Genomic DNA, 143,321 nt, shown 5'->3' with positions numbered 1-143,321 from the left:
ATGAATATGCAACAATGGCTTTCCATGAGCAACATGAAGAAAAGTAGATGCAAGAACTGTAATTTGCAATATGCCCAAAGAGGCAAAGTTGCACAGTCTGGGCGGCCCTGTTTCCTATGTTCTGTCATCTGCAAATAAAACAAAACCGAAAGAAATTGTCTTGAAGAAGCAGTTTTAAGATTCAATAACTTGTGAGTGTTAATTCTGAAAATGTGTTTTATGCTAATAGGAAGCCATGGATGGTGGTGTTATGGCATTGTTGCCTCTATTACAAGACATTGGGTTTAAAAGTTATGAATAACCATTCTGGTCATAATTTGGATGTTTTTTTCTCTTCCAGCTAGAAGTTTGGTGTCATTTCAACATCACAACCTAAACAGCATCTGAAGGTTCAGTCATATGACTGAATGCAATCACGTTGTGGCTGCTTAGCAAGTTAACGGTGACTGCCTTCCTGCCCAAGCAGAGATAACCACCTATACATCACACTTGGTCCACACAACCCAGGCCATGAGACTAAACACATTAATTCATCTCAGGTAGGGCAACTCGATTTACTTCATCTCACAGAGCAGGCAGCACAAAAACAGGGCACGGTCACTCGTTCAACCAGCTTCAGCTCCACACTTGCCCATACACCCAAATATATTTCTCCCATGCTGTCCAACAGCATGACCCAAAAATCCACCAAAGCCAACTATATCGCTTGCACGAACAAGGTTTTGGGCTTTAAATTTCTCTGGTTTTCTAAGTATGCAAGGAGCCTGTTCTGCCAACACTTATTGACTCCAACGGTAAATGTGTTGCATGTGTTGCCTTGGGGGCTGGAGCTTACCACTCCGTGAATAAGTGTTTGCAAGACCTGACACTAGGTTTTCTGACTTGTGCCTCCGCACCAAGAGCTGGCCAGCCTCACCTGCAGTTTTACTGAATTGTGGGTTAATGAAATATAGGAGAATAAACAGAGATGCTGTTCTCTTGAAAGGCACTACATCTGAAAATTGGAAGGCTGCAGTACATTATAGCACCAACCACAGGGTCATAATGTCTAAATACATCGTATATAGCAAATAGTTACTGAAAAGTAAGTATAGTCAGCATTTGTAATAAATAATAGCTAATAAATAGTGAAAGCATTACATTCTAGGATGTAGGATCCATGTCTTCCATTATTTAGTAATTTATTATATGAAATCCATTGACCTTTCCAAGCTTTCCTTTTTCCCTTTCTTTTTTCGTGAAGCAAGAGTGTTAATTATGCTTTAGCTTTTTTTATTGAGCAACATTAGCATACAAATAGGCCATCAATAACCAATTACAATCTCCATTTCAGAAAGAAGAGAGCTACAATATTAAGTGTGGCTACTCACACATACACACAAACCCTTTTAAAAAAAGAGAGAGCAACTCACAATTGAGTAATACAGGCATGCACAGGAAAATCAGAAAATGATAGATGGATAAATACCAGGCTAGCTCTGAGGCAGGAAATTCAGAAAGGTCCTTCTTATTCATCGGCCAAATATAAGTGTATCAAAATAACCCTAGTTTTCCCCAGACTGCTCTGCCAATGACTCCAGAGATTAAAAATCTGTTCGGATCTCATGCTGGTAACATTTATGAATTTTACTCAAGTGGAAACTATCAGTTGTGTCAAATGGCACTGACTTATGTCTTAAGCAACATTTGACTTATTGCCAGTGAAACACTAAATCTGCTTGCTTCTTTTTTATAGTGGGGAAACTATATGGGAGAAGGGGTTATTTGTTGCCTTTATTACTGTAAGAGTAGGTTTGTGCTAAAGATGAATAATAAAACAATCGCCATAATATTTTCTTCTGTGAATACAATACATTGCTGTGTCTTTCCTCTAAGACCTGGTTTAAACCTGAACCTGCACTGATTTAACTGAAGATGTTATTTTAAACCTTTTTAATCAAACCAGTTTCACTTCATAATGATACTCTAAAATTGACTTCAAATTCGAATAGAAGGTAAATTAATTTTAAAGTGTCCACACAAGATATTTCCACATGTTTACCTAACATTTAAATCCATTTAATCTTAAAGTCACTTATATCTAAACATATGGTCAATCAGTCAATGCGGTTACAGAAGTCACTGACCCTCTGCTGAAATGCAGTAAATAACCAGATGCTGGTTTATAGACCATTGTGAAAAATGTAAATAACTTACTTTAAAACCATCTTTGGTTGAAGGATGACCTCTTACACTGCCCTGTCTTGGTCTGTTGCAAACTCCTTGTTTGAAGCATTTTATGCATATTCTGTTGGGGGAGTGAATACTCTGGAAAAATATTGAGTAAACACCTTGAATTAATGAAGTCAAAACCTAAGGAAGAAAAACCTGTTTACAGCTTTCATGCAAGTTATCTTGACCTCCTGCCCTATGTTTTTTCCATCAAAGTGATCAATAAATCTTTAAAAACTATGTAACACTGATTGTCTAGAGGGTCATCTTTTGTTTTAGGGCTTCAGCAGACAAGTTGTGCCAATGTGCGAGATGATCCCCTCGGCTGTCCACCTTGCCTGCCAGCAGCAAATATCATCTCCAACAAAGACACAGAACCACACAGTCATTCCCTCAGCAGACACCACCGTTTGCAACGTTTCGTTTTAACCAAATACAAAGATTAAGTTGTGAATTTCAGCTGCCAACGTGCCAACACTCACTCCACCTTTCCATCTCCCCTGTGAGGGTGTTATCTTCTCAGCTGCCCAGGAGGATTCAAAGGACAGCTTCCCCTTCATGCAATTTAACAACTTTCCTCCAGGTTTCCTCCAGTGCAGGTAAGATATCAGGTGCTAAAGTCCTAGCTGCTGTCAGATGATTTCTGTGGCTTTAAAATATAAAGTGACGTGCCTAGACAGTGACAATTACATTTTAACTCCACTTTTCTCTTCAGTTCTTGTAAGATCTAAATTTTATCCTCTGGCATTTTAGTGCTTTACCACTGAAACTATGCATGACAGACATCACTTTTTCTGGTGGTGTTACTACATGGGTTTATGACACTGCCAAGGACCATACAGAAGAAATTTTGCATACCCTGATACCAGCACTGCAAAAGAGCATGGAAAAAACTTGAGGGCAAATGTTCATAGGAGCAGATTTTAGGGTACAGCCCTATGAGATGCGGTGAGCCAACCCAACAACTCATCATGGTTCTCCCCATCTTCCCTCTCCTCCCCACGCCACTCTCCCACCCCCCTTTATCTTGGGCTGGCTCTGATGTCCTTTGAACAACTCCATTTCGCCAATTCACTTCACTAAGCCAGCACAAATTACGCTGTAGGCTGGCAGGTAGAGATCAGACGGTAGTTTCTGCAGGCTTAGTGAGATGGAAGAGCTTGCAGGAAGGAGACTCAAGGACCAAGGTCAGTGAGAGGGAGCAATGAGGCTGTATAACCAAGACGAGGGGAGTGACACCCACCATTCAAGGAAAGGGCAAGTCACAAAACCCAAACCTTAACCCAATTTCATCTAATGTGATAGCACATTTCCAGTCATTTCTGAAGAGTTTGCTGACCCATTCGCAGGATTGTTGCTCTTGTGATTCGTTAAGCGTCCAAGTGGTGCTGTCCAGGGAGTGCTACAGGCAGGACAATATGGTATTGCGAAGGAATGCTTCCTACACAGACTTCCCCTCTGGTTATCTTCATGCTTTTGGAAAATACCTAGAGAATAAGTCTGTAAAAAGACGAAAGGGTCTCAAACTCTCTACAATAAGAGGTTGCAATAGGGAATTGTTCTTTGATGTACAATTCCATTAGGTGATTAACAATGTGATAAAAGATTATTTCTCCATAATTAATAGCACAAGACTAGTCTTACAAGAAGGAAAGGGACTTTTCAAACCCATCTCTCCAACATCTTATTTTGGATTTCTGGAATCTAAATGTGAGAGTTGCAATCTGAAATGTGAAAATTTAAATTTTGCTATTTTGTTCGTTTAAAAATAAATGTATTTATTTGAATATTCTATATTTAAAATAGAAAACATAATCAAAATGAGCATTTTCCTGAAAAAGAAAATGTTAAGTATTCTAACTTGGCAGGAAATCTTTTCTAGAAAATTTGAGCTCTCGCTCTAATTAGATAGATTTTAGCACTCTCTTTATAACACTGCACAAGCGTATGCCAAGGCAAAGCTTTAGAACGTAATTATACTGCAACTCATTTTCAAGACATTTCAAATCAGCAGCCCAGCCCAAAGACATCCATTCCAATTCTTTTCTGATTTTAGGATTGCTGAACGTTCACACTTAATCATAAACACAGACTGTAGAACTGCAGCTGTTATTAAAATGGAGATAAGATAAATCTTAATTAACTGATTGTACATCTGTAAACAAATAAACTAATCATATCTCCCTGAATTGCAAGGGACAACTTTGCATCAACCTGAGGAGAAGAGATTCTTTTTTTTTAATTTCTTACTGATTACAAATTACAGTAATAGAAACTGTGCAGTATGAAAACAATAGAATTTTAACAGCTCTTTAAAATTTATCTCCATGATTTAAATTGAGAAAGCAGGGAGTGAATGCACATTGCTATGCCTGTCTCCCTAAAACTGAGACATAAGTTGGGCTAGTAAGCAACAACTCATTCAGTTATGGTGTTCTGTGTGGCAAATCCATCACTGGGTCAACTCCACTAACTTCTTTAATGTTGCTACCATTCTTCTGAGAAATAAAGTAAAATGAGAAAGTTGAGATCACAGCTCTGATGCTATCTTGGCTTTGCTGATGACCACTTTCAGATATCTCCATCATTATTCTGTTGCAGTGGAGAAATTCTGACATGATCTGTGCCAGTGGTTCAAAATCTTCCCCGTCTTCCATAAATGTCTACATATTACATCTCTGTAAATACAGAATTCCACATCAATATTACTGGTAGGCTATCCCAGGATTATTTCAATGACATTTTTATGCTTCTTATTGATAAGACAGAAGGAGGAAATCTTCTTTTAAGTTGATTAAAACTTACTAGTTCTGTGATGTCTCAGCAACTCCATTAAAGTCACCAATTCATTTTACATAAGCCACCGAAAAAGAAAAAAAAACAGCTGATGACGTGAATTTCTGGGTCTCTCCTGCTTTGGCTGCATTCATTTGACCAAGTTAAGGCAAGATGTTATGAACTGTTATTGCTCATACTCACACAACTGAAGAACTGGAAGTGTGGAATTTATCTCATTAATCCAACAGTATTTCTGAAATTACAAATGGCTAGTCACCAAATAAAAATTTATCTCACCAGATTGTTTTTGATGCTGTTATCTCCAATTGAGGAGAAAAATGTGGCCGTTTCTAGATGCAGTGGAATTTCGTTCAGCCTAGAAATGCTTTCAGTTGATGAAAGCTAAACAGCTTTGGTAGAAGAGGTCAAAAAATTCCCTTGAAAACAGTCTGGAGTGCAAAACTGTGTTTTAAAAGAATTAATTTCAATTTATCATTTTTTTTTTAATAAATGTTGATTTCCTTAAACATAAAACTGTAAAAGAAAATTATTCCTTTGGTTTGTTTGGTTTGGTTTGCTGTGCTTTGCTTTTCACAGGTGGATAGAGGAAGACTTTCAGTGAAAACTTAACATTTCAAAAGAAATTTTACAGTATTTATTTCACAAAAATTTTCAAAGGGAAAAACTTGCTACCGATTCTATTTTTCATTCCTCATGCTGTGTCTTTGAATGTGCAGTAGAAGTCTACACAAAGGCATTCTGAGATTCCTTAAAGTATCAAAATATTGATATAAATAGACTTACCCAGAAAATGTAGAAGTACTGGCCAAATGTTAACTAAAATATTGAAGCAAAATTAGACAGCAGAGAATATTTGTATTTCTTGTAAGATATGACGTTCTAATTTTACATGCATAATTTCACTCGGATTTCTTAATTGCTGAAGTGAGAGGCTGAGGTGTAATTTTGGCTTTGTAACTCACTGGTTGTCTAATGACAGCAAGGAAAAAAAAGCTTCCAAGCTTTCAAGTGAGATGAAGTTGAAAGTATTTGTCTTTTTTATATGGTCAATTATAATCCTTACAAATTTTATAAAACAGCCAATTGATTCAAGAAATGAATAAAATGTTAATATGGGGGGGAGATACATTAGTAGGAAATTCTTACTAATATGCAAAATCAGCCACCTATATCCCTCATATATACATGTTCAGGAGAAAAATAGTCCTAGATTAAGTTCGAAAAAAATACTGCAATAATCCCAGGAATAAAATTATAGAATTAGCCTATTGTACCTAAGCCAAGGAAAATAATCCTGGACTGAATGTCTCTCCCTCTTTTCTACTAGCAAATTAGATACTAGAATAAAACTGAGATGAGGAAAAAAACTTTAAAGTATCAAATAAAACCAAAGGAAATATATTGGGGGGGGAGGGGAGAAAAAATCTAAACTATATATTTAAAGGGCTATTTGGATGAAAGACTTGAGATAAAGCTACTTATTCCTTCTCAGTTTCTCCCCCTCTTTCCTATTTGGCTTCACTACAAAGCAGTAAGAACCATCTGCCTTTGGATTTTTGTGCTGCTTTGCCCATGGTGCTTCTATGAAATTTCCCTTGGGCCAGAATTTGCTGAGCAATCTTATCTTCCCAGGAGTCAGTGTTTTTAGGAGGGATTCAGCACCTCAAAATCACAAATTCCTATCACAGACTTTCTGCCTACGTGTGTCTGGGTCCCACGGACTCGCCCTCCTTCCAGGGGGCTACACAAAGTACATTAGTTTTTCTGCATTTTAGACCAAAGACAAGCACCTCCAGAGCTTGGGTCCGTACCCATCATTCATTGTCTTTATCTCTCCTTCCTTTCTTCTCCCAAATGAGGTAGGTAAGGTTGGGTTTCACAGGTTTTTTCCCCCACCACAAGAAGGGGACTTGCTTTTACAGGGTCCTCACAAATCACTGCCTTCAGCCCCTGGCTGAGACTCACACATGGAGTTGAACTGCTGAGGCCAAGGTTGCACATCAGACCAAATCCTCTCTGACTGCAGGCCTCCACCTCTCCCCTTCCACAGTGATGATGTGCTCCCACCATCCTTCTGCAGCAGATCTAGAGGACCTGAGGCTGCAAGGCGAGACAGTTTGCCTTGCTGATCAGATGAAAAACAATCCCCTGGTTGTCTGAACTGTGATCTGAGCTTGCTCATCCAGGAGCCACAAGCACCCAACGTCAGACACAGGGTAGGCAGAAGGACAATGTACAGTTGGAGGCACAAGGAGCAGGACTACTCTTTGTAGGAGAATGTGGTGACGTTGATAATGTGTAAGATGAAATTGTACTGTAGGTAATGTGTCCTTTGCAAAATATTTCCGGGGGGACAGCACATCCAAGAAATGCTTTGTAGAGTATCATCTCACTGAAGATTTTCCTGCTATATTAACTTCAATAGAGCATTAGCAGAGTAAAACGAGCTAGAGCTGCCCTTCCCACAGGGTAACATAGACCCCCCTCAGTCCTGGAATAAATGTTATAGGAGTGTCTGTGTTGCCTTTCTCTAATGTATGAATTAACTCAAATGATCTGGCAATCAGTTAATTTTAGAAGAAAAATTCTCATCTGCACATGCCTTCAGCAAAGATCAGGTTTCTTTTTTTTCGTCTGATCTCTCTCTCTCCCCACTCTTTAAACTCCCCCATGAGAGAGTGTATCACCCTTTAGCTGTTCCCCAGCACACAGCCTGCTGCTGGCATGCAACCAGTGAAACTCCAACCCATAACAACATCAAGAAACAATTGCTGCTCCTGCTATCACAAGAATCCTGTTCAGCTTTGGGGGTGGGCGGCTCAATCACAACCTTCATAACAGATCATCCAAGTCAATGAACAATTCATTTTTGGAGCTACAGATCAAGAAATCATAGAGGGATGCAAAATGCCACCCAAACACTTCTGCGGAATTATTTTCATATTGTGGAGATTTATTTGTAATATTGTTAAAGCGATTACTGTTTACAAGTAGCCTTGTATCTTTGAAATGTTTCTAACTAATGTGTATTGGAGGCTTCCCCACATGCACACCACCATTATCTCTTGGGTTTAATACATTATCAGCTGTGGAAAACTGTGGGGATACTTAAAACATCAAACAAACTATTAATTTTATGATTATGGAAATGGGCAAACTGTAGTTTGTTTCCTAGAACAGCTTCTCCTGGGGGAGCTGAACACAGTGCTTGGAAAATCTCGGGTTTTTTTAAAAGAAGCAAAACCCCACAGATTGCTATTCACTGAGTGACCAAAGTAACAAATCTCTAAATATCACCTCAGACATTTAAATACATACAGAACAGGCAAAAAGATTTTAAAAATCCACACACAGAAAAAAAAATTACTCTGGAGGTGGAATTCACTTAACCTGATGATTATCTACCAAAGTATGCGTCTGTATGTGGGCAGGTCACCTGAAGATGTCTTTATAGTCAGCAGAGAATTAGACAAACAAATTAATGAAGATGGTGACACAATTAATCTCATTAGTTTCCTACATTCTTAATTGCATCTTACCAGTTCTATTAACTGCTTTGACTAGATCTCCCTTGGCTATAATAGAAGTTCACGATGCGGAGATCTAAAAATGATGGACCTCACCCTAATCTGCAAGGTGTTTTCATCTCTCCAACACCAGAGAACCTTCACTGTGGTCCATGCACAATAAAGTTCACTTTCATATCTATATTTAATCTGAATCTTTCCCCCATTGGAAACGTGTATTGAAATCCTCAGTTGAGACCCTTCTAATCCATGTGTAACCATTTGAGAGCCAGTGTGTACAAATCTGTAAACACTATCCACTTCAGAGGTCACATTCGATACAATGCTTAAGTAAGATTCACATGCCTGAAAATTCTTTATTAAAAATGTGATGCAGAGGTACATGAAACGTACTGACATGCCAGCTTGTCCACTACCAGCCTAACTGCTCATAAATCACCTCTTCAAAAATGAACTAGAAGAGCACAAGAAGAATTCACTTGCAAATACCCAATGGCCCAGCATATACAAACTCCAAGCTGGCAGAGTATGAATACGATTAAGAGGTGAAATTATTTGCCTCTATCCCATAGTTCAGGCATAAAACATCTGAAGAAAACAAGCACAAACAAACAAACAAAAACCCCAAACCACCCTTGTGATGCCACGTATATATCATACGGATGATTGGCCAGAAACCTTCCTGTTGCCCTAATCTATATGACAGACAGACAAACCGGTACACGACATGTCCAACTGCCCCTAGCAAAGGGGCACTGCAGGTTACAGAGGCAATGGTCACTCCACCGCCCGTGAACAAGCCCCAAAGTCCACAGAGAGCCTGAACTGGGAATGACCAGGGTGCTGAGTACAGGGATTAACCTCCTCACTTTTGCAACATCTCTCAGTTTTGGTTCGAATATGAACTCCCTTCTCAAGGCACAAGCCGTGCCTTTATCAGCATGATGTTAGCAGCTCTCGTGAACAAATCCCTTGACAGTGCACACTAAGCGTTGCATAAGAAAGCAATAAATCACGGCGCTGTTGAACAGTGACTGCACGTTTTTACCCATACTTACCAGAAGCAAAGGTGTAGGAAGTTCAGAGACATAAATAAAACTGAGATTCAGAAGTTGGATCTTCAAGACTTGCTACCTGGGTCAAATCACGGCTTTCCACAGACTTCCTGTGCCCGTTTGGGTGTGTGGCCAAGCCTCTTTGTGCCTTGTCCTCCTCTCCTCACCAGCAAAGCAAGGAGAGCAGCACTTCCCTGTCTAAGGCTGAATACATCAAAGATTGTGATGTACCCACATATTTTGGCAATAAAGATGTAGCAGTATCTCAGATAGATAAAATCTCCTGAAAACAAAATACTGGATTCTTTTAAAAGAATATTTTTTTCAGTTCAATCAAGCTAAAAGAACAATATGCATTATACAAACAGGTTTTCTGATTTAATTACCAGGGTTTCAAAGTCCCCTCCCGTACTTAACACTCAGGGTTATGGAACTTGTTGCCAAGCAATTACCCCTTAAATTTGCTTTAATCCATGCCGATCATTTCCCAGAGTTGATCATTACAGCAGATTTTAATTGCTTTTGTTGGCTTGTATGTTGCTGGAGTTCAAACAGAAGAGATTAACAGCAGGCTGCCAGCCGCGAAACTCTTTGAAAAAAAGGCGGGAAGCCGAGTTAAAAACCTCACAGTGTACTTTATTTCAAGGACTTCCAGAAATTATGGTTCACACCTATATTAACCTCAGAAAAGGTCTGCAGAAGTTAGATCCTGATCTCACTGCTATCAGTTTTATAGCGGTACCAGCCATCTGTGTCATATGGAGTGTCAGGCATGAAAGTCGGTACAAATTGGAAAAACAATGACTGAATCACAGCAGAAAAAAGGATAAGAACATTATCTCCAGATAGAGCAGTATGTGAGACAGCCGAGATACCGAGTGCATGTAAATCACAAGCCCATGTCAGTAGGAGAGACGGTCCCACACTGTCACTCCTTGTGTGGTTTGGGTGTGCAGGTCCCTGGGAGAGAAGGGCGCTCTCATTCGTACCCCAAACACGCAGTCCGGTTCCCATCCCTTCAGATCACATCATTTGTCTTAAGGAAGCTGCAGGTGCAGCAAGAAGCTGGATTTCGTCCATGATAAAAGCGATCTTTTCCTTCAATAACATGGTTTATCTATCAAGTGAAGCTGCTTTTAGAAGAGGCCCAGTATGTTTGCAACATCCCCCCCCAATGAGGTTAATGCGCCCGATATGGCTGATACTGTGGAGCGTTCATCAGGAACATCTTCATTTAAACACCAGATATATTTGCAGCCATTCAGCACTTTCCCATCTAGCCCAAACTCATCCATTTCTCTGTTTTCAGTTTGTTTCCTACACGAACATTGAAAACCCCCACTATGTTTCCCTTCTCTTAACACAGATTCAGGCTAATATAAAAGACAGGGAAGTTTTGTCCACACACTACATTTTTCTTCCCTCCCACACCATCATTATCTCTTTTCCTTTGTAGCTCAGTAACACCTAGAAGCTTTGGCAGAGCACCAGGGGTTTCACCAGTGCTCGGCATTGTACAGCTACATGGCAGTCTCAGGCTCTAATCAGGCTGGTATCACAAAACCGCAGCAAAGGAGTGACAATGTATATACATGCAATATGTTTGGGAATGGGCAAAATCTGGAAAGAAGAAAGTGAAGGAAACCAAACAAACATCACATACAAATATGATGAGGGATAACTGGATCCACAATAAGTTGGTGGTGGCACACCGTCATGATAGAGTGACAAAGTTATGTTTGTGTAGTTTATGTGGGAGGAACACATTGGTAGGTGCTACAGCCACCAAGCAATTATCAGTCATATCGTATGTTTACACACAGCTGTGCTATGACATGAACAGAAATTATAGGGAGGGAAAGAAAAAAAGCTAACTTCATGGGAAACGCGGTGACAACCCAGCATAATGGGAGTCCAAAACAGCCCTAATCTTTAGATCAGGACTCATGAAGAGTATCTTCCTACAAGTTGCAGTAGAGGTACCCACCATGATCTCAGCACAAAGGCCTGGAGCAAGATCAATGTCACGTTTGTAAAAGCAAAAGGCTGCATTCTGCATGTAGAGACTACAAGTGCCAGTGCTCCAAAGTTCTCTTTCCTCCTTCCTTGTCTAGCTAAACAGATATTATCTATCTATTCATCCAAACAGGTGTGTTCAACAAGGAGGTGCAATTGTGCTACGATACTCTCCAGTGTAACAGGCAACATGTAGCATGTAGCTGTAATTTGGGATCTTGCTACCTTGAAAATTATTTAAACTGAACAAAATGGGAAATGAAAAATAAGTTTTTGTACATCTTCATTGTTCTTTGGGGAAAAAAATCAAGACACTGTGGTAAATAGGAAATTTGAGAAACACAAAGAAATTAAGGTGGACATCATCAACCTCAAGACAGAATATTTTAACTGAGAAACTGATGACAGACAGATGGCAGGTACTGTCTACACTGCGTGGCACAAGACTATCATACAAGGGGAGCAGAACCTTGAATAACAGAGATGGACTGGAATGCAAAAGTACTTGATGCAAGGTCCCACATCTGGGAATTAACACCACTAATATTTATCATGACTAGGGGCTTAGGAAAGTGAGACAGAAGAAATTGTGTATACAGCCAACAGAGAGCTATATGCCACCACTGTGTTACACATATGAAAAAGGATAATGTAGTCCTAAACTCTTACAGGATGTGATTTTAAGAAAAAATAAAGTGGGATTAAATCCATTTGGAGAATGGATTGAGAGCAGCCCTGAGGAGAAGGACTTGGGGGTATTGATTGATGGGCAGCTCAACATGAGCTGGCAGTGTGCACTTGCAGCCCAGAAAGCCAACCGTGTCCTGGGCTGCATCAAGTGTGACCAACAGGTCAAGGGAGGTGATCCTGCCCCTCTACTCTGCTCTTGTGAGACCCCACCTGGAGTACTGCATCCAGCTCTGGGGGAAAAGACATGGAGCTGTTGGAGCGAGTCCAGAGGAGGGCCATGAAGCTGATCAGAGGGCTGGAGCACCTCTCCTATGAGGACAGGCTGAGAGAGTTGGGGTTGTTGAGCCTGGAGAAAAGGCGGCTCTGAGGAGACCTTATAACAGCCTTCCAGTACCTGAAGGGGCCTACAGGAAAGCTGGAGAGGGACTGTTTATCAGGGAGTGTAGTGACAGGACAAGGGGTAATGGGTTTAAACTGAAGCAGGGTCGATATAGATTAGATGTCAGGAAGAAATTCTTTACTGTGAGGGTGATGAGGCACTGGAACAGGTTGCCCAGAGAAGCTGTGGATGCCCCATCCCTGGCAGTGTTTAAGACCAGGTTGGATGGAGCTTTGGGCAACGTGGTCTAGTGGAGGGTGTCCCTGCCCATGGCAGGGGGGTTGGAACTAGATGATCTTTAAGGTCCCTTCCAACCCAAACCATTCTATGATTCTATGAAAACCACCACACAAAACTGTTGAAAATAATACGTACAATTCCAGCCACACATTTTCAAAGCAAATTAAAAAAGGAATGGATAGGAAGAAAATTTAATAGCACAATCCAGGAGAAATAAAATCTTGTCAAATGAGAAATATTTTTCTTGCTCAATCCAGCAAAACAGATTGTCAGGAAAAAAAATTTTTTTGCTTATAACTATAGAGCCTGAAGTAGGGAGTGAAAAAAATACATTTAAGCTGAAGGACTGTTGACTCAAGAGCGTACACACCAGCCATGAATACAGTCAGCTTGGAAACTGGAAGAAAAATTCTAACTATCAGAGTAATTAATTTCTAGAAGTTTCCATAGGAAAAACCCTAAAGCATAAATAGAGTTCTGGTGGAACTTGATAAATTTACTAAAGACATTTTTATGACATACTTGCCTCCAACAGAATGGGAACAGATTTGGTGAACCAGGAGATCACTTCCCACTTTATGTCTAAAACAAAGTTCACATTTTGTAAAAAAAAAACAAATCTCAAATTTTAAATATCCTTGAACCTACAGCATGAACATTTACAGGAGTTTTAAATAGTTCTAAAATTTTAGAGTTTCACCCATGGCACATAAGCTGCATATCACACATCTGTTTGGCTCTTAGGTTTTTATATGTAGCTTAGAAAGACATTTTTTCCTGTGTTTGTGGGATCTTCCAAACACCAGATTAAAAGCATCTGCATCAAACTCATCTTAGACATCACTACCAGTTCTTCCCTCACCGTAGAATAGGGTTTTGTCAGGCTCCCTCAGCTAGAGAGCATTTTTACATCTGGGAACACAAACTGAGAAAAGCTTTGGGAAAATATCACAAGAAAAAAATAATACTCACTCTGGCTGAAGGGAAGTGCCAGATCTTGCTGCAGAAAATGACTGGTTTAGTGCTTATGTAGGTTTTTCCTGTCCAATTTAAAGGGACAACCCCTAGAAAAGTGTGCTCTGAGAAACATTTCTGCAAAAAGAAGGCTAAAAGTTACCAGAGTAGGAAAGACAGAGACAGTTATTCTGTGAGGCACATGTTGGATTCTTCTCTTCAGTTGATACGCATCGATGAATTGGAAGTAAATTGTTGAAACTGTGCTAGCCAGGATACACACCGCTCTGGTGCTCACCCACGTGTGGGGCTTGCCTTGACTTTGTGTCAATGTGGTGGTACCAGGTTGCAGTGGATTCAAAGCCAACATGAGCAGACATTCACAGGAAGCAGGGAAATTCACATTTGGATTGGACCCTTCCAACTCACCTTCATCTGCTATTTTGTTAAACCCAGACCCTCTCAGAAGACCTAACCTGTGGGCTCTGGTTCTATATGCACATCTACGGACAGGAACAGAGACGTTACATATCTTCCTTTGCTTCAAACTGTATCTGCATGAACACCAGTGCTCCTGAGAGCTGATTCCTGAGGCATCAGCACCTTCTGGCTGGCTCTCACTGCTGCCCATCACATAAGCTGTGGCTAAAGCTCTTCCCATGTCTGAGGTGTCTACAGGAGTCCTCTCCAGGGTGGATTCTCTACTTCCTTTCCCACAGCTGAGGGCATGTACAGGATCACTTTTTCATCTGACTGATAATTCTCACTAAACTTAGAAGAACCTACCTATGTTTGCAGTTTTGTTCTCTTCCACCAAATATGACCGGAGTCAGCAAACAGGTTCAGAATGTACCAGCATAAGGCATACGGACATACTTAAACAGCGCATCATAAGATAAGCCTCTTTTTCTTCAAAAACAAGGTTAAGAAAATGCGTCCTAAAAATCTAGAACATAAGTTACAACACACAAGAGTATTTATTTTTATTTTCAAGACTTGGGTTACAAAGACCCTTCCTATCTTTCTGTGAACTCCTCAGCTAGCTGATGGACACAGAAGTAATTCCTGCACTCACAGAAGCAGCGAGGTTTGGATTCATCCCATCTCATGCAGGCTGAAGACTGTCTTATACTCAGTGAAGACGGAAAAAAAATCACAATTGCCTCCCCATGACTCTTTTCTTTCTATGCTGGTGACAGAGAAAGCCCAGAGTGATTATGGGCCTTGTAACTTCAAGTGCTGACTCTGGCTGGAGCACTGTGCTCATCCCACCACGGCATTTCCGCTGGCACAAATTGTTCTGGAGGAGCTGCAAAAGCCTCTGAGCAAAAACTTGATCCAGGGCCCATAATCACTGCAGAGCAGACTGGCTCTCTAAAATGGAGGGGGATGGTGAAAAGTTTTGTGTTTCAGGAGCTCTAAACACGAGTGGCAACTATATCATTCATGCTGATGTTACCAGTTTGTCTCCTCCGGCATAAGGAAAACATTTATTGCCCACTTTTCTGTGATTTGCCATTTTTACTGTGCCAAAGCAAGGTTTTATAAGTGTTCTCTGTCTTTGCACATTAAACCCAGGGTGTGTAAGGTGAAAAGAATGTGGGGCTGGTGGAAAAAACGCATAGGATTTCTTAAGGAAATTTTTCATTGTGTGGCAGAGACAAGAGAACCAAAGAGTCTTTTATCTGTAAAAGCAAAGAATTTGAGAAACAAATTTTAGGCAGGAAAGTCTACGTTTTTTTCTACTTCCTTTGGCCTCAGGAAATGGAGAATCACTTTAAAGATTAATTGTGAGAGAACGCTTGAATTTCTTTTCCCATTTCAATTCAAATGGGTGCCCACTCGTAGGTATTTCAAATAAAAGCAACACTTTTGAGCAGCATTCCGTCAAAGAAATCAAGGGTTGGCTTAAAGAGAAAGGTTAATCCAGTAGTTAGAGTATTAGCACAGAATTTACAAAACCTGTTGCAGAACAGGGAGTTGAATACAAGCCTCCCGTATGATCTTAAATTGCGTTGCCTTTCTTTGCCTTAACTTTGCTTTCCACATATATTTTGAGGTGTTCCCATACCACAATAAAAACAGGCACTGGACAGAGAGATGGATTAAGCAAAGCAAACTTCAAAACCAACTGCAAAACCAACTCTGTTGTTGTGTTCAGGATTGATAAAAAAATTAAGTGGATTATTTAAAGTTTCAGGTCCTGTTACAAATATTTTGCATCAGTCTTTGAGTTAGTACCTTGTCTTTCACATTAAAAAACATTTTGGGGGCTAGTCATTATCTAACGGGAGAAGATGGATGAGGTCCTCTTCAGTGAAGACAGTTTCTTGGAGAAAATTAATGCAAGGTTATTGAGAGAAAAAAAAATCTAAGGTGCATTGTCAGACTTCAACTCTGCCAGGTTTGCAGTTGAAGCAAACGTCTGGTGCATATCCAAAGATCTATGTAACTCTGTACCATCAAAGTCTACTGAATCCATTTTGCCACCTTTGCATTTCACAAATGTACATTAATACAACAAATGTCACACTTGACTACATCTGCCTGTAACCTTCTCTAGCTAGAAATCTGCGACTTAGTTCCAGCTAATCTACCTATCTTTTTTCCTTCCTCAAATTTGTGTTACCTAGATGTAAGCTACAAAAGCCCCTCCTGACACACTTGAAGTACTTTGTGCTTTTAGTCATATGTTTCAGTATGAATGAGGTGTTTGAAATGTTAGTCATAAAAGAACTATCCCTCCAGAAAAAATATCATTATCTGACAGTGCACAAAGTGCATGTCAAATTGCCATTAACTTTCAGTCATTTAAGGCTTTTAATTTCTGAATGTAATTGTAAAAATGAAAGCTTTGCTCCCACTTCAAGCTTTGCTAATCACACAGTTAAAAATTAGACAAACAAACATCATCAACAAACCCAGCTCAGCCTGGTTATGGCTACCAACTTCACCCAGTGACTGAACAGATTTCCTCCTTCCCACAGGATGCAAGGATGAGATTTTTTTTTTTTTAATGTTATAAATGTTGTGTTTCATTGTCTTAACCTTGCTTTATTTTAGTAATCTACTGTTTATTTCTCTTTGCACTGGCAAATCAGGAAGCCAAAATACATGTATTTATGTACAGCAACCTTAAATAAATCAGAAAAAGCTTCTTCCTCCTTTAATACACCTTCAGTAAACCCACTTTTCCATCAACAACTTCTGCTTTGGCATTTATTCGAGACACCACCCTCGGATATGATGTAATACACTGCATTCACACGTTCATTTCCAGCCCCAGCTCACACAACAGCAGTGAGTGCTTTAGGAAGACAGACAGGCAGATACCTAAGGTTGAGCTCATGTTCACATTTCTTGCTATCAGTATCCCATAATCCTGCTTCATTCCCTGCGTTTGCTACCCATTGCCATATCACAGCTGACCATAAAACCTCATCTGCTCAGATGGATTCCTGCGCCTCTCTGGAGCCTGGCACCTCAGTTTGTCTCCTTGTTGGTGTGAAGATTTGTTTACAGTCATGCAAAAGCCAGATTAGGGTTGGTGTGGATGAACTCTGCAAGGTATTCTGTTTGACAATAAAACCTCAGTCATGTGCACAGAGCCAAGAAAGATCACTGGAACAACAAGGACACACCAGAAAATTCATTTTCCAAAATAATACTGTGTCAGAACTGCGGATTGCACTGATGCCACCAATACTTTCATCACTGAGTATTAAGATTTCTTTTTCTTTCCTTTAATCTTTGAAGATACAACTTTCCACATGATAAAAATCAGCAAAGTATTTTGATAAGCACATAATCAGCTACGCCTTTAGATTAGGTTAGATTTGATTTAGCATTATTAATTATTCTGCTTTCCAATGAGTAATTCAACTATGTGATTGCCTACCCAAGTCATAGCAGAACATCCACACATATTGTGTAACTGCAACTGTGTTAACTTGAAGGATTCCTCACAGTATAGAAGTCCAGACAGAAAACTTGATGGATTATGTAGGAATTGCTTCAATAGCTGCAGTCATCTGTAGGCCAACATCTGGACACCATGTTCAGTTTGAAAGGGCATACAAGAACCAAAGCAGAAGCAGAATGACTGTATATCCTGAGCACATTTTAGCATTAGCAGCAGCCTTCATGCCTTCTGGCCAATAAAACAGTTGAGGTTGAAGGGCAGAGCAAGCACCTAAAGGTGAGCACAAGGAGACAGATTCCCAGCTAACATAAAGAGCTGCATCGAACCAAAAAGACAAGGAAGTGTGGTCAAAGGAAGTACAAAGCTTTATGCCAACCAAGGGTGCAGTCAAGAGAGTCTTATAAGCACACAAACACCACCAAATACTTCTTCATAAATTTAAAGCCAGACAGGTCCATTAAAAGATTAAGCCTAGCTCTTGTATGACATACTCCATCAAACCACACACTACACTCCTGGTCTGAGTGTAGGAGTTTAGGTTTGACTAAAGCTCATCTTGCAGAAATGCATGCAGTCCTGATTTGAAAATGTCAAGAAATGGAAGATCCAGTTCTTTCCTTCAAGAGTCTACCCCAGATTTTAAAATAATAACAATAATGACAATAATAATAAAGTACTGTCTTAGTGACAAAACTTGAATTCAGCTTCCAACCCTTGTTTCTGATTATGCCTTTCTCTCCTAGACTGAAGAATGTTCAACATCCAGTACGTTCTTTCCTGGAAGTATTTCTGTTTCACAGTCAAGTCATCTGTGTATCTTTCTTGCTAAATTAGGCAGATGAGAGTCCTTAGGTTTCTCTCTGTTGCTTTTGCTTAGAAGAAAGGAGTTTGCTAACTAGATTGAAATTACAGCTAACGATTACTATTTTCCCCTAAAAAAGAGAAAATTAGACAAGTTAATCAGTAAAACTGACAATTTTTTTAAGGTGAAAAGTGGTAAAGAGGAGAGAAAACAAATTCTGATAAAAATATCAACCCAGACATACAATGGGGACTTTCCTTGTGGTCTGCTGCTCAGCCATTAGATGTCCCCATGTGACATCAGGACAGGGCACTGGCCCAGCAAACCAAAGGGACCAAGCATCAACTCAAGCTGAGCAGAATCTTGTGGGCTTGTTGCTGTCACTGTGTGTGTCTCTCTCTTGTACATGCTTGCTGCTTGAGAGCCACGATGAATTTCTGAATGATGACAATAAGTAAATGGTTCCAGATGGAAGACTCCAAAGTTGAAGCTATTATGAAAAAACACACTCAGGATCTTATTTAAACAGCTACAGGTTCAACCCTAGTTATTAATGTTAGTGGTCCCTATACAAAGAAGCAAGGTTGGAGTAGACAACAGAGGCCAAGTTATTGATGGATATTTATTTACCTACAGATCAGATGTAATGATTTGGTTCTCCTGCACTACTGGCCACATTGCATTTACCCACCAGAGCCACACATGACTTTAGAAATCAAACAAGGCAAGACCACATCTTCAGCTGCTGTAAATTAAAATCAGTCAATTACCACGTTAGTCTCCAAGACAAGTGAGATGGCTGGAGCAGTTACTGCTCACAGAGATTGCCACCCCTGCCACTGGGGCAGCCCAACAAAATGCTCCCCAAACCACTGCCATTTACAGCAAGGCATATGAAAGTAAACCTTGGTTTGAGTTTTCTGCCATGGTAGTTCAAGATCAGCTTCACAAGTATTTCAACAGGGTGATGACCACCAGGAGAGAAACGGGGAGGGCAGCTAGAAGCAGTAACTGCCTTGGTCATTTCAGTGAAATCTGCCTGTGTTCATGAGTGACATTCACCCTTCAGTGACAAGCATAAGTACCTTCAGTGACATTTTCAGTTGAACAACAGGTGCTTGAGAGTAATTGTTTTACTTTTATTTACCCATTATTTTAGTTAGCTGAATGCTGAACTTGCAAGCCTAGTTCATCTACTGAACGATGCAACTTTTTTACTTCTTATGAGCAAAACATTGTAGTGTCCTAACCACTATTTAGTATTCGGTCCACAAAATCCTTCCATTTATTAAAACAAGCACATGTAGATGGTCCGTTTTAGCCCTACTAATTATCGACATTTCCTATACATCAATGGATTACCCACCAAAAAAAAAAAAAAAATCATTAAGGAATGCAGTGATAGTTGAAGGATCATTTCTAGATTTACTTAGTCAACACATAGGTACATGGAGACACTCCCCTTTTCATTAACGTAGGAATCAGCTTGGAGATGGCACAGGGAGTTTCACAACACTTCCTTTCTGCACAGATGAAAGGCTGCAGATTATTCAGTAGTGAAGGTGAGCCAGGGGAAGACAGGAACATCCAGGATGACAAGGCTGTCCACACCCATCAGCAATTTTTAACCAGAGGACTGAGACACGAGCAAATATGTGCCAGCTACCTCTGTAAAACTATTCCTTTTAGATGGTTGAAAGACAACACTGCAAAGACTGCAGAAGAGAATTTTTTAGAAGCCCACGTGAAGAGCTGCCACCAACAGGCTGGCACTTCAATAGAGATGTTGATGGGGTTGGTCCAAGTATCTTCAGCTGGAGTTGAGTCAAGACCCTGTGCACATAAGGAAAAGTTTCATGAGGCATTTGAGGACATTGCGTTTTTCTATGTCTCCGATGCTGTGCAAGACATTAGTGGCACTATATGCTTTACTTGGAAAAAAACATTAATTTCATGGCAATAATGAATATACAGTCAAAATTGCCCTCGCTCTACCGCACACACGTCTCTCACTCCTTCGTGCTAACCAACAGGATCAGAAGCAGGAATATATGCTCTTCCTTTCTCCCCCATCCATCTTTCTCTCCTTTCGAGATGGCAGGTACTTAGTCTGGCAGCTCTAGAGGAGTCAGTTTCACAGACATACTTGGCTCATCCCACAAGTGGTTAACCAAGACATCAATAAACTACTCAGCAGAGGACTCCAGAGATTTACCTCTGCTGAGTTCTCCCTTGCGGCTGGATTCCAGCAATGTGAAGCTGGCTTCTGGCTCTGGGTCTGCTAGGAGATGGCCGGAGCCCTGCACCCCGGTCTCTGGCTCCCTGCAGGCTGCACATGGAGGTTTTGGCTCTGGAGCCCCAGAACACATTGCCTCCTCCTCGTTTGCTTTGGCCACTCTCAGACGGCTGGCCTGAATCTTCCCTTGTTGCTGTTGCAATAATGGTTTGAGGAACGCGGGGTCAAGGCAGGCCAGGAGACCTGGAGGGCTCTGGCTGGAATAATAAGGGATTTGTTCGGCTAACAGCAGGCAGCAAGTTTGACTTTTTTCCAGGACCAGGGCCATGCTAGAAAAGGTCTGAGGTTTTGACTCCAGGGTTACAGCTGGCAATTCAAAACCTCCTCGTGTAGATGCACTTTTTATGGGCCAAAACAAGCCCATATGAAAGAAGTTTCTGCCAGGTCCCCAAGCAGAATAAACAGAGCACTTCTGTGAGGGGATAAGGGCATGCTCACAACAGCTGGGGTCAGTCTAGAAGTCTTGCCTAAGATCCCAGAGCCCTACCTGGTGTTTGGTAGACCAGCAGAAGTTTCCTGGGTGGACCTGGCCACCAGCTAACCCAAAAGGAGTGAGGCAGGGGCTGTGCAGCAGTGGGGTCAGTGTCACATCATGTAATGGGGGACCCCTGACCCCCTTGGTTGCACTCCGATGTAAATCCAGCCCCTTCAATCAATGCAATTTTCCCTTCAGAGACCAATGAGCAAGGATGACAGATACAACAGAACAGAGCACACTGAGCTAACTGCGGGGGGTTAAACCTACCTCTCCACTGCCCTGTAAGCATGACTACTAACTTGCAGACATGGAGGAACTCTCTCCTTTCCCTCCTGGCTGGTCCCCTTGCTCCTCCCAGCTGTCCCCCTCCTTCCAGTTTGGGAGCTCCTTAGACCAATCCAGTTCAGAGAAGTGACCTCAAATGACAGAAAACTACCCATCATTTTTTGCTGGGCAGCTCAGGACAGAGAGTTAAATCAGCTCTCAGAGGAGCCTGCCTCCTAGAAAGTCATGAAGGATTCCAGTAGCTGGAGTGGGAAATGTGATAAACTTGACCTTGAAACAAGATGCAGTTTCCTGGGGGTAAGGATTGATTAAACACTGGAACAGTTTGCCAAGTGAGAGAAGGATTCACTTTGCTTAGATCCTTTACAACAAGATTAGATGTCTTTATCAAACCTATGACTTAATCCCATTTCTGAGGAGAAGTTCTACGGTCCAAGTAAGCCATGGGGGAGAGGGGGGTGAAATTTGCTAATCACTGCCTCCTTGAACTGGAGTCCACCTGTCTCTGAACATACCATAACTAATGACAGTTGTGGTGCAACAAGATCAGAAATATTTACTCCTTCCTCCAGCACATCCTGCCTCAAAAACAATGAAGTGAGGAGAGTGCTGGAGGACGTATGGATTTCTGTTTTTTCTAACCGTACATGTGAGATTTCACAAGTCAGATAGTTTAACAAGCAGCACTGGAAGACTGTCTCTTCCACCAAGCCTCCTATGGACATGAGGTCACCCCTGAGTGCACGTACTCTCTGGTTTCCAAGCACTGCATCTCCTAATCCTAATACAAGTGGTAGCTTTCCCCAGTAAGCTACGCTGGCCCCTGAGGTCCCACAGCAAGAATGAGGTCAGGTCGCCTTGCTGCCAGTGTCTGGGATGAGGCATGAGGTGACCAAGTGAGAGACTCTCCCAGATAATACATGACACTTGACAAGTTCGAATGTAGCCAAGTAGGTTTTAGACCTTCCAGGGATTCCATTTAAGCAAGTTGATTTCCATCAAAGGTGACACAGCTAATCTCTTCTCCCCTGTGCCCTTCAGGGAAGAGGAGAGGAGAAACAGAACCTGGTCTACAGAGTAGTTCATATCATGGCTAACAGCACGCTCTTACTGCATTTGGCCTCTGTCCTACACCTGGGCTTCACACTCTTCTTTGCAAAAGCACATCAGATCATCCTCCAAATAAGACAGACAATGAAGGAGAAAAGAGGCAAATTAGAAATTTCCTAGCCAGCAATCCCTGCAAGATTTATTCTCTTTCAGCCAGTGTAAAATATTCTGAAACTCTAAAACTTTTAAGATATCAGACAAATAGGCATTTATACTTGTGGGATTGTTATAGCATCCATACCGGCACTAATCTCACTATGTATGGTTCACAGATTTTAAGGTCAGATGTTTAGGATCATCCAAGCAGTATAACACAAACTGCTGAATTTCAGCCAGAATTTCACCCACATCTATCGCGTACATTCAGTTCAGCAGATTGCTTGGGCAACCTCTACTTTCAGATCAGTGAGATCTTTGATTTGTATACATATGGTTCCTTTCTATTTCCTTTGAAAACGATGGCTAAGGTTAGAGGAAAACAGTAGACAATAACAAACCCATGTCCCTTAATGCACCTCCCTCCCCACCCCAGAAAGTTAGGGAGGAATTCTGAGTAATCTGCACCAGAGGCACTCACATTTTATGCAAACTGCCATAAAGTGGAAAATACCAGGTGACAGCTCCATACTGGAGATGCTGCAGCCCTCGGTGGGCTTATATAAAAAGCCATAATACACATAAAAGTCTAATGTGCCTTCAAAATTACCTCATCTTTTATTTAGAGGTTATTTCACCCTTGTCTTCCTTTATCGCTCTTTATATGAGTGAAGTGGGGAAGCTGGACAAAATTGAGGCAATTTAGGTTACTAAGTGGAACTAGAGTTTATGGTCAAAGTTAGGCTCTGGAGAAAGAATTCCCCATCACCGCCCCCACAGCCAACCCACCTCTGCTTTGCAGTCAGCTTTATTTAGGTGTTTCTTCCCAGCTCCAGCCCCCACCCTCCGCCTGGTGATAAGGCTGTCTACTGAAAGAGGAAAATACGAACAGAAAGCTATGGAGGGCAGCTGGGTGAGGGATAAAAATAGCAGTGGAGCTGTATGTAGCGGCGTCCTTTGTACCATTAGAGTGAAAATTCTGGCAACATTTCTATGTCATGGGGTCGGCGTCTCAAGGGGGAACGACACATATATACCCCCTCTAAAAAAAAAAATAATAATAAAGGCTATAGGCTGAGTTTTGGGCATGTCAGTGACATGATTTGGAAATCAGCTTGAACTATGTATGCAAAGACAACACCCAGGAAAACAGTGGAAAACCCCTCCTGGAGCACAGGGCAATGAAGAACACAGGAGAGAAGTTGGTTCTGCTGCTCCCAGCTCCAACCTGCTTGACAGCATGAATCCACACTGCTTTGCCCTAACTTTTTGTTGTCTCCCCTCCACCCCTTACCTATTGTGAGGCTATTTGGAGCAGGCTGTCTCACTCTGCACAGCACCTGGAAGAGTGATTATGATCTCTAGGCTCTACCATAACATAAATAATGAGACTCCAGTTGGCTTCAAGGTCCACATTTCTCACCAACTATTAAGAAGTTAAAAGATCCTACCTGAAAAGAAAAAAAAAACAATTAGCAATAGCAGCAGATCCATGGCTAATACTTTCCCATTTACAATAGAAATAGTGCTAAAGAGCAGGTTGGAGTAATTGAGGAAAAAATGCCAATATTATTTTTTCTTCTTCTTTTCATATTCCCAGACAACTGTCTTATGTTTGCTGATATAAATTATCCCTAAATCTTTGGAGATTAAGACAACATTTGCACAGAGATTGATTGTCTCGGTCTGCTGTAGCCTTCCAGCGAAGCTGCTAATACTGAGTACCTTCCAAGACCAGATCCCAGACCCTTGTCTGCAATTCTCACTCTGCTCCAGCATTTCTATTGTATTCTGTTCCTCTGAAGGCCTTTTCCAACAACTGCTATAACATAATCTGCCAGTGATATCACTGATGCACTCCCCTCATCTGGCCAGATTTGGAAAATTTTCTGCAAACTGCTGAGCAAGCAGACTTTGCTGGTTCCTGTCTTTCAAACTGCCAAAAAAAAGAAAAACAAAAAAAAAACCCCAAAAAAAGCTCCAGATCCAAATATCCAAGGTCTGACTTTCAGAACAAATTAATTATGCAGTGAATTCTAACTCTGAAATTTCAGTTCAAATGTAATTTTAAATGCAAACCTGTGGCTTTCAGACTTACAATACACCTAAGTGGCATCAAATCAAATGTTTTCTGAAGTTGACTGAGAATGGAATTAGTCCCTTCAGGTAGATATTCTTCTGTTTGCTTTAGAGGATGACACAGACGTAGCTTAACTCAGTAGCTAATCAATAATTTAATTTTGATCCTGAACTAAATGAAGCTTGATAAATATCAGACACTTTTAAATTGGGTTTAATTAGTGTTTATGCACGTATTTGAGGGCTCTGATTCACAAACTGTGGCAACTCCTCGCTGAAGCAACCTAACCTTGACTTTCTGCTAGAAGCTACTGCCCCATGCCCATTTCAGAGGCAGCAGGTGGTCCTCAGACATGCAGGGCTTGGGTGCCCTCATCCTAACGGGAAGTAATCTCATAAACCTTATCACAATGCCCGCATTCAAAGAGAGTGATGTCACTGATGTGGAGGGGGAGAAAGGGACATGAAAGAGGCAGCCAGGGAGGGGCCCAGCTTTGAATTTCCAACTGTGGGTAAGAGGCGGTTCAGGAACAGCTGATGAGAGTGATGAGCGGTGCAGAAAGACGTCAGCACGGGGAGAGATGGAAGAGATTGCATCTGTTTCCTTTAGAGACTATGCAAACAAGGAGTGATATAGTGGAAGCATGTAAAAGAATTAATGGTCTCTAGAAGTTATGGCTACCTACCATGCCTCCCAACACACAAGAGCTCCTAGCAAACCAGAGGCAACTGCACTTTGGCAGGTAGATATTTTAAGGGTAAAAACATCTGCAGATCCCATTCCCATCATTGATTGACACCTGTCCTGGTTTCAGCTGAGAGGGCTGATTTTCTTCATAGTAGCTAGTGTGGGAATACGTTTTGGATTTGTGCTGGAGACAGCATTGATAATATAGAGAAGTTTTTGTTCTATGGACCCATTGTTGAGCAGTGCTTACACGGGGCCAAGGCCTTTTCTGCTTCTTGCACTGCCCTGCCAGCGGGATGGCTGGGGGTGGACAAGGAGTTGGGAGGGGACACAGACAGGACAGGTGACCCCAACTGACCAAAGGGATATTCCATACCATATGATGTCATGGTCAGTTTATAAGGAGCTTGGGGAAGAGGAAGAGTCAGGGTGGTGGCGTTCGGAGTGATGGCGTTTGTCTTCCCAAGTAACTGTTACGTGTGATGGAGCCCTGCTTTCCTGGAGATGGCTGAACACCTGCCTGCCCATGGGAAGTGGGGAATGAATTCCTTGCTTTGCTTTGCTTGTGAACGCGGTTTTTGCTTTACCTATTAAACTGTCTTTATCTCAACCCACGAGTTTTCTCACTTTAACTTTTCCAATTCTCTCCCCCATCCCGATGGGGGCGAGTGAGCGAGCGGCTGCGTGGTGCTCAGCTGCTGGCTGCGGTAAAACCACAACAACACCAGAACAACATCAGAAAATGAAGCACAGCCACAGGGATGGCTCCCTGTTGGCCTTATAGAGAAGACTACCTTGCTTTGGGGAGAATGAAGGCTTAATTCCCTGAGCACAAGCCATGCCATGCCTCTCACTCTCTGGGCTGGAGCAAGCCCTGGCCTGCTTTGTGCACCAGCACAGACATGGCCGGTCAGGTGGAGAAATTAGCTGGAATCCAAAAGATGCAAGATCCTTATTGGGACCCAACGTTGCACTCAACGGGGAAGGAGAACACAAAGGCAGAAGCCAGCCATGTGTTGGTGAAGATTACAAAGAAACACACTCTAGGGACATATTCCTGACACTTCCCTACTACTCTTCAGAAGTCACCAATATCAAGGTTTGGTGAACCGTTGGGCTGACACTGTGGTTCTCAGGCTTCAGTGCTCCAAAATTGAAGCAAATAGCCACCACCTTCCAGTGGAAGTGATCACAATGCTACCAACTAACTAGCTCTGTCACCTTATGACTTTCCTAGATGTAGCACACACATACATTGCATATACTGGACTGATGTGGGAAAACCACATCCCATGGCAAAGGAAGATATGCTCCTAAATGTGCAGTTTTGCCAGCATAACCACATTGGCCCTTGGGATCTCTGTCTGGAAAGCTGTGGTGCTGGAAGTCCATGCTTCTTCATGCCCTGACATAACGAGGGTGTGCATTTATCTATCATACTTAATTTTAAATAAATATCAATATTTTTTTCCTCTGGGCTCTCCTTTCTTGTTTTGTTCAAGAGCAACGATTGTATCATAGCCAACATTATGATGCAAAATTAGAGGGAAGTAAATGCATTAGAAAGCTGGCATCATCTGAAGAGATGTGACGGCTGTTCGCATTAGCTCAAACATCTTTCTCCCTGAAGTCTGACCCTAGGTGTAAATTGGAGAAGCCTGACAGGACATGAAAAGAAGTACTATCCTGTTGACCCAGTTTTCATAGAGAGCAGTGTGTATAATTATTTTGGCCACCTGCAGTTGATAAACCAATCCCATGTGAGGTTAAAAATTATCCAGGCGTTCACTGGTGACACAGCAGTATGCTAGAAACCTGCACAGCAAACCTGCTCAGCCACAGTTACGCTGGAGGGAGGTGTGGTGGGGCATGATCCAGGACTGAGATAGCTCTGCTGGCAGATGTCCTCAGCACAGAGGAAGCTCTACAGGCTTCTGCCTAGGTGGTTTGTTGTTGGGTTTGGTTGTTTTTTTTTTTTTTTTCCAGGAATGCTAAAATAAGTGATATCAAAAATAATCTTTTTGTGATAAGGTAGGAACTGCACAAGGGCTGTGTGTACGGTGCTCCAGCCTACAGGAGTATCAGTGTTTTTCAGTAGTAAATAAAGTATTCTTGGAACTACTGCATTGCTGCAGGAAAACCACTCCCCATGGGAAAAGTTATACTACTAAAAGTGCAATTTTTTTCTATAAATAGCATCAGAGCAAAGGGTTTCTGCCAGAAAAGCTGTGACACTGAGAGTGCCCCCTCGGCAGGCCCCAGCAGATGCTGTTGTGCCTGCAGAAGTCCACAGCAGAGACTAGGAGGAATTTGCTGAGATAGCATCCTCTGTGTCTGTGTTGATGATGCCACTGCTGTGCATTACCAGGCTACGATCATCCGCGATGGGGATTGCAGTGCTGAGCTCCAGCAGTTTAGGTTCACACAGCATGTTTTCCCCACAGATGAGGCTGGTGCTCCCGGGCAGCAGGACAGTGTACATTAGGCAGCCAGGTGTGAACATGACCTCCAGATGTTCAGTGTGTTCTGCAGCCCTGGGGAAAAACATTTCCGAAAAATCCAGCATGGTGCAAATGCAGCCCCTCACAAATCATTGACTTGTCACCCCCTTTTGTCGTCCCTCAGATAGTGTCACCACCCCTTCCCTCATTTATCAGATTTTCACTTTATTTCTTCACAGGTTGAAAAGGACTAGAAGACTATATATACATATATATATACATATATATATAAAATTTGGGGTTTATGTAGAGTCCATTACTTTTTTAGACCACACAACCGGGGTGCGAGAGACAAGGTTTTATATGCTTTCATTTTTTCACAACTAAAACATATTTCTTTTTTGTATGTGATGTGTCTCAGAGCCTTAGTGAATATCCAGAAATAAATAGTGATATAGCTGTTACTAATTCTTCTAAAATTAAGCAACCTACTTGGAAAAGCTTGTTCCCTGTAACTTAAAGCAAGAGCACAAATGGATATAATTATATAGGCATAACTTTCTATTCTGTCTTGGTTTTGTTTATGTCATTCAGGAAAGGATTTAAGTTCAGCCAAAACATTCAAATTTCTATTGGAAAAAAAAAAGGTGAGATTCTTAAGATATATTATAGTTATACTACACAGTCTAATACATTGGTATTAATGGTAATGGTATAATGCACCATATAAAAAAAAATCTAATTCCTATATCTTCCATTACAGCTTATATCTTGATTTCATGCAAAATTGGAGTAAGCTATTAATAGCAGTGGACTTGCTAAAGATTTACTCTAGATTAAAAGATTCTCATCTGCTCTTAGTGTGGAAACTGCAAATATTGCTTTAATACAAACACAACTGAACTGTAAACCAGCTCATTATATCTCAGGTCTGTGCTAAGTAATGGGCATGCTACATTAAAAACATCAGTACAGGCAAGTTTTGCTTTAACAAGATTTCCTCAAGACTGGACAGCTAATGAACAGGGTTTAATCATGATACTGAACCATTTTCCAGGAATTATTGAGGTTTGCACTCAGGTACAGAAAGTATACATTAGACAGAAGTCCCATGTGTCTCCACAGTTCATTAGGTCTGTGTGGTCTATATCCCTGTGAGATACCATGTTTATAACATATTTACTATAGTCATATCTACTAAACTATGCCCCCTGTGACAACAGGCTAGTGACAACACAGTCATAAGGGCATTTCTGCTCAGCAAGCCAAGCACAACACAGGTCCTCTGCTGAGAAGAAACACTTTCCCTACCACTGAAGCTGACCAGAAATTATCGTACCACAGCCCTTACTTGCTCAATGCCAGTTTGCTGTTGAGGTCAGACCCAAACACAACCTGTACCGAATCCTCTATGAGTGCTAAGGCGGTGCATGGGCCCCCGATCGCTGCACTGCTGGGACTGCTGTGCCCTGGTGGCACTCAGATGCTGCCCATCGCCAGCTTGGCATTGACAGTCACCCTGTATGAAGTGCTGTGGGTGGGAGAGGCAGGTCCCAGCTCCTCCTTTGCTTCTGCTTTCATCCTGCAGAGATTGTGCTTTTCACAGCTCAGTTATTAAGGCAGATGGCTGCCTGCAGAGCCCAAGGCAAACGGACAGATGGGCTCTCCTCCCCTCAAAACTACAAGCAAGAGCTTGCTGACCTTGCCTGTTTTCTTGGCTGGAATCAGTAAAAAAAACCCCAAACTTTACCGTAGCTTCCATTCCTGCTTCCATTTAGGGTAAACTGGGACCAATGCAAATCTCAGTTTTCCTTGTCTACCTGTAGACACCTAACAGCAGGTTGGGGCTTGCCACTAAGAGATGATCCTGAACTATTCCTGAACTCAATGGTGCTTCATCTCCTCCTGAACTCAAATTGCTCCCCTACTGTATTTGTTCCAGATCTGATCAGGCAAGGAAACGTTCAGCACTTCACCTCTATATACTCCAAGCAGCACATTACCTTTGTTCATATTAATGATTACATGCATTTATGATACCAAAAAATGCTTACAAGAGCCTCCAGGATCCATGTGGCTTGAGAGGGGGAGGAAGAGATTGTAGGGAATATAAAGGAAAAATTGATATGGGAACACGCTGACTTCAGAACAAATTTAAACTGGTGTTGGTACAAGCTCTCACATGGGAATAACTGACTCATCACCTGGTGACCAGCTCCATCTGATGCTGTTTCCCTGGAGGTAGACATGAGAACCTACGGAGGGAAGAAAAAATACACATAACACAACCAGTGCTACAAAACACTGAGAAATTTCATCCCTCACCCTCCAAAGCCAAGAAGGGAGTATCTGTGTGGAAAGACAATATGCAGAAGCTCAGGGAGGGCTAGCTGACATCTGGCAGTCCCTTCTGACCTAAACGGTTCTATGATTCAACTCATGAAAGTAGGACGGGGGGGAAATCCCAAGATATACTTCATGGTGAGAGCTATAAAAAAAATCAATTTGGTCAGTTTGTAACTTACGCAATTCGTTCTCCAGCCTCTGCAACACAATTTCAGATATCGATGCTGTGGGAGCCACACACAGAGCAAGGAGACAAGCAGGTACTTGGTGGGACATTGAAGTCTTTGCATTTGGAACAGAAAGTGTTGCAACAATCTGAAAATTGCACAAAGTGCTGAAAAGAAGCCTATAGAAACTTACTGAATATGACAGGCATGCCCCAAAGGCTTGTAAGTTTTAGCAACCCCCTCAAGAAGCCTGTTTTGAAACAGGAATGTGTGACAGAATTTCAAGTCAACAGCTTTACTGTAAATAATTTACACTGAAGTCGATCTGTTTTCCTTCCCTCTTTTATAGTAATGTTGCCTCGTGTTCTCTCCTTTCCCAAAAATCTGTTCTTTGCACTGCTTTGTTGTCCTACAACCTTCCACTCAAAGATGTCAAACCCCCAAAAAAGCAAGGAATATTGTCTCCAGCAGAACCGGGAGTGGAGGAGACAGGCAACCCCATGGACTGTAACAGCCCAGTGATGCATTTTGGTGTCATGAAGCTGATGTTATGATTTCTCGGTAACAACAGGGCAAACCTGCTGAAATGAAGAGGAAAACTGCTGGCTTTTAGCTCACAGAGCTCTGGGTTCACTGCTGAGCAAAAATCCCTCACCTACTTGCTGAAGTCACTCCAGATACAGGAATCACACAAGTGGCCCATTACTGAGTGAAAGCTCTCCTCCAACTGCCTCTTTGGTCTCCATATCAGGAGATTGTAGGTGAAAATGGAATGCAGCCTTGCCTACAGGGCTTGCTCTAAAAACGGGATTACTCAGGGAGTGGAAATCTAGCACAGAGATTGGGAACTTAAGAACCCCTTTTTAGCTCCCCATCAAGAGTGGGATCAGCAGGTGGGACCCACAATGGCATCTCTGTCCTTGCAGAGCTTACAAGCACCCCCAGGCACGCCTCTGAGCTCCCAGCTACCCGCACTTCCACCTTATTCCCAGCAGACTCTGCCTAAGGCAATGGGGGGGCACCAAAGTTTGCCTTCAAGAATATCAAACCATTCCCATGCCTGAAACTTTTCCCATCCCACTCCCCTTTGGACACTGGTCTAACCCACAACCTTTCACCCTGCAACCTATTTTTGTCTTCCCTCCAGAGGAAGCGGCATTTACATCAGTCCAAACCCTCCAGCTCGCTCGTGTGCAGGCTGATGGCCTCTATTTACACGTCACCTCCAAAGCTTTCGTTTGGCAGGCAGTCTGGAAAACACCAGCGTGCTACATTAACCTGCATTTCTCTTCATTCACTGTTCTTAATTAGTGTTTGGAATGTATTCATGTGGGGCTAAGCCATAAAGTTTGCATCTGGGCTTTTCTCATGTTCAGAGGAGCTGGGCTACCACCAGAGCCTGGGGAAGAGTCACCCCTTCCTCACGTAGCACCTGAAAGCCAGTGTATAGCAGTGACTTCCCATCTTCCCATCAAATAATTCCATCTTCTGCTTGAAATACAGACATTGTGATTTTTTTCCCCTGCTTTCTCACCTCTAAGCCACCAGTCAGCCATTTGGTCCAGATACTGAAGCTGTTCAGAAACTACTGGCATTTCTAGCTTAACCAAAGTCTTTGCCTTCAGGCAATGATGTAACAAAAAGGAAGCAGTGACAGTGTATGAGTTAAACAACATTAAATCTCTCTGTAGCCATTTTAGGAATGAATGTATGAGCTAGTTATTACTGAGCTTCATGTGTATGTGTGACAGATAAAGTCTAATTTTGCAGCAAGATAGTTACTCTGATACCACAGGCTCTGAAATAGCTTCAAGGTCAAAGAGAGGTGGCAGAGGAGACAAGATGACCTCCTCAGCTCTTCCTCAGGTGACCCATCTCACCTGCAAGGTGCTAGGAGGCAAGCTGAGGTCTGAACTTCCAGCGCGTCTGCTTCCATGGTGCAGTCCCTCCTACTCACCGCTATGCTTGGGAGATAGATATGTTCATTAACATCTGTGGTTATGAAGGTGTAAAGGAGTCCTGATGTTCCTGAGGCAGTTGGAAGGGACGCTGAGAAACCCTTCCTCACCACTGCCCTCTCCCAGGTGTGTGGACACCGAACACACACCCCCCCTCCCCGATGGCATAGGGAAACCTGTAAGTAACAGTCAGCATTGCCAAGAGAACAACCCTGCTAAGGATGACTACCAGACACAGCACTGTGACAGGGACAGACGTTACTCAGACAAACTGGCAGCACACATCTGTAGATGACCACCCCTCTTCTTTCCGTTAGGTTTCCAGCAGTACCAATCCGTTTGGCAGTAGGGGTAGGTCTACACTGCACCTTTTGCACAAAACAGTAATGCAGTGATGCACTGACATATCTGAGGGATCTCAGAGCTACCCAGCTCATGGTACAGGCCCTCCTCCACCAACTGCTGATCTCAGGAGAGGCTGTAAAACCTGTATGCGCAAAGCAAGGTAAGTGAATTTTGTCTAAGCTCTGAGCTGCCTTGGGACTCCAGATACTGAGGTCTGCTGGTTTAAAGCTGTTTGGTATCTGTCTTGACCATAGTATTGCAGGCATGTAACACACCTACACTCCGTATGCTGTATCATTTTGATTGAGAGACCTACAAATGAGTTGTCTAATTTTCCAGGTATGGAAAAGCTGAGGGCAGTTGGGAATCCTCCTCACACAAAATAACCCAGGAGATTTCCCATTTTTTGACTCCTGGAGAACCCCATGTATTCAGTGTTTAGCAAACAGCAGCTTCTGGGACTCTGAAAAAGGTGTATAACACTTCTCACACCGCCAGTAATGCCGGAGAGAATGACCACGTGTGTAAATGTAAGGATGACCTTGCACCTTCCAATTAGAAATATCATGACTAAATTCCACAGTGCGCACATACAGCCTTTGGCTTCATAGGTATAATATCATCAGGGATCATTCTTTTTTTGTTGTTTTGAGGGAAAAAAAATAACAAGGGAAGCTGAGAAAAGCATAGGCAGAGATACCTTCTGGTTAAATATCAGAGCATTAACAACGTAATAGCTATAGATATTAGCATATCGTGGGCGCTGGCATACATACCTACCTAAACTTCTCATCACATGTGTAGGTAGAACTTGATATTATGAAACATTTGGCAGTCTCAACTCTTAACTCATATAATTTTTGTGGTGGTCTATTAAAAAAAAAAAAAAAAAAAAAAAAGCAGAGAATGTACAGTCTTTAGTAAGGAGCAGAACTAGATGGTCCTAAAGTGATACATTCTTATTCATTCTTATTTTTGATTTCTGGTCTCACCAAAAGCAAGATCCATCTCTCATCGCCCTTTCCCATGACACTCATGGGAGGGTACATCTACACTAGAAGAAGTTAGACTGGAGCTCTGTTGGTACAGGAGGGTTATCCTAGATCCTTTAGTTGCTATGGTCGGATCTGCAGATAAGTCCTAATGGAAGTGAATAGGAAGCAGAGATATTCCCTTCTTCCCAAACACGCAAGCAACGATAAGTTGGAGAAAATACGGGGCTTCCCAGATTCCTCTGCTCTATTCCTGTATGTAGTGCTGGATTGTGTACTTTGGTCCTCTAAAGCTCCCTCCCCACTCCCTATTGCACACCTCACAAGCCCTTTTAGAGCAAAGGCAGGCAAAGCGGTCAGTAAAACACGCTTGGTCCTACAGGATGGGGTCTGAGCATGGTTAAGTGCCTTTGCAATACAAATGATAACAGTAACAATAATGGTTGTAGCTCACTCAGGACCTCTTCTTTCCTTTCTAGGGCTGGGTGTAAATAATGTTCTTATCTTTTAAGAAATACCTCTGGCATCTCTGACTAGGCGATAAGTAGAAAGAAGAGAGACACTCTTAACTGCTGATCAAGAGGGAGGAGAGTGATTAGCATCCTCTGGGGAACACCTTGTTGATGATGGCTGCTTTGCATTGTTGAGGGTGTAAGAAGCACCTAAATTCCTCCTCCACAGAGCTCTCAGCTGCTGATGAAGTCAGTTCTGCATTAATCCCTCAGCACACTCCTCGTCAGGCCAATTTCTGATCAAAGCTTTCCTTGCCACTGCAGTCAGAATTGCAACTCTCTGTAACCCTCCCCAGTTTGAGAAAGGGACACAGACTGACTGTCAGTAGGAGGAAGGACTGGACTTAGGCAACACCAAGAATCTTCTGAAGTAAGAAAATAACACAAAAACATCCTGCAGAGGGACCAACTGGTAGCAAGGCTGAATCAATTTTTTTGAGTTTTCACGTTGGGGTTTGTGGGCCTAGTTCCCTGGTAGCTGGGTTTGAACGCGCTGGGTCTCAGCAGTCCTCTGGCATCGCCCATCATTGTACAGTGCACAGCCACTTCAGGAGATGTAGCCCAGTTTCTCTGCTGTGCACAAACTCAACCAAGGCAAGGAGAAACAGGCACAGTGAAGCAGCATTGCTCCTCCCAAGTTAAAGCCTGAACTAGCACTCAAGCTTTCTGAAGCTCACACTTAATCTTGAGGAGTCAATCAATGCAGATGTGTGGATACAACCCACTGCACTGATTTGCATTGGTGAGTACCAACAGATCCAAGCTCTCTCTATCCACACCACCCTCAGCAGTGGAAGTAAATGGCATTCATGTGGCTCTGCACCCACACAGGGATCCTGTATCGACAGTCTGGCTCTGCAGCCAGACCCGAGATGGTTAGTCAGGGTAGCGCTGCAATGCACCCTCACATCTTCTTGCTGAGGTCTCCCCAGCCTGGGCAACAAACACAGATATAAGCACATGCCCATTCGGGCTCTTTCTGCACTACATGATCAAACTGTGTTTAACCATCTCAGAGAACAGCTGTGACAGAAAGTGTCTCCCTCCCAGACATCCTTGCCCTACCAGCAAAGATGGGCCCTCAGGTCGTGTGGGTCTGGTTGCACAGTATGAAAAAAACGCCAACCAGATCAGAAAAACACCTGTATCTAGCAACAACCTACATTTGGATAACGTAGGAAGAAAATACAACCTCACACTTTCCATTACAGCCCACCTCTTAAATTAGGCGATCCTACCCCATAGCAATGATGTCCTTTCTCCCCTCTTTTTACACTTTTTATCTCCCCATACTATTGCTCACACGAAACATCCATTTTCAAGCATGGTATTTCCCTTTCTAATAAAATGCAGCAGGAGGTTCCACAGGTTAATTATAAATTGGTTTAAAAAGCATTTACCAAGAAGTGTTTTAAATCCATTTCCCTTAATTTCATTTGATGCAGCATATGTCTTGCAGTGCAAAGGGGAGATGCGGCTTTATTGCCACTATCTGCCAGATGAACATGTTCATCATCAACAGTGCAGGGAGTGATAAGTCCCTTATCTGATACAGAGAGACAAAACACTCCCTCTTTCTTATCAACAAATTGAATTATCAGCCAAGTGAAGTAGTTTTTCGGTAGCCTTTCTGACTGCATTTTGCTTTTAAATCCATACTGGCAGCAAATGTTCATGGATGTATTTCCCTCTCTTGTGTTCATTTCAAAATGCAGCAGCAGGCACAGATAAGAATGCTTCATCTCCCCAAGACGTCTGGTCTAAGTGCTGTTAAGCAGTTCTGAATTTGGTCTGATTGCTGGTAAACTAAACTACTCCAGAAGTAACAAAAATAATGCTAAAACAGTCACACAAAGAGCTTAGAGGAACACAGAGGCTGTAACACTGCAGGACCAAAGCCTGCTGACAGGACCATCACTGATGGCTTAGGCCACCCTTCTCAGTGCTATCCCTTACTTCTGGGTCCTTGACCCGAGACAATTAGGACCCAAAAACCTTGGCAAGTGCAAACCCTGATCTAGCCAAGGTAACACTTTAGCTATATCTGGATATGCATGTCCAAATCCATTCAAAATTAACTGCACAGCGTCATAAAACTAGAGAGAAGTTTGGGTGATCAGCCACATGACATTGTTAGGAGACTGTAACAGCTGAAGGCATGAAAAGGTTTTTAGGTGTGAAGAGTTAGAAACCATCCGATGCCTTTCAGGAATCAGTTTGACGGTATGTTGCCCGCTGGTGTGCTCTGTGCTGTGAGCAGCTACTCCGAAAGGCTTTGCACAGAGTACAACCCATGAGAAAGGTGTCAGCATCACGCTAGCCTGAGCAGAGGACGAATGCGCTCAGTTGTTGGTATGTATTTCTCAGCGCTGGAGTCAGTATCATTTCAGTTGAGTGGGTCTGGAAAGTTAACTTCATTGGGATAGCACTGAAAAGGGTTTGCCCTTGACTGCAGAGGCCAGCTGTGCTCATTCCCAGCTCACCAACATAATTTTTAAATATGACTGTTCTCTTCCATAAACCGGCCCCGAGAAGACATGACTTGATAGCAGAAACTCATGGAGGACAGACATCTTATGTCAGAAATGTTTCTTGTAAATACTGACAAACTCCCTGCTGCAAGCTCGTTTTCCTCCCTCCAATAAAGACATGAACAAATAACAGCTCAAAGACTAATATAAGGGTTGATGACAAGAACATCATAATTTCACCTGCTGAGCAAGACAAGCAAAACCCGTGAGCGCTCTTGAGCTTGCTCAGCATGGAGCCAGACAAGGGAGCTCAGACAATCTTCACCAGCAGCTTGAACCAGAGCTCTGGACTTTGCGTTGGTTCAGATGAGCAGATTGCAAACATCCTTCCACCTCCCGAAAAAATCCAGTAAGAGCTGCAATAAGACCAGTAACACCTCCAACCTCCAGTGTTTTCCAAAGCCCATACGTATCTCCTTTTTTAGAGATTCTCCCTCTACAGAGCTACTTTCTTTCCCAGAATGTTTTCCTGTGGCTGAACCTGTTAATTTGGTAGCAATCAGATGCCTCATCTTTAAAGCAACTATTTTGCAACCAGCTGCATTATTCCTGGAAGGGTTGTACACTCTCACCTGTTTGTAGATGGGACAGGATTGTTGGATATTAATTCTCGAAAAGACAAGAGATAATTATAATAATGGCCCAGCCGACAATAGTTTCAATAGTTTCCAGCCTCGCTGTCAGCTGACACATTCCTTCCTCCAGATAATGTCTGATACACTCAGATATTTCTGAAGCTGTGCCTCCACAGGACGTGCCGTAAGAACTACAGTGAGCTTCGTGCTCCTCTGCTTTCACACCAAACCTTCAAGGAAGTTGCTACAGGAGGGGTTGTTTATTTTTCTTGAACATTACTAAGAAACCTGCCTAATAACTTCCAATCTTCCCTCCTTTCCAGTTCTGCTGGTGTTCTGGAGCTCCTTCCCATCCTTGACAGCATTAATGCCGAGCGGAGGGGGACTTTCTGCAGTTGCAGATGCAATATGGAAGGGGCTCCTCATTCATGGGCGGGCAGAAAGACTCATTCCTGCTGCCTCACGTGTGATACTCAGTCCTGTGCAAGGTGCAGAATGAGGAGCATCATTCAGAAGCTCTTGCCCACCAACGTCGAAGGGCTGGAGCAAGGCGATGGGAGAAGCTCTGATCCCGTCTTAGTTCTAAAGATCAAGGCTTTTAAAATTAAAGAAGGTCTTGACAGTGCTGGTACCTGAAAGGTTCAATAAGCAGTTGCAAATAGCCTTAATACTTTAAAGAGGACTTAATCAAGCAGACCTGGGATGTCTTGACAATCTGATAATTGCAGCATAAAATTCAGAGAATGTGGAGGCCATGGGGATGCATGACCGGCCTTTCGGGGCTGATTGTTCTGAAACAGCTCTTCTTTTTCTTTTTGAAGATAAATTTAAATTACCCAGACTTTCAAAAATAACTGTTTATCTTTCACAAGAGCCTTGAAGATCTTCTCATTTATCATGCATTTAAATCAGTGCAGATTTCCTGTAATTCTCCCCTAATCCACAGCTGGACAAAACTCTCTTCTATCAAGGAATGCCAAAACTACTGGCGTTAGCTCGGTCCCTCCCAGTTATCCATGTCAAAAGGTGTTAATTTGTGTAGGAAGGGCTGATTCAAACCCTACTCATATTTTCAGGGGTTGCTTCAATGGGATTTAGATTAGTTTACAGGTGGTGTATTTACACAACAAAGATAGCTAGCATTACCAGGCTGCTACTGAGATTTTAAAATAGTTGTATACACATCTGAATATTTTTATTTTATACAGTTAAGGATAAACTAATCAAGGGCTGCCCTGTTTGAAAGCAAACTAAAATTTGATACCCAAGTAAATATGATGGTTTGAAAAAAACTGCAAAGTGAATCTGTCTGTAAATAAAGTTGAATTAACAGCTGTAGTAATTTTACCCCGAAGCAAAAAAGGTAAAGGCTGCACATGATGGAAAGACCAAAACTGGTGAAAAGGATTTTATTCTCTGTATTAAAAAGAAGAAAAAATAGTTATATTACAATGAAGATATTTTCCTGTGTGTCACTCCTGATGCCATCTTCTATTTTACAATCACATATAACAGGATAAAGCAGGACAAATATATACTGATACACACTTGCATGATGCCAGGCTGCCTTTAAAAACAGCTGATGTTTTAGTTTCACTAAACACTTGATTCCATATGCACTGTGAGATTAAAAAATCAACTATGAAGCAGGATCAACATCGAAAATATTTGGGTTTACAATCAAAAATTAATTAAAAAAAAAAAAAAAAAAAAGAAGTCCTAACTCTTGATCCTAGGCGTGATCTTTTCAAATCTCCTCTGGTTTGGGTTGAAAACTGGTGTTTGCAGCCCAAGCCAGAGGAGAAGTTCAGGCCCTGTTCTAATTCTCTTGATTACGAAACTTACTTTTCTGGGCTATCAGTGGGTTTCTGTGAGACGTGGTACTCACTGCAGTGCTGGGGGATTAATTTAATAGCAGCATAACTCTTTCTTTCCCTGGCCCTCTCCTCATTTAGTTTTCTTCTATTTCCTTTTGTGCGTTTCCCTTTTCCTGTTGGGAATGAATGGTCTGAATTTTTCCATACTGAGTATCAGGCTGGCAGATGACAAGAAGCATGGTGCAGAGGAAGAAGTTGCCATGTTTGCTGCAAGCAGTCTTGGGCAGATATCTGAGAGCATGCAGGAAAGTAAAATAAATAATTTATACCAGATGCCACTTTCACTAACCCCATGATGAAAGTGGACATCCACAAGGTGAGGATGCACAGCCTTGGCTTTCAACAGCAGAGGAGAGTTTAGTGTACGATACGTGCTACCTCGGGTTTAAAACTAGTTTTATTTTATTATTTTATTTTATTTTATTTTATTTTATTTTATTTTATTTTATTTTATTTTATTTTATTTTATTTTATTTTACTGTTATGATTCTCACATTCATATTTACTGATGACACATCACCCGCAAAACCTGCTGTTTCCTTCTGCAGATTGTACTACCATTCTAAAGACTTGTAGCCCACAGCTGGGGCTGCTATACTGGGCTAGCAACGATGGAAACTGCAGCGGTGCTGGTCCCTCTACGTCTTCAGCAGAAGGTGTACTTCGGTCTCTGTTTTTCACCGCGGAACGGAGACAAGGACAGTGGCCCTCGCAGACGTCTGCGTTTCTCTCTCACGCTGGGGAAGTCCGTTGAGAAGGTACTTGTTAGTGCAGTATATGAGTCTTTCTGAGCCTGAAGAGAAGGTAGGAAGATGTTATTAATTTAGTCAATGCTGTGCAGCTCGCAGAAACACTGTCAGCTTCTGCCCACACACATCTCACCTCCTATTGTTAAAGAAATTACAGCTGCTGAAAGAGATGAAAAAGTAACATGTTTCTTTTCTGGTTTTTATAGTACTAAGGCAAATTCGGTTCTTCTTGCCCCTGCAGCGTGGCCTTGCTTTTTGGACGGGGGTCCTTTGCGGGATTGGGGCAGCTGTGGAGACATCATTCCCCACACGAGGGCTATCGGGTGTACATACGCGCGCCAAACCTCTTTTAAAGGCTCTGAGTGCAAGGACCGCTTTTGTTGGGTACATCTCTCATACAAGGAGTTAGTACTTTCCAGGAGTAATTAATATCTAGGTAGTGCTTTCCCTTTTCTCACCAGTGCAATACCAGCAACCTGCAAAGCTGTGGAGAGGTCAAGTGAAAATTCCAGCAGAAATTTCTGAAGATAGCTACGAATTCGTGGTGACCCTACAATTATTAGATGGCTTATGTCCACTGAAAAAGAAACTGCAGATGTCTCCTGAAAATAAAACAGGCAGTAGGTGGCATAGGCATGCATGACATTACTAATTGTCTCAGGGGGTTCCAGATGCGGAGAGGTGTGAGAGCTTTTTCCACCATCTCTACTTCTCTCTCAGGTTTTGCTTTCATTTCTGCTTCTCACAGGTTCCCACTCTGCCATCACACATAAATTTCACCTAGGCTCCTGGCTCAGCCCCCTCCCATTTTATATTTATCGCTAAACCCTCCGTGTCAAAACAATCACGTTGACTCTGCTGTCTCCTTAATGTTATACTTCTGTATTTATTCTTCCCGTACAACAGCTATTTTGTCAAAATGGCCTTTTTATTGGAGATTTATACTTACCGATTTCATACCTTGCCTGTGCTCTTTTACAGCTGGGGCTGGACATAAGAAATCAGAGTGAAATGTCTTTCTTCATCCACGCTAAAACTGCCACGTAAGAGCTGCGCTGGTACACCTCAGAGTTGGCTCCCCAAGAAAAAAGTGAACTTAGAGTCTGCAGGAGACCTGAAGAAATCCTACAGAATATTTTAAAGACCGTTTCCTCTGAAGGCTGTATTGTTTCAACAGCATATTTCTTCCAATCCTCCTTTCCTGTTTTTCCATTCATGTGAACACAGGGTATTTTAAGAGTCCATCTGCTCATGTTACTTATTCCTCACTTCAAGTCGTAATCCTCCGTGATACTACAGTTAATTGCTCTGCCTATGATTATATTGCATCACGAATGGGATTATGATTTTCAACCCTATCTGTACTGGAGTAATTTCAAAATACTTCTAGTGTTAGCAGCGCCGGCTGAGCTTCAACGGCTTTTACAATTTTGAGGAAATTTATTGTGTATCCGGCTATTCTGATATTGTTCTTAAATAGATAAAAGTGCCCACACCGCGTTTTACACTAGTTGTAACTAGATTAATTTGGATCTTGCACCTTTCTGGCTGAGTTCAGGCCTGCCTTTAGTCACGTTACTTCCATTCACAGCAGCAAAGTCTACTATAGACAGAGGGAAATGTTATTTAAAAATAGCACGATGTATTTTAAGCCATCTCTGAGCAAGGGTAAATCCAATTCTGAAAATGTCAGTAGGTGAAACATGTACATCATGACTATATGACGGCTCTTGGTTGCTTTAGCACTGTCCCTCCTTCACCAACAGGACACGAGACAAGAGAAAACGCTCCAAATTTTGCTTGCAGCCCTCTACTCCCTGAGGAGTTTGATGTTTGCAAATACTCTGCTCGGCGGAGCGCTGCTCAGCAGAAATGATCGCCAAAAAAAAAAAAAAAAAAAAATAAATAAATAAAAAGAGGGTGGGTGGGGAGGGTATTTTTGAGGAGGGGGGTGCAGCGTGGGGGGCCGCGGGGGGGGGGCGGAGGGGGGGGGGGTTCGACGGAGCCGCAGGTGCCCGGGGCGGGGGCTGCGCGCTGCTTCCCGCGGGCGCGGGCCGGCCGGGAGAGGGCGCGATGGCCCCACGGTAGCGGCGGCCGTGGGAACCCGGGGCCGCCCCCCAACGCTGGCGGGCGCCTCACCGGGGGTGGGGACGGGGGGGTCCTCCCGCCTTCTGCCGCCCCACATCACTCCCTCCAGGGCTTGTGCGCGCCGTGTGCTTAGAAAAAAAAGCTGGGAAGGGGAATGAATAAATATACATATAGGAATAAAAAAACCCCAGTGGGGATGCCGGCGGTGGGGACGGGACAGCAGCCTGCAAGCGTTTTTGGGGGGGGCCACCCCGGGATGTCCCTCCATCTCCCGCGGGTGCGGAGCCCAGCGGGGCGGGGGGATAGGATGCGTGGGGGGCAGCTCGGCGGGGGTTGGCGGCGGCCCCGGGGGAACCGCAGGTGCGTGAGCTGCGTCCGCCCGGGCGGCGGGAGGGAGTTGGGGGTGTCCGTGCGGGCCGCCGGCAGCTAACGGTTTGGCGGGGCCAGGCCCGCGGTCCCGGCGGGACCCGCCGCCATGGCGGGGGGGGGGGGGGCGCCCCGTCGGGGCACGCAGCGGCTCCGCGCCCCCTCCGGCGTGGCCGAAGGGGGGGGGGTCACCGCGGGGCGGGGAAGGGGCCGTCGGTGGGGTCAGAGAGGGGGCGGCAAAGGCCGGGGCGGGGGCGCAGCCATGGACTGCCAAAGGGAGTGTGGCTGCAAGGTGACCCCCGTGGGGCTCTGCCTCCGCCCCCCCCCCCCCGCAGCCTCCTTTTCCCGGTTTAATCCTCTGCAGGCGCCGGCAGAGGCGGGATAATCAAGCGGCGACCGGGGCGGGGGGTGCCCGAGCCACACACGCTCCTTTGTGCCGGGAGCCAGCGCCTCCCCCGCCGCCCCTCGGCCACCCCTCTCCGCCTGCGGGGCCAGCTCGCCCTCGGTGAGCGCCGGAGCCTCTTTGGGCGGGGGGGGGGGTAGAGGAGAGGGAGGGTGAAGCCCCTTCCTCTGCCACCGCCATCGGGGGGCATCGCGTTCTCCCTACTAGAAAGCCGGCGGGAGGAGGGGAACAGCGAGTAGCTGTCTTTTAATCCTTACTAGTATTTTTTTTTTTTACTATGTTTACTTCCGACCTCTCCTTGCGCTGCTCGTAGTAAAAAGCCAAAAAAAAAAAAAAAAACCCAACCCAGTCCTAAAATAAATAAAAAAGGCCGCGGAGCGCTGCATCGCCTCCCCTCGGCGCTTCTCTCCCTCCCGCCCGGCGGAGGCAGGGAGAAAAGCACCGCCGCGGATCTCTCCGCAGCCGAGCGGCGGGGAGCGCGGGCAGAAGTGTGTGTGGGGGGGGGGGGGGTGGGACACAGCGCGGAGCAGCGCGGAGCAGCGCGGCCGCCCCCTCGCGGCGGCGCCATCCCCGCGGCGGGAGCGCGGAGCCTGCGGGGCGGGGGACGCGGACGGCGGGAGCGCGCCGCTATGCTACAGCTGCGGCTGCTCCCGCCCCCCCCGGTACCTCCTTGCCCGCCCCTCGCCGGCGCTTTAAAGGACGAAAGCAACTAAAGTTCTATTGTACGGGACAGAGCGCGCCGCGCTGCATTGGACGCTACGATCTGCTGCACGCCGGAAAGGCGGCTTCTCTCCGCGGCTCCGTGTGTTTTTTTTAAACCGTGGTGGGAGGAAGAGACCTACGTTCTCCCGGCGTTTTGTCTTTTTTTTTCTTTTTTTTCTTTTCCCTCCGTCTTTTCCGGCGGTCTTTTATTATTATTTTTATTATATATATATTTTCCCTTGTTTTGCTGCTCCCCGCACCGCCCGCAATAATTGCCTCGCTACGTTTCGCAGCTGGCGCGTTGGAGAAGCCGGTGAGTTGCGGGGCTCTGCTTTTCCCATCACTCGATCCCCCGCGGTTGTGGCTTTGGACTGACACGGGCTGGTGACACCCGGGCTGCCGGCGGGGCTGCGCTCCGCGGACGTGGATACCGACGTACCCTCCCGAGGGACGCTCTCCTCTGCTGGGGCACCGGCCTTCCCCATCCTTTTTCTTGCGCTCGGATTTAAATTTTTTTCTTCTTTTTTTTTTTTTCTTTTTTTTTTTTGGCGGGGGGTGGTCGGGGAGAAGCATTTGCTTCTCCCGCGTATGGGCGGGCAGGTTATGGTTATTGCACGCATTGCTTATATGCATATATATATGCGTATATGTATGTATATATGACAAGATCTGGCAAAGTTTGCCGAGGTCCCTGCCCGTCGCCGTGCATTGCCAGCACGTCCAGGTGGGTGGCTGGGGAGCAGCCTGGCTCTCGGCTGGAAGCTGCCGGCCACTCGCCGCCCCTTCCCGCCCGGCTGCCGGGACGCGGGTGGCGGGATGGGGATGGCGCTGCGGCCCCGGGAGTGAAGGGGCTCCGTGCCGGCCGGAGCGCTTCCTCCGTATGAGCGCGGCGGCTGCGGAGGGGCGGCGGGCGGGGAGCCGAGCCGAGCCGGGCGAGGCAGGGCGGCCGAGCTGCGGGATCCCCGCCGGGGCAGCCGCCGGTCGCGGGGAAGGTGGTCCGGGAGCCGCCAGCCGACTCCTCGGTAGATCAGGTCGCGCCGCCCGGTTGCCCTGCCAAGCTTAGAAGGTGGTGAAGGGAGGTCGTGCATTATTATTATTATTATTTATTATTATTTAATTACGGCACGGCGTGGGGAGCCGGGAGGGAGCGCTACGCGCTGGGGGGGGGGAGCAGTGGCCCCCGCCGAGGCCGGGGGAGCCGAACCCCACGGCGGAGCCGCGGCTCACCCGGGCGCCCCCCTTTCCCCCTCCCGCCCGCAGGCACCAGCCGCCGCGATGCCGCTCAGCGCCGGCTTCCCCAGCAAGAACTACGATTACGACTACGACTCGGTGCAGCCCTACTTCTACTTCGAAGAGGAGGAGGAGAACTTCTACCTGGCGGCGCAGCAGCGGGGCAGCGAGCTGCAGCCCCCCGCCCCGTCCGAGGACATCTGGAAGAAGTTTGAATTGCTGCCCACGCCGCCCCTCTCCCCCAGCCGCCGCTCCAGCCTGGCCGCCGCCTCCTGCTTCCCTTCCACCGCCGACCAGCTGGAGATTGTGACCGAGCTCCTCGGGGGGGACATGGTCAACCAGAGCTTCATCTGCGACCCGGACGACGAATCCTTCGTCAAGTCCATCATCATCCAGGACTGCATGTGGAGCGGCTTCTCCGCCGCCGCCAAGCTGGAGAAGGTGGTCTCCGAGAAGCTGGCGTCCTACCAGGCGGCCCGCCGGGAGGGGGGCCCCGCCGCCGCCCGCCCCGGCCCGCCGTCCGCGGGGCCGCCGCCGCCGCCGCCCGGCCTCGCCGCCTCCCCCGCCGCCTCGGCCGGCCTCTACCTGCACGACCTGGGCGCCGCCGCCGCCGACTGCATCGACCCCTCGGTGGTCTTCCCCTACCCGCTCAGCGAGCGGGCCCCGCGGGCCGGACCGCCCGGCGCCAGCCCCGCGTCCCTGCTGGGCGACGACACGCCACCCACGACCAGCAGCGACTCCGGTGAGTGGGGCCCACGCGTGTTCGGGGGAGGGCGTGGAAATCCGCGCGGCGCGCCAAGTGCCCCCGGGGGCTCCGCTGGGGGAAGCGGGGAGGCAGCCCCCCCCCCCCGCCTCCCTCCTCCCCCCCCCCCTTCTCCCTCCTCCCCGCGTGGGCTTTTTAAAATGCCACGTTAGCGAGGCACGGAGAGACTCCCAGCGAATTTATTTCCTGGAAAACCAGCCCAGTTTTCCCTCCAGGGGTGGAGGGAGGAAAGGAAAAAAAAAAAAAGGGGGGGGGGAAGGGAGGGAGAAACTTTCATAACGGGGTCAGAGTCGGTCTCCAACGCGGTGTCCCGGTGAAGCTGGCTCCCGGTGCCACCCGTGGGCCGGGAAGGAGTTAACTCCCGCCCGAGAGCCGCGGGGGGAATGTGCAGCCAGGGAGGTGCTAGTGAAAGTGACTGCAGAGGAGTGAATGGGGCTGGGAAAGTTTTAGAAATGCTTCCTTAGGTATTTGACAGCGTGTTCCGCTCTCTCATAAATTTGGTCTGAAAGTGAGTTTCTACTCAAAGCGCCTCAGCCTTCCTTTTTTTTTTTTTTTTTTCTTCTTCCCCCCTTGGATTTTCCACAAATTAGCAGATCAAGAGAGATTCAGAAAATGTCTCTCAATACACATGTGTGTTAAGTAAGCTTTCTTTTGAGGCGTGGCCAAAGCCTTCTAAATCCTTAATTAAGGGCAGCTTGAGTCTGGGAGCTTTACTGCGCTGTACTGCTGACAACCGAGGTTAAACTTTACTACTATCTTTCATTACGCAAGATCTTTGCAACACTTAAAATCAGGGAGCCGGGGCCTGGAGCGCGGTCCATGTGTCCTATTGCACTTGAAGCTTTGCTTCCTTGGAGGAAAGGTTCTTGGGGGAAGGTGGAGTCCAGCAACATCGAATGGGTTTAAGAAGGCTTTTTCAATGGGTTCCTTGCCGTGCAGCTCACAGTAACCTTCCCTTACAAATACAGCAGTCTTGAGAGTATTTGCACAGATCAGCTTATGAATAAATGTTTTTTTTTCTTCTTGCAGAAGAAGAACAAGAGGAAGATGAGGAAATTGATGTTGTTACTTTAGCTGAAGCAAACGAATCCGAATCCAGCACAGAGTCCAGCACAGACACATCAGAAGAGCACAGTAAGCCCCACCACAGCCCGCTGGTTCTCAAACGGTGTCACGTCAACATCCATCAGCACAATTACGCCGCTCCTCCATCCACCAAGGTTGAATACCCAGCTGCAAAAAGGCTAAAGTTGGACAGTGGCAGAGTTCTCAAACAGATCAGCAATAACCGAAAATGCTCGAGTCCCCGCACGTCAGATTCAGAAGAGAACGACAAGAGGCGAACACACAATGTCTTGGAGCGCCAGAGGAGGAACGAGCTGAAGCTGAGTTTCTTTGCCTTGCGTGACCAGATACCCGAGGTGGCCAACAACGAAAAGGCGCCCAAGGTTGTCATCCTGAAAAAAGCAACAGAGTACGTTCTTTCCATCCAGTCGGACGAGCACAGACTGATTGCAGAGAAAGAGCAGTTGAGGCGGAGGAGAGAACAGTTGAAACACAAACTCGAGCAGCTAAGGAACTCTTGTGCATAGGAACTTTTGGGCGTCGCTTAGAATAACCCGAACTAGACTGAAACGATGATAAAATATTAATGTTTCTAATATCACTCATGAACTACACCAGTCCATTGAGTATGGAACTATTGCAACTGCATGCTGTGCGATTTAACTTGAGACTACACAACCTTGGCTGAATCTCCCAAGGGTTTGGCCAGAACCTCAAAACTGCCTCATAACTGATACTTTGGGCATAAGGGATGATGGGACATTCTTCATGCTTGGGGATGAACTCTTCAACTTTTTTTTCTTTTAAAATTTTGTATTTAAGGCATTTTTTTCATATGAGAACCCAAACAAAAGTTGTCCCCAGATTGCTGTATATATTTACACATCTTATTGCCATGTAAATACCTTTAATAAAGTCTTTATAGAAAAATGTACGACATTAATACGTAACAGTTGTGGCAACTGGATTTATACTTGTCTTGAACTTCTGTGCCATAACATTTCACAGTTTTGTTTTTTTATTTAAATACATTTTTTTCTTTTAAAAATGATTTTTATTTTGTTTTTAGATAAATAAATATTTGCCCAAAATATAATTAGCTAAATCCTGTGTAAAGACTGTGCTTTCTCTCCCACTGTTGTCATTAGACGTTGTTTCCATGTCATCCTTTTTCCTGTCCTCATGGCAGTGACCTGACAAAAGTCAAAGGGGAGTTAGGTGGGAGGAAATGATGACAGTTTGGCAGCTTAGTAGGGAGTTGGATTTTATTCCTCCCACCCTTGTATTAATTCAGGTAGATAAAAATCATTGGTCTAATGTGCTTTGTTGTTCAACCGGCGTTGCCACCAGTGCCTCGATGGAGGTGCTGGTAGCAATGTCTGTGTTGGCCATGGTCATCTGCCTGCTCAAAGTAAAGCTGAGGCGTTGCATTTTCACAGCAGTTGCCCCAGTCCCTGGGCTCTGCGTTCCTTCCAAATACATGTGAATATATTTTTTTTTAGGGCACGACCTTCTCTCTGCACTAGAGACCCAGCTCTGCGTTTTGAGGGCTGCTTTGTAGTAGGCTCACCTTAATTGCTTCCTGTTTGATTTTTGAACAGGAGTTGAATGGGATAAGAAAATAAACTGAGATAGGGAGTGTTGAAGTGGTTAAAACAACAGAGCGGTTTCGCGTGTTAAGTGCTGAAATCAGCAGAGCCAATCTTCCTGGTCAAACACCTTAACGCTTTGTCGGTGTGAATAGTTACTTGTGATATCAAGGAATAAAGTTCAAGGACACACAAAAGGGAGCAAGAAGAGCTATTTCTCACTTGGAGAATACACTCAGACAGATTCCTAGCATTTGCCAGACATACTAAATCATATTTACATTCAGGAATTGTCTCATGATCAGCTTTGGATGGGCCATAACATACTTGCCTGACACAGGTCCTAAGATTAGATTTGATCTTTTTCTCCTCTCCTTTCATCCCCTTAGCTCCATTTCAGTCAAAACTTGACCAAGAAATCAGTGAGCCCTTTGATGTGGAGGAAGAAGGCGCTTTTCAAAAAGTTGAATCTTGTACTTTATTTTCATAATTCCCGTTAAATACATATTTCCTTGGCTTCTAACCATTCGAGGAGCAGTGCTGACAGATAACACCAGTGCCAGCAACTGAACTGGGACTGAGGGGTCAGGTTTTCTATTGCTTTTGAGTTCGGAGCAGGAGGAAGGGCTGAGTGTGGGTCTATATGGAGTAGGGGCGCAGAGGTAACGTTTTATGGACAGGGTAGATGCCAAAGGTCTCTACCCTGCACAGCCTATGGTGACCATTCGAACAATTTTGCACATGGGGCTTTCAAAAGAAAGTAAGTGTCTAAATCCCATTTGATGAGGTGCTTTAGCTGCTGGGCTGAAGATTCCTTTGGAAGGAAAATGTTCTGTTAAAAAAACCAGGAGAACTCAAGGCTTTTTTCTGCAATTTGTCTGCACCACCCGCTTGTAACTGGGTTTATAGAAGTGGTCTGCAGTTGCTTTTTTTTCAGCCTGTGATTCAGATATTCACTTATGAGGAAAAAGAATGATGTGAAATGAAACTGTTAATTATATCTAACCGTAAATTGGGACATCTTCCAGGTCTGAATAAGAAAAGTTCTACCTTGAGACATGATAACTTATTTTAAAATTTCACTTGCCTTTTGGCATGCACCATATTTTAGATATTGCTTTGGAACAGAAGCAAGCCGTTGTTCAAAGATTTCTAACTGCATCCCCATCCTCCGAAACAAACCGAGAGGTGTAGATCCATCCACAAACTATGAAAAAACTCTGTCACCTTTGGGTCCCACTTTCGTGTATTAGCAAAACCCCCTCACTTCTTACCGTTAAATGAGGTTAGACCACAGTGATTAATAAACCTTTCCTTATTTGCCAGCTTCTTAAATCATTTGGAGAATAGTTTTGGTTTTTTCCTTTTATCTGCAGGAGCTCCTCTGTCTTTTGATGAATAGGAAACTTGCAGATATTTCATTTCTTACCCTCATCTTTTAATCGAGCATTAGTTCCGCTTGCCACTTTCCTACTGGAAGAGCACACCAGACCATGAACATGACTCCAAATTGCCACTTTTTTAGAGTATGAATCTATGGGATGGTGCTTGGTATTTATGAAGTTTCTTACTTAAAGGATTATGAGGTACCTAAATAATATAGTAAAAAAAAATAGATAAATTTAACACAGCCTATGTGTGCAGGGGTAAAAAAAAAACCCTCTCCTGGTCATTAAACTGCCACCACAATAGAGAGGAAGGTGGCTTCAACTTTCTGACTCCGCGTGAGGGGTAAGGATGTTCGGAAGACACAAACTTCCCACAGGAGTTTCCGAGCTGGATTCAGTTAGTCACACTTCGTATAGGGATAGGGAAGTGTTGGGGTTTGCTGCTGTTTTGGAGCAATAAAGGAGATAAGCTTATAAAAGAAGCCTCTGAGCCTTGAAATAAAATGCAGTAAGTACTCGCAGTGCTTGCCAAACAGCTGTACCAAAACACTACTTGAAATACAAGGAGCATTTTTAACTTCATCTCTCTGCTCCTTTACTTTCACAGGAGATTTCAAGCCACTTCTGTTCCAGAAAAGCATTACACAAAATATGGCATCAAAGGAAACTAGAAACAAACCACTAGGGTGAAAATAAAATTGCCCTTATCATATACCCTCATTGTTCTCATTTGATAACACTGATTTTTAGGGTTCCAGCTTCATTTTTTTCTTGTGTTTAAGTTCTGTCTTTCCAGCCAACTAAGAATCTAAATGACTTCAATGTATCAATACAGAATATGCTGGGGGAGCATTGGGATGCACAAAAGCACGCCTGTCTGCTTAATTCGGCTCCCGTCAGAGCCTGTGGAAATTCCATGTTTCTTCCAGGGAAACAGACTCGTGCCAGTGGAGGATGCTCTTGAAAATTTTATCACTGCCTATAAAGAAATCACTTTACTTGCCACTGCCATAACCATTCGTGCCTCCATAGCACTTTGCAACCATTGCAGGCAGTTGAGAGATGACAACCATCTGATGACAACATCAGAGTTGTATTAAAAGGAGAATTTCAGGTAAGTAAGTGGAATAGAATGACTGTAAACTGGAAATGAGCCAGGACACTTCAGTTCACTTCTGAATTTATTCAAAACGGAAGGTAGAGGTGGTTGTTCCATTTACAGAGATTAACCATCTTCTAATACGCTGGATTTTTTTTTTTAAACTTTTTTTTTTTTGATTGATCTATGTGAGACTCATCTGTCAATGAATTATCAGGAAAAAAAAAAAAGCCTGAACAATAGGAGATCCCAACACAACCAGACAGCTTAGGAAGACACTCAGGATTTACTTCCCAGCTTACGGTTTTGCTCTTTCCTCATTTCAAGAGGACATCTATGGGAGCTTCTGAAAAAAAGCTCTACTGACTAAAAACTAACCCCTGGTTTCCCCTTGAGGTTTCCATGCAGAGAAGGCCTAAACCTGACTAGAAAAAAAAAATAATAATAAAATCAAGAAATGAGATAGATGAGCCACAGAACTGGATTTCGTTTCCAGTACAAAACGTTTGACGTTCAGCAGGTTTTACCTACCTTCCTGCCATTTACTCATCTCAGGCATAGCTGCAGAGTCAGTGGGGACGGGCAACGGCAAGAAAGATATCCAGGATTCAGAGTAACAACTAGGAAGTCAAAGTGGGGGGATGTTCCTAATTCTGCCATTCACCTTCTACAGACATCTTGAGGGAAGGGAGGGTTGAAAGCCTTTGGAGCATCTTGCTGACGGCAGTGGGCTCAGCGGTGTGAGTAGTGCACATCATGGAAGGGTTGCAGTTACCGTGTGTCCAGGTGGGAGCAGGGTTGGGTGAGACACTGGCCGGGCAGTGACGATACCACCTCTAAGCAGTTCTTGACTATATGACAGGGTACTTTTTCACATCCCTACAGAGGCCAAGGACTTTGTCCCTAATCGTGCCCGGACTCCATCTTCCTAGGAAATAAGTTCATTTTTCTGATAATAAAAAGTATGACCTTAGGTGCTAAATATTAGTGCATATGAAAAAGTTTCATTTGCCACTTGCCAAAACTATTTAACATTTGTAGTTACTGAGCAAACCTTGCTTCAAGTTGCCATCGATGCATAGGAGCCCGAGCTACGAGGCACATCTGCGTGGTCGTGCCTGAAGCCACAGGACGTGAGGGAGAAGTGGAGCTGCACGGCTCTGGCTGACTTTGACAGCAACGCATCTTATTCCCACAAGCACCGTTTGCAGTTTCCAGCTTAATGTACGAATTGCAGAGCTACTCCTTGTTCTGCACAAGTCTGGGAGGAAGCGGCTAGGTAGGTTAGTTCCTGACATTAGGTATTCTGGTGATTGTATTTTGTTGCTAAATTCGCCCTTCACGTATGTCTCTCTCTATGGGTCTTGCCACGGCTACTATTTTGTTCAATACATTTCCACTCAAAGCAAAATCTTTCTTGCAACCATGGGTAATTTCCATCGCGAGCTTCTATGTCCCGATTATGTGGAATTATGTTTTCCCTAAAGGATCAAAAATTTTTTAAAAAAGAAGTAAAGGATTAGGTGCTATGAATGAGGAGGTTTTAAAATACAAGCTGCAAAAATGGAGCAATCTGACTGGGTAACAAAGAGTTCCAAGCAGAGAAATTAACACTGCTTGGAACTAATTAGCCCCATCAGCTTTCTTCATGCTAATTTATCCATGATGAAAGAGGACAGAAATAGCAGGAGGAAAAAAAAAAAAAATTACAGGAATTGTGCTTTATATACAACTACTACGAGTAGGCAAACCCCCCAAAATTCTGCAGGCTAAAGCGCGAGCGTGCGTGATCAAATGCAAAGCCCTGCTCCCGCAGCCACGTCCCTTTGGACATCGCTCTGGATCCCTGCGGGTTGCAGTTGCAGAGCAGCGCTCCCGTTTCCCAGCACATCTTTCTTCCAGGCGCCACGCGTGTGCGAGGGGCTGCTCATAGGGATGCAGCTGCCGGAGCGAGAGCTTCTTTCCACTCTTTTTTCTCCCATTAATCTGCTCCGTGAGGACAGCAGAACCAAACAAAGCCTCTCGGTGCAGGTAGTTCCCGTGATCCAGCACCCGGCTGAGCGTCTGACAAAGCCCCCTCTGGCTTGTGGCCAAGACCGTGCTGCGCTACGGATGAAGTGGGGGGAGAGGGATCGACTCTGCGACTGTACAGTGGCAGCAAATGTGAACTAAAGGGTCGCACGCTTCCCCGCGGGAGGAAGATATCCCCGCTCTGCCTCCCCTGCAGAAAAGCCACATCTGCAATCCCAGGCGGGCTCCTACCCCAGCCCTGGACAGCCCCCACGTTGCTCACAGCTTCCAAATTTATTCAGTCTGATTTATGTAGTTTATTTAGGTTTTATTCAGTTTGATATGGGCAATGCTGTTTCCTAGCATTCTTGGCGTTTCTATTTGACTGCACTACAATCACTCCTTAAATAATTTGGTTTTGATTCATGTCATACGTGTCCCAAGAAAGAAAACCTGCTCAGTAGTAACTGCTACCAGAACAAGGCTTTCCAACAAGAGTGCTTTTGGAAGGCCAGTGCTGAAGTATCTAAAAACAAATAAAAATGTAGAAAATATAGTGAGGATGCTGGATCAAAAAGCAAAGATGACCTTTCCACCCCCAGTTTCTGTCAGGGTTCTTTCACTATTCCACACTTTACTAATTTACTTCCAGGCTAGATGTTAAAAGCAGGAATAGAGGAGTAACCAGAATCTAAATTAAAAGTCTGTAACAACATATATTGCAAGTATTATGCTATAATCCATGCTCCATGCACATACAAATTTCAGAGAGAAGTCAAATATGATCCATTAGTTTCCGAGACACCTGAACAAAGATACTTCTGCCTTGGATTGGGCTGGGTTTTCAACAGTAAACAGCATTGCTATATAACAGCTGCAACCTAGCTTTCAGATATTAGACTTTTTATATTGTACAAATATGATGGACAGGAGTGGAAAAAGGAGATTTTTTTTTTTTTGTCAACCAAGTATTTTTCATAGACTGAAATTTTACAAAAAACTCCATCGGTCTTTCTAATAGTTCACCGTGTGATTTGCAATGGATTCAGAGAAGCAAAGCCATATTATTTTGATAAATTGTACTGTTTTATAATATTAATTTGATCTGTAAAATTCCTCTCATCTGGGGTAAAGCAGATTTTTCTTTGGGCACAAGTAAAATCTTATTATGTGTTCTCATTATCGTTCATCATTATGGTAAAGAGTAAGATAATATTGTATTGTGCCTAGACTTCTACACTTTCAGGGAATGTAAAAGGCTACATGAATATCTTATGAAGTGATTGCAAAATAAAATTGACATCAAAGCGATTCAACTATGTAACTTATTATTCCCTCCCTGTAAAATTGGATTCTTACCGAACAACGCTTTCCTCCTTTTGCGTTTGTGAGAGTGAGGAAAAAAAAGACCCTCCTGTCCTTACGGAGCAATAGAGCATTTCTCCATGTTTTACAAGGGCAAAAGTATCCATCAGCATCTGTACTTTTATTCAGAATCGAAGTTTTGATCTTTGATGCTTGTTTAAAAATGAATCCTTCCCCATTCATTTCAGCATGCTGCCCTAAAACGGAGACCTGAGCGTGACACCCAAACCAGTGAATGCAAACTGTGAAAGCATTAATGGGGCTCGGGGGGACAAAATAATCACCAGATATTTATGACCTGCTTAGCAGCTGGAGCAAAATGTCTGGGCAGCAAGGTGACTGCCACAGAGGTCTGTGCAGCTGCACCGCATTGCCTGCCCGTGGGGATTCCCTCATCCCTCTAACTCCTTTTCAAACTCCTTCTTGAAATCAGTGGTCAAATTCTCATTAATGTCATGCACTACCATTAACGTCATGCTGTGTGCCAGAAGATTCTATGCTCCGCTGATGTTTCCGTGAGATTCCTCCGTAAATGTGCCTGTTGCTGGTCTTCAGGGAGCTTGCTTGGAGGAACCGTAAATCCCACCGAAGACACATGTCCACACGATGCAAAGTGCTGATCCAGTGTGAAGTCACTTTGCTGGTCCAAATCTGTTTAAAACGCTTTGAACAGAAAGCTTTGTCCTGCCAGACATTACAGCAAATCTGGTATAGTCAGTCCTACCGCAGCTGGTCTGAAGCCATCGTGAATACCCCATGGTCCGCAGATCAGTCATGATGTTGATTCGCATCACATTTATCCTGCTGGATGCTCCAGCCATGCATGGTTTTGATTTTGTGACTATAAGGCCACCACAATTTATTTATTCCCTAATTGAATTGGGTCTGAGTAAATCAGCTTTCAGTTCATACCTTCCTTTGTCTTGGTATGCATTGGGAGGAAAATCTCGGCCTCTTCACGAAGCACCACACAAACCACAAAGCACTTATTGACTCCAGCAGGGCCAGGATTACAACCTTAATTTTGCAATCTTTCTTTAATCTTCTTTTAATTAATTTAATTCTGATATCATTATCTAGATTGCCCCATTCATTTAGCATCACAGCATCTATCTCTTCATTCTCACTGGAAGGCTTTGGTAGCTTTGCAAATGTTCCACCTCTATCTCCCATTCCTACCTTTTGATCTTTCCTAACGACCTTCCTTTAATGTCTGCTGAGCTCAGCCTTTTATCAGGCAAAGCACTCCACCCTCCCTGGTAGAGGGGGCACTGCTCTGATCAAGGGAGGCATGAGGAGCTGAATTTCCACCGTCTGCCTCTGGAGGTGATCCTGCTGGCCTGTCCTGGCTCTCCAGCCAGTTTTAAAACCGGTTCAGCCAAATCAAATTTAAAACTGAAGGGCAAACAGGATTTCATAAAGTTTTACAGCCCATTCCAGTTTTAACTAATTTCAGGACCTGCATTGTCTCTGCTCGAGGGGTTTCTTCTGGTAACCGCCTCGGGTGGACAGTTCTGGTGTGGGTGGGAAAACGCTGTAACCCACAGCTTGCAGCAGGTAGTTTAGGTTGAAAAGCATATAATCCATAATGTGCTGTCATTCTGTTCACTTTGGGTTTTGAAATGAGCTCAGCTAATGTCTTTTTTTTTTTGCCTAGCCACACAAAAATACCACGCTGATGCCATACGTGCAGTTGACCTCAGTGGCACCACCTGAGTACCAAGCTGCCCTCTCGTCTCCTTGGCCTCAGTGTGACTGTGGCTTAGCTGGTGTGAAGTAGGGACCCAGCAAAGAGGACAGGCATTGCAGTTGGGTCAGGGAGAGAGGAGCCCAGGGTGCAGGCTGGCAGGACTTTGCACCAGGACCCACCACTGACCCCCAATCCATCCCACATCACTGGAATACAAATGCTTATTCTGGTATAATCTCTTCCTAGGTGGAAAAAAACCCCAAACCAATCTTAGTGTGACTATGCCCGTACTGTATTGCTGTAACTCATTGGATTTAAAAAAGTGTAAATCTTGGGATAACAAGCTCACGGAAATGCTGAGCAAGTTAGGCTGTGGAGTTCTGCACTGATTTCCACTGTGCCACATGCAATCCAGCCCTTTGGTCTCCACAGTAAACGCTTGACAATATATCTCTATAATGACCTCCCTCCTGCCGAGAGTGGACCATGGTGAAATAGCTGCCATACTAGATATCCTCTCACCCATTCCTCTCCATCACGGACTCACGGACGGGTTGAGGTTGGAAGGGACCTCTGGAGGTCATCCAGTCCAACCCCCCTGCTGAAGTAGAGCCACCTAGAGAAGGCTGCCCAGGACCATGACCTTTTGACCATGACTGTGGCTTCTGAATATCTCCAAGAATGGAGACTCCACAACCTCCCTAAGCAGCCTCAGTGCTCAGTGGCCAACATCCTGGTCGTGACTTCTTTGCAGCGGGGATGCTCATTGCTTTTAAAGATCGGGCAAAAAACCCGCTGCAGTTTTCCTCTCCTGAAGCAGTAACGATTTGTGGATGAAAAGAGAGCAGAGAAGGGATAAATCTGGGGTACAGACAGATACAAGTGCACTGCCTGCCCTCTGCCATTTTTTGTCTGGGTAACTTTAAACTCTGATGCACTCTGGCTCTCAGGGGAGGCACGTTTTCAGAAGCTCTCAGATGTCAGTGGATGCAAAGCTCAGCTGAAACCGAGCACAAATGGAAAATCCTGTCCTTCGATCTCTCCTGGCATGTCAGGATTTGCTTTGACCGCTTTAAAACTTACCTCATGTGCCCTCATTTTCTCACCTCAATTCACTTGTACCTATCAGGTTCGTTGGCGCTGAGACAAACCATCCGAACAGATCAGCATGGCTTCACTATCATGAGCTGAGAAAAAAAACCAAACACATCCCTAAATCCTGAGGGCAGAGACTGGACACTGGCAGGAAGGCAAATAACAGCACACAGCATCTGTGCAGTGCTGGATTTCTGGAGCGACAGTCTATTTATATGATGCTTTTTATACAGCGCATGCTTTTTCTACCCATCATTGCCGGGGTGAAGCTATGCAGCACGACAACAAAATAAGCTGCGCTGCCTAGTAGTGGAAAGGTCTTTTCCCAGCACATACTACAGTTTGCTTAGATGGGTGCCTAAAAATGGTGTGTTGATTTTAACAAAGATTGATAGTCAACATGAATACGCCGCCCGCCTCGCTTCTCTGCTGGACGTTCAGCAGAGAGCCTCGCAAACCTGCGACAATGGGATCGCCTGTTGATTTGGGGATTAAAAACTGCCTGTGGAAAAGTGTGCTGAGAGCTTCTGCTGAAGGGGCTAATTCATAGTCTAGTCAAGTGGCTTCATAACCATGTCTATCATGAAAATTTGTTATCAGCATACTGTTTGAATCACAGATCAATGCACACTGATTTTGGCAAATCTAATTAGATTTGATGGGAAAGAACGTGTTTGCATTTTTCAGGCTCTGTAGTTCCCATTTCTTTACGTGTAATTTCATTTTTGATTTGTTTAACAGCGATTAAGGGTTGTGAATCACGATACTGCAGAGATGTCAGCCATGGTTATCCCACTCACTTAGCCAACCCCATCTGTCACCCAACGCTGAGAATGGGAGACTGGGAGTCAGGACTCCAGTGCCTCCCAGTTACATCAGCAGAAGTTAATGTGCTCTCCCTGTACGGCCACGGGCGAGATACTTTACATATCTGCACCTCAGTTTACATATCTGTGAACTTGTATATAGCATATATATGCATCTCAGGGGCATGGTAAGACCTCATTGATCACTACTGCTTCTGAACTGTTTCCATTTCTTCTGCTTCCATGGCACAACGCAAAACTAATTATCGTCTTTCGTGATGTGGAAGGGGCACAGCCTGGTGCTTAGCTACCTTTGTGAGTACTCTGGCTGCTCTGATTTCATTTTTTGCCTGGAATATGCGATTGCTTAAATCTCTTCTTGGTACAGAGAGGATACCAGCTACACGGGTGTCCATCACAAGGTCAGGGCTTAAATGGGACACTCTCTGGGACTAAACTGGTGAGCTGCTGAGCAGCTTATGACAGATGTCCACACCAGATACTTCTTTCTCCCTCCTTAGGTCTTTTCTCCAGTGCTTGTGGAGTCTATTTAGTGGCTGTTAACCAGTTTAGATATATTCACATTCCCATCCCAGAGGGAATCCTGTGCCTTGCAGTCTAGGGGTAGCACCATCGTGACTACGAAATGGGCTTCCAAATCCCAGGACGGTGTCCTGCTCCAGTGCACACCTTTACCTCTGACATGGGAGGTGGGAAGAAAGGGGCCAGCACAGGACAAAGGCTGAGACGGCTCACTGCACCCAGGATGCAGCCACCCTCCGGGCGGCAAAGAGATGCAAAGGAGCGTGTTGAACCAGGTCTCCTACTTCACAGGGAGGTGCTGGGTCATTATATCAACCGTGGGCAGTGGTGCCACCGTCACCGGCTGTGCTAAAAAGAGCACAAGTCTCCCAACTGCCTCCAAGGAAGATCCCAGCCCTGCAGCCACAAGCCAGCCTGCCTGAGCCCCCAGAGGACCCAGCCCCAATGCCTGCCCCACGGCTGCGCCCACGCGGGGACTGCAGAGCGCATCCATAAACGAGCGCTTTGGGAAGGCTGAACTGTAAACGTGAGTGCATAGACAGCATCAGGGCATGAGAGGAGAGGGCTGAACACCAGATCCGGCGTGGGTTTCACGCACTGTCCCCTGCTCCTATCCTGCTGCTGGAGGAGCATCGTGCATCGCGCCCCAGCACAAGTCGTGGCTTGGCTGTGCCAACATGCCTGTCGTGACATTTCGGGGGCTGCTGGTGTCACTCTCCCTTGAAAATAGCTCACATGAACATTGTTTATTTGTTATAGATGGAAAGATTAGCATAAAGGCTAAAAAAGAAAGTAAACAGAAGGGAAGGACCCTGGGGATACCGCGGTGGTGTGTGCCAGCTTGGCTGGCCCAACCTGTTTATAATGTCTAACACAATCACAGGTGCCAAAGAATAACCGACAAGTTAAACAGTTTCCTCTCTGGATTTAACAACAGGATCCTTGTGTGAGGAGGGCAAGGCCCCTGCTGTTTTCCCAGGAGCCGAGTGCTTCAGAAAGGGGAAAGCAGATGTGAGGGTCTTCTCCAGAGGCTGGTAGCATTTTACTTGCTTTGTGTGCCTTCTGCTGGTGTTGAGCCATCCAGTCCTCACGTGGGCACTGCCGGGTGCACAGGACTCCTCTGGTCTCCTCCTCTCTTCATAGGGCCCAAGGAACCCAAATCAATGTACTCTAGATGTCTGCATCCCCATAGCTGGGTATCTCCAGTCACTTCTCAAGCCGAGTATCTCCTGGTGGACATCCCCTCAGTGCACAACGCTCGGTGTGGGACATCTCCCTAATGCCGCAGCATTGGCTTCTATGGGCTTGTGCTGTCTCCTGGGACCAGACCTATGACTCTTACCTCTCATGTGATGATGTCTTCATGTCCTGGGTTTTCTATCCCTGCTGACAGCACCACTTTCCACTTCCTCTCCCAGGCTTGCAATTTCTGTCGTGATCTTTCGCCCTTTACACAAAACAAATTTGACTCCTCCCCAAGGACTCAGTCAGTCCCTTTCTCAGGGGCTTCATTGGGAGATCTGGCTGGGACTCAAATGGTGCTGCCTCTCTCTCTCTTGAATTCTCTCTTCTTTCTCTCACAACATTTTTTTTTTTCACTACTGATGCTAAACCTCCTGCTCACAGTTTTGTTAACTTTCCCTCAAACTCAAGCATGCTCATCTCTGGATCTCCTTTCCATCCCATCAGTCCAACACAAGTTTAGTAATGTAGACATTTGGTTTCACTTCGTTTCACTGCTTTCTTGTTTCTTAAATCACTAGTAATGCAGACATTTGGTTTCACTTTGTTTCACTGCTTTCTTGTTTCTTAAATCACATTCAAGCGAGTCATCTTAAATGCTCTCCATAATCTCAATGGAGTTTTTGCACCTCTCTGCCCTACTAGTTCAGTCTTGCTGCACACTCAGAAAGACATCACTTTAAAATGTCTTTTTTTTTTTTCCTGATCCACAAACTTGGGAAATACATGGAGCATCTGAGTCACATGCTCCCATAGTTGGGCCATCAGTGACAATCTGTTATTTCTGTGCTTCATATCAAGCCTGCATATCCTCTTTCTCTGCTCTGAGGTCACCACTAAAGCTACCCTGAATTAGAGCCTTAAGAAATCTGCTCCTTGGTACATGCTCCCAATTGTTTGTCAAACATCTTCCCTACAGTCTTGCAGAGAAAGATGCGTCATGCAGTTCTGGGGTCCTGGCAAAATTGAGCCCAGCTTCACCAAGGTAGCTGTCTTCTTACAAAATGGATCATCTCCGCTTCCTTTACCCATTATCTTTCTCTATGCTCAATATAGCATAGAGAGGTGCCAGCCTACGTTTATGGACAGGTGGAAATCTAGTGACTTAATTATATTGGGGAACGCCCCCCCCCCATAAATTCTGGGGAATGGAATGGGCAATGATGATGGTGTAATCTGCCCCACAACTCTGGATGAGGATATTTCTTATACACCTGAGTAGCCACTGTCGTCCTCTAACAAATTCCTCTTCTTTATGTTTTGTCTTACATTCAACACTGAGAGCACATGGAAGGCAGTGGAAGTCTTTCCAGCTGCTGCAGAAAGTTTCCAGTTTTCACTTCTGCTCTATTATTGCCGCTCACTCCTGGCTCTGAAGAGTTTTGTCCCCATCAAAATCACAGGTGAGTCACCACCGCCCAGAGATGGATCACAGTGTGGGGACAGGAAAGCATTTTCTTTAGATTAATAGAAGTACTTAAAAGAGTGGGGAGTAGAAATAAATTATGATAAGCACCATTGCCTTGTACCATTATTTTGTCACAGAATGAACTTGCTATTGGTAAATACAGCAGGGAGGTATGTGTGAGGGTGAGAAGAAGAGCCACCGGTGTCAAATCGTAACACCTGCTGCAGAACAAATGGGTGTACACAGGCTTTGAATACATTCAGGATGGAAATTAGGTGGTTTCTAACCTTCAGAGAAGAAAAGTTCCAAGATGGTATCCAAGAAGGTGAAGTAAGGACAAGACACCGATGCCTAACTTGATGCCATTATGGGCAGGCTGATGTGAAATGATGACTTCTGTTAGGAGAGGAACAGATGCAATGACCCAGCCTTTTCATCTGAGTGACTAAGATGACTTAGGTTTTTGGACAGTGCCAGAATTAACCTGAAAAAAGATTAATCTCTGGATGAGGGAAGGTATATTTATTGTTATGATCACACATTCTCAGCTGGTTTTATGCTGTGCTTCTCCATGATCCATGTTCGGGGGTGGATGTGTGGTGGTTTGCCCCAGCCTCCTCTGCACCTAACCGCCCCGGTTGAGGACACTTCACTTTCCAGCTGCCTGTGGTCACCAGCTGGAGGCTGTCACCCCCGCGCCGTGCTAACCGCAGGGACCACGTCACAGCTCTCCTTGGCTCCACTGGCGCTTCTCCAAACTTGGGCAGCATTGCCTGACACGGATTAAGAAGCACGCACGTGGTCCCTGCAGCCGGCAGGGCTGGTGGAGCCGTAGACAGAGAAGCACTAACAGAGTGCTGGAGGGCAGAAGCCTTCAGCTGGCACAGCCTTGTTGCAGCCCGACCCCTGATCTTTGCCTCAGATCTTATTTTGACCTCGAAAGTGCGCATTGCATCATTTGGCCTTGACTTTGCCGTGTTTAACTTGCAGGGGTGAACTTAGAGCAATAAAATTCCCTCAGGTAAGTGTGCTAAGCTGTTGTAAAGATGATTATACTCGAGTGCTGTGTGGATATGGACTGGCTATATCCAGGTCATAATACCAGGTGATTTTTAGAGTACAACCACTAGAAAGGCTGCAGGGCTGAGCGATATGAACACAAAACAGATTCTGCGTGCCTGCGGAAAGAGGGTCTTTGCGTTCCCTGCTGCAATGAGAGACCCCGGGTGTGATAGAAATGGCAGGTCCCCCCACGACTGCTGAGGATCCAGCTGTGCTGTCACTGGGGGAAACACTTGGTGGTCACCAGCCACCTCCCTGCCAGCCTCCCCGGTGCCTCTGGAAAAGGATATGGTATGTAAAGGATGGTCTGTGCATTTTTATGGGATCTGGCACCTGACTTCCAAACCCCGGGGCTGCCTCGTGGTGGATGGGAGCAGCAGGTCCTTCTGCTGCCGGTTGCAGAGGTCCCTCCTGGAGCCGCATCTGGGTAAATGTGACTGTGGTCCGACTTCTCCGTGTGTGAACAGGCAGGCAAACGTTTTCACTCTCTTTTTTTTTTCATGATGTTTTCCTGGGTTTGTCATGCCGGGAATTGCACGTGGAGATACCCATCTCCCATCACAGCGCACCGAGCTGCGTTCGCGGCCGTGCTGCTGGCACTGTGGTGACACACAGGCAAGTCTGTGGCATTGGGAGAAACAGAATTAATTTAAGCTGATGTTTAACAGCGGATTCTGTGTGTGTTTTGCTGAGGAAGAGAGTCCTAGGGAGAGAGGAATGAAAACTCAATTTTCAGGGCTATTCGATACATATTTCTCTCCTGCTCCAGCAGCGGGGAGCTGTGAAGGAGCCATCAGGGCCCATTTTAAGGGCAATACCCGTGTGAAGCCAGAGCAATGGCCTTATGCCACCGCTTCTCCCAAACTCTGGAGCAGAAACAGGCTTGGAGAAAAAAGTGTGCCAGGGTGCTCCAGCACTCGGGCTCTTTCCAGCTGATAAAACGATCCGTTGGTCCCACGAGTAACTGCAGATTTTAGTCTTTCTCCCAAGTTCACCGACCTCAGGAGGTCATTTATACAGGACTTGTTCTCCAGCCAGCTGCAGGGGTATGGCCCAAAGCGATGTCCTCCACCGGGTTTCTGCTGCAGCAGGTCGCTGAAGGGTACGGCACAAAGACCTTCAGTCTACCCGATGAGGAGGGCTCTCATCTCTGACGGTGAGCACGCAAAGCCTCTTGTTCCAACCCACCGTTGTATCTTGCTTAAACTGCGGGACCGCAAAACTGCAGTTTGGATAAAGCCACATTTTATACTGTAATTTTGTACCTTTTGCACTAGCATTTGCTTCTCCTGTAATGACTGGGTTGGTTGTTTCTTGCAGATCAGCTTTTTTATTGCAATATTCAAAGCGTTGTAGGGCAGCTGGGAGCATTCGATGAAACAGCATGTGCTAGCCACATTTTCAACGCTGCTTTGCAAATCCGACGGTGCTGGATACAGCCTTACTCCTTGCAGAGGCTGATTCGCCTCACGTGGCAAATGCAGCTCCCAGAGCGGGCACCATAACCCATGGCCGGGGCTAACAGGTCGTGCGCACCGCGGGAGACGTGCCGCAGCTCCCGCGACGTTGCACGGCAGGGTTTTAGGTTCCTTCCTGGATAGAGAAAAATTAGAGCAGGGGAAAAAAAAAAAATCACGTGGCATGGAAGCTTCTGCTTGGTTTCAGTTGCAGCCTGGAATCGAGGAAGATACATTTCATTTTTTTCTTAGTTTAAAAAAAAATGTAATAAAAAAGGAAAATAAAACTTGTTTTGTCCATATACTGGAGATTTGCTTTTGGTTTACTCTTTCACCAGCCTGTTCTCTTTTTTTGACGTTGTTTCTTCCAGTACTTAGAGGATCACAAAGCTACTTTCTCTACTTGTACGTGGGATGCTTGCGTCCTTCTCTCCTGCGATTATTTGGAGACATCCATGATATTTCAGCACTTGAGCTGGCGAAGAATGGGATATTTTTTAAAAAAATCGATGATTTCTGTAAGCAAGCAAACTCGTGGAGTGCGGGAGAAACGGGCCCGAAGGCATCTTTCCAGGGTAAAAGCAGCAGCAGACGAGCAGCAAAGGCTCCCACGCTTCCCACTCGCCAGCGTGGGACCTGATCCCGTTCTTCCGCGGCGTGTGCCTGCCCCGCACGGAACGGGCCCCCCGCAGCCTCCCCGCGCACCCTGCGCGCCTCAGCGCCGGCTGCTCCCCGCCTCCCCCCCCCCGCCTCCGCACCTGCGGAGCACCGCCGCCGCACGCGGGGTTTCATTATATTAGATTTTTATTTATTTACTTATTTATTTATTTTTTAAATTCTGGGGTACGCCGAGGCGCGGTGCGGGGCCGGGGCCGGGGGGGGTTTGCTCCGCGGGGCAGGAGCGCGGGGGCGGGAGTTGCGCGCTGCCCCGGGCTGCGGCCGGCGGCGGCGGCGGCGGCGGCGGCGGCGGGGGGCGGTGACGTCACAGAGCCGCTCGCCAGCACAACGTTCCATTGAGGCGAGCGCGTGCTCCGGCGAGCACATGGGCAGCGGGGCCCGGGCCGCTCCGCTCCGCGCTGCTCGGCCCGGCCTCGGCCCCGGCCCCGGCCTCTGCTCCGCGGCCGGACCGCCGGACCCCTTCCCGGGGAGGGGGGGCGCGGTGAGTACCGGGGCTGCAGTCGACGGCGGTGGGGGGTGGGGGTGTGTATGGGGGGTTGTTTGCATGTTTGTGTGTGTGGTATTTATTTGTTTATTTATTTACGCATTTATTTATTTCTCTTCTTTCCCCCCCACCCCCTTGCTTTATTATTCGTGTCGCCCCGGTGGGGCTTGCAGGTCGCGGCGGAGTTTGGAGCTTCGGCGCGGGGGGCTCGTGCAGATGCGGGGGCGGGGGGAGGGGAGCAAGGAGAATTGCATTTAATTTCAGTGATTTATTTATTTATTTTAAGCCCTGGGTCGACGGTGGGCTAAAAATAGCAATTGCAAACCCGAATCCGTGCGGATGGGGAGGCGATGCGTTCCGACGTAAATAAATCTCCGCGATAAGGGCCGGCGGTGTTCGGGGTCTAGCTCGGCTCCGAAATGACACGGCTCGGTGCGCCCATCCCCCGCGCAGCCCTCCCCCCGGCGGCTCCTCCGGACCCGGGGCGGCCGAAGGGGGGGGGGGGGGCGAGGAGCAAATGGCTGCCCACCCACTCGTCCCTTGGCCCGGGGGGGGACGGGGGACGGGACACTCGGGGCGGGGGCGTGGGGTGGTCGCGGCTCGGGGGTGTGTGTGTGGGGGGGTGCGCGTTTGTTTGCAAGTGCGCGGAAAATGCGCGCTGTGCGCTGGGCGGGAGGTGCGTGCGGAACCGGCCTGCTGCTGCCTGCTCCTGCCTGCTGCTGCCTGCTCCTGCCTGCATGTGTTTGCGGGGTGAATTAAGCTTTTAATCTGCAGAGCTGAAGTGTTTTGCTCGGACCGTCGTTAATATGGGCAATCTGATTTAAGCTGGGTAGCACGAGGGCCCGAGGAATGAAAAGGGAAGGTTCTCTGTAGGCTCCAAAGACCAATTTTGACAAAGGTTTGTTGTTTTTTTTTTTTTTTAGGCCGTCTTTCCCTTAAAAAAAACCAAACCAAAACAAAAAAAAAAGTGGATTTTTCAAGTACAACTTTAATAGGCCGCCTTTTATTTTTATAGATCAATAATACTGAAATGTTTTCGTTGACAGGGTGCTTTAGGACTTCGGTCTCGATCTGTTAAACTGTTGGTTGCTGCATCTTAAAATGCCGTGTGGAGAAATCCCAGCAGAACCGATAATTGTATCGGAAGGATGCTGGAGGCCTTCAGTGAGATCCTTTCGACCCCGTTCATGTTGACAAGTTTAGACATGTTTGCCTGTCCAAGTATCTGGTCAGACACGTTAAGTTGTGAACCCCACGCTAGTTCCTTTTTACTAATATGTTCAAAAATATGCCTTAAGTCGTTTATTTGGAAGAAAAGAGCTTTTCTGAGGGTATACTAGAATATGGTAGCTATTGCTAAATACAAAGAGCACAATATATTATGTACACATTATGGCTGTATGAAATGAGAGTGTTTATTTCTTCGTGGAGCAGAAATACAATCTCACTAATGTCAGTTTTATGCTGGTTTGGATTATCGTAAGAGCACTTATATATGTTGCTCTAAAATATGAGGACATTAAAAAAAAAATTAGCTCTGAAGTGTTGACATAACTGTAAGAAGTGAGGATACAGTCTGTTATTTAGTCGTGTCTTGGAAACATCCAGTTTCCTTTCTATTGTGATTTTTCAAATTATTTAATAAATATGTGTATTTTCCAAGCATGTGGACCAGTCAGATGCTCTTTTGTGTCGGGTGCTGCATATCTCTGATAAATTCCTGTTCACACCCCAGAGAGTTTCAGGTGATCTTATACATACTTTGCATCATTTTAGAAATGCACCTCTAACTTTATTTTTTTTTTTCCTCTCTCTCTTTCGTCTCTCATAACGTTAAGTCATGAGCCTGGCATACAGCTAGCTTAGCATTGTTACAGTCCTGACCGATCAGACCGTGCCTTTGTGTATTTTCAGTTATATTAAGGTAATAAGTTGTACAGGTGCAGTTAGGAGTCAAATATACCATGCATCTATATGTCTGGCATCCGTGGGAGAGGGGCTGTGCGGGGACGGCGCAGATGAGAGCAGCGCCAGCTCTCTGCCTCGGCAAGGCCTGAAGGCTTTTGCATCTTTTGCATCTGCACGTTGATGTCCACACAACGTCAGAGCAATTCTGCAATAGCGAAAAATAAGGAAGGGCTCGGGCCTGCGGCCGTTGAAAGGCCCATCTGTTGCAGAAACGAATTGTGTGCTCGGATTTTAGTTTTTAAAATGGACTGTCGGCTCCCTGGGTGAATGTGCATGCTTGGAATATAACTTTGGTGGGAGCTGACAGCTTTCAGAGGCGATGGTGAGTTGTGTCTCCCCACGGCGCAGCGTGCTTGTGCAGCTCTGCAGTCATGGTCTTCTCTCCGTGCTCCTGCCCAGCCAAAGCTTACAGTTTGGTTTAATTAAGGACTTTATCTGCTAAATTTGGAGCTTAGGCTTCATTCTTTGTAAGATTCAAACCGTATCTTCCTGTTTTTAATCAGAATGCTTTACAAAGAGAGCTTATGCTTCCTGGCTGTATATATTTCACTGACTTTTATACGAGGAATTACTGGCAGGGGAAGCGACCTGTAGTGCTGATGCTGTGGAGCAAGGCTAGGGGAAAAAAAAAATTTTATCTATATACTTTTAAGAAATCGGTGCATCTTGTGTTCGTTTGTCACCTTTCAGCTGAAGATGTTCAGTGGATTGGTACAGTGTCACTATTTTTCTACAGGCCTCTTTCTTCAGGTTTTTTCTGTTAATTATGCTGGCGCAGTTCTACTAAGAATTGCAAGGTAGAGCTTACAAGTATGACATCTTCATAAAAAAATATATTTTTTCCCCATTGGTCTATGCAGACAATAGCACCGGCAGGCCATGGGAAGGGGAAATGCTGCCTTTTCTGACCTGGGAGGTGTTTCTGCTGCTTGCAAGAATACTGAGGGTTCATCTTTTGCTCCCGATACCTGGATTTAGTGAGGGCTGGTGGCAGGTACCCATGCTGCAGCGCAGTGCAGCTTGCAGCAGTGCACTGCAGCTGTATATCCATCAGTTAAGCAATTCAGGTGGGTCCGTCGGTGGAGCCTCTGCGCTGATCTCGGTGCATTCCTGCTGGAGAGGCCGCGGTGGTGGGCGCGCCGGCCCGACTTTTCGCTGCTGGCCAGGGGGACAGCCGCGTGGTCTGGGGTCCTGCTCTGTGAGCCGAGAAGGGTGCAGAGCTGCAGGCTGAACTAGCAGAGAGGAAAATGCATACCTGGTCAGGAAGCTTTTGGCTGTTTGCAGTAAGGTGATACAGATCTTATTTTGAAGCACGATGTGTTATTTTCTGTCTCCTCGCTGGCTGCTGCTTTTAGTACTGAACACCTGCATAGTTCCTGGCTAAATTTGTGAAGAGTGAGGGGGAAATAAATAATTCATCTCTTGGACCCTTTAGCACTGTGTGTGGGGTGCGTTTTCCCTTGTCATGGCTGCATCTGTTCCTGAGCCACTCTGTCTTATGTAGTAGCAAAGTGCTTAGTGCCCTGGCAAGTGAGTGCCGCTGTACGTTTGCAGCTACACATGGTTTATTTATACGTGGAGATGCAGCGCCTGCCATTTGCTTGCCTTGTTGGTACAGTGCGGTGGAGGACGGCTTTTTTTGGAGTTATCAGTGTTGCGATAATGCAGCATTCCTGAGTCGGTCCTCAGTTCTCTCTCTGGCAAGTGCCAGAGGTTATTTAGGACAGGGCTTGCTGGTGGTGCTTTTTTCCCCTTTGCTCCGAGGGTGACAGATGAGAAGCAGCGAGGTGGTTACCTGATGCATCAGCTCTGCTCAGCTGAAGACAGCAGCCTGTCTGCAGGGTGACACAAACACTGGGACCGGCCGGGCACATGGAGCAGTCTTGATGGTTTACAGGCACCCAGATCTATATGATGGAAATGTCTTTTAACGCATCCCTGGGTGGTATCGTTCTTTATGTGAATTCAAGGTATGGATGTGAATATTGATGTGGAGTTGTGTCCTGCAAATCGGGGGCTGGCTGAGTGTCACCCAGCGTTTCCAGACAGGCTCGTCCCACCTGCTCTGATGCCTGTGTTGTCGTATCTTCACTGCTGTTGGTGTCTTACATTTGTCAGCAGATACTGCAGTTGCATCGCCCATCACCTCGACGGAAAAGTGATCCATGTGTGAATTGCTGCTGGCATAGTACATCAGGCGGCAAAGGGCTCTCGAATGCAGCAGTGACAGGCAGAGCTAGAACCAGTGCCTGCTAGACAATTAAAATTAGAAATTATGGCAAGGGCGATTAGCCACTGGAACAAACTGCGAAGAGAATGGGTGGATTGTCTCTCTTGGTCATCCATGCCTTAAAACCTAAGTTGGAAAAAGCAATAGAAGAGGTTTTATGTAGAGATTATTGGGTAGGTTCCTGCAAATCAGCTCGTTAGAAAGTCCCTTGATGGGAAAGAGGAGGTTTGACCATGTCCCCCCACTATGAGGTTGGGTTGTGTGGGTGTTGGGAGCTGACCTGCGCTGCTGGAGAGCGGGCTGAGCTGAGATGGGGTGTGCAGAGCACCCTGGCAGGAAACAGCAGCCCAGAGCTCTGGAAGGACTGTGTGTTTGCATGGGAGAGTGTCATTGCCATGAGATGTTTTAGAAGGTAGAGTTTTGTCACCTCTTTTGCATGCCTTGGTCAGGAATACCCGGTGCTAAAACCTGTGCGTGGTCAAGAGCTGCAGGACATCGACAGCTTCCCAAGGGGAGAGGATGGCATCACCAGGGTCCTCACCTACAATCTGAGGGCTTCCCCAGGCATGGGTCACGGCTTCTCTCCTGAAGGTAGGAATGAATGGCAGAGGAGCCTAAAGGAAGTCCCAAAAGGGTCTCCCCTGTTTGGGGGAGAGGAGGTCCCTACAGCAAGAGCAGTGCCCAGAGCTGTAGGCTGCTTCCTTAGGGGCAGATGGAGGGCAGAGGTGGGTGGGAGAGTCAAGACCACATCCTGTCATGTAGTTTATGAAGCAGCTTGTGGAGGCCCACAGCACAATGTGGGTTGTGCTGGGAACCCCCAGGCTCTGAAGCTGACCAGTGCAGGGATTTTAAGGTGGAAAACTCTGGTCCAGTCCTCCTAACCACCCACCATAGTCTTCCCTCCATCCATCCAGTACGGTCCAGTCCACTTCTCCCTGGCTTTTTCTGAACACCCTTTCTGTGCTGCTCAGCTTCCCTGGATACCTGCTGGTTGGATGCTCAGTCTGCTCTTTAGCTTTACCGGTGGAGCTGAGCTCCTTGAGGGGTATGTCATGCCAGTGAAGCCTTTGGTGTGGATGAAGCATCCTCATTTCTTGCACTGATAGAAGCCATCATGTTAGTGCTGCTGTAAGCTCTTCTCTGTCAGGGGATTTTTGTGAGGTATCAGGACTGCTGTGTTTGGACTGGCAGGGATGTAGTATGGATGAGACCTCAGTCTGAGAAGGAGAAATGAAAATGTTTCTGTGTCCTAGGTTGTTTCATTGGTACCCGTGGGGATCCAAGTGTTGTTGGGCTGGAAAAACCTCCGATGAGCATTTCATGCATAGTGTCGATGCCTCTGCCCCTGGTAACCGTGCTTGGTTGGATGGATTTCCTCCGGTGAGCATTTCAAAGTGCTGATATGCTCCACGGGTTTGAGAACCATACAAGTTCAAAGTCATCCAGAAGCAAGTACGGGCCAGCCCCTCTGCTGCCTACTTCGGTACTGCTTGCCTTTGTTCTCAGGATGTTTTGTGCCTTTCCTGAAGTCCCAACAGCTGGATTTAAGAGATGGCTTGCCTCCCTTTTTTCTTCCATTCAGGAGAACTGAAACTTCTGATCTTTCCACTGATGCTGCAGGGACAGCGTCCTACGAGGTCCTGTATAAATCTCTGCTGGGGTTGGGGAGCTGTTGCCAGGAACTTAAAAGGAGAAGAAAAATCTAACTTAGGAGTATTCTTTTTAAAAAAAGCAACAACCTGCGACTCTTGATTAACACTTTGCCTTTGAGGCCTAGATTTGATCATATTGCAGCCATCTCTTCTTGAAAATGTCAGCTGAGCAAAATCCCAGCCCAAATAAAATGCATTGCATTGCCTTGCGCAGCTCCCTGCCCAGGTAGGGAGCGAGCCCCGAATGAACAAGTGGAAGGGGCTGTGCAAGGAACAAGTGGTGCAAGAGGCTGGAGCGTTACTGCCTGTGTAGGTTTAGCAAAGGTGGCTTTTCCTGGCCAGCTTTTGGCCAGGGGCCGTGTGGTTGCAGCTTGGTGTTGGATCAGGTATCGCTGTCCCCGGCGGTGATGCATCGCTGACGTACACGTGATGTTGTGTGTGCTGGTTTACGTGGCGGAAACAGCGGCTCATGCCTGAGTGTGTGGGACATGGGGCGATGGCCAAAGCCCAGACTCTGCTCGAACCCTTTATGTTACATCTCTGCATGGAAAAAGGTCTAGCATGGGTCTCTCTTTGCTGATACTGAAGTTTGGTAACATTGTTATTATTATCATCATCATCATCATCATTATTACTATCATTATTATTATTATTATTATATTAGCTATGTTGCAGGCATAAAGTTTATTATACATTAATATAGTCATGCTGTAGCAGTCTCTAGATGTGATGTACCAAAACCTGTTTATGCTCCAGCTGATGTTGTAAATAGGTAGTCACACCTGTCAGTGCAGTGACCTGCAATTCAGCATGCAGAACAAAAGGCTACCGTACATCCTTTTGGAAATATTTAGTAAAGTTTCCAGCCCTGTTTAAATAATAATGGGTTGTTTATTTTTTTTTCCTCCTTCATAAGAGTAGGAAAGTCTGAAATATACTTTCCCAGAAATGATCACGGGGGGAGCAAAGGCCAAGAGCTTCGTTCTGTGGTACAGGCAGTTGAGATGCTGGTCGGGGGTTTTAGACTATCGTGTTTGGTATGTGAATTGCTGGCTCATTTGATTTACAGGTATCTTACATCTAGCTCTCGTTCTTATCAATTTGCTTGTGGGGTTGGGGTGGGCAAAGCTTTACATTTTTGTTAATAAAAATATTAACAAAGAAGTAGGCATGTTTGATGTTACAGAGGAAAATAGTCATCCTTGTTCATGAGCTGGAAGGTTGGACTGGAGACCCCAGAGTATTCTTCCCACCAACAGGTCTCTATTTCTGTTGTAACTGAGGAAAAATTGAAAAGCTGAGCTTCAAGCCTCTGGTTGTGGAACGAGATGGAAGGAGGCCCAGCTTTCATGAACGCACAAGATGAGTAAATAAATGTGATTAAGATGAGCAGGCTCAGAGGGGAAGGAAGGTGCTGCTCTTTGCAGTCCAAGACGCTGAAGCAGTGAGAAGTTTGTTTTGAAATGTTCTCCTTATCTTGGGCAGTTTGTATTAAGACCCACCAGTCCTGCTTGTTACAAGTGGCTTGGAGAGATGATGGGGTTCCCAGTGCTTAACCATGGGTAGGATTTGGGGGCTCTGCCCTTGGCAAGCCATTTCTTCTCCCTCCCCTTCCACTCTACTGTTTGCCTCTTTAATCTGCAAACATGTCAGGGCAAACGTGTATGGTTGTTCATAGCATAAGACAGTAGAACCCTGATGTCAGATGGACCCTTGGAGTTTCACAGAAATGGTTGAGGTTCTGTACTTCTGCTTGACATGGTCAGAAACGGCAATGGTGACTTCTGTAGGCTGTTGTCTCTGAGGGGGAGATCTGGTGGCTGCAACCAACACAACTAGACAGGAGGAAAACTTTTGAAAAGTTCTCACCAAGTAGCTATATGTTGCAAGTGCAAGTGCTGAATAAGACCTTCCTTAGCTCCTATCTTAGCGTGCTCCTATCTTAGTGTGACGGGTAAACACAAGTACTGGCTTTTCATCTTCCATGGCACCGTCGATGGCCGTTCTTCATATGGAGGAGGAAAAGGGGAAGGCAAGTTTCCACTAATTTCATAATTTTAAAGGTGTGTCAAGTACAATTTACAGGTTTCTAGGTGGTAATTTGGGTATAACTATCTTTGAGACAGGTTGTAACCTGTGCAGAGCTCAAGAAGTCCGTTAGCATAAGGCATAACATTATGTTGATGGTGGTATGGCCTGTACACCACTGTTGGTACCTGGTGTCCCTGTCTTCCTTGTAAGTCTTGATGACCAAAGAGACTTTTAGCAATAGACCTTATTTTGCGGGATGTTTTTAATAACTGTTAGTATTTTTCTTGGGTACTTTTCTGAGACAAATTACAATAAATAGGATTTCAGTTCTGTACATCCCTCTGTTAACTGCTAACACTGCCTCGGAGCAAGGCAGAGGAACGTATGGGAGGGATTAAACAACGTCCAGTCACTTGTGCTGATCCACCGTGACTGAGAGAGCTTACAGTTGGTCTTGCTGATGCATTTCACCTACTTCTGATAATATTAGGAGTGCTAATATTCATAGTGACAAACACCTGTATCGTGTTGTGCTTAGAAGATCTGGATGCTGAGCAGGTAAAAATGCTGTTATCTCCACTGTGGCAGCAGAATGGCAGCTAAAGCTCATGAAGGTATGAGATACCATCAGGGATGGGGCAGGTGTGTGGGATCCTGGGAGCCATGCTCTCTTGAAAGTCTTGAAGTCTGGGCTAAATCTGTTTAAGGCCTCCCTGAGGTGCGACAAAGCCTGTGGACCCATGAAATACTGCTTATAGCATTAATATTTCGTTTGAAGTTACTAAGGGATTTCAATACCCATTAGAAGCTGGCAAGCATTAAGGCTGAGCTCATGCAGCTGCAGTTTCACTGGAGGCTTGGCCAGCGGAGCGGGTCTGCCCAGAGAGGCTCCTGACCTCCATCCATGATGGCAGGTGACGGTGGCTCTGGAAGAAGGAGCTTGAAGTCATGTCTGAGCCCTTTGAGGTGGCTGGTACCATAGGAGAAGCGATGAGATTGCCTCCTCCCACCGGTCTTCACACTTGGAGCCCCACACTGACTTGCAGGACATGACCTGGCCAAGCAACCTAGGCTTAGGTGACCATGACATGAAGATGATCCATAGCTCTGTTTAACCTTTTTGTACCCAGCTGCTGGCAGAGAGCTGAGTTCTTGAACATTGTTGGCTCATTGGTGAGGAACAGCTCTCTGAGCTCCAGCAATGCAGAAGGGGTTGAAGAGTCTGCTGCTGCTATGCTGGTTCTCTTGGCTGATGGTACTTGTCCGCAGCTGGACACTTGAGTTAGTGGGTTAGCAGCGCTCTTGAATTTCTTCTGGTGATAAGCTCTTCTGTAGCTCTTCTGCTGTTTCTGTCATCTCTGGCTGATTAGGAAGTGCAGCCCCATCTTCCCGGGAAGAGTCCTAGTCTTGGCCTTGACATTCATTGCATCTTGGCTTGACAACAGCAGTGACATAGCTTTGTAGGGAGCCTGCAAGTGAAGGAAGCTCCAACCAATCCAGAAAGCTGCAGCCTGTCTTCACTGCTGCATGGGCAGCTTGTGATGTCTTTCTACGTTGGCTTCTGTTGGAAATACAGATAAAGTTTTGAGGTCTTTTGTTCTTTTTTTAGGGTGCTCCCTGTATTGCCTCAGGTAGCAGAAAGACTGCTTAAAGCTTTCTGCCAAAGACCATAGGAGCTTTCTGCAAGGAAACGAAGCTCTGCTCTCTGAGGGTCCAGTTTCACATGGACTGGGCAACCCCAGGAGATAAGGACCATCACAAACCTCATCGTATTCTGCTCCAAGTGCAAGGTATGTTCGACTGAAGGCCCTTTTTCTAAATACATAGCCACATTTTGTATAATGTTAAAAGACAGTTAAGGAACACACAAGCAAAACAAGACCCTTCTCTTCTGGGTTGGAGGAAGAGGAGAAAAAACACGTATCAGATGTTAGATCATCACTTACTACAGTACCTGAAAATAATCTGGTGGTGACTGTGGTGTTTAAACTGAGCACTGAAGAAAATACATTTGATTGTAATTCCAGTTACCTGCAGTGATTTGAGCCTTTTCAGAATATAAAAAAAGCTAGGAAATAGCAAGATTGAGGTATATGCCCAGACATCCTTGACTCTGCCCTCCCTTCCTTCTCTTCACCCCTTTCAAACTAGGGTTAATTACCAGGAATTTTCTGCAGACACAAGACTGGTTTGTAACACCCTGTCATATTAACAGGTCAAGGCAAGCTATTTTATCTAGCACATGTCTTAAATGTTAAATTATTATTATTTTTAATTACATTGCCTCCTTTATCACCTTGTGGATGGCCTCATAGATTCCATGTTAATTTATGTACGACTCTTGGTCCCCATCTGTTTTGTGTGTCCCAAAATGTGATATTTAAACAGACCAGCAGTCAGAAGAGAAATCGTGAAGTCAAGATCACAATGGACATTGTGGCCACCTTAGTTAGGGATTGTTCTCTGTGTGGTTTGATGGATGTGGTGGTTCTGATGTGGGTTACTACTTACTACTGGTTGTTTCAGTAATGGGGGATCTTTATACTGTCTCCATTAGTGGTTTAAGTGGGATTTTGGAGAACAGGGAATGGGTGGGTCTTTGCTTGTGCTCTGTTGTGGTTGACCCCTTCCCGGCTTCCTCTCTAAAGCGAGATCGTTAGATGTGCCCATCCAGGGTTGCCATGTATGGTGAGATGACGGTATCTCCTTTGGCATGTCTTGCTCCACTCTGGTCAGCCTGCCTTATTTGCTTGTGCTTTCTATCTATATCTTGGTTTTACCCTAGGTCATTTGATCTCTGAGACAGAGACTGGCTTTTCTATTCTATTTTTATATAACACCCAGCACAGACACATTCGGTATCTCAAGCTCTTGGTGGTGCTATGTGTAACGCCAATAACTAATAGCAGTGATACTCCTCCTGGGGATCGGTGGCTGTCTGTGCACACGATGGAGACGTGATGGCCGTAAACGTGCTGCTGTAGTGTGAATTCTCTTACATGGCTTCTGTGTTGTTTTAAGCGAATAGCAGTAAATGTGGGAGCCAGCTCGGTACAAGAATTGTGCAGAAAGCGTCCCCGTGCAGGCGAAAACTGTCTGTGCTGACCTGTCAGAGCCAGTGGCCAGTGGTGAAGTGTTTGATTTTATTCAGGGTAATGTAGATAAAGCATGGCACAGTTTTTCTGCTTGTGCATGTCTGTTTATATCTATATTCAAGTAACTTTTGTATGTATTTTATATATACACTAACATATGTGTGAAAGCATCATTGCCTGTTTAGCTCTAACTTTGCTTCCTCCTCCTAGTTTCCCTCTGCTTCTCTTTTTCTGTTCCACTTCATGTTGGGAGTTTTATGCCTGTGGTGTTTTTCATAGGCATATTTCCCTTTTTTTTCTAACCTTCTTTCCCCTTTCTTTCCTATTCTGGCTTTACCTTCTTGTCCATGTGTTTCTGCTCCAAATTGGTTTATAATTTCTCTTCTGCGTGGCTCCTCCTTTCTCAGGCCGGGGCAGGTTGGCCAAGCACCCTGTTAGCATCTCTGCACACCCCGGGAGCTCGTGGCCCAAGGGGCGGCCGCAGCTGTGCCCCTTATTTCTTGAAAAAAAGGAATAAGGGAGTCGGACCTGCTCTTGTTTCCCTTCTAAGGGAGTCTCAAACCTGACAGTTTTGGGTTCCCTTGCATGTTCTGGATTGCAGCTGGCGTGGTCAAGTAGATGTTTCTCAGATCTGATGGTTAAGAATAAAATTGGGGTTAATGTTCACAGTGCTTCTCCCCTGCACCCCGGGCTCGGTGATGCTCCTTCCTTGGCGGTTGCAATCTGCACTGCAGGCCTTGGCTCTGCATTCCTGCTGTTACCTCTCTCACCTTACTATGGCTAATTTTAGTAGCCCTCTGGCTTGCTGCAAGCCCAGGGCTTTTCCACCTGGTTTCAACCCTGCTTCTGCTCTCTGGAGGGATGTGGCCCCAGGTTGTGGTGGTCCTGCGAGGGCTGCTGTGCCCTGATGGCAGAGGGCTTTCGGGTACGTGAGCGGTTGAACGGGCAGGTTTGTGCATGCATCAGTGATGGCTTGGCTTCAGCAATCCCTGTGTCCGTAAGAAAATGCTGCCAGGGGAGGGCAGGTGGACAGTGCTGGGAGCTGGAGGAATTTTAAATGGAGTTGGGGGCATGTCCTGCACAGTGCTTTCCACTTCTGTGCAAGCAGTGAGCGCTGCGAAGTGCAGCGTCTGTTAGGGGTTGACCCGTGAACGATAAAGCTGAGTGTTTCAATTGCTTCTGATTATAGAAACAGAGGGATCTGAAATTGGGAAACACTTTGATGTTGGTGATCTGAAGAACATGCTCAATATCACGTGACAGCAGACATTTTATTCTTGGCCGCATCAGCCTTGCAGCAAACGAGTTGGTTAGGTGGCTATGCTTGCTCAGCTGGTTCCCCCCCCCCCCCCCCAAAAAAAATCCCAGGAGTCAGCACTGCATTTCCCGTGCAGGAAAGCTGATGCTTCCCAGCTCCGGTTTGCGGTGTTGGTTTCTTCGATGGGTGGTAATTCCTGAACGTGCCCAGCCTGCGCTCCACGGAGGTCAGGTCGGGTGAGCTCTGCCGAGCATGGTTTAGGCAAGTGGATGTGCAGAGGGGGCTTTCCTTCCGATAAATGGAAAGATTTGGGTTTTTTTGTTGGAAAGATGTAACCCGAGCAGAAAATATTAAGGGATGTCATCAAGGTGAATAAACAGAAATCAAACTCCAGACCATCCCCTTCGTGTCGCTGATGATAATACGTGAGGCTTTTATGTGAAATGTGAACACTTAGTCTCGTGTTTCATTCAGGATGACTCTTCATTTTTTTTTTCTTCTGTTTTTTTCCCCTCTGCAATGCAGATTGCTTTCACAAGTGTCCTGTGCCATCCACCCCCGTCCCTCAGCCCCCCTTGGATGAGGGGCTATTTCAGGCCATGTCCATAACCTGATCTTGCTGATGACCCTTGCACTGAAGGATCATTTGGTGCCAATTGTTAGGGTGCTTTGCTGTTTGTAAGACACTCGATCCCGGTCCTATTTCCTTCGCACACCCAAATAGGATTTTTTTTCCCTAGTTTAGTTTGGCCTGGGAATGGGCTGTTTATCTACTCACAAGTTTGGTGCTGTCAGTCCAACGCACGCGGTGGTAGCACCTGAACTTCTGTAGTAGCTGCAGCCTTCAGGATGGGACACTGAGTAACACTGGTTGGCTTGGGGATGCAGAGGACCTTGCCTTGGAAAGGATGATGAGGTTATGGCTGAGGTAACCTAGCAAACGGCTGGGAAAAATTGTTTTTTAAAAGCCATGTCTATTTAATGCAGAGCTGTCACCATGCAGGTTATCTTAGGTTCGACGGTGAGGCTTGCGGTGCTGCTGGTCCTACATTTTTGGGCTCATGTATGGTAAACTTGCTATACTGGGGCAGATGCTCGTGTTTTTCTTAACCAGCCTCCTGTCTCTGGCCTTGGTCAAAGGCAGATGTTTCAGAAAAAAACAAAGTGGGTGAAAGTGAAATAGATGGCTAAGAAGTAGCCAGATCATATGAGCAGTTTCCTACCAAAACATTTCAAGCTCAGGTTGGCTTGAGCCCAAGTCATGCCTGCCTGCTGGAGGGCTTGGTGATGAGTTGTAGGTGGCACATTTCAGCTAGCTTACAGCATCTAAACAAATACATCTTTTTTTTCTCCCCCACCCCCCCCCCCCCCCCCCCCATATCTAAGTGTGTGGCCTTTGCTACTTGAGTGTCTCTTTTAAGCAGCTAAAAAAGTTTTTCTAAGTGAAATATGTTTCTACGCTGCAGTTGAGAGATAAATATAGCTGGTGTATTGAAAGAAAGCCATAGTATGTGTTATGTTGCCTTACCCAGTGGGTTTTTTTTTGCTTTTTGTGGTGATTCTGTGCTAACTCAAAATGGAAAACCTCCTGAAAGATGTTATTTTTCCCATTGAAAGAAATTACATGCCAGAATGCCATTCGCTGCCTTACGCTGCAACCAGTAAAGGATTAACCTCCCACCCCCCCCCCTTCTTCAGCCCAGCGCCGTGTGTTTGAAAAGCCAGCGCGTTTGCAGCTGAGCCAGCTCTAATAATAATAATTCGGGTTGAGAAGCACAGAGCAGCCTGTGATTAGCAAAATAATTATTGCACAGCGTATAAATTGAGAGGTGGGTTTTTGACATGGCGAGAGGAGCGCACGCTGCAGCTGCCTGGGGAGGCAGTCGGCTCATGTCACCCTATTGACGTTCTCCGTCTGAAGTTGGGTGCAGGAACCGCGCTGAGCAAAACATGCTTGTGAAATGATGATTGCTTTTGAGTTTTTCCAGTAAATTCTCCTGATAAAGAGCAGCCAGAAAACTTGTAAATAAGAGTTTTACACTGTGCTCTGTTCTCTAGGGTAATTTTTTTTTTTTTTAAAGTTTGGATGCAGTTGTTGGATATGTTCTCTCTGCTTGCCAGGAGACCAAACTTTGACTAGCTGTTGGCTCTAGGACCTAAAAAATGGGCTAGGAAACCTTCCAAATCTTCTCCTTCATGGGTGCTGGTTCAGATCCGGGTCAGCAGGATTTAGAGAGACATCTTTATTATATGATGCTGCTCTGACATGTACAAAGCCAAGTTTGTAGGCTCATAGCTGATGACTCGTTGCCTTAAAATCTAATCTACCCTGCTGCATAACAGTGAGCAGGGCATTTTACGCGTGCTTTCCTCTCCGTGCTTCGTCAGCAAGGGCAGGGTTTCTCCCCGGCAGCAGGCAGGCGGCTGTGCGCGGGGCGGGTTGGGAGGTGGCACCGTGCACACGGATGCCCTTGGCCGTCACCGGTGCAAGGTGTTGGGGCAGAACTCACCCTGGGGACATGCACGGGCAGGATGAGGGGTTGTTGGAACTGACCCAGCCAAAAAAAACCAAGCAGAGCTTGGGAAATGCTTCCTAAGGATGGTGCCAGGATAGGCATCCCCAGACCTGGGCTGCCCACCTGAGCTGCTACTAGCCTACCTACCTTCCTCTTTTTAAAAAAAAAATTATCTGCATAGAATTATTGTACCAATTGAAACAAGTCTTTAAAACAAATAGGTGTAAGCTAAAATTAATACAGGGTACTCTTAAGTGTTTACATCAATTTAACTGAAGTCTAGTAGACTGTAGATCTCTTCCAGACTGCCTTAAGTATTTGCATAGGACTCATACAAAGAGGGCCCTGATTTTCCCCCATGATGCTTGCTACCGTAATAGACAAATAATAATAATAATAAAGCCTTAATTAGGCTTGTTTTACTTGGGGCAAGTGGGTGGAGTATGTCCTTTGATCCTTTTCAAGCTTTGTTTTTTGCATTTTCGTGTTTTTCTTTCCTATATCTCTTTTGCTGACAATAATCACAAGGATGTATGTGTTCATGCATGTATGTGCACGTATGGATACACATACCACACATTCACACACACGTACCGGCTCTTTCTGTATTATAAAATATGTGTATTTTTTTTTTCCCCATGTTGAAGACAACTGCTGTTGCCTGTATGCAACTAAATGAGCCGTTAATATTGCCATGTAAAGTTCAGGAAAGCCCGGTGAACATTTTTCTAATAAGAGGATATTCTGGTCCTCTTGATAATCAACCCCCCATTGTAAACTCATTTTGACTCACAGTTTTAAATCTTTGTTCCAGTGGAAAAGATTTTTATGGGCAGCCCAAACAGGCATTAAATGCTGGGGTTTTTTTTTAGCAGAGTTGCTTAAAATAGTACAGGTTCTGAATCAGAAGAGTGACTCCAAGGGAAAAGAGAAAAATTGAAACAATACAAATCATGGTTTGGTGGCACAAACCTTTTGTCCCGCCCCAACCCCTAATAGAAATTTGGCAGAGGCAGCGGTCTGGGTTTCCTCGCTGCGAGACACTGCGTGCTGGCGATTGCTCTGTGCAGTTGGGTTTCCATCCTCCCTGCTGGTGGTCACTCACCCTCCTTTTATTTTAGGGATCCCAGAAAATTACTTTATGCCAGTTTCGTGCACCTTTATTCCCCTGCTTCCTGCACCCCTCCTGTATTTGCAAGGAAAAGGCTTTTCTGGAAAATGTGCCAGCATTTTAAAAACATAGTGTCCCCATGATTTTTGGGTGTTGACCTCCTTTTTCCTTTCCCTTCTCCCGTACTGTGAGTAGGACAAGCCTAGACAGCCCATAGTTTATCCATCACCGTTGTTTTCAGTGGCTGGGATTGCCATGGCAGCAGTGGCCCATGGGATTCTGATAGGTGGTGGGATCAAGAGCCCAACTGCAGTACATCTACACCAATGCACACAGCATGGGCAACAAACAGGAGGAGCTGGAAGCCATTGTGCAGCAGGAAAACTATGATATAGTTGCCATCATGAAACTGTGGTGGGATGAGTCGCACAACTGGAGTGCTGCAATGGATGGCTGTGAACTTTTCAGAAAGGATAGGCAAGGAAGAAGAGGTGGTGGGGTAGCTCTGTGTGGTAGGCAGTGTTTTGACTGTCTAGAGCTTCATGATGGTCACGCTAGGGTTGAGTGTTTATGGTTAAGAATCAGGGGGAAGGCCAACAAGGTAGATATCATGGTGGGAGTCTGTTATAGACCACCCAGCCAGGATGGAGAAGCACACAAAATATTCTATAAGCAGCTGGGAGAAGTCTCATGATTGCTAGCCCTTGTTCTCATGGGGGACTTCAACTTACCAGATGTCTCCTGGAAATAATACAGCAGAGAGTAAACAGTCCAGGAGGTTCCTGGAGTGTGTGGAAGATAACTTCCTGGCACAGCTGGTGAGGGAGCCAACTAGGGATGGTGCCCCACTGGGCCTCTTGTTCATGAACAGAGAAGGACTTGTGGGTGGTGTGATGGTTGAGGCCATCATCTTGGGCATAGCAATCATGAAATGATAGAGTTTTCAGTTCTTGGAGAAGTAAAGAGGAGGGTCAGCAGAACTGCTACCTTGGACTTCCAGAGGGCAGACTTTGGCCTGTTTAGGAGCCTGGTTGGCAGAGTCCCGTGGGAAGCAGTCCTGAAGGGCAAAGGACTCCGGGAAGGCTGGACATCCTTCAGGAAGGAAATTTAAAGGCACAGGAGCTGGCCATGCCCACGTGCCCAAAGACAGGCCAGCGGGGAAGAAGCTCTGGCTGAACAGGGAGCTTTGGCTGGAACTCAGGAAAAAAAAAGAGAGTTTATGACCTTTGGAAGAAGGAGAAGGCAACTCAAGGGGACTACAAGAATGTTGTGAGGTTATGCAGGGACAAAATTAGAAGGGCCAAAGCCCAGCTAGAACTTAATTTGGCTACCACTGTAAAAGACAATAAAAATGTTTTTATAAATACATTAGCAACGAAAGGAGGGCTGAGGAGAATCTCCCATCATTTGTTGGATGCGAGGGGAAACATAGTGACAAAGGCTGAGGAAAAGGCTGAGGTAGTTAATGCCACCTTTGCCTCAGTCTTGAGCGGTAAGACCAGTTGTCCTCTGGGTCCCCAGCCCCCTGAGCTGGAAGACAGGGATGGGGAGCAGAGCGAAGCCCCCATAGTCCAAGCGGAAATGGTTAGAGATCTGCTGCACCACTTAGACACACACAAGTCTATGGGGCCAGAAGGGATCCACCCCAGGGCACTGAGGGAGCTGGCAGAAGTGCTCACCAAGCCACTTTCCATCATTTATCAGCAGTCCTGTCTAACTGGGGAGGTCCCTGTTGACTGGACGTTAGCCAGTGTGATGCCCATCTACAAGGAATGAGGATCCTCTGGGTCTGTGAGTCTGACCTTGGTGCCGGGGAAGGTCATGGAGCAGATCATCTTGAGTGCCATCATGCAGCATGTACAGGACAACCAGGTGATCAGGCCCAGTCAGCATGGGATCACAAAAGGTAGGTCCTGCTTGACTAACCTGGTGTCCCTCTATGACAAGGTGACCCACTTAGTGGATGAGGGAAAGGCTGTGGATGTTGTCTAGCTGGACTTTAGTAAAGCCTTTCACACCGCATTCTACCTGGACTTTAGTAAAGCCGTTTCCCACAGCATTCTCCCGGAGAAACTGGCTGCTCACGGCTTGGACAGGCGTACTCTTCACTGGGTAAATAACTGGCTGGGTGGCCAGACCCAAAGAGTTTTGGTGAATGGAGTTAAATCTAGGTGGCAACCGGTCACAAGAGGTGTTCCCCAGGGCTCAGTACTGGGTCCAGTTCTCTTTAATATCTTTATCAATGATCTGGACGAGGGGATCGAGTGCACCATCAGTAGCTTTGCAGATGACACCAAGCTGGGCAGGAGTGATGATCTGCTTGAGGGTAGGAAGGCTCTACAGAGGGATCTGGACAGGCTGGACGGATGGGTTGAGGCCAACTGTGTGAGGTTCAACAAGGCCAAGTGCCAGGTCCTGCACTTGGGTCACAACAACCCCATGGAACGCTACAGGCTTGGGGACAAGTGGCTGGAAAGCTGCCTGGTGGAAAAGGACCTGGGCGTGTTGGTCGACAGCGGCTGAATATGAGCCAGCAGTGTGCCCAGGTGGCCAAGGTGGCCAACAGCATCCTGACTTCTATCAGAAATAGTGTGGCCAGCAGGACTAGGGAAGTGATCGTCCCCCTGTACTCAGCACTGGTGAGGCCACACCTCGAGTCCTGTGTTCAGTTTTGGGCCCCTCACTACAAGAAGGACATTGAGGTGCTGGAGTGTGTCCGGAGAAGGGCAACAAAGCTTGTGAGGGTCTAGAGCACAGGTCTTATGAGGAGCGGCTGAGGGAACTGGGGTTGTTTAGCCTGGAGAAGAGGAGGCTGAGGGGAGACCTTATCGCACTCTACAACTACCTGAAAGGAGGTTGTAGCCAGGTGGGTGTTGGTCTCTTCTCCCAAGTTACAAATGGTAGGACAAGAGGAAATGGCCTCAAGTTGTGCCAGGGGAGGTTTGGATTGGTTATTAGGAAAAATTTCTTCACCAAAAGGGTTATCAAACACTGGAAGAGGCTGCCCAGGGAAGTGGTTGAGTCACCATCCCTGGACATGTTTAAAAGACGTGTGGATGTGGTGCTTAGGGACATGGTTTAGTGGTGGCTTGGCAGTGTTAGGTTAATGGTTGGACTCTGATCTTAAAGGTCCTTTCCAATATAAATGATTCTATGATTTCATCATGACAGAGCATCTTGTTGAGATGGTCCATACCTCAGGGATGGTGCAACTCGTGTGCTGATGAGATGGTGGGTGGCTCAGAGGAGTTGGTGCCCAGGTTGAGATGAGCTGGGAATCCTGATTTTCCAGTGCTGTAGAGGATGCTCCTGGATGCATGGTGGGTTTGCATTGCAGCAAGGAAGCTCAAGGCTCTTAAATCTTTTGCTCTTTATTCCTGAGAAATCCAGTATTGAAAGACAGAATGCATCATTTCCTCCTTTTCCTCCCCATCCAGATGCTGGTCTTGGTGCTGGCGTAGCCGCTGGGTACCCCTCCTACATGGCATTGTCCTTGCGCCTGCTGTGCCGCAGGTGATGGATGTGCTGCCTCCGGTGCGGCCCCTGCCTTGTCCTTGTGAGTCCCTGGTGCGGGACCTTCCCCTGGCCGGTGGGAAGGGCTCTCCTCTTAGCTGGCCCTAGCTGTCTCGGTGCGTACCTCTGCTTGCGCGCCTTTAGCCTGAGGAAACAAGAACTGTGCTTTCATTGCTGCTTTATCGTGCAGGAATGGCAGCCGTGGTGTAAAGAGCTTTTACACTGCGCAGGGTGTGTGCACGCTCGCATTTCCATTCCTTGGTCTCAGGTACTTTGTTCTTCTGACTCTGATGCTGAACTGTCTTTCCAAAATTAAAAATTGACAGCGATCTTAGCCTTTTTCCTAAAACAAGTGGTTCCTCCCGAGCAGGGAGGAACGGTGAGGTTGGTTGGCATCTGGAGCTGCTATATTTATTATTGATGATGCCTTTAAATGATTGAACAAGTTTTCCTTGCATTATTTAGGGGAATTATTATATTCATCATTAATGGAAAGATGTCTGTCTAGGGAAATGTGTGATTCATACTCACAAATACCTTCTCTCCTCCTTGCACTGTTTGCTGCGGGTCTTCTCCCAGCTGCTGCTTGTCCTTTCAGAATCAGAGTTTGTCCTTCTGTCAGTACCTCCTGCTGCCTTCCCCCTTGGTGTAGGTGACCCGTGGCTGTAAAAGGGTGATGTGTCTTTTCTTCTAGACAGGTAACTAACTTGCAGTGTCACCAGCGCTTACATAAGGGACATGGTAATCTCTGTAAGGAAGTAAGGTTTAGAAACTCCCAAGTACGTTTGAGACCTCTTTTTAGCAAATGTTACTCAGATTAATGTTCCTTATTTTATTGTCAAGAATAACTGGAAGCATGAACAATCTTGGCGTTAGGTGTGCTGTGGTATGATGAAATATTGCAGCTGGGTTTTATTCCAAAATAAGACAATGTTAACTGATAATTTGGTTATGACAGGGTAGGCTTCCCTCTGCAGAAGATGAGAGTCCCCTTGCACCAGTTAGTTTTACTGGATCCTTAAGTCATTAAAGCACAATTTTTTTCCACGCAGCAGAAAAACAGTTTCCAGGGTGCAATTTTAAACATGAAAGTGTGTCTGTTAGGTTACTTGCTGCAGTACAGGACATCAGCATCCATCGGTGGTGCTTGAGTTGACCTCTATATACTAAATACAGTCTTTGAAGTTAGTTGTCTTAAATCATTAATGTAAAAGCTATTTTTTTAAAGAAGAGGGTATTTAGATGGAATCTTAATTGTTGATACTCATTATTTTGGCTGAAACTGTGTATCTGCCTCGTGCGGACTCCGGCCCTGGGAGGTGAGGGGGGACAGGAGGAACGTGAGGTGCCTCCACGCTAGGTCAGGAGGTATGGACTTCAGCTTCAAAGGGGGATGTTGAAAGGGTGAAAACTGCGCTTTGAATCAGTGGCTTCCTCTAGAGCGTGCAAAACAGAAATAGCCTTAAGTCAAAAAAATTAATCTACGTAAGAGATTCCCTCCTTCCTTCTTCTTCCTGCCTTTACTAATGTTTGCTTCTGGCTTTCAGACTCAAAAATCCCTCCTGTAGGAGCCTTGAAAGGGTTAATGCTTTTGTAACTTCTCCCCGTGCAGCTCTATAAAGAAAACAATTTCTTTGCTACTTCTTCACCCTGTTTTATTGATGCCCTGCTTGCCCAGCCTCTCGTGCTGGAGAAGGTGAGGTGCTTCTCACCTGACATCTCAAGTTTGCTTGAGTGCCCTTACGTGCTTTTTCTGGGAAGAGCCAGGTAGCATGAGCAGGGACCTCACAGATGCAGGGCAACTTGGGAACATACGGATTTTGGGAGTGGACCTGGAGGAAGATCTCTCAGATATTTCTGTATTCCATGTTTTGCTGCTGTTTTCCTTTGGGCAAGCTTTGAGCCCTTGGTTGTGCAGGGCACTCTGGTGGTATCAGGGGAAAGGAGGCCCTGCTCCCTGGCTTTTGCTGCCAATCAGTTCAAGTCCAAGAACTTCATAGTTTTGTTGGGTTTTTTTGTTTTGTTTTGTTTTGTTTTTTCCACCTAATTGCTCTACAGAGGCTCTGTTTAATAACTTACCCTTGTTTGAAATGTGGAATTTATTTGCTGCTATTATTATCCTAATGCAGAGGGACCACGAGACTTTTTGTTTGGTTCAGCCCAGCCTGGATCACGTTCTGCTGGGGGGTCCTGGCTGCGGGATGGGGCTGCCCAGGCCACGTTGTCTACAAAATAATGTTTTTCCCCTTGTTCTACAGCAGCCTGTCCTCCAACTACAGCTCCTTTTCCTCTAAAAATCACCAGTGGGGTGGCAGGCTGTGTGGAATGCTTCTGGAGGTCTCATTCCCTGCGGCAAGGTGACCCTCGTCACCGGTGATGCGGAAGGTGCAGAGGAGGCAGGGGATGGTCTCCCTAGCTAGAAACCGCAGGTCCACCGTCCTGCTCCTGGATTCCTTCCCAGCAAACTCTAGCCCATCCCGGGAGCTAAACTGGGTCCTTTCCAGACAGGCACTGCTGCTGCATGGGATGCTTCTTGTGCCAGCAAATGACTGCCACCGCTCTGAAGTTGCAAACCCCCTCCCGGTGTTTTCCCCTGCGCCTCCCGGGAAGCGCTTCACGGTCAGCCGTCCCTTGCGCCGTAGATAACATCCCATTTATCTCCCTTTTTGTGCCGTGCCTGTGCTCGCTGCCGGTCACGCGGCTCCCACGGGGCTGTGATGGCTTTGCCTGCGCTGAGCATCCGTGCAGGCGCGTGGTCCGGGCGTGCAGCGCTCATTTCCCCCCGGCCCCCGCTTTGGCAGGGAAAGAGGGAAAAAACCCTGGATTCTTCACCGCTGACCACAAAGGGCAATTATTTAGTGGGACTTCAGGCAGAGGGAGCCCAGAACAGTGGGGCTGCTCTGAATCTGAGCCGTGAGGCTGCACCGGATGAATCATAGCGGGGAGGGAAAAAAGTATCTCTGAGTCATAATCCCTAATACTACAGAATGGATTTGCTTTGTTATTTTTTTTGTTTTGTTCCCGCGTGCTGACTAATGTGCAGAGAAGCAGCAAGAACCCTTTCTCTGCTGTTTCATCCATGAAGAATGCAGCCCTGTCTCCCCACTCCTCGTTTTTATGGCTTATCCCCACCGCCTCCCAGCCGAGCCCCAGCTCTGCAAACCTGCCGCTGGCCGGGCACCGCTCCCCCTCCTCAAAACCCCCCGAATGCCAGCAGCAGCAGGGTGGGTGCCGGTGCTTTCCCGGCGGAGAGGGTATGCCAGGGGAGGACCGTGTGCTGGCAGCTGTTTGTGCCTCCGCAGCTCTGCCACTGCTGGGCAGTGACGGGGGGCATTAAAATACCCCCGTTTTGCAACTGACACCTGCTCTTTGAGAATCTCAAAAGTGTTTTATGAAGGGGGTTTAATACGGTGACGGCCACCCAGCACCCACAGCTTGGTGACATAAATACACTGAAGTGAACTAGCTGCCGTCTCCCTGGACATGTTCCTGCAGCTACCTGAGCCCAAGGCCCCGAGGAGCTCCATCTCTCTATTTTTACAGGGCATCTGATTTTTGTCATTTTGTTCTATCAGTCAGCTCTCATTGTACTTTCAGTTTCAGACTGCGTGGTGCGTCCTAGTCCGTTAAATTAGTTTTGATTAGATCTCCCTCCCTAAAAGACATACATAAAATCAATATTTAATAAAATACACCTGTCCCTACCCCTTTGCTTGCGCTGCAGTAGGACCAGGGGTGGAGTATTGAACCGAGTCCCCAGCACCGGTGCTGTTTGCAGAGGCAATGTACATCCCCAAAGATGCGGCCGAGAGACCGCGGTGGTCACTGGGGGGTTAAATTGTGGGTGGCAGAGCTGGCCCCCCCACAAAGGGCAGCTTCTGCCTTGGGAACCAAATGTTGGCTGTCTTGTTATTCTAATGGATTAGATTAATTAGTGACATTAATTATGTTATACTACCAATATGAGCTGCTGTTTTAGGCTCTGTATTTGTTTTAAAATATTTTTGAGTATTTCCTTTGCTTGATGCATACAAAATTGAAAACTTAATGCACGGATGCACACCTATACTTGCCCACACAGAGAAAAGCAAGGCTGGTGATTTAAATTTCAGTGAGCAAAGTGTTTTGTTGGGATATGAGACTGTTCTTTTTGCCTTACAATATCCTTAATTAATTTTTCATTATTACAGAGAAAACAGGTAGCATCCTGGTCCAGGAGTGTGGCAGCTCAGAGTTCCTGGTGCTGGCTCTGAGCTTCACTGCCCCTTGGGTTTCCTGCATGGGTGGAGCAATGATCCACACTATGGAGTTTATATTTTGTTTGGGTTTTTTTCCCCTTGTGTAAGGTTATTTTTCAGTTGCCTAATCACGTTTGCTGCCTCCCTGTAGGAAAAGAGGAGGTGGTGTTTTGTGGGAGCAGAGCACGTTTGGGCGATGCAGATGTCGCCTATGGCAGGTGATGTTATCCGCTCCCCTGCCACTGCGTACAGCTCTTCTGCTGGGGCAGCTGAAACCGGCTCCTAGAAAAAAAAAAGAAGCTTCTTCAGCGAAAAAAGAGCTTTTTTTCTGGTTTTCCTTCTCCACTGCCTCCGTAGAGCTATTTCTAAATCAATTGCATTTTGTCAGCATAACTACACTGGTTAGGGCTGTGGGTATTTTCTGGATTTTCTTTTAATTTTCTTTTCATCATTTTACCAGCTGCTGGCAAATCTTAAGTACGGATCGAGCCAAGGCAAATGTGAGATGCCTTGGTTTGTTGTCTGCGGAGAGGAGCTAATATGCCTTTGGGTGTGAGGATGGGGAATTTGCAAGTCTCTGGATATGGATTATTTTTTTCTTCCCCTGTATGTGTGAGATTTAAGGGGGAAAGGAAGTCTTTGGATAGTAAAGTGAAATTTGTATTTTTTAAATACTAAAGCATTTGCTTGTATGCAAAATCTTCATTGATTTGATATTCTTTATTTTTTTAGCCACATTACGTATAGCGATGCAGACGTTGGAGTAAGTGCTCTTACTCTGCTTTGCTGACCTGGAATGCAGACAGACCTTTTTCCCTGTCAAACCCAGCACCTTAACATAGGATTGCTCCCCCAGCCTGCCTGATCGCTGCCTTCCCTCAGTCAGCCTGCTTAGGTCAGCCTTGCCTGCCGAAGTGCTGTCACCTGTGATGCCACGATGATAGCAACCCCTGGCATATGAGCAGGGAGGCAGGGTGGACATGTTTTAAATAAATATCCATCCAGCTGAGCCTGGTCAAGAGTCTGAAATGAGAAGTGGATTCCCTTTGCAAACATCCGCTCCCCTTATACTAAATCTAGAAGTGGAGATACTGATTAAAATCATGTGCTCCTGGCACGTAGAAGAGGCTAGAGAAGAGTGCATTAAAGCAGGTGACGTGATCCCAGCAGCTTTACTGGGGGGGGGGGGGGAACACGTTACCGCTGCGAGGCTTTGATAGAATGAGGGCAAACGTACGAGATGCCGGCGATGCTTCCTCTTCGCTTTGTATTTGCATAATTCCCTGTGCTTTCACAGGGCTTCTTGCTTCCACATGGTTGTCCAAATGTTAAGTAATCCTCGGCACCTTGGGGCTATCGGTGACTGTAGTTTCTTCTCTTGAAGGGTGGGGAGGCTTCATGGTAGATGAGGTTTTGCTGGAGGTGGAGCTTCTCCAAGAGATTGGACCCGGCTGTCAGCGCCTGGGACAACCCAGCTGTGCACAGCAAGACCTGCCTAAGCTCAGACTTGTATTCCAGAGTAAATTTGGGTGCTGTCTTAATCTGGATTAAAAGGAAAACTCCTGGTAATTCCTGAGCATCTGTAGCTGGAGCATTTTAGGGGATGTACCCTGTGGTTTACGGTGCTGGGGTGGCTTCGGATTTGTTCCCAACTGGTTGCCCCAAGCTTTATGGAGGCTGGAGAACCTGTGCTCAGGTTTTCCCCTGCATCCTCAGTGCCAATGAGTATTTCAGCCTGGGTACAGCCCGTGCTGCAGCTGGTGTCTGTATCCAGCCGGGCTTTCCCGTTCACTTGGCTGAGAGTTTGAAGGCAAACCCGGGGTCCGAAGTTCACTGCACGCCGTGGAGTCCATGGGACCGCTGAGCAGACGTGCAAGTAGAGACCTCCCAGCCTCACAGGGAGGTGGAGGTGTCCTGGCTGGTACAAACCCACCGGTCTCCTGAAAACCCTCGCAGCTCCCGAGTCAAACCTTACGTTAGAAGGCAGTGGAATACAAGAAATGAATCCATTTGCGTATCCCGGTAGTTGTATAGGAGCCGCTGGGGATGTCCAGAAGGAAATGGTGTCACACATTGGCAAGGCAGCAGCAGCTGCATTTACTGGCTTAACTGAGATTTGGTCATTGAAAATCTGCAGCTGAAAGGCTAAACTGTGAATCTTGGACTTGAAAGTAATTTTTATCTAAACATATGGATCTGAAAGCTGGAAACCTATCAAAGGTACAGGCAAAGTATCTGAGTGCCTTTGAAAACAAATGGCTTAGAAGAACATTGAGTAGTAATCTCCAAAGACATCCCAAAAAAGTGATGGAAGTATTTGGGGGATAAGAAATCAGAGTGTCTGCCCTAGCAGGGGGGCTGCTGGGCAGTGGGATGGAGACACATTGGGAGGTGGTAGGGACAACCCTTCTCTTAAAACCTAGTCAGGTAGAGAAGATTATATGGGATTTATTGTAGCATGCACATGAAGAACGTTCAGTGGTAGACAAGGGTGGTGGAGCCTTATTTAAGTGCTGGCAAAGGGTAACAAAAATAGGGCAGAGCAAACTCAATTGAAAACTTCGAGAGCTCTTGTCCTTGGAAGAGTGGGGTGATCCCTACGACATATGGCACTCTGTCATGGTGTGGTTTTGTCCTTGCTGGTAGTTTGGGCTTGATGTGTAATTCATGTTGGTGACGCATAGCTCAATGCTGAGAAGTGGTTCCTGGTGGCGTGGAAGCAGATTCCTCCTGTCTTTGTTGCTACACCTGTAAAATGGGGTAAATAATACTTCTTTCTCTACTTCTTTCTCTTTCTGGGTTTCCAGAGCGTCCTGTTACATGTCCAGAATGAGTTCCTGTCAGAGGGGATGGTTTTAAGAGTTGTGGCATCTAGGTGGTAGAGGATAAGCAGCAGCCAGTTAACAAATGCTGCTAATGAGAGGTGGAACACAAGAGTGCATAAAACACTGCTGGGATCATGATCTTCCTTACCCTCCTGAGCAGCCAAGGGATATAATCTCATTTCTAAATTTATCAAGCTGCATCTTAAGACTGATTGGGCTGCCTGCCCTGCAACTGCTGGAAGGCATCCAGAGCTGGGCATGGCTAGGGACCTTCTTGCTCCAGCCTGAAGGGGTTCATAGCCAGGTGATACTCATTTGTTCCTGCACCAGTGTTCTCCTTTAGCTTAAATCACTCTTTCTGTGATGCAGACAGTGGTCTCACCCCCCCCCGAACCATGCAGGTCCAACATAGGCAGCTTGCTCTGTCCTCTCGTCTCAGAGGGGCTCGTTGTTCCCCTCCTGCTCCTGCTAGCTTGATGCTCTATCGGGCTCCGTTCAAACACAGCCTTCTGGAGTGTAATCTCCCAGGTGGGACATAGCATCTCGGAGGCAGGCTATTCTGCTGTTGTTGGTGTAGCCTTACATCTTTAGATCTACCAGAAATACTTCTCACTCTGGCGTTCTCCAGAGTTGCATTGCTCTTGAAGCCCTGCTGCGCTGATGTCTCCAGCTCACCTGTGCTCACCTGCGCTCACCTGCAGAAAGAGGTGAAATTTCTAGTGGGACCAGCCTTAACTAAAACTGACCTTCACCCAGCTCTGGCACCGAGCCCCAAGCTTGGCACCGCTGCGGAAAACTGCAGTATTTAGAAGGAGCAAAAATGAAAATGGTTTATTTTTCATGATTGGGTCTTCTTTACCAGGATTGTTTGGCAATATGGGGTATAAAAAGTACATGTAATATGATGGCATATTTATTTTTGGTTATAATTGTGGCAGCGATGACTAAGAAGATACAGTTGTAATTCTGTGATAGTTTTGTTCATAATAGACTTTCTGCTGCTAAGATGAAACTTCTACTTCCAATTTTCTGCAGACTTCAGGTGCTTTAGTTCTTTGTTTAAAGCATTTGCATATTTTTTAAATGGCGGTCACAGGAGCTGAAGTGAAACACCAAAGCTTTTAGACAGTGCCATGGTTCACCCGGCTTTCAAGAGGTCCTCCTCTGTGCTGTGGGTTTATTGCACCTCCAGCTACTCATGCAATGAAGGCAGGACAAGCGCCTGCTGTAGATGGATAAAGATGCTTTTTGCAGCAGTTCAGTTTGAAGTAGACGTGTACTTTACTGTAAGGGCTTCATTTCTGGGAGAGGTTTATCTATCCAGTTGTACTTGCGGGGGTTGTGCTTGGAGGTCCATCTCCCTGGCTGGCCCTTAGGAATGAACAGTCAGTGCAGAACAGACGCTGGCAGAGCCCTTGCTTTCCATGCTTTGTTTCATTTGTGTGGAAGGGAAGGCGAGGGGGGGGAAGAGAAAAGCCAGCAAAAATAAAAGCAGAATTTCTGCTGCAGCTGTTTGAAACAACAAACAAACCATGATTGATGTTGTGGGTATTTGTTTTATTTTTCCCCTCATTTCATATAATCATAGAATCATAGAATGGTTTGGGTTGGAAGGGACCTCAAAGATCATCTAGTTCCAACCCCCCTGCCATGGGCAGGGACACCCTCCACTAGACCACATTGCCCAAAGCCCCATCCAACTTGGCCTTGAACACTTCCAGGGAGGGGGCATCCACAGCTTCTCTGGGCAACCTGTTCCAGTGCCTCACCACCCTCACAGGGAAGAATTTTTTCCGTATATCTAATCTAAACCTACCTTCTTACAGTTTAAACCCATTACCCCTTGTCCTGTCACTACACTCCCTGATAAACAGTCCCTCTCCAGCTTTTCTGTAGGCCCCTTCAGGTACTGGAAGGCTGCTCTAAGGTCTCCTCGGAGCCGCCTTTTCTCCAGGCTGAACAACCCCAACTCTCTCAGCCTGTCCTCATAGGAGAGGTGCTCCAGCCCTCTGATTGTCTTTGTGGCCTCCTCTGGACTCACTCAAACAGCTCCATGTCCTTCTTATGTTCCTCATCCAGCTTTTATTATTTCTCAGTCTTGGCAGTGGGAAGGACCATTCTCAAGACCTGGCGCTTTGCCTCAGCGAGTCCCTGAAACCAGACGTACCCCCATTTACTAGAGTGCAGGACCTGCTTGTGCTCGCCGCTTCCCAGCACGCTGGGTGGCTCTGCCTTTATGAAGGGCTGTTGGTACAAGATGATCGTGGGAGCTCATCTCTGTAGAGCCAGTACCTGAGTTACCAAATTGGAGAGTTGAGGTCAGGATGCTATGTAACCACAGTGACATATTATGCAAGGTTTTGACTGGCAGGAGGTTCAGCTGGTCTGGCTGAAGCACTTGCAGACCCACACCACTTCTCCTGGAGTTTGTCTGGGGACAGGTGGGAATGGAGGCCACCACATGAAGCAGCTCAGGTGTTGTCATGCCTTGTAACCTGGCACATTAAAGTCACCTGAAACGGGTTGCTGTTGGTGCTCTGTGGTCTCCTGTAAGAGGAGGGGTGAAGGGGACAGTGGTGGGTAGCAAATGCCCAAGCTGTCTTGCTTCAGCTCACCTGGGCTAGGGAATCAGCACCCTCCTGTACTGCCAGATACGAACTTACACCCTGGTGAGATTCAGAATAGGTCTGATGGGGCAAAAACACAAGAAGAAAGCTATCTGAGAAAAAAAAAAAAAATCTTTATATCTACATGGAAGTACATGGTTGGTTTAAGCAGTGACCCTGTGGTTAAGTGGACCTCTAGGGGTTGTGGCAGGTGGTCTGCCAGCGATGCAACCGCCGTGATAGATGTCATCATCTCTGTCAGCTGTCTGCTCTGCTTCCTGGAGGCTGCTGTGCTTGCCATGGGTGGCAGAAGGGGAACCATGTCAGCTCCTCACCAGCTACCAGTCGCAGCTGAGGAATTAGTTTAAACTGTTGATTTAATTAATCTGGAGAATGCAGCAAGTTGTTTGTGCGTGCCGGTGGTGGGTACCGGTGGGAGCGTCCTCTCACACCTGCTGGCTGTGTGGATCTGCTCTCCAAAATGTCTGAGGTTGGAGGCTGGATGCAGAGCAAGAGTGGTGGTTGGTTTTGATCCTGTCTGGTGATTACTGTACCACTGTGTTTAAAAAACATCCTTTTCACTGGAAGGCTCATCACATGGTCTCTGGAGGGTTCACAATTTTCAGAGTTATTCCTGGTCCCTTTAGATATGCAGAGCTGTGATCTTTAGGTATTGTGGCTTAACGTGCCTCAGGGCATCCTGATGAATAGGACTTCATTAGTGCAATTGAACCACTTAAAATTATATACAATAAACCACTGCAGGCTTCTGGGTTGTGGGGGTCCATGGGGATGCTTGAGGGCTTGCATTTAGTTTCACAGAAGTTTAGTTTCACAGTTTCACAGAAGTCCCTTTCTGGGGGAGCACCCGGAGGTGCAGGAAGTGGGGATGTTAAGGCAGTTGAGGATCACAAGGTCTCATCCCCCGGTGCCCCACAAGTGAGGCTATTTATACCGCTCCGTTACGCTGCGTTAGGGTTGGACAATGGACCCCACCCCCCCCCCCCCACCAGTCCCGTGTGTGGTCTTCAATGGCTTTACACCATCGTGAACACTCGTGAGAAGACAGGAAAATAGGATGTCCTCATATCGTCTTGGGTGCATTTGTGCAGATCTCTGCCACCATGACTGTTTCCGTTTAAGGAAAATCAGCAATATTTCCCCCGTTTTTGAGTCCTGACTGGTGCTGGTACATGAACTGCATGGGGAACCGTGCGGCAGCTGTGCATGTTCCCAAACCTGGCTGAGAACGCACAGACCTCAAATAAAGTTAAAATATGCTCAAAGTTGCTTCAGACAAGCTGTTTGCATCCAGCTTGAGCAGCCAGGTGGACCAAGGTTGGCAGCTGTGAGAAAATACAGCCCCGAGAGAGTGAGTTCTTATATGCGTTTGGCTTGTGTCGGTGAGAATAACAGTTCCCAGCTAAACTGGGCTTTGTCAACTCAAGGCCAGAGCTTTGGTGTAGCCGTGGAAAGAGCAGGCTGGCTTTGGCATGTCTGGATATCGACATGATGCATTTCCTGGTGGTAGGTGGTGGGAAAGCCTGCATCTGCTGTGAAACGAACACCGCTTTCCTTGGGAAAGTACTTACGAGATAGTGGTGATGGACAAGTCACTCTTGATAAATGTGACTTCACAGATCGTGTTTTCAACCTCATGGAAAAAAATGGAAAAGGTATCTAACGGGTCGAACTATTTAAAGGGCAGGTTTGGAGGTTTGAAGGTAATGCATTCTAAAAATAAACATTCAAAATTATTCTTGAGCTTGGGCCAGGTTATTTCAAGATCAAAATCAAGGCCAAGGCACTCCAGTATAGGTTTCCAGGTCATTTTTATCAGCTTTGCAATCTGTGCTGCTTTTGAGGTAGGAAAAAATGGTAATATCTACCAGGATCTTTCCACTCTCTTCCTGAAAGCATGTTCCTAAGGAGTCCTGACTCTTCTGCCAGTCTTACGTTCGCAGCCCTGTTGCTGTATTGTGTGAGGCTCTTTTCCTTTGATATATCAGTTTACCCATCAGGAAAAAAAATCCTGGTTTTGGTGTTTTTTTTGTATAATCAAGACTGCGGTATCTTTTTTTTTTTTTTGGTATGGTGATGTGTATATAGTGACAGCATGTGGATGACTTGCAAGAGGTATAGGAGGACTTAAAAAAGATATAGATACCAAAATAAACAAATAATTAAAAATTGCCATCAATATGAACCCAGATAGGAAGACCAAAACCGTAGCAAATAAGCAGCTAACATAACTTTTTGGGTGTTCTGATGGCTCACTGACTGGCTTCAGCACTGCTGGTAGCTCGGCAGTCCATCCTGCTGGAAAGTCAGCACATCAGCTGGAGCTAGCTGCGTGCTGGGGAGGATGCGGAGGAGAGTGCAGCCGAGTTGTGACCAGGCATGAACAGCCTGGTCCAGCGTGGGAAGCATTGAGAGGATTTTGGTGGAACCAACATCAGATTAGGATCTAAACATCCTTTTGACGGTAGTTTCTGGCACCTTTCTCTGGGGTTGATGCATTTCCGATATGTTTTGCCATTACGGGTCTCCTAAGTTGGATATCCCAGACCTCTCGCCAGCTCTGAGGTCCTCCTCAGTCTGTTGGGTTTCGCTGCCGGGCCATAGAGCCAGGGGATGGAGATGAAAGAGCCATTGGGGCTTTTCAGCATGCCGGTGATGTTCTTGCTGTGCCGTTCCCTGGTGGCCCCTTTTTGGGAAGGGGGCATCACGTCTTCTGCTTGAAGCTGCTGGGGCTTTTGCTTGCCCCACGGGAACAAGCTCCCTTATCCCGGGATGGCCTGTTCCGATCCCCCTGACCTGAGGGACGGCTTTGGGCTGTTCCCCTCTCTGCACCCTTAGCTCGCTGTGCCCTACGAGGACATAACTCTGATCCCGGGACCTGTTGGAGCAAGCAGCTGTGACGGGGCTTGTTTTTCCAAGATAATCTTTTATTGGGAAAGCGGCTTGGCAGATGTAGGTGAAAGGTGATGCCGGTATGCTGCCGGAGCAGCTCGGCCGCCGCTTTCCCGGCTGCGTCCTTGGCTTTTTATAGCCTTTCTGCATCACGCCACAGCTGCCGCCAGCTCCCCGCGGCTCCGGGATCGTGTTGGATCACGGGATCGCGGGGCAGCGTTGGGACCGTGTGCGTGGACCCAGCCACAGGAGCACACACCGGTGGCCAGGTACGCTGCAGCATTTGGTTTGCTGCGTTGCGTCAGCCACAAGCGTGTCTAATCCAACAGCCCGACTCCCAAATAAGCAGCATCGGATGGGTCAGAGGAGGGCAGGAGATGTCATCTTCTTGAGAAAAAACTGATTGATCGCCTATAATAATTTTTTTAAATTTTTTTTGTTTTTTTTCTAGCCCTGAATCATGAAGTTCAGTTGTTACTTTGCCACTTACTGTAATATTCTTTATGTGTTTAAGTGTCCTCTCCTTCCTTCTTTTCTTTTCCTTTAACCATGGCAGCTTCCTTCACCAAATACATCCCGCAGTCTGATTATGTACCGTGTGTATCAGCTTTGCATTTGCTATCTTAAATAAATGGGGAAGGTAGTTCTGGAGAGTCCGCTGACTTCTGCTCCAGCATCATCCCCATGAGAAATGAGTTCAGCCTAGGAAGGAGGTTGACAAAAAGGGTGTCTTGATGAGCAGTCATCAGAAGGAAGTTATTTCAGATCTTTCAGCCAGATAGCCCCTGAATCCTTGCAGGCTGGATCACTGATTTATGGTTTGGGGCTACCATTGCTTCACTTAAGGAACTATAGTATCACCTGCAATAATCTCTCTCCATTCTTGGTGATAAAGGATGGGTATCTACATGAAAACAGGTCTTCTGTTCCCCTGCCCTCCCTGGAGCAGATTATGACCATGAGAAAGAAATCCTGACTCCATTGAGACAAATGGAGAGGCTGAGGTGGGACTGTTTGCTCCTGGCAGGGGTAAATCAGCTTAAGAAAGGCTGGTTGTGGTCTTAAGCAGCTCCCGGGAAGGAGGGGAGCCAGGCTGAGAGCACAGGCAGCAGCTCTGTGTCGGGCACAACTCGGGTGCTTCAGACCGGTGGTGACAGATGGATCTGCTTTTGCTGTTAGTGTGTTTGCACAGTGGTAAGAGACGTCCCTGACTTTACCTGTGGGTTTGGTAGAGACGCTGGTGTGTCCCTCCTAGAATCCCCTGTGCAGGTTTTAGCTGAGCCTGGGGCAGGGGAGCCGTGGAAGCGGTGGATGCAGGTCAGTGCTGCAGGAGCAGTTGTACAGACCCCAGGTGTTTTCCCTCCCCATCCAGTGGGCTCAAATGGACGTTTAAACAGCTTCATCCGGCCCTACCTTTTGGTTTTTTTTCCCCTGGAACAAATCAAAGAGCGCTCACCCGCGTCGCTGCCTTGGCAGGGCAGCAGAGGCAGCGCTTCCAGTGACGGGGCCGCGGCACAGAGGGCAGTAATGCCTGACCGTGGGATGTGTGGGCAGGGGCAACCCTGCGCCATCGTCCCCGCAAAAGAAAAGGGACCTCTTGGACTGTAGGTTCTGCTGAAAGTCAGGGAGCAGGCCCTGAATGTAAATATAGTATTCAGCTGCATTCATGTACAGCAAGTGGTATGTGGCTAGGAATTCCTTTGATGCCTTTAAATGCTAATGTAGGAACAAAATAATCCTGATTTTAGTTATTTTTCTCGTCACTCTAGTCTGAACACCAACATGCGGCATTCATTTCAGAAGCAGCATGCAAGCTCTTCAGAAAACCTGGGGTTTAAGCATTTAAGAGCCTGGAGGTGATTAAAATAAAAAAAAAAATAGTAGCAATAAATGGGTGAGAAGAGGTGCAGTACATCACCAGTCTTGGAATAAAATAAAAAAAAACCCAACTCCTCTTAGGTTGCAGGAAGGTTAGTTGGTTCTGCGTGCACATTCAAGCATCAAAATGATGGAGATGCCAACCCGGGGAGGTCATCCATCGGCGTGGATGGGCTGGAGCCTGAGCGCTGCCCTCTCGGTGCGTGGTGCAGGGTTGGTGGGCGGCAGCTCCGGGGGCGAGGAGCAAACAGCTGGTTCCCTGCAGTTCCCTGCCACTACTGGGCTATATGTTTATTTGGCAAATATGGAGAGGGTTGTACAGGAACCAGACGTGTTTTCAGAGATCTTGGGTTTTTGTGTTTCTGGTTTTTTTCCTCTTGATGTGGCTGCAGTAATCTTGACAAAGAATGGAGGTGATGTAGGTGAAAGCAGAGTGATGGGAGCAGGGACTTGGTAGTTGATTTTGGTGATAAGGATTAAAATCGTGGCGCACGGTAGGGAGAGCTCTGCAGGTACAAGACAGTGACCCTGGGACAGGGCAGGTAGAGATGGAGTGCAGTCCTTGATGGGAGTCTTTGCATCAGCAGGAAAGGGGCTCGCTCTTGGATATCAGCAGAAAAATGAGTCCTGGGCTGTAATTTCATAATGTAACTCTATGGTGCAATAAATAAAATTTTTCCACGCTGGTTTTAGTTAAACAAATGCAACATCTATGTTTGGATGAAGCCTAATCCTACGCTGTTATGAAATCTTTCCTAATAATAATATTTTCTTTCACCTCAAGAAGGTCCTGAGCTCGTGCCTGTTGACTTCACTGAGCTGCACTTTAAAGCTGCCTGTAGCAGTGGGCAGTCATCATTTATTTGGATTTGCCAGCTGAAATGAGTCAAATTATTCCATGGGCTTCGGTTTAATGGCAAACACTTTCTGTTATTATTTACGGAATATTGAACATATGCCCTTAATAAGTGGGAGCTTTAAAAAAAGTAACAGGAAGACAGAGCCGAATCTGCCAAAATGTCTCTGCGCTGCTATTCCCAGAGATGTTTTGAAATCTTCACCTCAGTTGCCTTTGTGGAGCCGTGTGCCAGCCCGGAGCACGTGGGGCTTCTCCTGGGCTCCGCGGGGATGCTCGGACCTCAAGCCAAGTGTGACAGTGCACAGGGAAAGTCATTACCACTGGGCTCCCGTCCGGTTCTTGGAGGAGGAGGCAGCCACCAAGAATTCAGCTTTAAAAGGAGCCAGATATTAAGCTTGAAATGTGTCAGCCATGCAAGGGGTGATTTACGCTCATTAACAAATGGCTTTTTCCTTCTCGGCCCTTACCCCCATGCTGCTTCTCGACTAGCTTTGGGCTGGTTTGCTTTACCTGCAAAAAACCACTCCCAGCAAAGAGCAGTGGGGGGGTTTCCTTTGGAGTTAATGAGTTGAGCTGGTCCAGAATAGAACAGAGAAGGGCAGTGGGCTCAGAAATGTCAGCTTTTGGCCTCATTGGACCAGCAAATCCATTTGGTGTTTGTGGGGCCAGAGCTGCATTGGTTCAATGCCACAGTGATCAAACTTTGCCAGCGCTGAGGTCTTCTGCTGAGTCTTTGTCCCAGTGGTGCTTCCAGAGGACCAACCCCACCAGCCTGGCTCCGGTGGAGTTTAAGCTTCTTGGAGTTTAAGCAGTGGTAGTATAAATGGTTTAACAGGGAGAATTGCAAATCCAATGTAGTAGAGGGATTTCAGGAGGCTGCAGTGGTTTGATGAAAACAAACGTCAACTGCGAAGGAAATCCCTCGAGTTGGTTGATTGTACCTTTGAAAAGTAAGGGGTTGGTGTCTTCTGTTTTTTTTTTTTTTTCTTTTAATAGGATCTAATTAATCTTGCTTTTAGCCACTTTCATAATTTTAGCACAACTCCTTTGTTCCTCGAGTGGTGTAGTCTTGTGAGAATTTCAGAATTTCTTTGACTATAAAGCATGTTTTTAGCTTTCATGGTGACAGCTGAGATCTTGAAGGCTTAAAGAACAGGTCTAAGATAAAGAACCGAAAATGTAATGAGCAGGAGGATTATTTTTGTCGCTGGCTTAGTGATACTTTTTTCCTTTTATTGTAAGCCGGTAACTAATGTTGTAGACTAAAAGTCATAAATTAAAGGTAGCAAAAAGTGACTGCAAGCTTCAGACTAAGTGACACTCTATGAAGCTGGCATGGTTCACAGTGACCAAGCCAGGTGTGGGAAGCCGTGGCTCATTTTGGCCAAGGCAAGAAGTGAGTTTGCAGCGAAGCTTCCCAATTTCCTGGGAATCCCACAGTGGTGCCCAGGCCGGGAGCCCAGCACCAGGCTGCACATCGGGATGCAGCTGAGCAGCTCTGGAGATGGAGCAGCAGCTCCATCGTGTACCTGTGAGAGCTCTTGCGGGTCTTTGGGGCTAGACATGGGCTGGTGGAAGAGCTAACTGGTGGGAGAGCCTTGCTGACACATGCCTGCATATGGGACCGAAGGAGAGAAAGAGGCTTTTGTTGGAGCCCGCCGGCAGCACAGGAGGTGAAATGGTGCCCGCTTGGGTGTGAACAGTGGGATGGAGACCTGGGTGAACGCCAGCGGATGGGTAAATACCAATTGTCTGTTCTCTTGTAAGGAATTAAAAGAATTAAAGAGTTTAAAAAAAAAAAGTGTACTAATTGGGCTCCCACCCAGGCTTATCCGGGGCTTCTCTCCAATGGACAGGACCATAATCACTGCACGGTTTGTGTGCCCTTGTAGCCGTTGCACGCTCCATTGGGCATAAGCGAAACTCCACAGTGGTTGCATCCCCAACAGATACAACAAGTGTCTTTTTGTTTCTTCTGGAAGAAGTCAGCTGGTCAGGAGGGCTCTCCCCTAGCAGTGTTCACGCAAAAATGGCTTTTCTGTGCAGCTGAACTCTTTATCATCTCTAATGTCCCATTCGTGTCTTTGTCATGGCTAGTGGTTGCCTCTTGCATGCTTGTAGCAGTTGTGGAGTCACCGAGGGCTTTTCAGAAGTCGTGATGGACTCTCATACGTCTCCAGTCACTTTTCTTCTGTGTTCATAAGAGGCAATGTGACATTTTGCTCTGGCTATTGGATGTGCAGACCTGGGCAGCCTTGTCCCCTTGTCCCGAGGAGATTGCTGCTGCGGTTGTGGAGGTAAATATTTAAATGGTTAAGTGGCTTGAACTGTTGTAAGTGGACATCTTTTTGTAATAGCATTTGATGTCAGAAATGGAAGAAGTGCCAGTAACACTTTATACAGTCTTTACAAACATGAACTCCTCTGATTACTTTTAAGGGAGAGGAGGAGCATTGCTGTGGTATCCCTGTACGTTGGTTACCAGGTCGTGATGATCTGTGTCTGCTGTGGGCATCTCTTTGGTTCAGTTGTTGAGGGATTACAAAAAAACCCCTCACAAACTCCATGATTTTAAACCTGCCACATAACTCTGGTTTATAGCAATGTAAAGAGACTTAGCACGCCCCCCCCACCACCGCCCTCCCCCATAAGGCAGAGCTGATGTCCCCCCAGCAGCAAAGTTAGCAACAGAGAGCTGTTAAGCCTGGAAAAATGTCCCAAAAGGGAGGGTGGGCCAACAAAAGCCCAAGCATAGCCTTGGGGTTGCTGTCGGGGACATGCTTCTGCCATTGCTGTGTGTTTTGCTTGTTGAACGGTGAAGCATCTTCTCTGTGATGATTCTGTCAGGTGTCTTATGCTCCTGGTGGGGTGAGCCTACAGACACTTCATCACACTCGTGATTGGTGAAAGCCCGCAACAGGTCCAGCTGTGTTGGTAACTTGCTGGAGCTGGGCCGAGATACAGATCAAGTCCTCAAGTGTGGTTGTCCTAAGATGTGGTTTCCCCTGTGTGCATGTAAGACCAAAATGTGTTGGAAGAGTGGAAGAAAAGGTAGAGATGAAGTGTGAGGCTGTACAAACTGGAGTCCTGGAGAATAAGGACTACAGTCCCAGGAAGTATTGCACTCCTTGTCCCCGCTCTGCTTGCGGATTTTCAGAGGGGTGTTGCAAAAAGCGTGCGCTGACTCTCACTTCTAGGACAAAACGTGGTGGGATTAGTTGTGTGAGGCATCTTCGCATGGCCTTTTCCATTGCCCCCATCCCATAGCACCGCACAACCCACAACTGGCTATGTGCCCTCCTCTGTCTCTTAAGGCCCATGTAGAGCAGAGAAAATTAGATGTGGCTTGGACTGGTGTGGCTCTGCTTCTGGCAGGGTGGTGACCCATCTGTACCTCCTTCCTGGCTGGTGCAGAGGGGCAGGAGAGCCTCCAGTAAGTGTGAAATACTTCATGTACTGAAGAGAGAGCTGAAGGACCTCTGCTTTTGCAGTGTGGCGGGGTACCATGTGGGGTTGATGGGTACCATGTTGGGGTGGTGATGTTGGTCCTCCCTGGGCTGATTGATGTGCTTCACTTAACAAAACCATCAGGAAGGGCCCTTCTGCCACCCAGGTGGGGGGACCTGCCTTTCATTTTGATGCATGGATCTTGACTTTTGTTTTAGTACTTAAAGTTGATGGGTAGAAATTATTGATTTAAATGAGCGGCTGTTTAAAAAAAGAAAGCAGACAAGTAAAACAAAACTCCATTTCCTCCTGTACTTGAAGGTGCAGGGCTTATCTCTGCAAGCAAGCCTGGGGGGGTCAGCATTTCTGTAAAACAGCTTTGAAGCCGGAATCCACAGTCCTGGGAGAGCAGGAGGCTGCTGTCCCTGGCTTTACATCCCTCTGCGCTGGATCTGCAAGTCTGATTTGCCCCTCACGCGCACCCCATGCCAGCAGTGTGCTGGTGGTGGGAATGGGCAGCTGGAGGGAGAGAGCGAGGTTACAGCTCCCCTGGTCTCACCTGCACCCAGATAAAGTTGTAATTGCAAAAGAGGAGCAGTTTGTGCTGGGGTCTTGCACAGATGTTCTGAAATTAAAGGAGAAAGAAAAAGGAGAGGCTTTTAATGAGTCAGCTCATTACTGAGTGACCCATGCTCTTGGAGCATCACTGAGTGGTCAGTGGGCTCCAACCCAAGGACCCTGATTGCATCTCAGACAAGAGTGTAAGGTTGTCTGTCTGAGCTGGAAGTGGTTCAGGGCTGAAAAGTCAATAGACTTGGGGTTTTTGTGTGATTTTTCAGTTTTTTCAGGTGAGACAACTCAGTATCTCTTGAGAATGACACGCTCTGATTCATTGTAAGGCATCTTTTGCAGAGAGGAGGAGGTTTTCCATATTAAGGGTGATTTCGATGGCATGATATAACCCGATTTTTCTTGGTGCTGTCAGTTACTAGGATGGGGAACATTCCTATCTTGAATACTATAAAAAGGCTAGTTAATATTTACATTACAATGTGTTCCTTTGGTCTTTTCTGTGCAACGGTGTTTTGTTAGAGGAGCATCTGCCCCCACTCCCCATTAGGGAGCATTCTAAAAGTTTCTCTCTCAGTGTAACTATGTCAGCTGGTACAGATGGAGCGGAAGTTTATTAAATCAATCTTTGAAAAGTGGTCCAAGGTGACATTAGGTACTTAGAATATCAGATTGTGGGTCGTTTGCTTAACGTTTTGCTTTTTGTGTTCAAAACCCTCCAGGGTTAAATGAACAAGGTTCATTGTAAGGCATCTCAGCGGTGTTTTAAATAATGTCCATGCTTGTGATCCTCATTTTGAATCACTTTGCGAAGACCTGCATTTTGTGTGAGAACTTGGGCTGTAAAAATACAGCTCCTCCATCTCTTGGGTGTTGGTTCAGGTTGGTTGGCAGATCCATACTGAGTGTGGGCGAAGAGTCTGCGATGGATGCAAGGGAGAAGAATTTTTGTGATGATACCTTCAATGGAATATCTAGGCTTCCATTTTAAAAAGTGCACTTTCTTGTGGAAGTATTACAAGAATCAGTAGTTCTTGGAAGCGTTTTTCTGTGCACTTTGTGTTATCAAACGTGTTGTCTTTGAGCAGAGCGTAGGTTGGAGCTCCCGATCTACCTGGTGATCCATTTGTGGTTGTCTTTCTCCTTCAGACATCTTTTGGTTGGAGTTCACAGAAAAGAATTGACTTTTAAGATGAAGAATGGTAGGGTGGAACATGACAAATGGTTCTTGCCTTCACCTCACATCGTTTTCCTAAAATACTCTGCAGTGCAAACAGTGGGTTGTATTACAGAGCGTATCTCAGACTGATGGGCAGAGGCAAGTTTACTGACTCTTGGGGGTTAATGACCAGACTGTGATGGTCTCCTGCTGATTTGCACTGTTAATTGGGTGTCTTCACCTGGTCCCAGGCTGGTGGAGCATCTGTGAAGTGCCCTTCTCTCATTAATCATGTCCCAGCCATAGCTGCTTTTTCTGTTGTAGGAGCAAAAGCCCTAGGAGCTCTGGAGACTGCCTGGGATGTGGCTCTTAGCCAAGCTTGTGCAGCCCTCAAACGCAGTCAGGTTACTCCAGAAACTTGTTGTTGCTGAGTGAGGAGAAATAGGAGCAGCAGCTTTTGCTTTCTTTTTTTTTTTTTTTTTTTTTGGGGGGGGGGGAGGAATAATATTTGAAGTATTTTGTTTTTAGGGTTTTGTTGATTTCTCTAAGGACGTAAATACCATAGGCACATGGTAGAAGAAACTTTTACTGGTGTCCTGTGACTCCATAAAGTAAACAAGTTCATGCTTCCTCACTGATACAAAACACAAGTCCTGTTGACCTGAAAACCCCTGATTTTGCAATTGTCATTACTATGCTAGGTTCATTCTATAGCTCTTTTAAAACTACTTAACTAAGATCAGGGATGTAACATCCAGGGAGAGGTTTCAGAGATGGCTTGAGCTGATTGACCAGCTGGACGTTATTGCAGGGGACAGTCTGGGCTTGATCCTGCCTTCTTCCTTCCACCAGTGCTGGTGCTGAGCCTGCTTTGGTTCAGTAAACCGGGGGAAAACCATTTGCCTGTGGTGCTGGGTTACCTATCCAGTGAACTGCTGCCTTTCAGCAAATACACCTGCAACCGTTCGCTTAAAACAAGCTGGAGAATATATAGAAAAATAGAAAGTTTGGGGTTTTTTTTTTCCCTCTTTTTTTTTTTTTTCTTCCTCTGCTGGGTAGCATTGACTTTGATAAGCAGTCTCTGCACCTGGAAATGGTCTTCTGCATGGGGAAGTGGTGAAAGTGTTTTGAGATGTTCACCCTGAGTTTAGGAGGGGATATCGGTGTCGGCGAGGGGAGCGCACGCTGCCCGGGGGGCCTGGAGGATGGAGCAGCAGAGGCGAACGCTGCCGGTTGCGTTCTTGCCCATAATAAAGTCACTGCTGGAATTTACTACAGCAGATCGTGAGGTTTAACAGGTCCCTTACTGCACTTAACTCACATGGCTGGGTTGTAATGAACATGCTGAAGTGGAAAAACAGCCCTTTCCTTAAAACAAAAAACACAGGCACAGAAAACACCTTTTGTTTTTTAAAAGGAGCCACTGCACTTGGGACTCTTTAATGGTCAAAATTTAACAGGTGGAACTCCTTATTCCTCTCTCTTTCCCCTAGTATTTCTCAACTAATTAGCAACAAGTCTCTCTAGCTTTTTTCATGTGGCTATTAATCATCTGGGGGCTCTCTGTAGCAGGGCACGCTTTGCTTACTGCTGGTTTCCTTCAGCTCGTGTTGACTTGTTCTTGCTGCCCTTGGAGAGGAGCCGTGGGCTCAGAGCGCTGCTCTCCGCGTTGGGGCTGGTGCCTTATTTGCTCAGAGCTGGACGCGTGTTCGGTGTGTCGGAGGTGATTGAACCCTTGTTGTGTACGAGTAACGGAGTTATTCCTCATCAAGGGATGGAGAGGATTGATATGTTTTTCAAGGGATGGGGAGGAGGTATATGTTTTTCAAGAGCTGGCCCGTGACTTGCAAAATCTGGATGTTCTGCAAGGCTTTGCTGCCAACCTACCACATGACCTTCAGTAATTTATTTAGGGCAAGATCTAAACTGTTGGCGTTAGGCAATACTGAGTCCTAGGCAGTCTGCGAGGAAGACCCTCTGATTTGAGGGGGGAAGCAGAAGTCTGCTGAGAGCCTGGAGTGCTGTGAGCTGGAGATGGAGGTAGGATATTCATAGCAGGCAGAGTGCTTAGCCTTAACGACCTGGCACATTTTAAGGGCAGAGTCCAAAGAACTGAAAGGTTGACTTTTCAGGCATCTCTCCTGGGCACAAGAGTTTGAACTTCATCCCAAACTGGGAGCACTGAGATGGTATCTTCTCCTTACATCCAGGGATGGAAGGTGCTGACGATCCTCCATGAAGAAAGATGCTTAAAATGAACATTAATCATCTGTCATTGGTTTATCAGTTGTCTCAACCCTTATAACCAGACTAGAAAAGCCCATAATATTTGTGTAAAAACACAGCATGTGTGGAACGCCAGTCTCTGGGCTCTTCCATAGCCCTCAGGTTCTGCTTCCACCCAGCTGGGCTTGAAGGCAGCTGATGGGAGTGATGTGGGCGGTGGTGTATGTGGTGGGCAGTGTGGGGGGGGAATAAAAGGAAGAAAAGAAAACAAGACAATGACAGTTTTGCTCATTGGACAGTGAGGACTGTTGGGGTCGTCTCCCAGGAGAAGTGGGCAAAGTGCATATTGGCACATCTGTGGTGGAGCTGGGACAAAAAGCCCTGCTGCTGCTCTGGGCACAGCACAGCGAGGGACTGGGTCTATGGGGCAAGTCTCATTTCTCTGGCACCAGAGATTTATCTCTGAGTGCTCCTATTTTACAGGTAGTTGGTTTATAGAGAAAACCGTTAGCTCAAGGATTTTAGGCGGGTGTTCTTGCAGTAGACAAATAGGTTTTACAGGCATTTTGAGTGTCATGTAGTCATCAGAGTGGCTGAAGTTTGCTGTAAATTGGTGGGGTGGGAGTTATTTTGGAGGATTCAAGTCCTTTTCCAAAGGGGTTTGAGTCAGACCTTCTCCAGCTTCGATTCATTGAACAGGGAGGGGACGTCAGAGAATATTTCATTTCCTAACTCTCCCCATTACTGGAAAAAAAAAAAAATAGAAGCAAGGGCAAGGCAATTGAGATTTCTTTTTCCATGAATTAGTAGACTTCAACTGCAACTCCATCTGCGAACCTGTCTACAGACTGCCGGTTGCTTTGTACTGACTCGTGTGCTGGGGTTTGTAGGGAACAACCTAAACACATTGCAAAGACACTGGATTTCCATGGGTTACGGTGTCATCCAGTCCCGTTGGTGGCATCACGACCCAGGTTAGCTTGGGTTGCGGTAAGGCTGCATCTTTACTGCAGAGAAGGTAATTTTTGTTGTTTTCCCTAAGGAGGAAGAAGTTTTGATTCAAAGCAGGTTGAGGTGATCAAAGTCAGTGGAATTTTATTTAAAATAAACACGATTCTCTTAATCAACCCTTTAAAGAGAGCATCTGGGGAAAAATAGAGTTTCATACATTTAATCACTTTTTAATATCCGATGACGTTTCCACTGTTTGAGGAGAGAGAGGACTTTGTTGACACAATTAGCAAAACAAATGATTATCACACCTTTTGTTTGACCCTCTACTATTGCATCTATTTGCTTGCACTTTCATTACTCCTTTGCTTGGTTACACTACACAATGATATCACCTTCCTGTGCTGCCTGAGCTAAAACAAAGCAAAAAAACCCCTCCCTTTTAGCACTCAGCTGCTCTCTGCTGTTTTTATTACTGATGAACTAGAAAGTGAGTCGGGCAAAGAGTTATTTGAGTTTCCTTTGGGTGCTTGGTAGGCATTATTTCCGGGCCTCGCAATCGCCTGTGTTTGTGCGACAGTTTTCAATCTTAAAATAACAAACAAAAATCCCAGCAATCTATTCCCAGCACAATTAGTAAGATCAGATTAGAAAACCAGAACACTAACGCAACAAAAAAACCCCCAGGTTCTGATGGCGTTATATACATCAAATGCTAGAATCTTTATGACTAATTCCCTGGGTATTTTGAGCCACTTTGCTGGGACGTGTTTATTTTCTTTGAACATGGAGGTGGGAAGGAGGTCTGCCACTTCTGCCTGGTAGGAGGTCAATGAGGGTTGTTGTACTCTAGAGCCACGTGTTTCTGAGATGTGGGGGGTAGGGTGGATGGATTGGGCTGATGGATTGGGCCAGACCTGGGTGCAGGCTCCTGATGGTGTGATGGTGCAAGCCATGGATGGATGTGTTCCTCTGAAACCAGGAAGGCAGGTGGTCCTGCTCATCTGCCGCTTTACAAGCCTTTCCATCCTTCTCTTCCCTGGTGGAGAAGACACCTCACTAGGTCTAGAAGGGGTAGGAAAAAAGAAGGGAGGAAAACTGTCTCCTTTCCTCTGGGGAAAAAAAAAAAGTGTTTTGGAAGGATCTGTTGGTTAGGTGAGAACTTTTCTTCAGTTGCTGGCTTGTTGTCCTCCTCCTCTCACATCACCTGGCACTTGTGAGGCATCTGGAGATGATGGCCCCATGGTGTGCCTGTGCTCAGTGGGACATTCATTTAAATAAACCACGCAAATTGGGGGGGGGAAGGGAAGAAAACCCCCAAATACTTCCTACTGTGCAAAAATAAATCAGAAGATATGAGTTTGCATGGGAATAAGCCTCGTCCAATGTGGTAAGAGCTGTCGTGTAATAGCATGTCCCTTTCCTCTCTTTGAAGGTCACAGCCCCGTGCTTCCCACTGGTCCGGAGTAACGTTTGGAGGAACCTGACAACGTAGTTCTTTCGGTAGCTCCCAAGGATTTTTAGGATCATGGGATGTATGGACCTCCAAAACCTTCTGGAGAACATCAGCTGCAGACAAAAGCATCTGGAAATTCCTGCCATCTCTTTACCCTGTTTTCTCCTGGGTTGCCCCATGTCAGTTGTTAAGGAAGCCTCTCTGGCCTGAGGATTATAGCAAACCTGTCACTTACTGGAATACCTCCCCTTGCGTTTTCCCAAGATGGAGCCGTTGCTTTACCCAGCAGAAGGATATTATCTTCTTCTCCCAGAGCTTTCGCAGGGCAGCAGCACTCATGTCCAGCAGGTACGTAGATGGTTTTCTTATTCACTATCCAATTTGCTTTCTGATGTTTAGGAATTAAATAATTTTTTTTTGTTTCATTACTAGTCTCTGCTAAAGGTAAGACCTTCCAAAGTCCTTGGCACCATGCTCTGAAAGTGGCTTTTCCTAGTTAGGACACAGACCCTATTGGAGATGTTTGTGTGGAGAAGTGGGGTCAGCTTCTCCTGAAGGTTTCGATGTCCAACCTGAGCTTTGCATCTGAGGAGGGGCATGGAGGTGCTCCTATCCACTGCTTCTTACTCCTTCTCCTGGATCACCCCGGACCCTTGAGCAGCTGCCCGTTGTGTTTGTAACCCACAGCTGGCACCACCTGTGTGTGCATCTGCTTATTGGGCTTCGTCGTATGGTTTCAAAGGAGGTGACAGGAGTGTTTAATCTGTTTTTCCTCTTCTTAATTTACCAGTATTTCTGCTGAAGAACATCATTTTGAGGATGATTTATCCTATAAAAAAGGAGATGGCTTTAAATTTTAAAATTAAAACTATTCCTATTCAGTATAGACATGGATAACTCAATAGCTGTAGTGATAATGACCAGATTTGCATTTTTATAATAATTTACAATGAGTTACATGTTTTTGTGAAGGTGACAAGCTTTTTTTTTCCTTTTTTTTTTTTTTTCCTTTAATACCAGAATTGGATCATTGTGTTGGTCTCTGTGGGTATCAATTTGCTGCAGAAATCATCCTTTTGGGCAGTTGCACGAGTTTGGGTTGAATCTGCTCATGCGTATGGGTGAACAGATCACTCCTAAAGTGTAGAGAAAAAGTTAGCTCTTTGAGTCTGGCTTAACTTAGTTATTTTTTCTATACAGAGAGGAGGTCCTGAAGGGAAAAGGCTGAAAATGCTTTGGTATACATTTATTCTGCATTCCCATCAGCATTTGTGAGGTATTAAAAGTGTTATCTTCTTGCTTCGTAAGCACGATTTCGCGTCAGATTAAAGGAAGGAAATGGGAGGATAGAGCGTGTGCAGGGGGAAACAAAATCGGTCGCCTCGCTCTTGAATTTGACTGTGACCCATAGGTGAAATGGAGATGGTAGAAGAAGATTGAGGATAAAAAGGTTCTTTGCTTTAACTTGCTGTGCCTCTAACAGAGGCTAGAATTAACTGGGGGGGTTTGGTGGGTGAAAAGCAGCATCATGCCAGGCTGGTGAGGATGGTTGGTGGTCAACCCCTGTGAAACATGGTTGCATACCGAGATGGGACCTCCTCCAGGAGGAGAACTGCCTGGAGGCTCAGCCAGGAGCATCTGGAAGATCCCACTCCTCGGGGAGGATGGAGACCCCTGGTGCTGCTTGCATGGGCTTGGTGCTGTGCTGCAGAGGTGTCCCCTGGCACCGGGACATTCAGCGTTTGACTTTCCCCCGCTGAACTCTGCTCCTGCTTGGTGTGTTGTAGTCGGGCTCAAATGATGTAGAAAATACACTGAAAAATGATTGTATTTCTTCTGCATGATTCAGTGCCACTTCTGTATGTCTGAAGGCTTTCTCTGGTGGCCAGGAGTGACCAGAAAGGCAATTAGAAAGTCTGTGTTCTGCAACTGACTCCCATCTGCGCCTCTGGTGAAGTCACCAAATAATTTTACTTTTTGTTGGGTCCACGTGTGAAAGGTGATTAACGTTCCGTATAGTGGCATGTAGGTTTTCTCTTCTCCCCTAGCTTGTTGTCCTTCAGCACAGAGAAACAATTTGCTGAGCTCAAATAAACACTGCTCAGATTCACCTGGGCTCCCCTAGCTAAACTCCACTCGTGTTTAGCTCTGCTGCAGAATGCTGGTTTGCACCCGCAGCGATGCCCCTGCCTGGGGTTTCCCATAGCTTCGGCATCCTGGGATCCGATCCCGCTGTCCTCCCGGCCGTGCTGGGTGCGCTGGTGGAACCAGAGTCCTGGCCGCACTGTGCAGGATCTGGCCCCGGGTGGGCAGACCGGTGGGTACTGCCGTAGAGCAGCCCCCGTGAGGGCTTTGCTCAGGGTCTCCTGATGCTGTGCACCAAGTTAAGAAATGACTAAAAATCCAGGATTTGGCGGTATCTTTGGCTTGAGTCTCAGCCCTTCATTCGGAGATAAGAGTTTTCCTTCCTTAACCTGAATTAACTTTCACGGGTGGGCAAACCCCTGTGTGTGGGTTGATCAGGAAGGTTGTTTAGCCCATTTTTCTCTCTTAGGAATATGGAACACAGCTTTCCCAACGCTGAAATTCCCTGTGTTTTATTAACTAGCTCCTAATGACTTCTAAGGCACATAAGAAAGAAGGATCACTGTCTGTGTAAGCTTTTTCTCTACAATTAGAGCAAACACCATGGATATCTAAAGTCCTTTTTTTTTTTTAAACTTTTTTTTTGAGGGGGTTGTTGGTTTGCTTTTTGTTCTTTTTTGGGGGTTTTTTTGTTTGTTTTTTTTTTTGTTTTTTTTGTTTTTGTGGCCAGCTGTTTGATAAAGATGTTGCAAACCAGATCTCCACTTGTTCCTGTAAGATGTGAAAAGGTCCTTTGGTAGCAGTGCACGCATCGGAATGAGCTTTATCTTTTGTATATAACTAGGAGCTTGGGCTTTCCTCCTTGCAGGCAAAGGAAAACCTGATTAGAGCCCTGAATACCTCTAGAAGACTTGGAGCGTATGTGAAAAATGTGTTTATTGGTCTCCTCCCAGCCCTCGTTGCTCAACCTTTTAGGAAGAGCATCTCTATAATTTGATGTGGGGGAGTTCCCTGGGTTTCCTCTTGTTTAGAGAGCCAGAAGAAATGTAATCGCTGCTTGTACACAGATTTCTTCATGGATCTTGAGTGTGAGAAGAGGCGTTGGCTACAGTTCTGGAGTACAACCGGTGCTCAAGGTCACCCCAGAAAATGAGGTATCAGTTGCTCTGCTCTGGTGGTGCAGTCCCCTTGGTGCTTCTGGAGTTGCCTGCTTGGAGACCAAACAAAACCTGGGTAACCTCGAGCAGCCCCAGCAGTCCTTGCCTTCTGCATTGCATGGGTCTGCGCTGGCACCGAGCGAGGAGAAAAGCTGTGGTAGATGTACCCTGAACCTTTCATTCTGCGTTGTCCCTTGCAAAGGGAATCCCAGCTGTCCCAGGAACTCGCACGAGGTCTTGTAGGCACCTGAGAACCTGGCGGTACTGGGGGGTGGCCCAGGAATTAGAGTTTGGCAAAGAACGATGTTTCAGTTGCAAATTTACAGCTGTCTTTTACAGGGAAGAAAAATCATCTCGGGTTTTGTTGAGAGCCGGTCTCATCCTGCACAGGCACATCAAAGGGAGTGTGATTTGAGGGCGTTCTCCTCGGACAGGGGGCTGGGGGGCTGCCAGGTGCATCCCTGGGTGCTAGTTAAAAGGTGAACTCCGTCAGCGTTTAAAATGCTTGCTGGTAAAATAGCAAAGCTTTCAGTCAGGGTGCAGAGTGCTGGGTCACAGTGTCCTCTAGGAGGTAGGTCAGATGCATGTTATTAATTAAAAAAAAAAAAAACCAAACCATAAAAAGCTTCAGTTTGGCTGCTTGTAAGGGTAATGTATTTGGGTGTGTATTTCAAAAGCACATAACTGATTGTAAAAATCATGGACAGGCTAAGTCAGTATTAACGATGGTTGGATGGGAGGGAGAAGCAGCCCTGGCACATTGCAGGGATGCTCTTGTCATGACCAACCCCTCACTCTCACCCGAGAGGAATTTTTTAGTGCCCATCACAGACAAGCACTGAAATTGCAGGTTTGCAGAAGTTTTCGAATCTCTCCCCAGCTGGCAGCAAATAAAGGAATTGCAAGTATTTATTGGTTTAAGGGGGAAAAAACCCAACCTCAAAGCTATAAAATAAATTTGACAGTGAAGCTTTTTTTAGGGAGTCTTACTTTCTTTATGGTTTTGTGAGTCGAATGTATTGAAGCCTGGCAAAGGAAGAGGATTTAATCTACAGATGCTGTCTCTTGCTTGATGGTTTCCTGCTTCTAAAATTACTCCCAATTCTCTAGAATTGGAGCTGAAACTAGTTTCAGCTTTCAGTTTGTGGGCAACCTACCTTACCACTTCAGCAGGCTGGATTTGCAGGGCTTGGGGGGCAGCAAATGCAAGTAAGTGCTTTTAAAGTTTCTTATATTGGCTGCCCAATGTCCATTTGCCACTTTTAAAATATTTACAGCTGAATCTTTGGATTCGCTTCTTCCTCTGCTCAGAAAAAGTGCCGAAGCCGCTGATGCTGAAATTTTTGGTTCGATCTTTCTTTCCCTGTCCTGCCTGGGGGGGTTTGGAGGAGAGCGTGCTCAGGGCTGATGGACCTGCGCTTGCCCTGCTGCTGTTGACCCCAGGACTGCGGTTTGGAGTACATTGGCTTTTGCTTGCCGGGCAATGGTGAGGGCCAGCTCGAGTGAAGCAAATTAATTATGTAGCTGAGTCCTTAGGTTATGCTAAACCTTCCCCCCTGTTTTGCAGCGTGTGTTTTCGCTCCTTAGGTCTGCCCCTCTCTTGGGGCACTTGCTGACAGCCCCTCGGTGTGTGCCATTCGTGCCCAAACTTTGTGCCGTCTTCTAACTGGGGATACACAAGGCCATATTTCTATTTATTTCTATAAATAACTGAATATTTATGTATTTTTCAAGGTCTGAAATAATCCTACTAGTATGTGTTGAATGGTCCTCGACTTAGTGCTTCAGGATGTTGCTCGGTGCTTTATATTGAGTAAAGCATCGTAGTCCTTACTTTCAGAATAAAGATCTTTCTTCATGTGTGATCTTTGCTTTTTCCATGAGCGCCTGCATCTGCAGGTGCTGACTTACTACGCACAGTAAATACTTAACTATCTATCTGCTGACTTACCATGCTGCTCCAGGTTGCAAGAAGCAGTGAACTATCACAAGACGTATCATTGCTAAAGCCAGCAAAGCAAGAGTATCTGCTCAGCTCCCGAATCCTTTGCATTGCTTTGAGGGGCTCTGCACAGCTGAAGGTGTTGACAGGCTGTTTTCCTGGGCTCCCATCTGCTGAGCAGCATTATGTGGATTAATATTGAGGAACTTGTAGTGAAATTTGTCTCATGCCACGAAAATGTAAAGCCTCTGAAGCTGGCTGGCATCCCAAGGCTGCGAGAGGCCCTTGGAGGGGCCGTTCGGTGAAGGTGGCAGGATTTGCACCGGCCCAAAGCTGTGAATGGGACATGATCTGAAGAGTTTCTAATTAAGTTTTAATCATCTCCAAGCTGGTCTGGTTGCTGATTTTGGGCAGCAGACAAAAGCTGACAGGCAGGAATGGTTGCCACGGGGCCCGCTTGCCGCCGAGGGAGGGCATCTGCCCAATCTTCTGCTCCTGCGGTGTGGAGCCCAGTTCAGAAACACATAATACTGTTTTGGGCAGGTTTTTATTCTGAGGGTGTTTCTTCAGCTGGAACCAAGTCTTGCACCCGTCCTCCTGGTTTTTCCCTGGCAAAGTTTTGGGGATCTTGTGGTTTCGTCGGCTCTGCTTTTGCAGGAAACCATTGTTGTGCCACCTCCTTTTTATCTTTGCAGCAAAAAGGGGACCTGAGCGTGTGCTCTGCTGCCGTGCAATGTAAAAACTGTCTATTTTTATATAGGTTATTGTAGACACGTTGCGGGATGAGGCACAGATGCACCCCAGCCCTGGTGCCTCTGGAAGGTGAACCCCTGCCCACCATCCAGGTGAGAGGTCCGGCTCCATGGACTCAACACCCCAGTTTTCCTGGCCAAAGGGGAGCGCTGGGGACATTCACTGGGGTGCTGAGCAATGCTGGGACCCCCACGCTGCCACGCTTCCCCACGGGCTACGGGGGCTTTTGCTGCCTTTCGGCTCGGCCACCTCCACAGCGTGGATGTGCCCTCCCACCGGCCTACAGCGTCCCTGTGGCAAATGGATGCTGAAGTGCCATCGCCCTCCCCGCTGGCACCATCGCTTGGTTTTCATGAACCTTTTTGCAAGGAGCAACTCTTTCTGCCGGGGTCCCTGCGCAGTTTTATCCAGGGCTGCATTTACATCAGCATCAGGTGGTTTTCATTTGACCTTTGCCCTGCTTAAAAATTAAATACCGAGGTACTAGGAAGAGAAGTAATCTCCCCGATAAGCATTTTTTCCCTGCTCTTCTGTAATTCACGGGGGAGCTGGCTTACCCTGCCTGTGGATGACTAAGGAGGAAATTCTTTTTTGCTTAGGATAATGCTGAAAGTTCACTGGAATTTTTTTTTTTATCATGGGTTTATCGCTTCCTCCCTTTGAATTCCTAACTCTTAGTGTGCAAGGCAGGAAAAAAAATAATGATGACCACAAGTTATGGAATTTGCCTTCTGTGGAAAAGATGCTGAACAGCTAAATGGTGTGCTCAGGTTTGCTGCACGTTGCATGGGGGATTTGCTCCATATCCAGTTATATAAACAGGCTGGGTAAGAGTCATGAATATTGCAGCAGCTACTGTCTTTCAAATGTGGGATTTTTTAACGTTGGAGTTAATTAATGCTCATATCTCTTGAATATAGGTGAGTGTAAGCCTGCTTATCGTACAGATGGGGAGGAGGTTTGGATTTATTGCAGGTCGCTGAGAGATGGCAGGGTCAAAGTCAAGTTTATGTGTAAAGAGTTTCTGGTTCGCTTTGTTAATCTCCAAACCTCCCCTTTTTTATAGAGGGGATCTGGATGTGTGTATCTAGAGAACACAGATGGAGTTTAGCCAGACCAGCACCTTTGAGAGACTGTGTTTTTCAGCTGAACGTGTGTTTATTCTCGCCGTGTTTGCTTCCCGGTGGTGTTACGGTGATTGCACTGTCGATCCTTCTGCAGAGGCTTGACAGCGCTGCTGAAAAGCTTTGACACTGCAAAGCATTGTTTACTTGTGAAAGTATTATTATATTTTGAATATCCATTATTCATCTCTTGTGCTAAAAGTGACATTATATCATAAAATTGCTCTTAGATTTCAGAGCTTTGAGGAAAAGCTGTTTTTTGTCCCCGGCTCCCTGTGACAGTGCTGGGAAGTGCTTTACCCTTTGTATCTCTGTAGTCCTCTTTTATGAATTGTGAGTGATGGCAGGAAAGTATAAAAGAGCACAGAGGAGCTGGTTTTGATGTTCATAAAAGGCTTTGATAAAAGATGCAGCACATAGACTTGATATTATTTCCTATTTTTAACTTCTTAAGAGCATGAAGCACTCAGATCCAATATTTATGTAAAAGGGGAAAGGGGGGCTATATTTCTTCTTTTTTTCCCTGCTTTTCGTTTTTTTTTTTTCTTTTTTAGGACCAGGTGAATTAAAATAGAAAACCGTCTCTCTTCTGTGACCCAGTAAAATTTTGCTCTCTTCCATGAAGCATCGGTAAAGCCAGCCCCATGGCGTTAATGGTGTGGGTGATGCTGGAGGAGACCGTCTGTGATTTCCAAGTCTCCTCGGTCACAGGCTTGTGCCTTCAACCTCAGTTACGGCTGGCTCCACTGGACCCACCAGCCATGGTGATGTGCATGGTGAGGCCTGCACTTCCGGTAATGGGTCTCTTCCCCAAGACCTGGAGAAATAAAACATGGTAAAGCCAGGGCAGCTTCTCTCCTTTCTCTAAAGTCAGAGTACAGTAAAGGCATGTCTGTAATAAGTAGCTTTGCTTGCTCTGTAGAGATGAGAGGCTGTGTGCAAGCTGGGTAATTGGGGTTTTACTGATGAAAGCGCTTGTCATTATTCCCAGCCTCTCACACGTTGCAGTCTCCTCTTTAATCTCATTTATCATCATGGCTTGCTTGTGGTGGACCTCTGTCCTGGTTGATGCATATTCATGTGTGTGTACATACGAGCACATCCATAAAATTTCATCAGGTGCTTTCCTGCATGTGTAGACATGCCCGGATAGAAAATACGCGTGAGGAGGAGTGTGGATGGTGCACGCACATATGGCATTGGCATGGCCATTTGCACAGTTGGGTTCTTCATCCACACAAGAGCCTTCACACTGGATATCGAGACTCCTGATGATGGCAGCATGCAAACCAGGCCTTGAGATCCACCTGATGACAAAAGTCATCCTCTTGGATGACACCACATTTTCTATTTTATTGGGGCAAAATGCCTTGAAACACCCTGTGCAGGGGGGAATGGGTCCTGTTATCCCCTGGACAGGGGCAATGTTGCCAAGTCCCATCTTGCCACAGTGCTAATAAAGAGTTTATCTCAATGGGTTGAGCACAGCCATGGTGATCAGTGGGGGTTTTGAGTTCTTCAGCAGCGTACACTCATCCAAGGGGCTGTTCACATCAGGTGCTGGGTTTGAAGTAGTGGGACTTGGCCAAAGGCGTCCCAACCTCTCACCCATGTAAGGTGAATAAGCACCTTCTCAGTTTCTCACACAGGAACTTTTAGTGAAACCATAAAAACAAAAAGGGAATTACTGGTCTTGGGTGGACATCAGGAGATGCTGAGAAGTGTGTTTGCTTGGGCGGTGTCTCCCTGCCTCTGTTGCTCCTCTGGAGCTTGCAAAGCTGGATGCTGAGCTTCTACAGGGTGAGATGCTCCTTTGGGATGTGTTGGCGTAGCTCTATGCCTGATTGATAGCTTTGCCTCTCGTTCATCTTAGTGGTGGTGAGTTGAGTCCCCAGTGTCCTGGTTCTGGCTAGGATAGAGTTAATTTTCCCCAGGAGCCAGGACAGGTGAGCCACGATGGCCAGGGGGCTATTCCGTACCATGTGACGTCATGCTCACCATAAAAAGGGGGCCAGTCGGGGGTGGGGCAGGTTGTCCTTACCCCACCCCACGAGGCTTTGCCTTTGTCTTTCCCATTCTCCTCCCCATCCCGCCAGGGAGGGGTGAGCGAGCGGCACGTGGTGCTCAGCTGCGGCTGGGGCTGAACCATGTCACCCAGTTTTATCCCAAATGGAAGACTCCAGGAGTGTTTAACTGGGCCCACACGTGACTTTATGGGATGAATAAATTGAAATCATGTCTGAAGCACAATCTAATTTTTTTTCTTGGCCCTCCTGTGAAACCGTGTTAACACCACGTACAAGAGGGTGCTGTCATCCTCTGCTGCATGACTTGTTGGACTTGGCTAGCCTATAGCAGACGCATGTTGGCACATACAGGTGTCCTTTCAACTTCTGACAGGTGGTCCAGTTAACCAAAAAGTTTGAGTATCCTCAGTTATTCTGTAAGGTATGGGTGGACTTTGTTGGACTGGAGACTATGGCACATTGGAAGAGCTGTTGCTGAATCCAGGAGAGACAGAAGGGACAGGTCAGGGTAGGACTTGTTGACCAGTGACACCGTGCTGTGCCCCACCTGCGGCCGGTTGGTTGCATGGGCTCGGGCGCTCGGAGGTGTTTGCACCCTGCCTTGGTGCACGCTGCGCAAGCAGATCAGGTGCTTCAGTTCCACTTCCAGACACAATCCAGCCTCTTTGGTGCGAGTTGGGGAGGAGTGGGCTCTGGAGCACACTGGGGGCTCCCCAAAACCTGGGACTCTGTGGCAATGAGCAGAGCTGTGCCAAAGCATCTGATGAAATGTGGACCTCGGCTGGTGGGAGCTGCGGTTCCTCTTCTTTTGAGAGAAGCTGGGAAAGGTGCCCCAAAACAACCACTGGAGAAAGTGTCCAGATGAAATGTCTGGTAAGCATCAGGGTCCCCTCTGCTGTGTTTTCAGGCTCTTCTGTAATCAGCTGTCATTTTGGGATCTGGGCGTATTGGACCGCAGGGAGTATGGATTGAAACTTAAACAAACAGTGACTCTTCTATAAATATTTAGCTCGCTCTGTTTAGGAGCTGCTGGGAGCGGGAGACAAAATAAACTTAAAGTTCATGACTGTCTAAAAAAGCTATCGGAGGATGGCACTCGGTCACCAGATCGGCTGGCGCATAGGTTTTAAATAGCTGTTCCTCCTCTTACTTTTTCCTGAAGAAAAGGATGTGTTTAAATGTCCTGTGCAGAGACATGAGGTTGCACTCTTCCAGTGTTTACATAGCTGCATTGGGGATTCAGATCAATCCAAAAGTCTTCTTCAGCTTGGCTGTTTGAGCTGGTTGCCCAAGAGGAGCCATGGTATGGAGTAAATGGATGATGTTCCCTGGCCCTACGCATCTTTCTTTGCAAATTTGGACTGGTCATCTGAAGTACGAACATCTGCGTGGAAGGGTGGGATGTGTCTCTGAGTGCGTGCTTTTATCTGGCCACCTCGATACCAGGACAGCAGCTTGCGCCCAGGCTGGCTGCTGACGAAGGAGCTGGGGTCCCTGGAGGGGCTCGTGTAGACAACGCTAAATCTTGAGTTGCCACATTGTTCCTGCTCTTGCAAAAGCCTTGATAGCGAGGTAGACCTATCCCTGTCAGCCTTTTTTGCCTCTTAAATGTGAAGATAATATCCTTTTCTTACCTTGCAGAGCTCTTTCAAGAGTGGGAAAGAATGAAACGTGCTGATAAGAAACAGTATCAGTAGTTGAGATGGGCAGAGGCACACGTGCTTTGAACAAGCAGGGAACTTCACCACACACAAGAGTCTGGGATTATTGATTAAAAAGAAGAAAAAAGATCAGTCATTGATTATTGCTTTTCTAATACAAAGTAATTGCAGTTGGACTAGATGAGGTTGTAGGTCCCTTCCAACTGAACTCCTATCCCATCCTATCCCATCCTATCCCATCCTATCCTCTCCTATCCTAGTAATATAACAATAAACCTGAAATATTTGGCATGCCCTGTGAGACACTTTGCAACTCCTCGCACTGCCTCTGCCCCTGGTTGCAGTGTCCTGGGGCTTTCTGTGCCAGGATGCTCAGCGTGCCCCGTCCCCATGGTCAACTTCTTTGCCTGGAAGATTAATGTCAGGGGAGCAAATGTCAGCGAAGGATGGGTAAGAAAAAGGTAAATTCCTCATTTGCCAGCTTGTTGAAACCACTTTCGGGGACCAAGAGAAAATATTGGTGTTTGAGTTGGATGTGTTGTCAGGCTTGATGGTTTTTCTCTTTCAATAGTTTCTTTTAGTACCCTTCCTAATTTAAAAGCAGGGGTTTAAATTATTAATGTTTTACCTCTGAAGCAGAGGGATTCCAAAGCCTTTGGCAAATCTCTGCTGAAGCATCCAAGGTAAAAAAGAGCTTCATGAGTTCTCCCACCTCCGTCTTTGACAGAAGCCGCTCCTAGTGTTCACGAGAAGCACTAAATCTGCGGAGGTGGACAAAGAGCTTGGTTTATGTAGAAGGTAATTTTCTCCAATGGTGTTTGGCCAGAAGACATAAAGATGATAATGGTTTTTATTTTTTGGCGTAGCCTTTGCAGATCTCTGCGTTTCTGACTGTTGCTGAAGCAGCACTCTGCCATGGGTGAGTGCCAGTGCTGGGTCCGGGATGCTCGGGTGCTGCCTGCGAGGGATGGGTGCCCTGACCTGGTCCTTTTGGCCCCCATCCTTGCAGCACCCCTGAAGCTGAGGCTTTAGACACCGATCCTCACCAAAGCTGTAGTTAGAGCTCAAGCCTCCAGTTAGATTTACGACATTTTTGCCCGCTAAACCTCCCCATTCACTTTGGGTATTTGTCCTGATTTTCTACCAAATCTCCTCCTTGCTACTTGAACTAAAGAATAAAGTATTATAACTTTGGCTCGGGGCAGCTGTCCAAGGGATATATTGGGATACACTTGGCCTTTGAAAAGAAGGACTTTAGTCTCCAGCCCTGTCAGTCCCACTGGCTCCTGGAAGATTTCCTTCCAAATGGTTACTTCAAACCTCAGAGAAGAAGTTTGTCTTTTTCAGAGCTATGATTAATACCGTTTTTACGCTTCGCTGCAAAATGCCGCACAATGAATGAGACCAGCAGGGTGGTGGTTTATTGGGGAGAAGGGAAAAAAAAATCATCAAACAAACGCTTTCAGGCGCTGTTTTGGAAGAGCGATATGTGTGTGTGTGTGTGTGTTGTATAATCTCCTGCAAACTGCAGGGTTGCATTCCTGTTAAAAGGAAGGGAAAAAAGAAGACTTCAACCTCATCTATGGAAAGAATGTCAGAAATAGTTGAGAAGTTGAATAATTACAGTCTTTTTGCACCAGGTCAGTGAAAGCTAAGTTAACATGCAGGATTGCGATGCAATACATCTTTGCAATTATAGAATCACAGAATAGTCGAAGCTGGAAGGGACCTCTGGACGTCATCTGGTCCAACCTCCCTTCCCAAGCAGGGCTACCTACAGCCAGTTGCCCAGGACTCTGTCTGGATGGCTCTGGAATATCTCCAGGGACGGAGACTCCACAACGTCCCTGAGCAACCTGTGCCACAGCTCGGTTACTCTCACCATAAAATTAGGCGTAGCGTGTTGTATTTCAGCAAGCCGGTTACAGGTTCCTGCTCGTTCCTGGTGCAGCTTGGAAAGTTTGGAGGTACGTGCGTGGTTTTGAGTCGGAGTTTGCTCGAGCGTGTGGGGGACGTGGGTCTGCAGCTGAACCCTGTGGCTCGGGCTCAGTGATGCTTGGTTGGGACTTGGGAGCTGGACGGCCTTGGTGCAAGGTGCCAAAAATGGTCCCCGTGTCAACGTACAAGAATCATAAAAAGATTTTGGTTGGAAGGGACGTTAAAGATTATCTAGATCCAACCCCTCTGCCATGGGCAGGAGCACCCTCCACTAGACCACGTTGCCCAAAGCCCCATCCAGCCTGGCATTGAACATTTCCAGGGAGGGAGCATCCACAGCTTCGTCAAGGAGGCTTACTGCGTGATGATGGGGTGTCTGAGAGCTTGTGGTCCCTCGGGTTTGGTTTTGAGGCTGTACCTGTAGCTGAGCCTCCAGCTAGCTTCGCTGACTTTTGCTTCCCTTCCTTCGACACCATGTGCCTATTCCCAGACAGTGCAAGGGCCTGAGTCACTTTGCCACAGGAATCTGGGACTTATTTATCAGCATAAAATGAGGCTAATTACACCTTCGAAGTGCTCGGCATCAGTGGAGCTGCAGCATCAGGTGCTTCCCCAGAAGGTCCCATCTCGGTGGCAGACCCCCTGAAAAAGACACCGAGGGGTTTGTGTGTGGATCCGTGCCCAATGTGTCCCCATCTTGGGGACACAGAGGATGCTAGTGCACGTGGGAGGTCACCTAAACTCCTGTGGGGGACATCAGAGTCAGCACAGATTTGCGTCCTGGTGGCTTTGTGTGCATCCCTCACGCGTGAAAAACAAAAGCGAAGCCTAAAACTACGCACAGAACCTGCTTCCTCCTCTTAGTCTGTGGTGTTTCCTCCTTCCTCCCTCCCTCCATGGAAAACAGTAGCCCTTCTTTGTTGTCCTGGGTGCATTTTTTTTTCTCCAAGCCTTTCTCTTTTTGTGCTGTTTCAGTTGCTGATAAGCGATGGGAATGGCAGGAATGAGATGATGGTTCCCAGTGAACACTACCACTGTCCACAGATGCGTCCCATCAGCATGTTCAGCCCTCGTGCCAGTGACAGGGGTGTTTTCTCATCAAAAATAGACCACAGACAATGCCACTTCCCGAGGACTGTGATTTATCATTTAATAACAAGTGGTTACTCATTTCCTTTGGAAAACTTCTGGAAGTGTTATTTTGCTTTCTCCCCTCGCTTCCTTTTTTTTAAAATTTCCTTCAAAGCCCTGCATTACCCTTCAGAGCCACTGCGTCTGTTAAATTAAGTGTTCCCTTTTCAAGTGGAAATCATATTTATGATTTAAAGATCATGAAAAAACAAGTCTTAACCCTTTGGGTGTGAGCTTTTCTTTGTAAGCTCCCGCCGCCCTGAAGTTCTAGCTCAGCCAAGGGAAATAGTAACGGAGAGACAGCTCGGTAGGTGAGACTTGAAGAAGAACGGTGGTGCTGATCCTTAATATGGAATGGGTGATCTACTTGATCTGACTTTAAAGAAAATTTCAAATAACTGCAGAACTTGTATCGTCTGAGTTGCCAGCTCTTAACTGTGATACCTCCTGGTGTAGCAAGTTCTCCTGAGGGACGGAGGGCTTGCAGAACTGCTAGACAAATTCATACCAAGTCTGGTATTTTATTGACTTTACCAAAAAAAGTGCTGAAAGCTGTTGAGTAGTTCTTGAGGAAATCCTGACAGCTTGACAAACAAACTCAGGAAATGCGCTGAAGATGAAATCATCATAAGTGGGCACTTAAGAAGCTAACAGAAATGGTTAGCTGTTGGATCGGGAAGGCATTTTGAGGGTCAGTAGCAGATTGGATGGTAAACTGCAGAGGATGCGGAAGATGGAATGCAACCAGCGACATTGCAGGTACTTTAGGTGATAGCATCTTCTCTTACAGTTGTTTTAATGAGCTGCAGGGGTGATTTTGAAGACAGGAGGAATAAATGCAATAAAGACAAGTGCAAAAAAGTGCTCTTGGAAATCAGATGCACATACCCAAAATGAGCAATCACAGGTTAACTGCAGAAAGGGATCTGGGAACTGCAGTCAATCACAAGCTGATGTGAATCAACAGTTGGATGCTGTTACAAGAATGGCAAAGGTAATAATTCGGTCTCGGTTGTCATATAAAACCTCACTTGAAGTACGGCATCCAGTCTCAGCCCCTCTATTTTCAATATGAAAGCGGGCGGCCTTGGAAGATGAAGCTTCTGTTTGGGAAGCTCATGAGGAATAGCTGGAAGATTTCCGTGTGTTAAACCTAGGAAAAAACCAACTCGCAGGTGTCAGGCCATGGTTTGATGGGATGCTGTCTTCAGCAGTAGTTTTGGAGCCAGGTATCTCTGCTCTCCTGGTGTTGGCTGTACTGCGGCTCATCACGTGGTCCGTTGTGTAGCCACAACTTATATGTCCACACTGTGAGCTGGGACATGGAACTTTTGTTAGTATAGAAAAAGCCAAGAAGTGTTCCCAAAATTATTTCAAAGTATGGCTGTGCAGTTTTGCCTGGACAACAGATGGCGTGCAGGAGGAAGGAAGGAGAGCAGGGAGAGGAGAGGTGGTCGAGCATCTATTTGGAGTTGACACTTGAAAGGAATGTAGCAGATTTGAGACGTCCAGGAAAGTGGTATAGTACAGCATCCGATGTCTCTGTGTCTGTGGACAGGACTAGAAGAAAATTGTGTACAGGGAAGTGCTTCTCTGGACGCCGTCTTCCAGTGCATCATCTCCGTTGTGCCTGGTAGCAGCAGGGTAGGCTGGCATTTCTCAAAGCGTAGGTTCCAGCTCCTGGTGGTGGTGGTGAAGAAGAAGAATGAGCGTTGCTGGAGCCGGCCCAAAAAGTGTTAGAAACCGCTTTGTTAGGAGCACAGCAGCCCTTCCCGGATGGTGGGGTGAGCGGTGCTTGTCGCTGGGAAATGCAGCCGAGTCCTGCTTCCTTCTTGGCAGAGCTGCGCTGGTGTTGCCTGGGAGAGTGGCATGAAGACAAACAAGCCGAGAGAGGGTTTGGGGCTGGGTGGCTGTCTGAAGTCCCTTCTGGCCCAGCGTTTCTGCAGTCCTTGCATCCACATTTTGGTCTGGCTGCTGCCCCTGTCGCTCCTGCTGAGGCCGAATGTCCCAACACCTCCTGATGTTCTGAATCCGAATTTCCAACATTACTGCGTTACACTTGGTTTTTCGGCTCTTGGGAGTAGTTTAGTTGACCACAAATTGGTCACTCTGTGCTGTGATGCAAGCTGATGATTTCCTCCCTGCGGATGCTAAACCAAATACCCCTGCAACTGCCGTCGGACGGTGATGTTACTCGGCTGGTGTTTGCAGCCGGTGGGAATGCTCTCGAGCCATGCAAGCCGAGATGATTCAAGCTGATACTTATGATTAAATGCTAAATGCCTGGTCTGTTCTGCCCTCCCAGCTGTACCCCACAGGGAAAAGAGGGGGTTTACTTCAAGAGGAAAAGATACTCTGGTATTGGTTGGTTGGTAATAAGAACGCAGAGCATCAAAGCTGAAGGTAGTGTGCGCTGGGTTTTAAAATCACAGGAGGATATAAAAGTGCCTTGAAGAGGAAGATCATAGATAGGCAGACCTGCTGGATACGCCTGGTCTTTTGTTGTAGGCTGCAGAGCTTTCCCCTGTGGTTTGCAGGGTTCCCTTGCCTTGCTGCATCACGCCACAGCGCAGAGCACAGCGTCTGTGCCTGCTGTCTTAGAGGATGTAGATGTGAGCTTTGCTAGGAAGATCTAGGCTTCAGTTTGAGCTTAGCTGATGCTAAAATTCCCCTGGAAAAAAATACGCTTGCTATGCTTGCTTGTGGCATGTGTGACATGCTGGCGCTGAATCTGACTTCTGTTGATCCAGGCTGCTTAAAAAAAATAAAAGCAGCCTGGTAATTTGTCTTAAAAAGGGTACAGAGAAAGTGAAGAAGAAAACAAGCAATTTGCTATTCATTGCTTTTTCAAGGCTAACGGGCTGAGGCTTACACTGGGAAGAAGTCAAATCCCCAGGCAGTTCCTACGCACCACATAATATCAAAAGGAGTGACCACCAAATGAAGTTTGCTGGGCGGCGAGCTTGTGGCAGGGCTGGCGTGGCAGGACTGCCGATAGCGAAGCTTCAGAGCTCTTCGGTATGGTCAGTCAAGTTGTAGTGGCATCTCGGGGATGTGTCTTTGGGCATGCGGAAACCCTACCCTCCGCAACACACAGCGGGTGGTTTGGGCAATGCTGAAGGTCTTTATTTTCTCGAATGCTCAGAAGGGGCAGGGTGAGCCTCAAGCATTGGGGGTGATTTTTTTTTTTTTCTTTCATGGCTCCTTCCAAGTTTGCACTTCTGGAGCACACAGAATAATGTCTCCGGGTGTGCTGTGTCTCTTCTTGGTTTGCTTCTGCCGGCTTTCCTTTCACTGCTGCCTTCCCCAGCCACTCAGTGGATTTTGGACTAGGATTGCCTTCTGCTGTTTTTCCCACCATTACCTTCTTCTCAGTGCTCTGCTACTTCCCAAAAATGAGAGCAAAGGGGACTAAACAGAGGTGGCAAAGGCCACCTTCCCTCCCTGGAGGGTGCCAGGCCTGGCTCCTAGGCATTGATGGGTGGCTGGAGGGGAGCACTGCCGGCCTGGAGGCGTGCTTGCAGTGCTGCTGCGCTGAGCCTGGATCCCCCGGTCACTCTTTCCATGCACGGGCATGCTGTTTGCTAGCATCACCCTTGCCCTGCATTTTCCAGGTGTTTCTCTGTGCAATAACATGCATCATATTAAAAAACAGTAATAAAATGGGACTAGCAGGAGCTGTGAGGCATCTGGGTTGGGTCACTGCCTCTGCCCGGCCAGCACAGGGAGGAGAAACTGTTCTGTAGAACTGCAGCGACTGTGTCCTCCATCCCACACGCTGCCTGTGTGCAGCCGGCCGTGGCCCCTCACGGCAGCACCGGCTCCAGGTCTGCACTGAACGTGGCTCTGCCTAATGCGTCACGGCTGCGAGTCCTGCTCCTGGTGCTCACATGGGGACCTCGCTTGGGGATGTCTCTGGAGGACGGGGTCGTGACGCCCTGGCACACTGCTGTGCTTGTATTAACGAGTTTGTGGGGTAGTCCTGCTGGCTGCGTCTACCGAAATCTCCCCGGCTGTTGCAAGTGTTGGGGTTGTCGCTGGTTCCTCTCACCTGTTGGTGTGTTTTGGCTGCTCTCTGGTGCTCCCTGCATTTTGACTCCTTCATTCTGTAGATTCGCACCCCATAATTGTTATAATCAGCATGTTTTAGCAGAGCTCCCGTTGGCATGTGCACTCTTCCTCTCTGCTTGGGCTTGAAAAGCCACGTGGAAGAGTCTGCTGGTGCTTGGTCCAGGGGAGAATCTGTGTCTGCATCTGTCCTTCCACCCACCCGCATCTATTGGGCAGAGGGATGTGTCGGAGGAGAGGAGCTGGGTGTGAGTGGGTCCCCAGGTTTTCATCTCATGTCACCCTCCGCCTCCGCTGGATGGAGAAGAGCCGTTACGGTTTTGGCGCCGGGCAGCCCCGGTCCGGTGGCAGGGGTGGTGATGGGGCGCGTGAGCCTGAGAAGTGCCTGTGCTTGGAGCTGCCACGGCCAAGGAGCCGCTGAGCTCGTTGGGGGAAACTGGTAATTAAAGCAGCTTATGGGTGAAAGGGGAGGGGGGGTGTCTTGTGTTAATCGATAAAAGGTTCAGTTTGGGAGCGTGGAGGTGGAGGGGGCTGGCGGTGGTCCGAGCCACATGTTTCACAGCCTCCATCAGTGGGTACCAGGTAGCTTTCCCCTGATCCGGGCAGAAAAGCTGCTCATCTGGGGGCAGCATCCATCCTGCTTCACCACCATCTGTCTCTCCTCTTCCTGCCTGCTCAAAAACTGTTCCCAGAGGCCGACCTGGAGGCATAGCAGCGGCAGGAGGAGTAGGCTGTGGGACCTCAGGGTGGGACTCTGCCAGCACCTGCTGGGAGATGTTTAATGTCTTCGTTCTTCCCTCAATGTGTTTGTCGCAGGGCTGTTGGTGCTGCGGGGGGTGCTGAGCAGGTGGATACCAAACAGTGTTTGTACCCAAGTGTATCATCCATCCTCTGGTCCTTTCTCTGGTGAAAGCATCTCTTAGGCGGGTTCAGCACCTCACCTGGGTGGTACCCACACAGGGCATCCCCACTGCAGAGAGCTCTGTGCCACCCTCCCAGGGCGGATGCTTGTGCCTGCAGGTCTGCCGCGGCTTTGCTTTCACCTGCTCCTTTCCCGGCACGCTTGCTCGGAGCAAGGCATCAGTGTGCCGAAAGTGGGGAGCCTCTGCCCGGCGACCGCAGAATGGTGATGGACCAGGCGGCGCCCTCCACCCCGGCTCTCCTTCTCCCTCTTGCTGTCCCCAATTTTCCACTCGCCTCCCTCCAGCTCCGTGGCTGGGGGCTGCCGGTGACCGTCCCCGCGGTGAAGCCTTGCCCCGGCGCCATCCTCCGCCAGTCCACCCTGCTTTTCCCTCCCTCTCCGGCTGCTGGCTTGCTCTAATCGACTTTGGCTTCTGTCCCAGGAATGGCCTCTCAACACACACAAACCAGGAAGGCTAAAATAACACTTTAAAATTGTTAAATAAATAGCAATCGGGCTCTGCTAAATGGGAAACGCAGCTTAATTTGTTAAAGGTTTTTTTGTCCTCCCTTCAATGGGGGATTTGGCCAGGCATATGTGTGTGTGTGTGTGCAGCGTTTCTTGTAGCTTGTAATCTGCATGTCATGGCCCCAAGTGGGCAGAGAAGGGTTATGCGACTCCGAGTTACTAAACACTTACAGTAAAAGTGTAGTCATCCTGAATCTCATCCAGAGAGCTTTAGATTTTTTTTTTTTTAGGGTTTTTTCTTTTTTTTTTTTTTCTTTTTTTTTTTTTTTATTTTTTCCTTCTCTCCCGGCAGGATACTGCTGCGTCACTTGCATTCTTCACCCCAGCCGCCTTGCTGGGCAGGCGGTCCTCCAAGCCAGGCGGTAACTCTTTCCAGGCGGTCCAGACGCTTATATCCCGCTCCGTTCCCTCTCCAAGAGCTTTGTGCACCCCTAGCAAAGGAACGGCTGCCCACGTGGCCAGGGGTGCCCATCCTCTCAAAACCTGAAAAACGCTCATTTCTTTCTTGTGCCTTTTCAGATCTCGAGCAAAAGTAGAAAAGCAGTTGTAGCTGTATGAGAGAGCGGGGATGGGCAGCTCTGGATAAGCGTTTGGAAAATACCCAGGGAAGACGGCTGCTGGCAAAGGCTCTGCTGAGTGAGAGCAGAGATTGACTTGGGTACCAAAATGCATGTGTCAGGGTGAGAAACACACTTCTTGGGAAAGACACGGGGAACTGGCCGCTTCCCAGCACACACCTCCCTCCCGGTGTTTGCCCTGCAGGAGCCCGGGGAGGTGGCGCTGGGGCTGGTTGTCTTCTGTACCTCGGTGCTGAACGGGCTGTCCTTGCCAGTACCAGGGCATCCACACCGTCTGCGCAGAGCCACAGGGATCCAGCTTTTTGGTTTTTCTGGGTTACACCTTCCCCCCTGCTCTTCCTCACCTGTGGTGGGGTGCATAGGCTGCACCTGGGCTGGCCTTTCTCCATCGCTGCTCACTGCAGCACCGCACGTTTGGGCGAGCGATGCAGGAGATGCAGCACTGTCACCAGGACCTGCTGCTCTTTTAGGCTCCTCTCCATTTTTTTGTTTTTTAAATGTGGATTATCCCAATCTGCTGTTCTGAATAGTAGAAACTTGTCTGTGTTTTGGGAGACAGTTGTTTCTTATTAACTAGCTGAATAGGGAAAAATTAACCCTTACTGTAGTGGGAACTGCACGAGTCAAAATTCTACATTCCTTCTTCAGCTCCCTGAAGCCGTTCACGTAAGGATGAGTTGTGGGTCAGAGAGGGGCTTTGCCCTTCTGCCACGTTAGCTGTCTGTCTCTCTGAATGCGTGATGACAGCAGAGTAAAACTGCAGTTATGGCCTGAGTGGGGATACCCAAAATTAACTTCAAAAGGAGAGGAAGGAGTTGTCTGAATACAACTTGCAAGCCTTTAATTCTTTGTGACCGTGATACTCTGCGCGTGGTTATCTCGAGCATCGGTGTTGCTGCAGTGATGGAAGCAGCTGATTCTGTATGGGAAGACAAAGGTTTAATAGAAGGCATAATAATATCTCTTAGATGTTTTAATTTTCCCCTTTTCATCCCAAACTGTAAGTGCAGAGTTTCCTCCGCTTTGAACGGGTCTTTTTATGTTGGCCTGCCTTTCAGATTGAGTAGAATCATGTTTCTTCAGTATATAAAATGAATCTGGCAGCCTGGTGTTGTACTTCAGCCTCCCAAAGAGACACATAGGCATAAAGCAAGAAGATTCACTGCGTACTAAAATGCTCCACTTACTTACTAAAAAAAAAAAAAACCATAATAAAATCCTCTGTGAACATCCTGTTTCAACTTTGCAGTAAAACTCACCGGTCAGTAAACGGTGGATCTCCTGTTCCCATGGAGAAAGGCAGTTGCAGACTTAAGAGCTTGCTGTGGGAAAGGGGGAAAAAAAAATAAATCAAAAAGATCCACTCTTGGTCTTGCAAACAAAGGTTGCCTTGGATTGCGGTCACATGTTGCAGTTCAGCTGATCTCGCTCATGCCAAAAGGGGAAAGATTTCTAGTACTTGCCTGAACCCCACTGAACTGGTTTAGGGAATTAATTAGAAGAAAATTATTCACCTTTTTTTTTTTCCCCCCCTAGCTATTTTTTTCTGAGACCTGATTACCCTGCATTGACTCACCAGGTCAGGAGAGCCAGGGGGAACTGGGATGGGACCACCTCCTTGATGATATATGACCATTGTGTGAATTTAACTGTGATTTAAAACTGCACCATTGACAAATGTCTTCTGGCTTTTCCCTGTTGAGGATGAAGGAGTCTCAGGTACTCAATCTGGGATGCCGACAAGCTTTGTAAATCATGCCTAGCGTCCAAGTTGCATCGAGAATATTGCGGCAGAAGCACCTGAAAGAACATTTGGGGGTTAGTTGCAATGTCCAGGCACATCAAACGAATTGATAAGCTGGTGCTGCTGGAAACCTCACCGTGCATGTGTCTGTACTCAGTGAATACTGTTGGCCAGGTCAGGCTCCTTCCCCAGGCACACCCCTCTGTCCACACTGGGGGAGATGTTCAGGAGACCCTCATACGGCCAGAGGTCATGTGAAATTACACAAAACCCACTGCTTTAGCTTCACAGACTTGGCATTTGGGTAGGTATGTACGTTGCATGTATTATACCTGGATTTTTGGGGTAAAGCCAGCGTAACAGGTTTAGCTGTCCTCCCGGGCAGTTTTCTCAGGGCTTACGGCTTACTTCTGATCTTTATGGTGTATCAGGTCCCTGGGTTTCAGAGGGTGTTTCTTCTGAGGGGTACAGTCTCAGCAGAGCCAGGTATTGAAATGCTTTGCAGGATTTTGCCACCTTGCCCATCCCATGTGTGTGCTGGGTCTGGCTGGGTGCGGAGAGCGGCTGGGCTCACAGTCCCTGGGAGTGCTGCTGCCCCGCTCGAGCCAGGCTCTTGCCTCTGCTGTACCCCATGTATCTTTAATTTCTGGGGGCAGAAGTCAAGTACTCATAAGACCCCCACACCTGTTTGTTTTGAATGGGTTGATGGTTATTTTCCCCCCCTTTTTTTTTTTTTAACTCAACATTATGAATTAGGGCTGCTGCATTAAAAAGAAGAGGTGAAAATGAACTTTTTTTTTTTTTAATTTTACAGTGAAAAAGTGTGTCTGTGTTTCTTGGATGAGGCAGAATAAAATACTTGCCACTTCCCAAGTTTCCTGTGCTGCCCTGTGGCTTCTGCGCTTTGTTCGCAACACCCCATGCCTGAGATGAAAAGGTTTGGTGCTTGCTCCCTTCGGGGCAATGTGGATTTCTCCTCAAAAACATCCATTCTAACAACTGGTTTTATAAATGCCTAAAAAATGAGGCTTGTACCTTATCTCTTGGGAGATCGTTGATGGATCCATTTCTCAGAAAGATATTTTATTCAGTCCTTTAATGCCATGCCACTCCCTTCATTCAGATGCCTGGAGTCTTTTATCACATCTCCTCTTACTCATTGCTTAGCCAAGTTGGGCATATTTAGTTCTTTTAATCTTTCCTCGTAACTCAAGTGTCTTTAATCATCCTTCTTGATGTCAGAGCATTTGATGCCCACTTTTATGGCAAACAAGCCTAGTTGTTTCCCCCACCCCCCCACCCCTGTATGCATGTGAATCACTTGGGAGAGGTCCCAGGAGAGCAGTCCTAGCTCTGTGCCTGATTGCCCAGCTCATGCCTGGGTTCCTTAGAAGCTCCCTCAAACGTCTCACTGTGGGCACCGGTGAAGATTTCTGGCTCACCTTGTATGCCATTCGACTTGGCACCCTCTGGGACTAATTAATGTGTTTATTTGTTGGATGTGGGCAGCAGCTCCCTCCAAGACGTTTCATGGGTTAGGTTTCCAGGGGGAGATTTCTCTGGGCATCCGCAGGAGGGTGCAGGTGCTGATGGTGTTTATGCAAGATGGCGCCAGAAAGGTTATCGTAACCTGCGTTTCCTTCCCCTACCTGCCAACAGCAAAAGTGAGAGGTTTAATTTGTTTCTATGGTCTCGAAAGCAAAGCCTGGTGATGAGTTGTTTTTAGGTGCTTGTGCTGCAGGTCAGGGGAATATTTCTACATGCTGCCAGGGCTGGTGGCCCCTTCTTGCTGCTGACATTGATGCTGTCTTTCCTGAGTAGTTAATCTATTTTGCACCCAAAAATAGTCATTCACAACTTATTAAATCAGTTTGAACGTAAGGATTGCTGCTAGCTGTTACCAAGCAGGGTCTTCAGACTTGGCTCTCTGAAGTTGAGCGCCTCCTTTCCTGCATGGAGATGTCCTGAATTCCCCCCACATGCCCACCTGTTATTTCAGTGGGAGCTGTTTCAGAAAGCCCCACTAGATCATTTTCTTAAAATAGCCCAGCTCAGATGCTGACTCAAAGGGGTTAAGACACCGGATCTCCAGGTTTGATGGGTCTGGGCCATTGCTGTGCAGCTCAGGGTGGCATCCCTGACATGGGCTTTGTATTACAGAGCACTTGGCAGGGAGTTAAAGGAGGCCAAAAGCCTCCCTGTCCCTCCCCCACCTCCCCTTCTGCTGGAATGCTTCTCATACTCTCCCAAATTTAGCAGTGCAAATGTGGCTGGGTTAAGTAGGCTGAGTGATGAGGCTATTCTGATGGGAATGAAAGTCCCCGTACCCTGCTCTGCCTCAGGCTCGTGCTGCCAGAGCGGCTGTGTGGTACATGGCTGTGTGGTATATCGCTGTGTGGTACATGGCTGTGTGTACGTGGCTGTGTGATATATGGCTGTGTGTACATGGCTGTGTGATATATGGCTGTGTGATATATGGCTGTGTGGCACATGACTGTGTGATATATGGCTGTGTGATATATGGCTGTGTGGCACATGACTGTGTGGTACATGGCTGTGTGGTACATGGCCGTGTGGTATATGGCTGTGTGGTACATGGTTGTGTGATATATGGCTGTCCCGGCAAGGGGTGCCGTGGCCTGAGAGGAAAAAGAGGAGCGGACTTTAGTTGGTGGAGACCAGAACAACAGCCTGATGTCCCTGTGGCTGTTCCGTGCAACCCCTGGGCTGTAACGTGGGGTGTCAGTAAGGCTGTAGGTCACTGCTAGGAAAAGCTCACATCCCCTCGAGGATGCTGCTGGAACGCTTTGGGTGATGGAGCAGCGCTCTGCTGCCTCCATCCCCCTTCCTCACAGCTCTTGGCCAGCCCCAGCTGAGCACCACAAGAAGGGCATCTCTTCACCATGCTGAGTACCACTCCTGGCTGTGTTTCCTGCCATTACTGTTTAGGAGCGTTTGAGGGACTGCTTTAGAGATGACAGTGAACATTTCAGGAGGACCTCATTGTGCTTGCTTTGGTGCCCCATTGCTGGGTTGTCATGGGTGTTCATTGTGGGACAGGCTGTAGGGCTCCATCCCTGATGCCAGTCCATTCACTGCCACAGAAGAACGTGCTGCTGCCTCGTGTGCTTGCAGGGGGCTCCTGTCCCCTTCCCAATGTATATATCTATTTAAATAGATAATATATATATTTTGAATTAATATATATTAAAAATACCTAAGTCGATGATAAGCTGAATTTTATATATAATTGCCTTCCAGTGCAGCCTTATTTTGAAGAGCTGAGGAAATGAAACTTTTCAGTTGGTGGGAGGGAACAAGGTTGGGCTTGCTGACATTTCTTTTGTTGTGATGTCATATAGGTCTCGGTTGACTGCAAAAAGGAGAGAGGAGAAGCGTGTGGAAGGGAGGTCAGATCCTGCCAGGGTTTCCTGGGCAATGAGGTGAGTGGTGACGGCTTTCAGCACTCATAAGCCTGGAGATACAAGCCTTCCTGGGCTTCCCTATGCCCCTTAGGTGACACCTCTTCTGTTGAACCTCTAGGCTTCATTTTTGCTATGGGTTTCCCTGTTGTACTGGGTTTGTGTGGCAAGGTTTTGGTAGCAGGGGGGGCTATAGGGGTGGCTTCTGCGAGAAGCTGCTAGAAGCTTCCCCTGTGTCTGACAGAGCCAATGCCAGCCGGCTCCAAGATGGACCCACCGCTGGCCAAGGCCAAGCCAATCAGCGCCTCTGTGATAACATATTTAAGAAAGGGAAAAAACCAGTTAGAGCTTTTGCAGCCAAAGAGGGGAGTGAGAAGATGTAAGAACATCTGCAGACACCAAGATCAGTGCAGAAGGAGGGGCAGGAGGTGCTCCAGGCGCCGGAGCAGAGAACCCCCTGCAGCCCGTGGTGAAGACCATGGTGAAGCAGGCTGTCCCCCTGCAGCCCATGGAGGGAGGATGAGGGGGTGTAGAGAGTCCACCTGCAGCCTGTGGAAGACCCCATGTTGGAGCAGGTGGATGCACCCAAAAGCGTCCGTGACCCCATGGGAAGCCCAGGCTGGAGCAGGCTCCTGGCAGGACCTGTGGCCCCATGGAGAGAGGAACCCACGCTGGAGCAGTCTGTTCCTGAAGGTCTGAACCCTGTGGGAGGGACCCACACTGGAGCAGTTGGTGAAGAACTGCAGCCCGTGGGAAGGAGCCATGTTAGAGAAGTTTGTGGAGGACTGTCTGCCATGGGAGGGACCCTACGCTGGAGCAGGGGCAGAGTGTGAGGAGTCCTCCCCCTGAGGAGGAAGGAGCAGCAGAGACAACGTGTGATGAACTGACCGTAACCCCCATCCCCCATCCCCCTGTGCTGCTGGGGGGGAGGGAGAGAAATTGGGAGTGAAGTTGTGCCCAGGAGGAAGGGAGGGGTGGGGGGAAGGTGTTTTAAGATTTGGCTTTATCTTTCATTATCCTGCTCTGATTTAATTGGTAATAAATTAAACTAATTTCCCGAAGTTGAATCTGTTTTGCCCATGACAGTAATTGGTGAGTGATCTCTCCCTGTCCTTACCTCGACCCACGAGCCTTTTGTTACATTTTCTCTCCCCTGTCCAGCTGAGAAGGGCAGTGGTAGAGCAGCTTGGGTGGGCACCTGGCCTCCAGCTGGGGTCAACCCACCACACCTGTATTTTGCTTCTTCAGAGCTGTTGGGAGGATTGCAGACTGCTGATGTGCTTGGGAGTCTCAGAAGGGCTGGAGACTATCTTGAGAGACCTTGTTTCTGGCTGTATTTGGGCTTCACAGCAGGGGACTTTGCTTCTCCAGATTTGAGAGACCTCTGGTGCAGTTACCTGCCACTGAACCAGTCACCCCCTCAGCCTCCTTCTGCAGACCTGGAGGGAAAAGGATATTTTTTTGGAAGCACCTGAGCCTGACCTGCTGTAGGCATCTGCATGGGATGAATCATTCCCTACAGTACTTGCTTCTCTATACTGTCAGCACAACCAGGACGGCTTGTTTGAATGTAGGGTCTGCAACACATGTGTAGCATCCACGCAGCGGGATTCAGGGTGCTTGCTGGTGGCTTGGGGTGTCCAGACCCACTGCATGAAAGCTTGGGCCTCTCCTAAGCTGCCTTTAAATTTTCTTCAAGGTTTGGACACAGCTTAAATCTGTGAGCTGCTTGTCTGAGCTTGCTCTCAGCGTTTGTACACCCCGACTGGCAGCGTAGGTACGTTCCTGAAGGGTTGGGCATCATCACAGAGGCAGTTTCAGTCCAACTGGGTCATCTCCTGCTGGCTGTTGCAGTCCCAGTGGGGACCAGCAAGATGACAGATGACTCTAGCCCCAGGAGATGACTCCAGCCCCAGTAGCCACTGCATGGAGAGTCCGGGGAGGCTGCTGGGATTGCCCGTGAACCTCCTGGGAACCAACCCTGGAGCCGCTCTGGCCTCTGGCTTTACAACTAACGTGGCTTGTGGCTTTTCAGCCACCGAGGGGTTGGAGCGATGGTTCCCTGGCCCACGCTCCCCTGTAGCTGGAGCATCCCCATCCCAGTAACTCGGCTATGGCACAGCAGCCAGCAGGAGTGGTAGTGGGAGGAGCTGGGTTGATTAGCATCTCCCTCAAGAGCTTTGGGCACTTAGTGCTTCTCTGTGCAGGGGGAATTCTCCCCAGAGATCCTCTGCCTTTGCTGGGCCACTTCTTCTGCTTCACCGTATTGTGGTGTGGATAAATATCGAGTAGAAAAGGTTATAATTTACGTGTACTAGCTGTTGTACCTAAGCAGCTGCGACTGGAAGATTTTTGGTGCGCTTTTGTTTCTGCTGATGCCCTCAATGTGTTCTCAGAGGTGCGGCCCATTGAGGAAGAGGGATTAATGTTCATGGTCCATTGTCAAGATTGTCACCTTAAATCAAGGAACAAATGCAATTTGCTGTAGTACGTCACTCTTGTTTAGTTTTCAGTGGGCAAAGAGAAGGTGTATGTGTTGTTTTCTTTATATAGAGAGTTCCTTCTGCAATATACTGTTGGCTTTTCTGTGTTACTGGTCATTGGAGTATTTTCCCTGCATCCCTGGAGAGAGGAGACGGTCCCTTTTATAGTGAGGGAAGCACTGTCACAGTGAAATGGTGTGATCATTCCCCTTTGCCTGAGCCCTGGCCATGTCCAAGTGGGGGACACGTACATCTTCTGCCTTCTGTCTGTCTACCTTGGGGACGAGAAGACGTTGCAGGGACTCGTGGTGCCCTTGGGTTTGATGCTTGCTTCTGCCGCTGGTCTCTGCTCTCAGGTTGTGCATCGATTCTCCACCCAGAGAATAGGGATAAACTAAGTCTGTGGAGTTGTGGTGAGAATTCCATTAAGGAGGAGCGATGTAACAGGAGATCCTAGCGCTGTGTCTAAGCAGGGGTGATGCTTTCTGCAGTATCAGTGGTTTCCAGCAAAGAGCCTCATTTTACTTGTCTGCTGGCTGTCTGACTGGCTTTTCTATGATAAAGTTCACTCCAGCTGGCTTCTCTTCTCCATCCCTCCTTTTTTGGAAGCATCTTTGTGTCGGCTTGACGCCTGGGACGTCAGCGAGATCCTTGGGGCTCAGAGATGTAGAGCTACTGAGCCCGTGACCTGGTGTGAGGCGCTCTGCTTTCCTTGGGCTTGGTTTGCTGGGATGCTTTGGGATTCTGGGACGCCGTTAAGCAGGAGAATTTGCTCATCTCCATCTTGACAAAGATAAAACGAGCAGCCTGCCTGAACTGAGGAGGGTTTTGCAAGTCTCAGTGACATCGGCTAAATATTCGGAAAGGGTGTGAATTGGGGGTGGGTGGAGAAGGAGGTTTAAATCTGTCTCCCCCGCAGCTAAAAGCAGGTGTTCAGTTAACTGGGAGTTGCCCTAAAGGCAGAAAATAAGGATGCAAATGGCCTGTGAAACATAAAAGGAACCATCTGAATGCCCCTTTCTGCCAATAATGAAGTTTACCTCCACCCTGGGGAATTTACATGAGGCAAGTTGATCTCTGAGAAAAGGCACTTGGGTTCAACAGGACAAGACGACTCTTGCAAAGAGCCCAGACAAAACACAAAAGGGTGGGCTGTGCCGATGCTGCCCCGGCGGGGAGCTGGGTCTTGCACGAGCAGGGTGCTCAGGCGCGGGCAGCGTTTTCGGCAGCAATTAATTGCTAACAGCGACTGGTTGGCACTTGTGAGGTCGCTGTAACAAAGCTTCCTCCAGGTTTTGCCGTAGTTCAGCTAAATCAACGCTGATCCCCACTCGGGATAGGGGCTTGTGTGGCAGCTTAAAACCTTCTTTAATCAATGCGATCTGACGTGCGTTGGGTGAGCAGAGCTTGCTGAGCTGCCACCCCTTAGACTCTTCCAAGTATGACATGAGACCAGCTATGTTAAATCTACCTGGAAGGGCGTTTGAGCTGTGCTTTGCCTCATGTCTGATGCAGTAGCAGTACACGAATCCAGCCCGTTGCTGCAGCTCAAGAGGTAACTGGTTAAGTGGTGACATCCCTTAGCTTGAAACAGCTGTGGATTTAGGACCCTTCTCAGCCAGCGTGGCAATGCTGAGTGCGGTGGGGAGCCGTGCTGAGCTGTCGCGCTTCCCGCACTGCCCCAGTTCCGCTGGGGACAAATTTTACAGCCGACCTGGGCTTACACCAAACCAGGGCATTTAATGAAGTTAATTTTTTTTTTTGCTGTGATTTGGACCTGCACACGTATCCCATCGGGCACCGTCAGCTCAGCCGTGGTCACACGTGGCTGGTCTGCCCCCCTCTCTCACCTGTGCTCTCCTGCGGTGCAACATGTCCTGCTTCAGTTCCTTGATAGTTCCACTAATTTTGTCGGTGATAATGAGCAATTCCTCAGCACCCCCAAAGCCAAGATGCTGACTCTTTCACCACAAGGGTTAAAACTTACTTATTTTCTGGGCTGCTCCTCCCCCTTTCTGATTTCATGCGATATGTGCAGGATGTGGTGATAAAGTCCGTTTGAGCTGTCTCTTATTTCAGGCATTTTTTCTTCTTTAAAGTGGCTGCGTGGGGTGATGAGCGTGTGCGTGGGTGCCTGGATGGGAAGGTGGGGAGGGAGCAGCAGCCTGGGCAGCCCCATGCTCTCTGCAGGCTCTGTCCGCGCCCATGTGGGCACCCAGACGTTTGATCAAAGGTTTCGAGGCGTTACAGAGCCGTTGCTATAAATCTGGAAAAAATAAAGGGTGATGTTATTCAGTCTGGTCTTCCCTCAGCTTGTTACATTTTCCTCTTCAGGATTCAGCTGCTCCTCATCAGCGGCTCCCAGCGTCGTCTGGGCCAGCCAAGGACTTGCCACGTTCGGTGGTTACACGTGTCCGTGCCTAGAGAGAGCACAGCATTGGTGCAGATTTGTACAATATCTCCATTGCAAATTTGCATGGTGTGTATGGCTGTGTGGGTCTTGTGTGTTCGGGGCTGGGGGGGGTGTCCAGTAGCAGACTGCAAATGTATTTAGTTGCAGGTGTTTTTTGGTCTTTTTTTTTTTTTTTTTAGGTTTTTCGTCAGTGGGTTGGTCAGTTCTGCTGCTCCCTATTAAAGTTAACAGTGTCTATGGATGGTTAAATCACACGCATTTAAAAAGCTGCTATCAGAGGTGGTTTGTATCATCTTAAATGTCTTCTCACCCTCCCCGTGCCTTTGCCTTCCTCTCCATGCACAGAACTGTCCTGACCTTGGTGTCTCCCCAGGGTGTGCACTGCGTTTCCTGGGAAGCTTGAGGACGTAACAGGGGAAGTTGAGGGAGTTCATCCAGACGTGGTCCATGTTGAGCACCTGGGGGATGAAGCTGGAAGGGAGGCAAGGAAAACCTGGGGCAGAAGCCAGGCCATCAGCACCTCCTACAACACAGTAGAACCCAAGGGAGAGCCCCCAAAATGCTGACCAGGAGAGACTGCAAGAGGTCTCTAGTGCCACCAGCACCGAAGGAGGGCAACCAGCACCCCCAGGGATGGAAATGTCCCCACCTCTCCAGGTGACCCCTTTCAACACTGTACCACTGAAAACTCATAGGAACGCCTTCCCCAGTGTCCTGCACGATCCTCTCGGGCCACAACTTGTAGATGTGGCCTTTCGTTGTATAGTCTGCTGTCTTGGCTGTGATGGAATGGATGTTGAAGGGTTTGGGAGGAGGCAGGGAGAGGTCTTCTCTGGGACAGTTGTGGGTAACAAGTGATGGCATGGGTGGGTAGCGAATGCATCTGCAGTGTGTCCTGCAAAGATGTCTCCTTTGGGAGATGTTGTCCTTGTGGGGATGTTTTTTCTTAGAAATTAGACCTCTTTGCAGAAAACCACATTCATTTTCTGAATTATGAAGGTGTGTATTGAAAACCAATATGGAGTAAAGGCGGCCAAGAAGAATTAATTATTAAACCCAGGGTGTATTCTGCTAACCTCCGAGTGCACTGCGGGTAGTGTTTCTTAACCACAACGCCGAGCCATCACTGCCCACTGTATTGCAACCTGCAGCCAGATCACTACTGGCTTGGAGAAGGTGGCACGCTGGTTGGAGCCAAGAGGCTTGAGGGGTCCGCGTTGATGGATCTGGTGGGTGCATGGTGCCAATGCACCTTCAGGGAAAGGGGGATTAAAAACTGGGTGGTGAAACACATGAACCGAACTGCCAAATGGCTGCATGTGTTTGGCTTGAATTTTTTTCTTTTGTTCAAGTATGCGTGCCTGAATTTATCAACTGGATTCCCAAAGCAAGAGGACTTAAGAGGTCTTTAACAGAAAGAGATGGAGCTCAGCTGAGGAGGAAGGGGTTGCCCTTGTGAGAGGGGGTTTATTGCTCCAAGCAGGCATGCTGGGAACCTGCTGATTTGGAACAAGATGGGCAGTGGTTTTCCATTTTGTCGTTCCTTGTGGTCACGACAGGGAGAGCTGATGTTCCTGCAGATTGGCCCTGTGTAGTGACGTGCCAGGAATACCTCCTTACTGGGTTGCATCCTTCCGTGGGAAGGCATCAGATATACATTGTGATGGGGATTAACTCATTAGACCTTACTGTATAGATAATGCCTTACAAATGATCTTTTCCTGGGAAGATTTCCTATCTGGGCATAGTCCCAAAGAGCATAAAGTGAATGGTTCTGGCTATTTTATGTTACTCCCAAATGCGTTGGTATTTTGGATAAACAGCTGAAGCTGCAATCCTTTCCCCACACTCTTGCCTGTGATGGTGCTGCTAGCGTGGGCAGGGCTGCCGGACATTGGAGCAGAACCAGGTGGGAACGGGGCAGAATGGGCATGTCCGACCGCAGGGAAGTCGTGTACCACATAGGTTGTCCGGGAAGAGATGTCTTGGTGATGGGGGGAAATGGATTGTCTTGCCCAATCGAATTTTCATATTTCTGTAACAGTTGTGCTAAAAAAAGAAAATAAAATCTTGATGCTTCTTGGGATTCATTTTTGTGTGTTTTCTGAGAGCACAAATGAAGACTTTTAAAGCAGTTTGATTTTCCAAAAGGGGGAAGAGCCCAAGTTTGAGGATGGGGCACCCTGGTCTTGGTGTTGCCACACACTTCCCATGTGACCTTGGACAGGTCATACAGCTGGACCGAAAGTGTCCAAAAGTGTGACTTGGCAGCCAAAATGCTGGCCCACTTGGAGATGATGTACCGGCATGGCTCTGCCAGTTGGAGCTGATATTTGGTAGACTTCACTGTTCCAGTTAGGAGTCAGGCTAGGCTAGGTGTGAAACCTAAAAAAACCCTGTTTTCCAACATAGTCTCCACTTAGGTTCAGTGGGAAGAGGGGGAACAAATGATGCTTTGAAGCAGCCTGGTCCTCCATGGACCACAGAAAGCTTCCAGACAGTTGGCTTACGTTAGATGCCTAACTCGTAGACAGCTGAGGTTGGGAAGAGAGCAGTCCCACCTTTTAGTTTCTTGATGTCTCTGTTGCTTGTATGTAAAATGAGTTTAGTATTAAGTCCTTGTTTCACTGAAACAGAGGATAAATATAAAATTTGGGGCTGCTGCCTGTATTTGGGATAACAGGCTGATCTTGGCCATAGGCAGCATCTTTGAAACTACCAGCATACCAGGAGTTAATGAACACGCTTGGGTTTCTCCTGATGAACTGATGCATTAAGACTTTGAAAGCTATTTTACCGCTGCACGCCACCACAAACCTTTTTATTTAAGATGTTCCTTTCATGAAGCTTCAAATAGCACCCATGTTGGACTGAAATCGAAATCTCCAGGAGAGATTAGGACAATTTTGCTTGAGGTTTCTGTTGTGGTTGGTAGCAGGAGAAAAAAAGGAAGGTAAGATAACCAAGGTCAGCACCTCACTTCAAGCTGCCAGTAGAGTTGCTCTGGGCGAGAGAGGGATTGAGTTACCCTGCGCCTGTAACTCATCTCTCGTGCTCACGACCAAATAATCCAGCAAAACGGTGGTGAAAAGGATGGGAAAGTTAGGAAAACTTTTTGCTGTAAGCTGAGCTGGGCAAACGATGCTCAGAGCCACGTTGGTGTCTTGGGCACAGATTTCTCTTTGGAAAGTGCTAGGGAGGGATTTTTTACCCAAGGTTTTGCAGTAAAAGTCCTGATGTCCATAAAGTGTGGAGCAGAGCATGCCTCTTCAAATGCAGCATGCTTGCCCCGTCTTGGTGGTAGGTCTTAATTTTTGGGTGCAGTTATGTTTTGCACTTATTATTGCTTGGTATAAGAATTGCCTTTATTTGAATTTGATTAATTACTGGTTAATATTATAGTAGGCTTTATTACAGATTAGTACTACCTTGTATTTATTAGTCTTACCTTTCTAGAGGAGCTATTAAATGCTTTCTAGCCCTGAGATGCCCACGTGCCCCCTTCAGTGCCCTTGGGCATATTATCCAATTGTGATAAAAAACCCCCAACCCATTTTCATTCATTTTCAGCCTCGTTTTGCACCGTAACTTGATTTTTATCAAGTCATTGAGCTAACTTCAGCATTACTCCAGTGTAATTTATATGCATTTGACATTATTGACATTTTAGCCTTACCAGGGTTAAATCTCAAGGATGGCATCCTGGCTTTCCCTGCCAACATTACTTTTTGTCTAGTTAACGTAGGACTAGCTTTCAAGGAATGGATTTTTAAAAGTTATTTCTGATGTTCTGCTGATTTTTGCCGTGTCAGGGCTGCATGATTTTAAGAAAATCACATTTCAGCAGCTTAGCACACTGGTGCACTCAGTAATGCCAAGGAAATAATTTGCTGCAGTGCCTTGACTCATGCAATCCTTCTTTATCCTGGGATATCTCCCATGGACCTTCTGGCTGATTTTTCTCTCGTGAGATCTGTCTTGATTGTTGTCTGTTGTGGTATGTGGGGCTCCAAGCCAAGAATATCCACTATTTTTGAAATGTGATCATTACTGTTCAAAATAGGCTTTTTTTCCATGATCTTACAAGATTTTGCCACTTCTCTAACAAGCTAATTTTATCCCTGCTTTGGCATCCGTGCTCCTTGCTGTTATTTTGGTGTGTACTTTATATATATCTTATATATAGCTCTGTGCATGTACATGTTACTATA

The 143,321-nt window shown here is 46.6% G+C and overlaps 1 protein-coding gene and 2 long non-coding RNA genes across 6 annotated transcripts; all 3 read left to right on the top strand.

The window, feature by feature from the left end:
• Nucleotides 1-43,693: 43,693 nt before the first annotated feature.
• On the top strand, nt 43,694-47,671 carry MYC (MYC proto-oncogene, bHLH transcription factor). Its single transcript, XM_075743326.1, has 3 exons — nt 43,694-43,992; nt 44,940-45,651; nt 46,702-47,671. The coding sequence occupies exons 2-3, from the start codon at nt 44,955-44,957 to the stop codon at nt 47,262-47,264; spliced, it is 1,260 nt and encodes a 419-aa protein (XP_075599441.1). The 5' UTR covers nt 43,694-43,992; nt 44,940-44,954; the 3' UTR covers nt 47,265-47,671.
• Nucleotides 47,672-64,500: 16,829 nt separating this feature from the next.
• LOC142600304 (uncharacterized) lies at nt 64,501-109,892 on the top strand. The gene is made up of 3 exons (XR_012833698.1): nt 64,501-64,650; nt 109,135-109,503; nt 109,588-109,892. It is a non-coding gene; the product is annotated as an uncharacterized LOC142600304 (long non-coding RNA).
• Nucleotides 109,893-113,071: 3,179 nt separating this feature from the next.
• Nucleotides 113,072-139,261, top strand: LOC142600305 (uncharacterized). 4 transcript variants are annotated; one of them, XR_012833702.1, is made up of 4 exons: nt 113,072-113,606; nt 116,771-117,051; nt 134,155-134,235; nt 139,032-139,261. It is a non-coding gene; the product is annotated as an uncharacterized LOC142600305 (long non-coding RNA). The 4 variants fall into 4 exon arrangements; XR_012833699.1 differs by lacking the exon at nt 113,072-113,606 and adding an exon at nt 115,849-116,012; XR_012833701.1 differs by lacking the exons at nt 113,072-113,606; nt 116,771-117,051 and adding exons at nt 123,939-129,150; nt 130,585-130,767.
• The last annotated feature ends 4,060 nt before the right edge of the window (nt 139,262-143,321 follow it).

Source organism: Balearica regulorum, chromosome 2, assembly GCF_011004875.1.
Source record: "Balearica regulorum gibbericeps isolate bBalReg1 chromosome 2, bBalReg1.pri, whole genome shotgun sequence".
Classification (NCBI taxonomy): Eukaryota; Metazoa; Chordata; class Aves; order Gruiformes; family Gruidae; genus Balearica; species Balearica regulorum.
This window is presented reverse-complemented; position numbering and strand designations above follow the sequence as displayed.

Bases quoted from the DNA above. Each gene is read 5' to 3' on its own strand.
- MYC (XM_075743326.1), top strand. From the start codon at position 44,955: ATGCCGCTCAGCGCCGGCTTCCCCAGCAAGAACTACGATTACGACTAC. The intron at 45,652-46,701 runs GTGAGTGGGGCC...TTCTTCTTGCAG, and splicing joins CACGACCAGCAGCGACTCCG to AAGAAGAACAAGAGGAAGAT.